Source organism: Oncorhynchus masou, chromosome 24, assembly GCF_036934945.1.
Source record: "Oncorhynchus masou masou isolate Uvic2021 chromosome 24, UVic_Omas_1.1, whole genome shotgun sequence".
Classification (NCBI taxonomy): domain Eukaryota; kingdom Metazoa; phylum Chordata; class Actinopteri; order Salmoniformes; family Salmonidae; genus Oncorhynchus; species Oncorhynchus masou.
In genome coordinates, this window is record NC_088235.1 from 70,603,919 (window position 1) to 70,748,097 (window position 144,179).

General features: G+C 44.3%; 1 protein-coding gene and 2 long non-coding RNA genes across 10 annotated transcripts; 1 reads left to right on the forward strand and 2 right to left on the reverse strand.

Moving 5' to 3' along the window:
• Positions 1–23,243: 23,243 nt before the first annotated feature.
• LOC135511688 (uncharacterized) lies at positions 23,244–26,493 on the reverse strand. Its single transcript, XR_010451297.1, has 3 exons — positions 26,379–26,493; positions 25,740–25,801; positions 23,244–25,617 (listed from the first exon to the last, which is right to left on the reverse strand). It is a non-coding gene; the product is annotated as an uncharacterized LOC135511688 (long non-coding RNA).
• A 3,533-nt stretch (positions 26,494–30,026) lies between these two features.
• On the forward strand, positions 30,027–88,668 carry LOC135512547 (dynamin-like 120 kDa protein, mitochondrial). Of its 8 annotated transcripts, none has more exons than XM_064934684.1 (30): positions 30,027–30,227; positions 30,959–31,286; positions 34,132–34,228; positions 34,741–34,857; positions 36,538–36,585; positions 38,689–38,777; positions 40,630–40,824; positions 44,042–44,095; positions 44,732–44,842; positions 45,019–45,105; positions 47,180–47,293; positions 47,777–47,857; positions 48,000–48,074; positions 48,156–48,227; positions 48,356–48,455; positions 48,645–48,775; positions 49,078–49,150; positions 49,335–49,407; positions 49,577–49,692; positions 56,834–56,898; positions 62,041–62,117; positions 62,953–63,118; positions 64,718–64,870; positions 65,058–65,166; positions 65,668–65,888; positions 66,343–66,459; positions 67,138–67,231; positions 68,960–69,070; positions 86,125–86,197; positions 86,839–88,668. In XM_064934684.1, exons 1-29 carry the CDS (start codon positions 30,199–30,201, stop codon positions 86,187–86,189), a joined length of 3,168 nt encoding a protein of 1,055 aa, XP_064790756.1. In that variant the 5' UTR covers positions 30,027–30,198; the 3' UTR covers positions 86,190–86,197; positions 86,839–88,668. The 8 variants fall into 8 exon arrangements, with proteins under 8 accessions (XP_064790756.1, XP_064790758.1, XP_064790757.1 ...); XM_064934686.1 differs by having other exon boundaries at positions 44,732–44,836; XM_064934685.1 differs by having other exon boundaries at positions 38,692–38,777.
• On the reverse strand, positions 70,368–72,665 carry LOC135511689 (uncharacterized). Its single transcript, XR_010451298.1, has 3 exons — positions 72,584–72,665; positions 72,339–72,399; positions 70,368–70,473 (listed from the first exon to the last, which is right to left on the reverse strand). It is a non-coding gene; the product is annotated as an uncharacterized LOC135511689 (long non-coding RNA).
• Positions 88,669–144,179: the final 55,511 nt, after the last annotated feature.

Sequence of the window (144,179 nt, forward strand, 5' to 3'; positions counted from 1 at the left end):
AGTTGTAGAAAAGGCCCACGGAGTTGGTGGAAGCACCTGGTTATCTTAAAGGATTATGTGGTCGAGTTTCCGACATCAAAGGGCAAGCCCACCAGAGCTCAAAGTGTTGATGGATCAACTATACGTTTCAGCCATCAACCATCCCCTCTGAGCCAAGGACCGGAAACTGCTTTGGAGCAGGAAAGTGGTCTACATGAAGAACCTATGGAGGAGGTAACTCCCACTGCACAGGTCGACCAGCTTCCAGAGGCAGGCTCCGCTCACCCCTTAACTAATGGGAAATCGTCGAAGCACTCTAGACGGAGTGGGAGTTCGACCAGTGGATACCCCTTTGGAAGTGGCCATGGCAGCCGCCATTCACTAGCCCTCAGCGATTCACAGACCGCTGTCCTACAAGAGAGGATGAAACTATTAGCTTTGGAAGAAATTGAGCGTCAGATTGAGGAGGAACGACAGGCTGATGAACGATGTCACCAATTGGATGTGCAGGCCCGTAGAGCTCTACAGGAAAGGGAATCCATTGCCAAGGACCTGGCACAGCAGCGACTGCACCGTCAAGCCAGAAGGGAATTGGAGGAGGCACGGATGGTCTCATCCTTCTTGGAGAGGAACGAACAGGGAGTTGACCTGACCACCCCTCCACATGGACCTGAACTGTTTGCTTTTCTTTCCCAATCTGCCCCTCTGGTACAGCATGGCACACAGTCCCCGGAGGCTCCGGGGTCAACAGCCAACACGGAGCACGGGAGACAGGCCGCTCCGCTAACGCCCTCTATGCCAGTGACACAAGTTAGCATTCCTCCATCTGGACAAAGCATCACTCCTTCACCTTTCCGCCAATTACCAACCAAGGCAAATCGTTCCTTTCGTCCAGGGCCAGGCCAGTCCTCAAACAACAGGTTGAAGGGTTCTCGCCCAATTCCGGCTGCCACAAATGGAGGGTCTGGGACAGTAGGGGACCGGCCCAATGAGGCCACAGTGGGCTCATCAGAAGTCCCGGGTTTATCCTTCACGCAACCAGAAGAGGGAGCCAACATTATGAAACTTCTAGTAGCCTCAGCCTATGGAATTCCCAGACCCAAACTGCCATACTTTGAAAACGGAAAGGAGAGTGAATTTGTCCTTTTGGAAATGGCATTGGAGAGCCTACTTGGTATTCACAGTCATCTTTCAGAACGCTACAAATACCAAGTACTAATGGATCATTTGCGGTTTCCCAGTGCATACAACTAGCCCAATCCTTTATGCACTCCGCAACACCATACACTGCAGCTCTCCAGGCCCTGAAGGCGAGATATGGTGAGCCACGTCAGCTAGTCCAGAATTAACTAAACAACATCCTGAACACGTCTCCAATTAAAATGAGACCATGCTGCCTTCCAAGAATTCTCCCTGGCTGTCCAATCCCTGACCTCGATGCTCCAATCCGTTGAAGGAGAAGACATGACCAATCCATCCGGCTGACCTAGTGGAACGATGGATCTGTTGGGAAACGGAGTTAACGGAGCTCTCTGATGTCCAAATGCCAAGATGTTATTATGTACCATCCTGTGCTGACCAACCGGGATCATGCCTGGAACTGCATGTGTTCTGTGACACTTCGGAGCGAGCGTATGGGGCGGTTTCCTATCTTAGAGTGGAGGATAAGGCAGGCCACACCCATGTCTCCTTTGTCATGGCCAGGTCCAGAGTCGCACCCAAGAAGCAGTTGTCAATGCCTAGGCTGGAACTCAGTGCTGCCCTTTCCGGAGCCCAGTTGGCCTCTACCTTGCGAGCCGAGCTCACCTTGTCAATCCAAAGGGTCATCTACTGGAGTGATACGACCACTGTATTGACCTGGCTCAAGTCGGAGTCCTGCAGGTATAAGGTGTTCGTCGGAACTCGCATTGCGGAAATCCAAGAGCTAACAGAAGTCCAGGACTGGAGGTATGTTGATAGCATAAACAATCCTGCTGATGACATTACTAGAGGTAAAACCCTTCAGGAACTGGATCAACCCCATCGCTGGAGCTTGGGATCACCATTCTTGTCCCAACCAGAGAACGAGTGGCCGACAGCCCCCAGGCGTACGGCCCCTCCGCAACCAACTGAAGCGCATGAGTTAAGGAAGTCCGCCCAATGCTACAGCATTTCTACGGAACCAACAACGGCTCTCCCTGACCTAACACAATCCCAAACACTGACGGATCTGATCACCGCCACAAACCAGACCTCAGATGGGGTGGCTTCTATACCCACCTCCCTCGCGGCAGAGATGCTACTCCTCCAGCAAGCACAAGCGGTTAGCTTCCCTGAGGAGTTAAAAGCTCTGAAAGCCGGTAGGGAAGTGGCTAAGGACAGCCGTCTTCTCTCTCTTGCCACAGAATATGATCCAATCCTTGGAGTGATCAGAGTCGGAGGGAGGCTGCGCCAAGTAGAGGTTTTGGACCCAGATGCTATCCACCCAATTATCCTTGACTCCAGACACCCTCTTTACCGGGCTCCTCATCAAAAGTTATGATGAGCGGCTTCTCCACCCAGGGCCAGAGAGGGTCTATGGGGAGATGAGGCAGAAGTACTGGATAATTGGAGGACGAGGAGCCATTCGTAAGCACCAATACGCCTGCATAGAATGTCAGAGATGGCGGGCCGGAGCTACGGTGCCCAAAATTGCAGATTTACCCCCTGCTCGCTTGCGCCTCCTTAAACCACTCTTCTGGTCAACAGGAGTAGATTGCTTTGGCCCCTTGATGATCAAGTTAGGTCATCATGTGGAAAAGCGCTGGGGCATTCTATTCAAGTGTTTGACAACCAGATGTGTCCACCTGGACCTACTGGAGAGTTTGGATACTGAAGCCTTTCTCATGGCCCTACGATGGTCTATCTCCCGACGGGGGAAACCCTACGAGATCCTGGCTGACAGAGGTACGAACTTCAAGGCAGGAGAAGCCAGGTTGGAGGAAGCCTTCCAAGCCAGCCTCCAGGATCAGCTGATGGACCAACAAATCTCATTCAAATTTAACCCTCCAGGCGCTCCTCATTTTGGAGGAACAGGTGAGCGAGAGATCAAATCTGTAAAGACGGCCTTACGAGTCGTACTAGGGGACCAAACTGTCACTGAAACTGTCTTGAGGACCGTCCTGATAGAGGTGGAAGGGATTCTGAATTCCAAACCTTTGGGATATCTCTCTGCAGACGTCGCTGACCCCGATCCGGTTACACCGAATATGCTCTTGATGGGACACCGAGATGCGTCACTTCCTCAAGCCATGTATACTGATACCAACCTCGTAGGCAGACGCCGGTGGCGACACAGCCAAATCTTAGCTGACCATTTTTGGGCCCGATTCATTCGGGATTACCTACCAAGTCTACAGCACAGAGGGGAATGGCGGAGAGAAATGGCCAGCCTGGAAACTGGCCAAGTAGTAATGATGGTGGACCCTCAGCTGCCTCGAGCCTCCTGGCCGGTGGACCGTATAACTAAGACCATGCCTGGGACCGATGGTTGTGTTAGATCAGTGGAGATCCAGGTGAAGAACCGGACATATATATCTGGCCAGTTGCCCGACTAATTCCTCTCCCTGAGATGACAGAGGACGGGGAGCAATGAGCCTTTTTTGAGGAGTGTGGAATTTAACAAATTTCCGGGGTGGCTGTAGAAAAGGCCCAAGGAGTTGGTGGAATAATCCTTTAATTCATTGCCATTTACTCAGCTGGGCCAGGGGCGCTTTAATTAGGTCAGGTGGAAATGTCCGACAGATCTCAACTCCATAAAAGGCGGAAATTGCCATCGCCTGATCTCGCTGCTTTCTCTTCCTTAACTCCATCTGATCCAGAGGTTCTGTGCGTCCATGAATCCACCACAGACTACTCAGTAAATATACCACTTTATGGTTAAAGGAATTCCTGCCTCAGTCTCATCCATTCCTGTCACCTGACACGTGACACGTGACCACCTGTTCACCTTCACTGTCAGTCATCCTACCTGTCCAGCTACCCACACAGATTCCACTAATCTTTCAACAGTTGTTGTTTTTTCATCCATCCCTGTACTGCTCGTGCTGGGAGCGAACCAGGGACCCACTGCATACGTCAACATTTTCTATGAGCTCATGTTATCTGTATGTCATAATAACTTGTTAGACTGTAGACCAGGTCTCAAGCATGGTTACTGATCTCGGAAGCATGGTTCGCCAAAGCACCTCTGCTATGAACTTAAAGTATATTTAACCCCCAAATGAATAAAAGAGAGTCTGACTGGGGGTCAACTAATGGCCTCACTTCCTGCTCCTGATTTTAGTATTCTGACCATTTATGGTTAGAGGAGAGTGGGGTATGTTTAGACATTATTTACATTTAGCATCACTCCTTCCAGGAAAATATAGTATTCTTTCTAATAAAGACACAGTGCATTCGGAAAGTATTCAGACCACTTGACTTGTTCCAAATTTTGTTACAGCCTTATTCTGAAATTGATCAAATGTATGTTATCCTCATCAATCTACACACAATACCCCATAATGACAACTGAAAACAGGTTTTGAATTTTTTTGCAAATGTATTGAAAATAATAAGCAGAAAATACATTAGCATTCAGACCCTTTGCTATGAGACTCAATTCAGCTCAGGTGCCTCCTGTTTCCATTGATCATCCTTGAGATGTTTCTATAACTTAATTGGAGTACACCTGTTTTAAATTCAATCGATTGGACATAATTTGGAAAGACGCACACACCTGTCCCACAGTTGTATATAAGTATATAAGGTCCCACAGTTGACAGTGCACATCAGAGCAAAAACCAAGCCATGAGGTCGATGGAATTGTCCGTAGCGCTCCAAAAGAGGATTGTGTCAAGGCACAGATCTGGGGAAGGGTAGCAAAAAATAAATAAAGAAGGGACTTGGTCAGGGAGGTGACCAAGAAACTGATGGTCACACTGACAGAGTTCCACTGTGGAGATGGGAGAACCTTACAGAAGGACAACCATCTCTGCAGCACTCCACCAATCAGGCCTTTATGGTACAGTAGCCAGATGGAAGCCACTCCTCAGTTAAAGGCACATGACAGCTCGCCTGGAGTTTGCCAAAAGGCACCTGAAGGACTCTCGGACGATGAGAAACAAGATTCTCTGGACTAATGAAACTAAGATTGAACTCTTTGGCTTGAATGCCAAGCATCACATCTAGAGAAACCTGGCACCATCCCTACAGTGATGCATGGTGGTGCAGCATCATGCTGTGGGGATGTTTTTCAGTGACAGGGAGACTAGTCAGGATCGAGGGAAAGATGAACAGAGCAAAGTACAGAGATTCTTCATGAAAACCTGCACGAGAGAGCTCAGGACCTGACTGGGGCGAAGGTTAACCTGCCAACAGGACAACAACCCCAAGCACACACAGCCAAGACAACACAGGAGTGCCTTTGGGACAAGTGTCAATGTCCTTGAGTGGCCCAGCCAGAGCCCGGATTTGAACCCGATCAAACATCTCTGGAGATACCTGAAAAAAGCTGAACAGCAACGCTCCCCATCCAGCCTGACAGAGCTTCAGAGGATCTGCAGAGACGAATGGGAGAAACACCCCAAATACAGGTGTGCCAAGGTTCTAGCGTCCTACTCAAGACTTAAGGCTGTAATCGCTGCCTAAGGTGCTTTAAAGTACTGAGTAAAGGGTCTGAATACTTATGTAAATGCGATATTTCAGCTTTTTAAAAATTTAAGATTGATACATTTGCTGAATTTCTAAACTTGTTTTTGCTTTGTCATTATGGTGTATTGTGTGTAGATAAAGGGACAAAAACAAGTATCAATTTTAGAATAAGGCTGTGATCAGAATTCATTTGCAGGGTAAATTAAGCTGCCAACAAGTTTCTGTACTGAATTAAATATTTAACACTTAGTTTAAAACCATGTCTCTATTTCCCAAACACAATATTAATAATTTGAACCACCTTTTAACACTGACACCACCAGCTGTAATTTGCACATTTTAAAAATCAGATTTAACATAGGCCAGGCACTGTTACCACATATCTCAGCTATAATGCCTTGCATTACACCTGGGAATAAATACTTGCTATTTGCTCAACTTATCCCATTGGCTGAGCTTACCCCAAACATGTTGACTATATTAGTCCACTCAGCTACAATGATTGACTTTCATGCTAGGTTTAGGACCTTATATAGAACAATCTTAATGATTTACTTTGGTTTAGATACAAGCATCACGAAACCTCTAACACAAATTCATTTGACTTGGTGTAAATCTTCTTTTTTTACTTAACTTGCTTACCACTTTCTGTGGTTTCTTCCTTCAGACATTAAAGGATAACCTCTACCTAAATATCTGGTCAAATTATTAATTTTGTGAATGGTTTTATAGAAACAAGGGTGGCTCAACTTAACCAAACTCTCCCCAATATAAATATATTGAGGAAATAAAAATATTCTCTCATCAGTTGTTTATAGGAAGTGAAAGAGTGTTAAAGATATGCTACAGTACATTGGTAACTAGTAAGTATTTTTAAACCTCCCACTTTGGACTGATGTGTCAATGTGTAGTTCATACTGTACATGCATAATCTGTGAGCAAAATTATTGTTTTACCTCAATTAGCCACAAAATCCCTAGTTTGAAAGTGACTTATGGAAGTTGTGCTGCGCCATTTTCCCAACATGTGAGCCAGCTCTAAGCAACTCGAGTTCCAGCCAATGAGATTCAACCCCTTGCCATTTGAGTGACAGGTAGCAAGAAACACATAGTGCAAACGTTTACACTTTTTCTCCTTCTTCGTACAACTTTAACTGAAGATACTATCTACATTAAACACTAGAGCTGAAAAACTGAGGCACAGCTACAAAAACTCAATGCTTCAATGTCTGAATGCGTTAAATTGACAACAGCAGTGCGTGTGTGAAAAAATAGAAATCACTGGGGAAGCCAAGCCAGGGAAAAGCCATATTACAACTGTTGTGATAAATGCGTTGTTAGCTCTATAATATCCTGTTACATCATGGTTGCAAGGCATGTGAACTATAGGCCAAAGGCAGAGACAAGACAGTGGCAGAATAAGTTAAACCACACCTGTTTTATCATAAAAGCGGGAAAAAAGCAAGTTAATGTTTACGAAATTTTCAGACTAAACTATTGATTTAGAAGTCTCAAAGAAACAGGCAATGCCTCCATTATTTCAGCACCATTTCAGCTTCATCAAATCAACTATGCTTAGTCTAATACAGTGTCAACTAAGAGGGACCAAAAACAATTTAGTCAAATCAAAGTAATCTAAAAATTATATTGCTGTCCATGGTTACAATTTGTGTGTATATGTGCGTGCGTTCGAGTAGGAAAAACATGTTGACTCACTATAACGTAGACGCTGGGAGTCGGGAAGCAAGTGGTGAGTTTAATAATAAACAAACCATGGAACAATACAAGACACAACATCATTACTGCCTGGGAAATAAACCAAAGTGAGTGCCAGATATAGGGTAGGTAATGAGTAAGGAAATGGAGTCCAGGTGTGCCTCATCATGAGGAACAGGTGAGCGTAATGATTGACGCCAAGTGCATGTAATGATGGTTGCCAGGACCTGTGGTTTAGTAAACCAGCGACAAGCAGGAGTAGACCTGAGATTCACCATATTTGTGGAGAAACGCCAATGCCATCCGCCTTTCTTTCATGTTGACAAAACGGTATTTGACTCTGTCATACAGTACATGCTTTTATTTTTTTGTTGTCCTAGGATACCTGGCTAAAATCCTTGCTCTCTAGCCTTACTTCCTTCCATGGGCAACGTTAGCTAGTTAATCTTCTACACCTAGCAACATATTGAACTTAAATCCTTTCAGTCCAGGGGCACAAAGTATGAATTTATGGTTGGATCAGAATTGCCGTCATAATCATTGGCCAGTACGGAAAACTAAGTAAAACCACAAGTCCAAATCACTATCTCCATCCATGGCTAATTTAGTAAAGGGACAAGTTTAGCTAGCTAGCTACCGGAGGGCAACCGGAGGGCTATTATTTTTTTAATTGTTTTTGGCTTCCCTTGCATTCAATGCTACAGGGGGCAACAATGTCATACTCTTTTTAACAAAAGAGCATCAGATAGATGGCCTACACACAGAGAGGCTCAGTTTTTCTTACTTGGATGCTTTCTCCAGTGAGATACATTTAGCCTCTTGTGAATTGAAGGAACATTGTGAAAACACAGAGAGATGAAAGATATAAAATCATTTTAGATGTTTTTTTGTTGGTACATTTGACAGGAAATAAAATGTATACACTCCTTTTATTTACAATAAACAAAATAATTTCTCAACATTAATGTACAAGCAAGTGACTTAAGCTTTTGTTTAACACAGCAACAAATCATTTTCAAAAAGCATGTGACAGAAAATGAATGATTTTCTCGGCATATAACAAAAAAAACAATAGATGTACATTTTCAAAAAGTGCTATAACATAGCATCCACTATGATCCTTATCAGCACCATAATCAAAAGGAACCCCATGTGAAATGCAAAGATTACATGATTATTTGGCATCAGCAGCGTTGCTTGCCTCAGTATAAAGGAGTGTAAGCCTAAGCATTTTAAAATGGTCCTGGGTCTGCAGGCCGACTGGCACCTTGTCACCTTGTGGCAGAACCTACGGCAGTGTCCCCTGCTGCAGACCCTCAGACAGACCCTCTGAGTCCTAGACTTGGCATTCCGGTACTGCTTGCCGTGCGGTAGTAGAGAGAAGTCTGACTGGGGTGGCTGGGGTTTTTGACTATTTTGAGGGCCTTCCTCTGACACCGCATGGTGTAGAGGTCCTGGATGGCAGGCAGCTTAGCCCCAGTGATGTCCTGGGCCGTAAGCACTACCCTTTGTAGTGCCTTGCGGTAAGACACCGAGCAATTGCCGTCCCAGGCAGTGATGCAACCAGGCAGGATGCTCTCGATGTTGCAGCTGTAGAACTTTTTGAGGATCTCTGGACCCATGCCAAATATTTTCAGTCTCCTAAAGGGGGAATAGGCTTTGACGTGCCCTCTTCACGACTGTCTTGGTGTGTTTGGACTAGAGGTCGACCAATTAATCGGAATGGCCGATTTAATTAGGGCTGATTTCAAGTTTTCATAACAATCGGAAATCGGTATTTTGCCCGTTTTTTATATATTTTTTAACACCTTTATTTAACTAGGCAAGTCAGTTAGGAACACATTCTTATTTTCAATGACAGCCTAGGAACAGTGGGTTAACTGCCTTGTTCAGGGGCAGAATGACAGATTTTTACCTTGTCAGCTCGGGGATTCAAGCTTGAAAACCTACGGTTAACTAGTCCAACGCTCTAACCACCTGCTTTCCATTGCACTCTACGAGGAGCCTGCCTGTTACGCGAATGCAGTAAGAAGCCAAGGTAAGTTGCTAGTTAGCATTAGACTAAAAAACAAATTAATCAATCAATCATAATCACTAGTTAACTACACAAGGTTGATGATATTACTAGTTTATCTAGCGTGTCCTGCGTTGCATATAATCGATGCGGTGCACATTCATGAAACAGAACTGTCATTGCTCCAACATGTACCTAACCATAAACATCAATTCCTTTCTTAAAATCAATACACAAGTATATATTTTTAAACCTGCATATTTCGTTAATATTGCCTGCTAACATGAATTTATTTTAACTAGGGAATTGTGTCACTTCTCTTGCAACAGAGTCAGGATATATGCAGCAGTTTGGTCCGCCTGGCTCGTTGAGAACTGTGTGAAGACTATTTCTTCCTAACAAAGACAGCCAACTTCGCCAAACAGAGTTTGATTTAACAAAAGCGCATTTGTGAAAAAAAGCACAATTGTTGCACGACTGTACCTAACCATAAACATCAATGCCTTTCTTAAAATCAATACACAGAAGATTATAGTTTTAAACCTGCATATTTAGCTAAAAGAAATCCAGGTTATCAATATTAACCAGGTGAAATTGTGTCACTACTCTTGCGTTCATTGCACGCAGTCAGGGTATATGCAACAGTTTGGGCCGCTTGGCTCGTTGCGAACTAATTTGCCAGAATGCTACGTAATTATGACATAACATTGAAGGTTGTGCAATGTAACAGGAATATTTAGACTTATGGATGCCACCCGTTAGATAAAATACGGAACTGTTCTGTATTTCACACAAAGAATAAACGTTTTTTTTCCCCGAGATGATAGGTCATTAATATGGTCGAATCCGGAAACTATGTTATAATTAAGTCTATGATTTGATAGAGCAGTCTGACTGAGAGGTGGTAGGCAGCAGCAGGCTCGTAAGCATTCATTCAAACAGCTCTTTCGTGCGTTTTGCCAGAAGCTCTTCGCAATGCTTCAAGCGTTGCGCTGTTTATGACTTCAAGCCTGTCAACTCCCGAGATTAGGCTGGTGTAACCGATGTGAAATGGATAGCTAGTTAGTGGGGTGCGCACTAATAGCATTTCAAACATCACTCGCTCTGAGACTTGGAGTAGTTGTTCCCCTTGCTCTGCATGGGTAACGCTGCTTCGAGGGTGGCTGTTGTCGATGTGTTCCTGGTTCGAGCGAGGAGAGGGACGCAAGCTATACTGTTACACTGGCAATACTAAAGTGCCTATAAGAACATCCAATAGTCAAAGGTATATGAAATACAAATGGTATAGAGAGAGATAGTCCTATAATAACTACAACCTAAAACTTATTACATGGGAATATTGAAGACTCATGTTAAAAGGAACCACCAGCTTTCATATGTTCTCATGTTCTGAGCAAGGAACTTAAGCGTTTGCTTTCTTACATGGCACATATTGCACTTTTACTTTCTTCTCCAACACTTTGTTTTTGCATTATTTAAACCAAATTGAACATGTTTCATTATTTATTGGAGGCTAAATTGATTTTATTGATATATTATATTAAGTTAAAACAAGTGTTCATTCAGTATTGTTGTAATTGTCATTATTACAAATACATGTTTTATTTTAAAATCAGCCGATTAATTGGTATCGGCTTTTTTTGGTCCTCCAATAATCGGCATCGGCATTGAAAAATCATAATCGGCCTACCTCTAGTTTGGACCATTCTAGTTTGTTGATGATGTGGACACCAAGGAAATTGAAGCTCTCAACCTGCTCCACTACAGCCCCGTCGATGAGAATGGGGGCGTGCTCGGTCCTCCTTTTCCTGTAGTCCACAATCATCTCCTTAGTCTTGCTTACGTTGAGGGATAGGTTGTTATTCTGGCACCACCCGGCCAGGTCTCTGACCTCCTCCCTATACTCTGTCTCATCATTGTCAGCAAACTTAATGATGATGCTGGAGTCGTCCCTGGCCATGCAGTCGTGGGTAGTGTGCTTCCCTTTGTAGCCTAATAGTTTGCTGCAGGCTCAGCCAGTTATTTGCAGTGATGCAGCTTGATCCGTATTTAGACCAGCCTGTGGGGCATCACTGCCTGCTCTCTGCCCCCTCCTCTCCATCCTCCTCTACGTCCTCCTCTGTCCGCTCAGTGACTGGGAGGAGGACAGACACAGTGTAGAGTTCAAACAGACCGGTCATAGCAATGTTAACGCAGTATCTTTGTTTACACACAACTGCCCACTCCTTATTCTGACAACAGAAAGCATCTACTAGTGAGGGGAGTCTACCTGGTACAGACTTACCAAGAAGTGGGTTCTGTTCAAAGGTGTTTCCCCTCATCATTCAGATCCTCTATAAAAACAGAGGAAAACACAGTGGAGGAGGGACACTATTTGAGATGGGAAACACATGTATTCACTGATAAATAATCAACATACCTATAGCAGGAACCTGTTCAATATGAGTCTCCAGAAAGGGCACTGTAAAAAGAAAAAGGTATTGAATGAGCAGAATGGACCAAAAAAATGACATGGAATAGACGTTGAATTGACGTCTGTGCCCAGGGGGACATCTATAGAAACACTTACAGGGATTTGTTCCATATTTTCCTCTCTATTCCGCTCTGAAACCAGAACAGAATAGGCAACACTGCAGTGAGGTTTGTACCTCATCAACAACAAAAATACAGATACCATGAGAATGACAGGTAAAAAGTGTCAATATTGTAAAGTATAAAGTTGCTTTGCTGTGTGTCATACCTGCTATACCACTCAAAGAAAAGGCAGCATGGAGAAGCAGGGAAATTGTCAACACACTGACTCAACTCCAGCCACTTTAATAATGGGAATTGATGGGAAATGATGTAAAATATATCACTAGCCATTTTAAACAATGCTACCTAATATAATGTTTACATACCCTACATTATTCATCTCATATGTATACGTATATACTGTACTCTATATCATCTACTGCATCTTTATGTAATACATGTATCACTAGCCACTTTAACTATGCCACTTTGTTTACATACTCATCTCATATGTATATACTGTACTCGATACCATCTACTGTATCTTGCCTATGCTGCTCTGTACCATCACTTATTCATATATCTTTATGTACATATTCTTTATCCCCTTACACTTGTGTATAAGACAGTAGTTTTGGAATTGTTAGTTAGATTACTTGTTGGTTATTACTGCATTGTCGGAACTAGAAGCACAAGCATTTCGCTACACTCGCATTAACATCTGCTAACCATGTGTATGTGACAAATAAAATTTGATTTGATGATGTACTTTTGAAAATGAGACGAATACGATGACAATATGTAACAATCGGAGGACATTTATGTTAAATATAAATAAATATAAATAAGAAAGAACTCAAAATAGCAACATCGGTGTAGGGGTGAGAAGAGGACTTGTGAAGCACAGGTAAGTTCTGCAGGTTCTGTTCAGCTGGAATAAGAGGTGCACTTTTGTACTGTTAACTCACATGGCCAGGAGGAAACAAATTGCAAAATACTTCCATTGATCATAAAGGTTTATTCTGTTTCCTTTTCATGGCTTGTTTTTATTTCTGCACCAAATATTAGGTTTATTAGTGTAATTGAAGATCGTAAAACGTAAGCCCTTGATTTGTTATTTCGGAGGTGACCTTGCTGTCTGCCAGATCGCAATAGAATGATCAAGACAAGCACTATCTTAAGGCAGATGACAGAATGCTGGTGACTGGGTTGGAATTCCTGACATCAACACCCACACATACACATCCATAAACTATACTGTACACCTGCACATGATTCTGTACATGGCGTAGCAAATCGAGACCATGTACAGATATAGGATCTTAATTGGATCACCCTGTTGCAGGAGAACTTTCCTGCAGTCCACCTTTTAAACTTGTAGTGTATGTGATGTTTAAAAGGCTTAACAAGTCTGCGATATCCACTTTGAAATGTCAGACTTAATTTTCAAAAGAGGTCCATTAATTATAATCCACATAGTAATTCACATTTCCATGAAACCGTTGTTGAAATACTATAAAATACTGATATTATGGGGAATTAAAATGAGAGATGGCTAATCTTGCCCTATTTTAAGATTTGGCACAAGCTGCATTTCGCAGAGTGAAGTGCAATGGGGGGGGGGGGGGGGCTTTTTTGCAGAGGCTACCGATTGTCTCATCAAAATCTTATAGGATCTTTCCGATGCACATCAAAGTGCTATCCACCTTCGGGTTTTGGGCAACTTTTCAGCGGGAGCTTGCCAATCGGCAACTAGCCCAAATGTTTTGGATGCAATCTTCAGCATAACCAACTGTAACCAACATACAACAAGAGGAGTTTCTTAGCCGTCAATGGATTCCAAAATAGCCTACAAAACAGAGAAATAGAAGGGATCGCCATAAAAGCACCATCCCAAAATGAGTTCAACTTTGTGAACAGAAAAGGCTTCCACTGATGTGTGATGCACAAAATACGCTACTGAATGTGGTGGCAAAGTGGTCGCGTGGAACGCACAACTCCTTCATTCTGCAGAACAGCAATGTTGGCCAAAAGGCCTAAAGAAGGGAACTGTTTCGGAGGTACACGCTCAGTGACCAGTTTATTAAGAACACCCAGCCAGTACCCCTTGCCTCCAGAACAACTTGAATTCTTTGTTGCATGGAAACATTGCTCAATTGGTGTTAAGGGACCTAACTTGTTCCAGGTAAACATTCCCCACACCATAACAAACACCCGCACCTGCCTGCACCGTTTACACCAGGCAGGACTGGGCCATGGATTCATGCCAAATCCAGACGAGGCGACGTTTTTCCACTCCTCAAATGTCCAGTGTTAGTGATTGTGTGCCCACTGGAGCGGCTTGTTCTATTTTTTAGCTCATAGGAGTGGAACCCGGTGTGGTCGTCTGCTGTAATAGCCCATCCGTGACAAGGACTGACAAGTTGTACGTTCCGAGATGCCGTTCTGCACTGTGTCGTTATTTGCCTGTTAGCTTGCACGATTCTTGCTATTCGCCTTTTACCTCCCACCAACTAGCTGCTTCGCCCACAGGACTGCCACTGATTGGATGTCATACCATTCTCTGTAAATCGTAGACACTGTCTTGAGTGAAAAGCCCCTGAAGCCGACTGTTTCTGGGATACTGGAACCGGCGCGCTTGGCACCGACCATCATACCACGCTCAAAGTCACGTAGGTCACTCGTTTTGCCCATTCTAATTTTCAGTGGAACAGTAACTGAATGCTTCGATGTCCCGTTAGCCTGCTTTATATAGCAAAGCCATGGCCACGTGACTCACTGTCTGTAGGAGTGAATGGGCGGTGTACCTAATAAACTGGTACATACGGAGTGTATTTGCCGTTGCTAAAGCAACTTGACCCTATTGGTCCTTTCCTTGTAGCCATGTTTTTGTTTTTACTGGTGACTGGTCAAACGACAACTGAGCAAAACAAATAAAACCTTTTTGGTTGTACTCAATCTCTGACACTAGCACCTCTATTTCAGTCTCAGAAAATGTTTCTCTTCTTTTTTTCGGTTGGGCCATTACAGGCTATTTCATGGTATGGCATTGTATATTCCCCACAGGCTTTAATGGGATTTATGACACATGATCAAACACATGCTGTGTTTAGATATTCATTCCAGTGATTAAAGTGGACATTTCACACACTTGTCGGAATCTTTGCCGGTGTTGCATCAATCTAGATGGAAGGTAGAAAGGAATTATATTGCCAATGTTTAGAAGCTTATTTGGGGTTCCTAATCTTCACCACCATTGTCATTATCAACATCAACAACACTGGGATCCATCCTCCTCACATTTCATGTTACCATTTATACCTCCCCCTCCCTCACACACTAACTTCTATCGATAACAACAAATAAACAGACAGATTACTGATTACCAGTATTGTTAGTGTGTGTGAGAGAGTTTGAGTTAATTGATTCTTGCTCACAGATACAAGACATGCAGAATTTACACCATTAAAAAAGTGATAAACACTCACTTAAAATACAAAATACATGGTATAATTAGAATACAGGACACTTAAAACATGACAGGACATTTTTTTTATGATGAAAACTGCAATGTTAAAATGGAATTGTTAAAAATGGAATTCTGGGAAAAACATATAAGAGCCATTGTTGTACATTCTGAAAGCCGTGGGTAATGGTGCTTCTCAGTCGGTTTGTACAGGCAGCTAAGTTTGTGTGTGTCTCTCAGGAGCCTGGTGGCACGGTTACCGCTTTTCGGGGGAGCTGGGGCCTCATTTAGAAACTGTGCGTACATACAAAATAGAGCCCAAAATGTACACGCGCCAGTTTTCATGCAAAAGGCATTTAAATTGTTTTAACCTGACATGAGAATGTGCTCACGCAACTCACCTAGTGGTTGAAATAATGTATTGCAAGCTGGCAAGTAAGTATTTTGTGCAAATGGGGGATATATTTTATTTCATAGCTATGACGCTACAAGCTTGGCACACCTGTATTTGGGGGAGTTTCTCCCATTCTTCTCTGCAGATCCTCTCAAGCTCTGTCAGGTTGGATGGGGAGAGTCGCTGCACAGCTATTTTCAGGTCTCTCCAGAGATGTTCGATCGGGTTCAAGTCTGGGCTACTCAAGGACATTCAGGGACTTGTCCTGAAGCCACTACTGTGTTGTCTTGGCTGTTTGCTTAAGGGTATTGTCCTGTTGGAAGGTGAACCTTCGCCCCAGTCTGAGGTCCTGAGCACTCTGGAGCAGCTTTTCATCAAGGATCTCTCTGTACTTTGCTTCGTTTCTCTTTCCCTCAATCCTGACTAGTCTCCCAGTCCCTGTCACTGAAAAACATCCCCACAGCATGATGCTGCCACCACCATGCTTCACCATAGGGATGGTGCCAGGTTGCCTCCAGGCGTTACTCCGGGCATTCAGGCCAACGAGTTCAATCTTGATTTCATCAGACCAAAGAAACTTGTTTCTCATGGTCCGAGAGTCCTTAAGGTGCCTTTTGGCAAACTCCAAGCGGGGTGTCTTGTGCCTTTGACTGAGGAATGGCTTCCGTCTGGCCACTCTAGCACAAAGGCCGGATTTGGTGGAGTGCTGCAGAGATGGTTGTCCTTCTGGAAGGTTCTCCCATCTCCACAGTGGAACTCTGGAGCTCTGTCAGAATGACCATTGGGTTCTTGGTCACCTCCCTGAGTAAGGCCCTTCTCCCCAATTGCTCAGTTTGACCGGGCAGCCATTTCTAGGAAGAGTCTTGGTGGTTCCAAACTTCTTCCATTTAAGAATGATGGAGGCCACTGTGTTCTTGGGGACCTTCAATGCTGCAAAAATGTTTTGGTACCCTTCCCCAGATCTGTGCCTCGACACTGCTATGGACAATGCTCTGACAAGCACGGTCAACTGTGGGACTTTATATAGGCAGGTGTGCGCCTTTCCAAATAATGTCGAATAATGTTGAATCAATTGAATTCACCACAGGTGGACCCACAGGTGGACTCAAACCAAGTTGTAGAAACATCTCAAGGATGATCAATGGAAACAGGATGCACCTGAGCTCAATTTCAAGTCTCATAGCAAAGGGAAAAGAAAAAAGAGGACCAAGGCACTCTATATATAATTCATTAAAATGCCTTTATTTGTATGGCATGTTCAAAGGAAACAAAGTTTTAAAAAACTCTGCTGCATGACCTTCGTAGGGAGTACAAAGAAATGATAATACAATGTCCTCTTTCAAACAGCTTTTTCCAATCAGCCCTGATTAGTAGAGGGAGTGGTTACAGAGTTCATTGTACAACACCTAGTAAGCAATACTATACACATTAAAAAGTTAAATGCTGTAGATATGTTATCAAAACATTCAACTCAAAGCTAGAAGCATCAAAAAGCCACCAAAAAACAGTTCTAACCTTAAACATGACTGGGCAAAGTGCCAAGAATAGGAGAGCCATCTATTCTACAGTACACGAGAACACAGCAAACATGGACCACAGTCTAAACATAGCTGAGGGCAATGGACCAAAATGTCCACTAGATGACAGCAAAGGGACCTTTCACAACCGTACAGAAAAGGTGAAAAATCCATGTCTTCATTTAAACCAGGGTACTCAGTGGCCTGTAGTTTGTAAATCCCAAAACTTTCCCTTTGGTTTAGATGTTTAAGACGGTCCCCTTTTTCTAATTGAGGCAGGAACCCATACCCATAGCTTGTAGGGAGGCAGGGTTGCCATGGTGTAAGGCAGGGGTGCACAATTTGAATTCAAAGAGGTCCAGTGACTAACATTCTCCCCCAAAAGTTCCAAACCGTTAAAATGTCTAACGTGCGCTATGATTTGGGGGGCATATGTAGTTCTTGTACATGTAGAGCTAATAAATAAAGTACAACATTTCAACAATATTTATTGCACATCTTCAATGCAGACACATTTAAACATGAGGTTAAATAAATATGCAGCCCAATCATAAATAAAAGTAGGCCAATCACAAATGTTCTCATTTCAAGCAAAACAAGACTGCATCTTCACAAAAAAAATAACAAAAAGTGCCTGTTTCTGAAAAAAGTGCTTTGATTTTTAAACAAATAAGGTTTAATATTTATCATTCCCACTCTCTCCCACTTCACTTCTCCATCCATCTCTCTTCTTTAGTGAGAGAAATGGGCTGTTGCTTGCCCTGCCAGTCATTTGAACCTTGGCTGGAATGGAGTCAGTGCCATTGTCATGCACATATGTGGGTGCTCATTGGTGAGACTAGAACGGTACTTATTGTTAATGATGTTCATAGTAGAGATGTGAGTCTTCTAACTGTATGTGGAGCCAAACATGCTACTTTGGTTAGACCAGGGAAAACAGTCTCAGACATTGCCTGCAGCCAGAAAGCGTCATGATCAGTTAGTTGAAAGTGCTCTCGCAGTGCAACATTTGCTTGCAGATCAACCTGTACCATCTGTAGGAGATCCAGCATGTGCCCACTTGAAGGTCTGTGTCACCTCCTTTGAAAATCATATGTGATGAGGAATGGATTCCCAATCAGAAGGAGCTGCAGTCCAAGGCTGAAGTTGTCCAAGCAATTTCTGAAGTTTCCAATCAGCTTGTCTCTGAAGTCAACAGGAGGAGAAACATCTCTCTCACCATGAACCTGTTCCTGCACTTTTGGGAAGTGTGCACAGTCTCCTTGAACACTTCCAGTTTCCTCTGGAAGGAGCAGACAGATGTCATCAAATCACAAACTGAATTGTTCTTGTCCTGTAGTTTCATGTTGAGCTCATTAAGGTGGGATGTAATGGCTACCAAAAAAGCAACAATCTCCATTTTGCTCTCGTCTTGTAAAAAAAAAGTGAAAACTGTGTTGCCTTCTGGCTCTTGAGCTGTACTAGGAAAGCTGTTATTTCCTTTTTATAATGGACCAAAAGCGTTCCAACACCCTGCCTTTACTGAGCCATCTTACGTTGTTGTACAGCGGTAGGTCATTTGCCTCAACTTCTTTCAGGAATTCTCTCAGCAGGCGATGTTGTTGAGATGAGGACACCCGGAGGAAGTTGATGTGTTTAATCATTGCATTCATCACTTCAGCATACTCTTCTGACAGATTGGCGCACAGGACAGACTGATGAATGATGCGGTGGTAAGCTGTGAGATCAGGGTTGTCCTCTTTCAGCCGTGCCACAGCCCCTCTTCCTCTGAGGTGATAGAGACCACTTGATTTAGATATCCCCCTCTTTCTCGGCATCTTCTCTATGGCCATGTATACAGTTGAAGTCGGAAGTTTACATACACCTTAGCCAAATACATTTAAACTCAGTTTTTCACAATTCCTGACATTTATTCCAAGTTTAAAATCCCTTGTTTTAGGTCAGTTAGGATCACCACTTTATTTTAAGAATTTGAAATGTCAGAAAAAAATAGTAGAATGATTTAGTTCAGCTTTTATTTATTTCATCACATTCCCAGTGGGTCAGACGTTTACATTCACTCAATTAGTATTTGGTAGCATTGCCTTTAAATTGTTTAACTTGGGTCAAACATTTCAGGTCGCCTTCCACAAGCTTCAATACGTTGGGTGAATTTTGGCCCATTCCTTCTGACAGAGCTGGTGTAACAGAGTCAGGTTTGCAGGCCTCCTTGCTCGCACACGCTTTTTCAGTTCTGCCCACAAATGTTTTATAGGATTGAGGTCAGGGCTTTGTGATGGCCACTCCAATACCTTGACTTTGTTGTCCTTAAGCCATTTTGCCACAACTTTGGAAGTATGCTTGGGGTCATTGTCCATTTGGAAGACCCACTTGCGACCAAGCTTTAACTTCCTGACTGATGTGTCCTCCTCCCAGAGCGCTAAGAACCTTGGCGTGATCCTGGACAACACCCTGTCGTTCTCAACCAACATCATGGCGGTGGCCCGTTCCTGTAGGTTCATGCTCTACAACATCCGCAGAGTACGACCCTGCCTCACACAGGAAGCGGCGCAGGTCCTAATCCAGGCACTTGTCATCTCCCGTCTGGATTACTGCAACTCGCTGTTGGCTGGGCTCCTGCCTGTGCCATTAAACCCCTACAACTCATCCAGAACGCCGCAGCCCGTCTGGTGTTCAACCTTCCCAAGTTCTCTCACGTCACCCCGCTCCTCCGCTCTCTCCACTGGCTTCCAGTTGAAGCTCGCATCCGCTCAAGACCATGGTGCTTGCCTACGGAGCTGTGAGGGGAACGGCACCGCAGTACCTCCAGGCCCTGATCAGGCCCTACACCCAAGCAAGGGCACTGCGTTCATCCACCTCTGGCCTGCTCGCCTCCCTACCACTGAGGAAGTACAGTTCCCGCTCAGCCCAGTCAAAACTGTTCGCTGCTCTGGCCCCCAATGGTGGAACAAACTCCCTCACGACGCCAGGACAGCGGAGTCAATCACCACCTTCCGGAGACACCTGAAACCCCACCTCTTCAAGGAATACCTAGGATAGGATAAGTAATCCTTCTCACCACCCCCCTTAATGATTTAGATGCACTATTGTAAAGTGGCTGTTCCACTGGATGTTAGAAGGTGAATTCACCAATTTGTAAGTCGCTCTGGATAAGAGCGTCTGCTAAATGACTTAAATGTAAATGTAAATGATGTCTTGAGATGTTGCTTCAATATATCCACATAATTGTCCTTTCTCATGAAGCCATCTATTTTGTGAAGTGTACCAGTCCCTCCTGCAAAGTACCCCCTCAACATGATGCTGCCACCCCATGCTTCAGTTGGGATGGTGTTCTTCGGCTTGCAAGTGCTCCCCTTTTTCCTCCGAAGACAACAGTGGTCATTATGGCCAAACAGTTATATTTTGTTTCATCAGACCAGAGGACAATTCTCCAAAAAGTACGATCTTTGTCCCCATGTACAGTTGCAAACTGTAGTCTGGCTTTTTTTAATGGTGGTTTTGGAGCAGTGGCTTCTTCCTTGCTGAGCAGCCTTTCAGATTATGTTGATATAGGACCTGTTTTACTGTGGATATAGATACTTCTTTGCCTGTTTCCTCCAGCATCTTCACAGGGTCCTTTGCTGTTCTTCTGGGATTGATTTGCACTTTTCGATTCAAAGTATGTTCATCTCTAGGAGACAGAACGCGTCTCTTTCCTGAGCGGTATGACAGCTGCATGGTCCCATGGTGTTTATACTTGCGTACTATTGTTTGTACAGATGAACGTGGTACCTTCAGGCATTTGGAAATTGCTCCCAAGGATGAACAAGACTTGTGGAGGTATACAATTTTTTTTCTGAGGTCTTGGCTGATTTCTTTTGATTTTCCCATGATGTCAAGCAGAGGCACTGAGTTTGAAGGTAGGCCTTGAAATACATCCACATCTCCAATTGACTCAAATTATGTCAATTAGCCTATCAGAAGCTTCTAAAGCCATGACATCATTTTCTGGAATTTTCCAAGCTGTTTAAAGGCACAGTTAACTTAGTGTATGTAAACTTCTGACCCACTGAAATTGTGATACAGTGAAATAATCTGTTGTAAACAATTGTTGGAAAAATGACTTGTGTCATGCACAAAGTAGATGTCCTAACAGACTTGCCAAAACTATAGTTTGTCAACAAATTTGTGGAGTGGTTGAAAAACGAGTTTCATTGAGCATTTGAATATGGAGCCATATTCATTTTTATTCTGAACAGAATGAGTATATGTTTTGTCTACTGTGAAGAAAATTCACTGTGGAACACAAACCTGAATGCATTCATTACCAGTGGCGACCCGTCATTCAGGGCAGGTGGGGCTCCCAACATTTTTAGAAAAGAAAATAATTTACATGCTAAAATCGCCATTGTTCAATACTAATTTCTATAAGCACCATTACAGTCATTTTTGAATTTCCCTGTGAAACCCTAAATACAGTAAAATCATATTTTTTAAAAATAATTTAGCAAATCATGTTGGCATTAACATTGTTTACCCAGAAGTAAAATGATAGAAAATTTGTAAATTCCCATTTACATGTGAATCTGTCCATGAGCTATTATGTTGGCAATAGAACAAGCTTTCAATTCATGCTCAACTGTGCCAGATTGCGATTTATAATGGACCGTTTTTGGATTGCGTAAACAACAACAGTAATTGTGTGATGGCGGGGATGCAGGGTTGTGTTCGAAACAAAACATCAAGCTTGCTTATTTGAGTCATAAAAGTGCATTGAAATGATTTAGGAACTGTGCACACTTTGGAGAGGTGTGTGGCTACTTAGAGACACCAGTTTGTCCTCTCACTCAAACCCTTGTCATTTGTCTTATGTTGCACCTACCCCTTCCTTTTCCAGAAATATTCTTATCAAGTTACTAAATGTTTTTCAGATTTCGTCATCAACAAATGCCGCGGAAAGTACAGTAAATGTAAAATGCATATACAATCAACAGTGTAATGTTTAGATTGTGTCCGGTGAACCGTTGTGACCACAATTTTGGTATGATAATTTTCCCATAATTACCAAATTGTTCCCACTCAATTGCTGCCTTCCTTAGGCATACGTTTCTCATATTTATTCTGTAGGAAACATTTCAATGTAGCCCTATCCATACAAGTCAATTCACACAAGTGTAAAGGGTTAATTAAACATTACATTTAAGTTCTGTAGAGTTTAAATATATTCCAACGGAGGACTCCTCCTTCAGACGAGTGGCGGACATGGTGGACGGTGGCTTCAGAGCCTCTCATTGTCCAATACATAACATCCTCAATCTAGTATTTATATACATACAGTACATTGCTCCCGCGCTGCCTCAGCCCAGATCGCACATAACCAGCAGAGGGAGCAAACACGCAGCCGCCAGCAGGAGAGGTTGTGAGACACGATCTCCACATGTTGGAGCCAGTGGCAAAACAAGAGTTTTATACATGGGGTGGCCAAGGCTACTTCAGGGGGCCCATAGACCATGACAGAAAATGTGTGTGTAACCCTAACCTGGCATCTTAGGAGCATGAATGAAACCTATGATTGCTGAATTAGAGGTAGAAGTAAGTGGCTGTTCCACTGGATGTCAGAAGGTGAATTCACCAATTTGTAAGTCGCACTGGATAAGAGCGTCTGCTAAATGACTTAAATGTAAATGTAAGTGATAATTCACTTAACCCAGAGTTCTTCAAAATGTGGCAGATACTGTAGTGTGGTCCAAAAGGGTTACTTCACTAGAATTCTTTAACATACTATGAATAGTCAGTGTCTCTACCTCGGAACTGCAGCTCAATGTCTTAGTCACATACGGGAGAGACTTGGGTCACTATTTTCATGAATATATCATCTGGGTTTATAAAATGTTGAACATCCAAAATATTTTCAGAAAAAAAGCTCAAGCACCAAAGAGAAGATAACATTTGTGTGTTACATAAATTGCATAGTTTATTTACAACAACAACAACTGCAATTTGACATACCTGGTATCAAGCAGAAATTGACTTAAAAATAATTTGGGAGCCCATCAATATTACATACTTACATATTTATGTTCATAAGATATATGTTAACTAATAGCTAAGAAAAGTTTTGGAATCGGCCTAATCAAGACCGAATAACATGTGACATGATACCCTTTGGATTTATGATTTTAGAATGTCAGTGTTCTAGCTAGTACACAGTGCAGGTTTTAATCATGACCAGAGGGACTGCCTAAGTGCCAAATTATCCTAGGTAGATTTAAAACAGCATAATTATACTGTTCTGGTGAGAACTGACTAAATGTTTCACAAACTCATCCATGTCGAGGGAGCGTGCCCTCCTCGACTCAACACTGAGAATTCCCGAGGTGACTTAACCTGTCATTGACCATTGTTGTCCTAAGGTGAGTTTTAATCCGTTTTAAAGCTGAGAAGCTTCTCTCGCAAGAAGCACTGCTGACTGATGTAACAACAGAAATCTTGCAATGTCGAAATAGCTCATGGAAGACCTCTTTATAAGGTTCTAGAAACACAACAAAGTCAAGGAGAGGAGACGGTCTGTCCCTTCCACTTTTCTCTCTTGTATCAAGAGGCCGCTTGGTTTGATGAACCTCATGTTTGAGGTCCTCTAAATCTGACTCAAAGGCAAACAGAGGCTCCTCATTCAAGAATGTTGTACTCTTTGGGTTGAGAGACTGGACCCCTTGCATTATCTCGCAATTCTGCTTTGAAAAACAATTCTGCAGCTCAGCTGTGAGACTGTCAAGCACCAGATAAAAGATAACTCTTTGGAAGCTCTCACCATCACTTTGGTCACTATTTTTTTGTCCTACAGTGCTCATCATCAATGAGTCGTGAAATTTTAAGCTTGTTTTAGGCTGTCTTTTACACAAAGTTTGTACACTTATTTTGCAGTGCTCTGCAACCTCTTTCCATAGTTCTCCAAAGTCACCCTCTGTAGTCCTGTAATGTGTCTGTACGGGCACCTACTAGATCCACAGCCCTTGCTAGGTCGAGAGCGCTTGATTGGAGCATGTCAGAAAGACATTTGGCATCACCAAGCACTTTATAAAAAAAGGTAACCAAAAGCTCTATGAAATGTCAATCTGAGAAAGAAGGCCCCTTGCCTCCACTAATCTATCACCAATATTTTCAAGTATGGTATCCTGTAGCACTCCCAGAACTGCTGGAAGCCTGTCCCTCAGATTACGGCATGTGATGTATCTGCATGCCCACCTTACATCCGTAAGTCCCTGTCGTTCCCTGGGCTGTTACTGTGGCTACGGCTCTTTTTGAACTGCAAGCCACTTGAGATGAACGTACGAGCCAGATATAAAACTTCTGCAGGAGAGCAAAAAAGTACACTGTCTCAGGCACTGATTTTACAGCATCGACAAGAACCAAAACATGTGCGTTACAGCGCACATACAATTTTGAATCCGGACACACCAGAATGCTTTCCGCTCATGACGGATGCACCGTTATAGCCTTGCCTAACAAGATTATTTCTGTAGTCCAGAACAATGTTTTTCAAGGCAATCAATTATAATTTTTGTGAGACCTGCTGCATCTAAGCTTTCAGCTGACAAAGTGTAAAACGCTTTCGTGGATGGCCCCATTGTAATAGTACCACACAACTAAAGACATTTGTTATTTTTTTTCTTTAAATCTCTGGTTTCATCTGTAATTACACTAAAAACTTTTTTCTTTTACACATCATATTATTTCACTTTGTACCATCTCAGCTTAAGCCCTCAAGAATTTTGTTCTGGATTTGGTGGCTCGTGTACTTAGCATTGCCACATGCATTCATCCCTTTCTCTATGAGAGGGTCATGCTTTGCGATTTCTTCTAAATGTAAAAAAAAAAAAAAAAAAAAAAACCCTGGTTGTGAGAGTCATCAGACTCTCGATGACCTCGCTGCGCTATATTTTGAGTGGCAGTTAATAGGAGCACATCTGCAGTTGTTTTAATGTAAGTAGAGTTCTCCTCCACTTACTTTTTCCGGTCCTCATTTATGACGTCTAACATTAATGAGTTGCTGTCAATAGCCCTTTTATGATGATTCCAAGCAATACACAGCATTGATATGATGCTCTGCCTTCGAATGGAGCTTAAACCCAGAATCTTCAAATAGCGCCTTTTTCCAGTTGCAATAACCCGACTGTGGTGTGAAGGCAGATTCAGGTCTATTGGGCAGAGAAAAATGCATACAGGCGAAACAATAAGTCGAATCTTGATTTACAGTATATTCAAGCCATGAATTGTCCTTATTCCAGGAGATGTTGAAAGCCCTTTTCCGAGAACCATGCTGAGTTCTGGGAAATGTTTACAAACACAGCTGGTACAGGACCGTCTTCTCTGGATCTTCAAAACGTCTGAAATACACGTTAAATGTTGTGTCATATCTCCACGGAAATGTATCATTAAGGCATCCACAAGGTTAGATACTAACAGCTGCTAACTAAAACGTGTAGTTTAAAGTATAGGCCTTGCCTACCATTGTGTCCTTTTGGAACAGAAGTCTGAGATCTCTCCCTTTCTTTTCATGTTTAATTGATCCTATACAAAAAAATAAGACATCTAAGCATCAAATTACCCACATTTTTGTCCAATCTCAATTACAAATCCCCATTATCATAGCTGTACCTTAAAATCAACTACCAGCCAACTGTAAGTTACTCGTTAGATCATGTCTAGCCCTACTCTGCAGTAAGGCACTTGGCTAGCTATACTTTCTTACACCTTCACAATAGCAAACAGGCTATCTGCAAATTGTGGTCATCTTTTGAGTAACGTTAACAGATTGATGATAATAACACATTGTTTGTTTTGAGTTCAAGTACGAAAATCTAACGGAGTTAGTGGATTTCAAATTGCTGAATGTTAACTTGCTGAATAATGACAGCTGTAGCCTAACGTTACTAGTTACCCAACATGAGCTAAACACTGCACTGTGTTTGCGTGTATTACTAGCACAGAAGAACATAAGGTTAGGCTAAATTGGGAACCGATCTCTCTTATCTGGTTAACTGTCTGTTAATGGAGCCAAATGTCTAACGTTAACTTACACAGCGAATCAACTTTCGTAAATGTTGTTCATGAAACCTAAACCCGTTGCTAAAACCTTAAAACTTACTTTAAATATGATGCTTTCGCCAATCGCGAAAAGAGCACGTGGAGCTGTGGAAATAATCTCTCTTCTTCTTCTGTGTGTCCTTCTTATTCTTCTGTATCTCGCAACCAACATTAACATTCTCTCTTCCTCGTCCTCGATTCAAAAAACTGCGCCGCCGAACATCAAAATAAATGCTTCTTTCAACAAGAGGTGAAGTGAGAGGTCAATCAGCATCAAACGGCCAGGGTTGTCCAATCAGATGTCAGGGATGCCACCCCGGACACCCATCTGGCTCCTTTATTTAATGGGAGAAGCATTAAATAATTTGAACAAATGTCAAATAAAATACAATTTTATTGGTCACACACATGGTTAGCAGATGTTATTGCGAGACTAGCGAAATGCTTGTGCTTCTAGTTCCGACAGTGCAGTAATATCAAACAAGTAGTCGAACAATTCCACAACAACTACCAAATACACACAAATCCAAGAAAGGATGTAATAAGAATATATACATAGAAATATATGGATGTGTTTGTTGTATTCGGCTCAGTTTATAGTATGCACCCCAAATGTCACCGTATTCCCTTTATACTGTATAATGCACTATTTTAAATGAGGAGAGAACCTCCAGAAACTGTTATTTTGTGTGACTGTGACTGTGACTGTGTGTGTGTGTGTGTGTGTGTGTGTGTGTGTGTGTGTGTGTGTGTGTGTGTGTGTGTGTGTGTGTGTCAGTGGCGGTTGGTGCTGTTTAAGAGGAGGATGATTTTTTTTCATGAGCATAGCCTTATTTCCATTACAGCATATTGGATGATCAGGGTTCGGAAGTAAAGGATTACAAAAAAACGGCAACAGTAATCTGTTACATTACCAGCAAAAAAAATATTGTAATCAGATTACAGATACTTTTGAAAAACTAGAAGATTACTTTGAGGATTACTTTGAATATCACTTCTCTGTTTTCTCAATGACATTCAAATCAGCATTGAAAAAAGGCGCAAATGTAAGTTTGTTCCACCTGAGCGAGTCTGACCACAAGTCAGAGACCACTATGATGACACACCAAATGTGTTTGATGGATCACGGGAAAAGAGCAGGAATAGGCTTTTGTAGGCTGCAGTCCAAGCTCTGTCTTCCAATGATGCGACTGCTGTTGGCATCCAAAGATTATCCAATTTGAAAAAACGCTTGAAGTTAAGGATGACAACAGTGTTGTCGTCTACGGCGATACAGATATCACTTATTATTGATATCTACATCGCGCATTGATGTGAATAACACCGCTGCTCTCTCATTTAGCTATTTGCGCCTTACCGATTGTGGTTGTTGTGGATGGCTGTTCACAAATATAAATGTGTACTTGAACCCAAAAATGGTTGAATTCAAGAAGTTTAAAATGCCTGTCAATCATTGTTTTTGAAACCAGTAGATAGCCAGTGGAAAATGCGCTCTTGCAACAGCTGCATAGTGTGGATCCCAGCCTATGGAATAAAAGTGGGGCTTTTATTGCGCAATCTAATTCATGCTGATATTTTTTTAAATCCATAGGCCTAATGGACACATGCTCAAACTCACACACTTTTGATAGACTTAAAGGGGCAATCCATAGTTACGACATCCATTTTTGGACTTATGAATTATATATAGTATATTAATGTAAAGATATCATTTAATCATATTATGTGTAGTCGAAAGCGATGGGTTTGAAGAAGCCTACATAACCAACCCATAAAGTAAAATTTAACATCCATATATGGCCAGCTATGTCCATTTTAACATTGATTTATCCTGCAATAGATGTTGTTCAATTGGTAACATAGATTTTTGTAATAGGATTACGTTACTGAGTTTGGATAATCCAAAAGTTATGTTACTGATTACAATTTTGGACAGGTAACTAGTAACTGTAATGGATTACATTTGGAAAGTAACCTACCCAACCCTGTGGATGACTGTCATTCATTTTCCATTCACCCAGTTCAATGTAACAGCGATTGGCTTAGGCTACTACATATTACTCAAATTTTCCCTACATCCATTATGATGTGAATGAAAGTTTACAATGTAAGTGCACACAGGTCGAGAGAAAAATTTGAGGTGACAGACAGTGACACATTCAATACTGCCTTGAACACTCCAGCCTGCATCTTGCTGATCTAGGGTGTAATCATGAGTCCAACAGCTGCAAACGAGAGTTTCTATTGGACAAATTCAGGTATGTTTATCCCTGTTTTGTTCCGCTTGCTTCCATTTAAGAAACGTTTTCCACACAATCGGCAGAATGAATATACCCCTGATCACACGTGAACACAGTTCACTTTCATAGCAGCCACATTGAATTCCTTCTCTCATCTATGCGCTCTCCTCCTCTCACCTTTTCCCTAAACTTGTGAACTTCAATGCACAACACATCAGCTGTATGTGACCAGGCGGAAAAAGCCAAACAATATCATAACCGCTACACACAGCCAACATCATTGTCACCATATTAGCTAAAGCAATGTCATAGTTAACATAGCTAATAGAACAAGTTAGTAAACTCGCTACAATCATGCAGTAACACTACAGTGTATAGTCAGTAAGCAGTTTAGCACTTACACCGGCGGTCCCAGTGGCAATAAATTAGTAAAACCAAAAGCTTACCTTGACTTGTAAGAGTTCCAGTGTTATGTTGGACAGTCATAGCTGTTATGGGTGTAAGATGGCACAGTGATGCCATCTGATGGTAAATGTTCATTACTGCAACTCTTCTGTTTTACCGGGGCGCTTGAGATACCCAGATGTGTTGTGATGTACTGAACAAGACTGGTTACTCGCATCAATGCCTCTCATTCAAACAATAGCCACCTAGCTAACATAGCGTCCCTCTATTTTGGCAGGGTGTTTGAGTAGGCTAAACTAGCTAGCTGCATTTGCTAGCTAAGTAAGTGAAACTGAAAAAAATTACAACCTCTCTCTCTAAGAAATTAATTTGTTCAAAACTGTTCAACTATTGTCTTTCTCTCTCTTTGAGTCAACTACTCACCCATTGTATGCCCTGCAGTGCTAGCTAGCTGTAGTTTATGCTTTCAGATTAGATTAATTCTCTGATCCTTTGATTGGGTGGACAACATGTCAGTTCAAGAGCTCTGATAGGTTGGAGGACGTCTTCCAGAAGTTGTCATAAGTATTGTGCAAGTCTATGGAAGGGGGTGAGAACCATGAGCGTCCTAGGTTTAGATTTGAAGTCAATGTACCCAGAGGAGGACAGAAGCTAGCAGTAAAAATTGGACATTGTAAAAATGGGAGGATTCAGAGAGCGAAGCAATGACCCATCATAATTGTACAACATTGAGGAGTCATGAAGTTGATATTGTGTATTATTAGACCATCCACACCCTAGAGTATGAGTAGTTCTGGATCCGTGCTACCTTTTCAGCAATTTTGGGAGGTCCACAGCTTCCATGGATGAACAATTAAGACACAATGGTGTTTTTAGTCAGATTACAGTGTGGAAATTCTTACTATAAAAGTTTGAAATAATAAGTTATCTAATTGATTTACATGTTGACAAATTAGAGAAAATGTTATATCATATGAGATGTGATTGAGTATGTACGACAGATACTGTATAGGAACCTAAACCACCATAGACTGTGTTTTGGCAGTGCTAATTTGGAGGTTGGACTCATTGCCAGGAGGTGGACCTGTCATTCCGATTTCTTGCCGTGTCCTTGTTAGCTAGCTAGCAATAACCAATGTGTACCATCTGGAAAGATGATTTAAATAGTGACTAAGCGCGACTTTATAATAAATTTGCACTCACCCCTTGTTGGTAACTTAATAGCAACAGCTAGCTATGTTACGAGTTGGAAGAGCAGTGGCCTGGTAAGTGGGGTAATACTGTTTCCAAAAGCTCAACCTTTAGCGCCAGCTGGCTAGTTTAGCTAGCTAGGCTATATCGAGCTAGTTAGCAATGCTGACCACAATACTATCTCGACAAGATAAACAATTATACATAGATAGACGTTTTCAAACAACAATAGTTGATGGCAGTGATGTACAACTTCTGATGAAATGACTGGCTAACTTTGCTAGATAACGTTAGTTGGCTAGAGCCGGTAGCGGCTGATTACGAAAAGGTTGTTATTCCTCTGTTGATGGTAAGAAAGCTGGTTAACTGGCAATTAGGTAGTTACGTTGTAAAACAAATGCCAATCCCTGACAAGCGGCCTGCTCGTAAATAGTTGTCCAACTAGCTAGCTAATGTTGGATGGGGTGTGTGCTGGCCATCTGCAAAACAAAAGCAAAGGCTGACATTCTGGTAGCCAGTTAACGTTAGCCATTTAACGCAGTCAACTAAATTAGCTTGCTAACATTACTGTAGTATTTTTAGGTAACTAACGTTACTGTAGTGTATTTAGCCAGGCAGGTGTTCAGCTAGCTTTCATTTTTTCCCGCTTTCTTTCAATCAACACTGTCATGCCATTGTTCATCATGTTGTAATGTACAGTTATAATTAGTCTTTCAACTAATCACACCAAAGTGATGTCTGCAGAAGGTAGTGTTGAATTTACTTGTGGGTCTTAATCACTGACTCGATTTCTCTGTCTTGTCAGCGTGGCCTGCAATAACCTGGCCTCCAAAAACATGGGGGTGAGGTTCAGGATGCCCTTGCAGAAGCTGCACCCGCTGTCCCGTGCCATCCACCACCGGTACAACGCCAGTGCCAACGCCCAGCGCCCCCCGCACTGTTCGGCAGCCCGCCACTTCACCTCCATGTCCCGGCTGCCCATGCGGCCTCCCAAGCCTTCCCCAGGCGGCCATGGCGGCTGGCGCTACCAGCAGCACCGCAGTTTCTGGATGCTGCGCCTAGCCTCTAGGCTGCTCAAGCTCCGGTACATCGTGCTGGGCTCGGCAGTGGGAGGCGGGTACACCGCCAAAAAGGTACCGCACATTTGAGGTGGAGGAGAGAGAGTTGAATGTTAAGGGAATGTATCCTAGACACATTTTCCATTGAAAGTGCTTTGTAGTCCAGGACTAGGCTTAATCTGCCTGGGTTTCTGTCCCATAATTTTGATAGAGAATCTGTTTAAAATCTAGATAGTGGTTGACACTCTGACACTAATTGGCTTTGCCTGCTTGGTAAGAGCTTTGAGAATAACAAACACATAGATATAGTGGTTTATTACCATTCACACTGGGCATAGGATCAAGTGATATTGAATTTGAATGCTGCTTTTGTAATCCTAATGTATGAGTCCACCTACTGTTCTTAACGTCCAGTGAAACCGAGGTTAATTGCTCTACAGTTGACTGCTGCTCTGCTAGGGTGTATGTTTATTCAGGTCACGTGACGAGCTAGGCTGCCAGCACAATGAGATGCCCTTACGAGCGTGTTATCTCAAACCCATTTCACTATATGCACCAGGTTAACACATGATTCTGTTGAAGTTTAGCTTGTGTAGGCTAGATGTCCAGACTCCCGTCACGCCTCTATGTTTAACCCAGACTCTTTCAAGACAGAAGAAAGGAAGGTACCTTTTAAAGACCTAAACCTTTCCTGTCACTTAGAATGTGAAATATGCCCTATTAAATACCATGGCATTGTTGAATACTCGTTTCTGATTGGCTTGAAGGGCATTCTAGAGCGTGCATTATTTAAGGGATAGTCTACGAATGCATAGAGCCCCAAGTTGATTAATAATCAACAGAGCTCAGAGTTGATTATTCCTTTTATACCATGGTTATAATTGAACACACTTGCTGCTAGAAATGTGTTAATGTGCTGGTAGAAATGTGTTCAACATCCAGTGAAAAAGCAGCTCAATCAGAACATGTAAGAAGGAACTATAGCTATTGAATTCTATTGTGCAGGTATGCCGTGCGTTATCGGGAAATAATGCACACTCAAGAATGCCCTTCAAGCCAAACAGAAATGAGTGTTCCATTGTATAATTCCCTATAATGCATGGTATAAGTCAATAGCTATGAAGTTCATTCTTACATGTTCTATGTTTGAGCTGCTTTTGAAAGCAAAAGCTGATTTTGAAAACATTATTGACATTGTTGAATTAGATTTTCATAATAGCAATATAGGACTAATGGTTTGGTTAAGCTAGCAAGTCTATTTGTTTGGTTACCAGGGCAACTACTGTAGCTACCTGGTAGAGGTGTGCTGATCTCATCGTAATCATATCGGTTTTATCACATTTGATACTTGTAATCGTATTTACTTGTGATCAGAGAACACGGAAGTACGCTTTAAATGCCTGTAAAAGATGAACAGTACAAAAAGTATGTATTAATGCACCATCATTCAGAGCACATCTCCGAGCACATCGTCGTGTTCCTTCACTCATTTGCACACATTGTTCAAAGTTAAATGACCCAGACGGATGAAAATGTACATGATTTTCATACTTAGTCCTATTCAATTATCAACAGAATTGGCTATTCACCTAATGCAATGCTAGCTGGCTACTACTGCCTGCATTTATCCCAGACACAGGTTTAGATGAAGGTAGTCTAATTCGTTTGGCCCATTTATTGTTTCACTTTCAAGAGGAGCAAATAACTTTTCCTTCTGACACTTATGCCACAACATTTGTCCAATCAAAACAAACTATATACATTTGTCATTTTATTTTCTAATGATCTGTCGCTCTGTAAACGTGCCCGGGCAAGAATAAATAATAATAGCAAGCAAGCATGGCTTGTATCTCGTCAGCAATTGAATAAAGTTGACAGAAAATAACTAGATTGAGCAACAGTGACTAGCTCCAGATTCTGATTCATACATGAAGGTGAGACTTGTGCCCTGGGGGAGGGGGCAGAGATTCCTGCCTGTCTGGGGGAAAAGAGAGCATCTTGTTCTAATCCAATCATTGCAGCAGGCTCAACAGATACCCTGCCCGTTTCTTTATAGAAAGAACTTGCCAATAGCACTTCATACTGTTTCAGTGAGAGAGAGATGGGTGCTGGCACCTGAAAATAACTTTATTTCAATCACGGATAATTACAAAAAGAAACTTGCTCATAATTGTATTCAGAAAATGATCCATTTGGTTTGTCCGAGTACTCTGCACAGCCCTACTATCTAGTAAACCTGCTGACTACTTCGGTGAATGTTGAACACGTTTCTTGGTGCAAATGTGTTGAATTTAGGGCTGGCTCAATTACTCTATAACCGTGTAACCGATAGTTATGGATGAAAATAAAATAACCTTTTAAGAATTATTACACACTTTTGGAACGAATAGATGCTTGAAGACGGGACGGCCGGGCATTCGTTCACTTGAGTCCATTTCTGCCGTAACATGAACTCTTAACAACGTGATAACTTCCTGCTTTGCTGGTATGCAGGAAACTTGCAATGTTCGCCAGTCCACCCATTATGCCACCATTGGCTTGAACGGGGTACGTCCATTCCATTCAATCTATTTCTATAGCTTCACATCCATAAACATTTTTTGCTGCTGTTCTAACAGTTAATACGGTGACCGTGGTCTTTTGGTTGGCCAGTTACCATCATCCACAATTCCATGACCGTCACAGCCGTAGTTAGATTATAGTCGTGGGATAATCAACTCGGAAAAGATCTCTGGAAAATAATGCCACTCCGTGGAAGTGCCACTCCGCTAGAACACATACCCCTTACTTATTGTCTCCGAACCCATCCCTTGAAATGTTGTTCTTGTTAATGCAGGTTTTTTGTTGTTGTCCCATTATCACATGTAGTATTGTATATTGACCATATGATTGAAATGCCACGTATGTTCTGTTTTTCCAGACCTATGAGGAGTGGAAGGATATGCTGCCCGATATGAGTGCATACAATTGGGTAATACCTGATTTTGTCTGGGAGCTGAGTGATCAAATTGACCTAGGTAGGTGTCCCCTGTATGCCACAAATTGCTTCGTTAGAAGTCTGTGAACTTGAAAGTGTTAAACACCTTGTCATGTTGTTTTTTTCCCCTATCAGTCAGTGCAGTGTGTGGTTGTTCAGATGTGAATTGTAAAACATTTTAATAAACATTCAGACTTTGCCATTGCTATTTTTCTCTTAAACTGGAATCCTTGTTGGTGAAACTGCCATGTCCGTTTTGCGATATTTCAACAACGGAGTTGCTGCAAACAACAAACACTGTTTTTTTCACTCCCTCTGACATCATTGCATGCGTGATAGAACAATTTTTCGATGTGCAACGCTCCCCAGCTCTGATTTGTAAACAAAACAATAACAATGGCCGTGGGCCAGACAGTAGCGCTGTTTCCCCTACTGCGGATTCCATCTTTAAGGCTGCTTATTTAGTTTGGTTCATTTAAGTCTGATGCAAGGAGCACAACATTTGTTCAAATGGTCAACTCCGCTAACCACATCTCACTTTTCTACACACAGATAAACTAACCAAAATTCTGCCTGAGTTAGAGGAGATTGCCAAGCTCCTACCCGAGTTACCTGACTTTGATAAGATAGGAGAGAACTTCACCTTCCTGAAGAGCATACTCTCCACCGGTGAGTACACAGTCTTGTCAGATAAAAAAATAAATAATAGATTGGCATTTTATGCTTCAATATGCCCATGTTGGACAAACCAGTTAATCAACTATTTTTGTATAGGATTTTATTTTATTTTATAGATCTTAGGTGAAGTGGCAGAAGTGCTAAACGTTTTGAGCTTTATGAATCCAGAATAGCTATAGCACCTGCCCCAGGTGGTAGAAAGTCACACTCTACGTCATTGGTTATCTGAATTTGAAGTGGGCTTCTTTTGTCAATCCTTGTCTAATCACACCTGCATTACCTACTTTCCAGCAATCAGTTGAATGTTTTATTTTCGCCAATTTACGGTGCCAGTTCCAGCCACTTTTCAATTTCCCGCCTCTTATCTGGGTTTTTGCATCATTGATGTCCTTGTGAAGTGTACCTATCACCACAATTGGTCTGCCTTGTGTTGAAATAGTGCCGCTCAATATGCTGCTTGCTGGAAGTCCAGGGGAAGTGAGGAGAGAGGACACACTCTAGGGTGTATTCACTAGGAAGCAAATTGGCTGAAATGGGGGGGGGGGACTTACCTGAATTTGTCCAATAAGAAACTATTGTCTTCGTTGCTAAATGTTTTCCCTTGCCGAACATTTTGCTACGACGTGCACTAATGAATACACCTCGAGCTATGGAGCAATTTCCACCCATCTCTACAATTGACATTTTTCAAAGCATACTATAATTATGTACTGACGGCAGCTGTTTTTATAAGCTAAGTCACAGATTTTGGAATTTTGAGTACCAGAATGGACAGGAACCTTCTTATGCTGGGCTAAAGCTCAGACATTTTGGTCAGGGAGTTGGTCATCCATGATTTTCCAGTGCTGTAGGAAGGATTCCATAAATGTTTCAAATGAACAGCCAACATTCCATTCAAACAATGCAGTTAATCCACAGCCAGACACTGGCTGAGATCAGTTGATGTTACTACTTAGACAAATTGTAAATGCAACGACGACTGCTATTGTTTTCCAAGAAAACAAAAATGGAGGCATTTATGGTCCGTTTACATATATTTTAGAAGCTATTTATACATAAAATTTGTATGAAACCCATATAGATTGCATTTATATGACAATATTTTAGGTAGACAATTGTATTACAACATTTCTGATATCACATGCCTTTTATTGTCCTGTAAAAAGAGGGATTTGGCCTCTACTGCCGTTCAGTCCAATTATTAGACTAGTTTGGATTTCTCCCTGACTAATATGGCTGCCATTTTCACCCCATTCTGGAACTTTGAGGGTTTATGACATTGCCCCTTGAGTAATTTAATAGGATCTCTATGGGCTAAGTATAATTTCCAAAGTAACTGGGTCTAATTTAGGTCAATATTAGTAATTTGACAATGTTACTATTGTATGCATGTGATGAGCATAAGTGAACAGTACCAATCCATTGATTTCACACAGTCAAATTAGGCCAATCGATTAGTTATCCTGTATAATGAGTAGTATCACAATTGCGTGCCCAAATTGCAAAAGTCGCCTCTGGACATGCAGGACGCAGCCACAACAACAAGCTCACAGGGCCTTGCCACATGTGTCCAGCAGTGACCCTGCTCTGACCCCTTTTTGCTTCAGTCTTTTGATTTTTTTGTTGTGTTCTTCCTCCCCCCCCCCCCCTCCCCCTCCGCATTCTTCACAGGTGTGAGTGTGGGTAGTGAAGGAGCTTCTGGTCTGCGTCTGTTGTTAGGTGTGTACACCCCACACTCAGCCCCTCCACTCTCTTCCCTGGCGCTGTTTGAATACCCAACGTTGGTGTGTGTGCAGCAGCACCCTTGCAGACGTGGTTAACAGGGGTTTGGAGCCAAAGACGATGTCGTGTTCCTGGATTGGCACCTCCTAACTCAACACGATTGGCTTTATTTATTTACCAACTGATTTATTTATCCAATAGCGCATCACAGTGGAAGTGTCATAATACCCTTAAAACCTAGCAGTTAAGCCATACATTTATCCCATTGGGGATTTTAAGACGTAAAATAAGCTCTGTGTTTCGTGTAGGTTTACCCTGGTGGTGTGTTTTGATAACCATGTACATCGCTCTCGGACAAGGTGACTTTTATCAATATATTCTGCTCTATTTATTCTCAGATTTGAAAATGCTATTTAAAACTTGCACAGAATTGTCAATTTAAAGAAATGTATCCAATTTATTCATTACTACGTTTAACTAACATTAGATAGTTAATCCAGAGATTCTTACCTTTGCTTCGATTCGACAGTCTCGTCCAAATCACGATGGTATTTGTAGTTCTTTATGATAGCCACGTTAGAAGCTAATAAGCATCTAATTTTCTTGCTAGAAAATACAAGTGAATATATTGATAAGTCACCCGTTCCTTGAGAGACTTACACGATTATCAAAATGTTACCCCAGGGTAAGCCTACACAAAACACAGCCATTATTTTAAGTGTTTCTAAAATCACCAATGGGGGGGGAATGAACGGTGGAAAAACAATTGGAACCTTTTCCCTGTTTGACTGCTAGGTTTTATGGGTATTATGACTCATTCTGTGGTACTCTATGCTGCTGTCTGAGACGCCAATGACAAATTATTAATGGAAGGATTTGTCTTTTGGGTGGCCGTAGTACCAGAGTGTGCTTTGATTGACACACAGGCTTTAATTGATGCAGAGGATTTAACCTTACGTCATATTGATATCAAAAGGGTGCAGAGAAGGACATTTTGTGTACTGTCCCATTGTGTAATTGAATTCCTCTAAAAACACAATTCCTCTGAAAACTGAATTGGACAAACTTGGAATGAATTGAATTGGATATGATAATGACGATCTTTATCCTTCTGGTCTACAGTGCTCTTAACAACAGATACAGTCTTTGTTTTGCATAGTCTCCTCTTCTCCCTTGTCATGCAGTTTAGTCTGACTGTGGCTTTTGTCTGTTCTGCTTGTGTGTTTCTGTATTTTGACTTTCAAGTTCCTCCTCTCTCTCTGGCTTCCCTGGGCTCTCCCCCCTCCTGTACTTACATTATGGGATCCCTTATCCTTGGCTGAGAGGGCTCTCCTTGTCTGCTGGTAGCTGATGCTTCTCAGATGTTTGGAAGAAGCACAGTGTCTTTAATGGATGCAAACACCTCGAACCACATCCCTCCCTCTTCTTTGACTTGCTAAAACAATGGATGTATTCCTTTCATGTCCCAAGTGGTTCCCTATGTAGTGCACTACTTTAGACATGGGCCCATGCGGCGCTTTTCAAAAGTAGGGCACTATATAAGGAATAGAGTTCCATTTGGGACGCAGTCCTGTACGGTATGTGCGACGCTTGTTATTGACAGGGCTTTCATTGGCTGGACGAGAGATTGTTGTTCCATGACACTCAAGGGCAGTTTTTCAGCGATAAGGCCCGTGGGTGTTTGGTTTATGGCCTACACACCACAACGAACGGCTGTTCTAAAGCACAACGCAACACGGAGTGCCTGGATACAGCCCTTAGCTGTGGTGTATTGGCAATATAGCACAAACACCTGAGGTTCCTTATTGCTATTATAAACTGGTTACCAAAGTAATTAGAGCAGGACAAATTACCACGGCTTTCAGCCAATCAGCCAATTCTATTGTGAGCAATATTTCCCAAACATTTGAGATTCTGTCACATGGGACCGGGTGCTTCTTCTGATCTAGGGCATAGATAAAGGCCTCTAATGTTGGGCATGCCAATACTTTTGACTCATTATTACTTATTGCTAATTAACTATTAAAGATAATGTATTATCATGTGTGGGTAACCTTATGTTTGTCAAGTGTTATAATTGACTGTTTTGTTGTCTCCTAGCAGAAGCCCCTGGGGACACTCCAGTGAAAGCAGCCACAGAGGCCCCGGTCACCGCCACACCGGAGGCCAGCGACAAACAGTTCAAGAAGGCAAGTATGCTCTGCACCGATTTGTAAGTCGCTCTGGATAAGAGCGTCTGCCAAATGACTTAAATGTAAATGTAAATGCACCGCCTTACTAGCTTACCCTCGCTCCCTGTGACATATAGCTGTGTCTCATTGTAGAAAGAAACTGCTGCTTGTTGAGTTTGCAGTTTGGGGCAATTCCATTTCAGCTCCAGGCAATTTGGGAAATGAAGTGAGATTCAGTTCTTGAGTTGAAAACTACTAGAGGTAAAGGGCAGTATTCAGGTTGTTAACTGAATTTCTGCTTATTTTTACTGGAATTGACCCCCATTCTGGCTGCCTGTTTATGGATAAGTGGTTTTTAATATTGTATGTTGTTGACCATTGAAAATAGCAGAGATTTGTACTCTGTAAAACTGAGGTTCGTATACCAGCTTTTATTTTGTCACATGTACAAAATTATATTTTTTCCTGCTAGGGAATGCAGGTATGATTTTTTTTTTGTGTTACCATTTGTGACATGGAGGTGATCATTAAGTCCTCAATCTTAGAGTAATTGCACCATGTCTAGAAAATCATATGGGCTATATGCACTCATGCTGATATTTGCCCTTGCTCCCCCCCTCCCCCTCATGCTCCTCCGTGTTGTTTTTCCAGAAGTCTCATGCTGCATTCAAGAGATGATACTATTTAGCTTCTGAACAGCACTTTTGTATCTCCCTCTGTTTCATTCCCGTTGTCTTCACATACTGCCCATTTTGTATTGTTCCTCTGCTCCCCAGGGGCTCTTCTGCTGTTGTCCTCAAGTTCAATGAAATAGTCCTGCTTTTAATGTTTGCACGCTGTTCAACCCTAGTGACTTTCATATGTTAAAAAGAGTGGCCTATTGTAGAACAATAGGCTTAATATTAGACAATCTATGGCATCCATATACCTCTACCCTGCTTTTAATCGAAAGCAGTGGTCCCAACATGATTAAAAAATATATCTATATACATTGTCATAGACCAACTTGGGGACCGTTGGGCTGGAGCTTACCTCATCTCCCACTAGCCTGCATCACGCTTTCTGCTCCATCCTTGACAGATCACTCATTGCTAGAAGTCCTGGTTAGCGGATTCACAGATTTCCTGCTTATTCCCTCCTGATTCCAGCAATATTCCAAATGGGATTTCTGGAAAACCTGAGAAATTTGCAACCCTATTCCCAGTGCAGCTTGCTTCTCTAATCATCGGTCTGATTTTAGCAGAGAATATCCTTTTCGATATTAGCCACACTTTAAATAGTTTACCCACTTTCAATTATGTATCCAGTACATCTACACATGGGCTTTTTTTCTTCAAGACCTCAATCCATAATTTCTTGAGTGTTCGTTTGTTATATCTACATTGCCTCGTCTAGCATAATCATTCTTTAAGTTGCAGGGTATCAGTTGTGTTTTGGTATGACTAAAAAAACCATAGTGATGGAAGACTGCTAAGAAACCATTACTCTACAGAATCCTTCCCTGTGTGCCACTGGCTGAGAGACACTGGTTGGGATATCAGTTGCTTCGTCCGCGTTCAGATATCAAGACTGGCAAGTCTGTTCTGGAGTCTCTTTGACAGAGAAAGACTGACTTTGTTGGGTACCGATGATGGTGGCAAGATCTAGGAGCTAGACGTCGATTCAGTTTACCCACAAGCTTTGACAGAATGGTGACCATTGATGATGATGGGCATAGGCTAGGCATAGATCGACATTGGGTTGTCTAGCCGTAGGTCAGCCCTGGCTCCAGCTTAGTTGGTTGGTCAGTGGGTTGCTGGACTGACGGGTACAGTAGGTTGTGTTGACGGCTGTGTTGCTCCTGCCTCTCTCTCACTGTGACGTCCCTCAGGGTCTGCTCGGCGAGCTCATTCTCATTCAACAGCAGATCCAGCAGGCCGAGGAGGAGGTCCGGCGGGCCGCCGCATCCAAAAACGCACGGCCAAGCCCAGATCCCGCCCCCAGCCCACCCCCACGCCTGATACCCGAGCCAATGCCAACCACCAACCCGAACCCCAGTCCCAGCCCCCCTCAGCAGAAACGCAAGGTGAAGGTCCTACCCCCCCCCCCCTCCCACCACCCAGCTCATCTGTAGAAGCCCCCTTCAGACCGTAAACAGTAGAACAGCCCACAAAACCACCCGCCCTCCTCAGGATGGACAAACCCCCTGCCGTTTAAATTCACACGAATGGAGATTTGCTGAGTAATTTAATATGGAATGCTGTTTATGAGATTGGTGGATGAAATTCCTATGGTCCTATACCGTTTGGATTTGCCTCATTTAGCAACCCTAGAGCTCCTTCCTAGCTCACTATCCTATGTGAAGTGGACAAGAAGGCACTGTGGTGCACTTTATTGTATCACTAGTCATTGTTGATTTAAACTGCAGTCTCTTTATAGCTTCGGCTATATGCTACAAGCAACGAATTGTACTGTGCATTGTTACTTTCTGATCGCTGATTACAATGCAATGATATTAGCAAATATTCAATTAACAGCATATTTTGTATCACTTTGCAAATTTCTGGTCAGCTTTGAATTCATTCTGGTCTAGCTGCTTTTGTCTTATTAAGTTAGTTTGCATATGCTATTTAGCCTATATACAGTTCCTTGTAAAAGTATTCACCCCCTTGGCGTTTTTGCTATTTTGTTTCATTACAACCTGTAATTTAAATGGATTTTTATTTGAATTTCATGTAATGGACATACACAAAATGGTCCAAATTGGTGAAGTGAATTGGAAAAAAATTACTTGTTTCCTAAAACAATAAATGTAAAACAGAAAAGTGGTGCGTGCAAATGTATTCACCCCCTTTGCTATGAAGCCCCTAAATCAGATCTGGTGCAACCAATTACCTTCAGAAGTCACATAATTAGTTAGATTGCACACAGGTGGACTTTATTTCAGTATCACATGATCTCAGTATAGATTTGCCTGTTCTGAAAGGCTCCAGAGTCTGCAACACCACTAAGCAAGTGGCACCATGAAGACCAAGGAGCACTCCAAACAGGTCAGTGACAAAGTTGTGGAGAAATACAGATCAGGGTTGGGTTATAAAAAATAAATATCAGAAATCTTGAACATCCCACGGAGCACCATTAAATCCATTATGAAAGAATATGGCACCGCAACAAACCTGCCAAGAGGGTGCCGCCCACCACAACTCACGGACCAGGCAAGGAGGGCATTAATCAGAGAGGCATCAAAGAGACCAAAGATAACCCTGAAAGACCTGCAAAGCTTCACAGCGGAGATTGGAGTATTTGTCCATAGGACCACTTTAAGCCCCTTCACAGAGCTGGAAGGAAGAGTGGCTAGAAAAAAGCCATTGCTAAAAGAAAACAATAAGCAAACACGTTTGGGATTCGCCAAAAGGCATGTGGGACACTCCCCAAACATATGGATGAAGGTACTTTGGTTAGATGAGACTAAAATGTAGCTTTTTGGCCATTAAAGAAAACGCTATGTCTGGTGCAAACCCAACACCTCTCATCACCCCGAGAATCCCATCCCCACAGTGAAGCGTCATGGACTGGGAAACTGGTCAGAATTGAAGGAATGATGGATGGTGCTAGATACAGGGAAATTCTTGTGGGAAACCTGTTTCAGTCTTCCAGAGATTTGAGACTGGGAAAGAGGGTCACCTTCCAGCAGGACAGTGACCCTAAGCATACTGCTAAAGGAACACTTGAGTGGTTTAAGGGGAAACATTTAAATGTCTTGGAATGGCCTAGTCAAAGCCCAGTCCTCAATCCAATTGAGAATCTATGGTATGGCTTAAAGATTCCTGTACACCAGCGGAACCCATCCAACTTGAAGGAGCTGGAGCAATTTTGCCTTGACGAATGGGCAAAGATCCCAGTGGCTAGATGTGCCAAGCTTATACAGACATACCCCAAGAGACTTGCAGCTGTAATTCCTGCAAAAGGTGGCTCTACGAAGTATTGACTTTGGGGGGTGAATACTTATGCACGCTCAAGTTTTCTGTTGTTTTTTTGTTGGTCCTATTTATTGTTTGTTTCAAAATTAAAAAAAATATTTTACATCTTCAAAGTGGTAGGCATTGTTGTGTAAATCAAAAGCTACAAACCTCCTAAAAATCGACTTTAATTCCAGGTTGTAAGGAAACAAAATAGGAAAAATGCCAGGGGGGTGAATACTTTCACCAGGCTGCATTGCAGTAGCACACATCTCGCTTTATTCAACCTACCCAAACATACTACCCCGTCATCCCCCGCAAACTTCCCATTAGTGTGAGCAGACATTGGAAAACATCATCCATCCACATGGTGTCCCTCAGGGCAGTGTGCTGTGACCGCTATGTTGTGCCACTGGTGGGATGGCATGTCTGATGCCTGGAAATCTCAATCACCTGTCACCAGTTCAGTACCGCAGTAACATAGCCTAGGCTCCCTATCTCATGCGAGTCGCTGGACTACGGCCAACGGTCCTCCCGTAACACTTCACTAACGTACGGACAACCTACACTGCATGGAGTGGAGGGACACCCCGCTGCATGGTGTGCTGTGCACTTCTGGAATTATCCTAAATGTCAGTTATACAGTGAAATCTAGCTAATTGGGTATAGGCCTATATCAGGATGTAGGAATCAGTACTAGATCTTTCTTCTTAGTCCACTAATCAGATTAACTGCTATAGCCTATTATCACGAAATTGCAATTTGCACGTAGTTAGCACAATCACCTTTACTATAGCCCCTTTGTGTGTGTGTGTGTTTAATCTGTTGTCCCTTCTTGCTGTCCCAATCCATCCGCTCACTGGTGCTCTGTCTCCTTCTGTCTTTGCTTTGTGATCTCCACCTCTCAAAAATGAATTGCAGGTGTAGAACTCTTTAATCTGGGGAGGGGCTGCTGAAATCATGAAAAATCATGTTTGATCATGCTGTAATAATCTTGATAATCATCTCTTGATTGATGATTGGTATAATTCAGATGTCTTTTCCAGGGCCTGATTTTACTTGTGCCTGTTTTTTTTTTTTTGCACTATGATTTACTGTATTTCATGTTAAGACCAAACAACAAATGACTTCAACCTGGACTGGAATCAGTTTTCCCCCCTTTTTATTTCTATTAACTTGGCTTTCCTCCGCTGCGGTGCCCACTGATCTGTGTAATGTAATGTGCACGTTAGCTGTCTGCGATGATGCTAGTGGTCTCAGTGGGTTTGGAGTGGCTCACAGTGGGTGATAGGTTAAATGTCCCAGACATGTGAGAGGGTTAATGTACTTGCTCTCTGTCTCCAGTCTTCAGACAAGGAGAAGGTGGACCAGCTTCAAGAGGAACTGCTCCGAACTCAGGTACAGCCCAATATGGTCCGTATCCTTCGTTGTTTTAACAGACCCCAAGTTTTTATACCACATAATAAAAATCTGGGTTTACTGGTTGCAAAATAGCTGGGAAGAGATTTCCGATGTAACGATTCCATGGCACATTGTGTGTGTGAACTGATACACAAAACAACGCTTGATTCAACACTTCAAGTTTTTCAGTTTAAATTATTATCTGAATTTCTTGCCACCAACAGAATGTTATATACACCCACTAGACAGTTTATTAGGTACACCAACCCGTTCACGAAAATGGAGTCACGTGGCTGGCGAAACAAAGCAGGCAGACAGGCATCAACGCATTTAGTTACCGTTCAATGTATTGTAAGAATGGGCGAAACGAGTGACCTAAACGACTTTGAGCGTCGGCGCCAGGCACACTGGATCCAGTATCAAATGGATGGGCCAATAAAATAAATACATCCGGTTTACTTTGGTACATGGACTGAATGGTCCAGATCTTTCCTTTAATAGACTCCACTTGTAAGGTACCACATTGACCTTGTAAAGTCAGGTTTAGAAAAATCCAGTTTACTTTGACAAATGGACTGAGTGAAAGCGAGGATTTGTTGTTAAAGCTTGAACTTCTTTCTCTCTTGCACGTAGATGAAGTACCAGCGCATGCTGGAGAGACTGGAGAAGGAGAACAAGGACCTGAGGAAAGTGGTGCTGCAGAAAGACGAGAAGGGTATCCACCAGAGGAAGATCAAGGTGTGTGTGAGTCACGCACACCACACACATACTTACAATGTCATGCACATACACACACCAGTGTTCTGCATGGTAGTACAAGTTAATCAATGAGTTTGTTTCAAAACACTGTCTCCTGAAGAAATAGACTCAATCTCCCATCAGGCATTACCCTAAAGTATTTTTCTGTGTTCCTTCTACAGAAGTCTCTGATTGACATGTACTCTGAGGTCCTGGACATCCTCTCAGACTTTGACTCCAACTACAACACCCAGGATCACCTACCCAGGGTAAAGATAAACCAAGGGGTCATGGCTGTCTGGAAATGCAATCAAATTAAGGAGACATTATTTTTTTATGTTCATGTTTCTTTAGTAGATCCCATAAATATTGGGGCCATACTTGGCAACAGAAGTAACCATTTTAAATTGAAATAGTTTCCTTCGGCTCAAAATGTGTATTAGCCAATTAAATTAAATTGATTTATGACAGAACGCTAAATTGGAGCTGGTCCCATTAGATAAGATGGCACACATTATCCCTATGCTAACCTCACCAGGTGGCTGTGATTATATCCTGGAACAAATTATTCATCTGCCAATCAAAGATCTTAGACTTTTATAACCACCAACTAATGGAATTTCTTAACATGGGTCAACCCTGACCACTAGAAGGATATTTTAAAACTACTAATTCAAGGTTTACTTTTGTTCCTTTGGTCTGTAAATAAATGGTGTCCATATTTCATTTGAATTTTATTAGGACTCCCGTTAGCAGAACTAAAAAGACAGAACGAAAAAGACATTACAATTTATATTAAGACATCACAAACGAGAGGTCGACCGATTTTAATCGGCATAGCCGATTACATTGCATTCCACGAGGAAACTGCGTGGCTGGCTGACCACCTGTTACGCAAGTGCAGCAAGGAGCCAAGATCAGTTGCTAGCTAACATTAAACTTATCTTATAAAAAAACAATCAATCTAAACATAATCGCTAGTTAACTACACATGGTTGATGATATTACTAGTTTAACTAGCTTGTCCTGCGTTGCAAGTAATCAATGCGGTGCCTGTCAATTTATCATTGAATCACAGCCTTCTTCGCCAAACGGGTGATGATTTAACAAGCGCATTCGCGAAAGAAGCACTGTCGTTGCACGACTGTACCTAACAATAAACATCAATGCCTTTCTTAAAATCAATACACAAGTATATATTTTTTTAAACATGCATATTTAGTTAAAATAAATTCATGTTAGCGGGCAATATTAACTAGGGAAATTGTCACTTCTCTGGCATTCTGTGCAAGCAGAGTCAGGGTAAATGCAGCATTTTGGGCCGCCTGGCTCGTTGCGAACTGTGTGAAGACCATTTCTTCCTAACAAAGACCGTAAATAATTTGCCAGAATTTCACATAATTATGACATAACATTGAAGGTTGTGCAATGTAACAGCAATATTTAGACTTATGGATGCCACCCGTTCGATAAAACACGAAACAGTTCTGTATTTCACTGAAAGAATAAACTTTTTGTTTTCGAAATGATAGTTTCCGGATTTGGCCATATTAATTACCTAAGGCTCTTATTTCTGTGTATTTATTATAATTACATCTATGATCTGATAGAGCAGTCTGACTGAGCGGTGGTAGGCAACAGCAGGCTCGTAATGCTTGAAGCACAGTGCTGTTTATGACTTCAAGCCTATCAACTCCTGAGATTAGGCTGGCAATACTGTAGTGCCTATTAGAACATCCAATAGTCAAAAGGTATATAAAATACAAATGGTATCGAGAGAAATAGTCCAAAAATAACTACAACCTAAAACTTCTTACCTGGGAATATTGAAGACGTATGTTAAAAGGAACCACCAGCTTTCATATGTTCTCATATGATGCAAAAATGTATCATACACAGATGACTTCTGTATTTTGAAAGTATTTGATATCTTGAATTTGCCTGTCTGGTTTGGTGGTTGTGTTTTGTTGCTACGATACACCAATTGGTTTGAGGAATACTCTAGTTTCTTGAAGAATATATAACTTGTTCCAGAACAATACCACTGCCACGTGGTTAGCATAGGGCTAACGTGAGCCATTTGAGCTGGGACCAGCTACAATTTAGCGTTCAGTCATGTGCAAGTAAATCAACGATTTTAATTGGCTGATACGCATTTTGAAAAGGAGAAACTGTTTAAATTGAAATGGTTGCTTATGTTCGCAAGTATGGCCCCGTCCTTTCCTCTTGTAAAGGCGTTGTTATGAAATGCTACGCCTCTACTGTCTGTCACACCCATTTCATCCAACCCTCCGCCTCCCCGCTATCTTCCTCCTTCCCTCCCTCCACTCTGCTATACTCTAGGTGGTGGTGGTGGGAGACCAGAGTGCAGGGAAGACCAGTGTGTTGGAGATGATCGCCCAGGCTAGGATCTTCCCCCGGGGCTCTGGAGAAATGATGACCCGCTCTCCTGTCAAGGTAGAAGAACTCATTTACCAGACTGCCTTAACCCCCTCAACATCCCTAACTTCCAGCGCTGTAGCTACAAAGATATCAAAGATGTATAAGATCCAACGCTTACTTGGTGTTTGTTATTTTATCTGGGATTTGGTACATCCATTTTGTAATTGATGTATAGCTGTAGATTTTTGGAGAATATAACTTAAGTGGCGGAGTGACTGCTTTGTTGTTTTTTTAAATCCCAGATTGCCCCTTTTTAAGGAAACCTGTCCAAACCTTACCTACTGCTGTGGCAAAGCTTTGATGGATATCTTCTTAGGCTCTGTAGGTCTACACGGTTCCATATGGGAGGTTCTAGTCCTCATTTTGATTAGTTGAATGAGGCCTGTGTGGTCTGGATGGATGGGCGGCATTACCAGACTACTGTTGTGGTTTTGGCCTGGGGACTTTGAAAGTGGTCAATTACATTTTGCCGCCTGCTGTTCTTTCCCCTTCCACTAGGTGACGCTAAGCGAGGGTCCGCACCACGTAGCCATGTTCAAGGACAGCAGCCGAGAGTTCGACCTGGGCAAAGAGGAGGACGTAAGTTTTATACAGCATACATATGTGCGGGAGGGGTGACTGGACTGTAAACAAATGGGGAAATCTGCCTCTTTCAATCTTAATTCATTCACTTGTTTTCTTGTTTATTCACTCATTAATTTATTAATTATTGTCCCTGAAGCTAGCTGCCCTGAGACATGAGATCGAGCTGAGGATGAGGAAGAGTGTCAAGGAGGGACAGACAGTCAGCCCTGAGGTGAGGACAGAACCTCTATAGCTTTCAGCTTAAAGAATGTGTACTTCAGTTTGTGCCTAAATGTTTGTTTCCATATGGCAGACAATCTCTCTGAGTGTCAAAGGACCAGGCATCCAGAGGATGGTACTAGTGGACTTACCAGGAGTCATCAGTGTGAGTGTACACACACACAGCTACACACGCGCAGAAGCACATACAGAAACACACTTGCCCACACGCTTGTGTACATTAACAGTGACCATACAGTGTTAGGTGCAGTGATGCTATGTAACTCCTCTCAGACTGTGACAGCGGGCATGGCAGCCGACACCAAGGAGACCATATTCAGCATCAGCAAGAACTACATGCAGAACCCCAACGCCATCATCCTCTGCATCCAGGGTGAGTCAACGCTGGAGTCCCCCCTTTTTCACAGATCATCCTTGAGCTCCTTTTCTTCCTCCCCTCTGCTTCGGTCTCATCTCTCCTCTCTGCTGCCGCCTCCTCCACTCCTCTCCTCTCTGCTGCCTCCCCTATTCCTTTACCTCTCCTGCTCTTCCCGAACCCTCCATCTCTCTTTCTCGTCCTCAGATGGGTCAGTGGATGCGGAGCGCAGCATCGTCACAGACCTGGTCAGTCAAATGGACCCGCAGGGGAAGAGGACCATATTTGTCCTGACCAAAGTAGACCTGGCAGAGAAGAACCTGGCCAGCCCTAACCGGGTGAGATTCGCAAACACACACACGTTCAAAATGTTTGTTTTGAAACTTTTTTGTAACGTGAAGCAGAAAGGAGTTGGACAAGTCTAGGTAGTCCTGAAACAGAGCATGGACAAAATGCATTTGTCAAGTTCAAATGTTCTGAAAACATTTATAATCCTCTTTAGCCAAAAAGGGGTGCCCTTTCATTAGTTTTAAAAGCTGGATGGTACACTCAAACAGTCAAGAGGTACAGACTGGATGAAACCCAGTGACACTTGATTGCATTCTCCCTCGTCTTGTATTTGATGTATTTCTCTCTACAGATTCAACAGATTGTTGAAGGAAAACTGTTCCCTATGAAAGCCTTGGGCTATTTTGCTGTGGTAACGGGAAAAGGTAAATTGTATTACAATTAGGGTAGCAAAATTCCAGTAACATGCCACCAGGATTTTAGGGAATTTGGGGAAAGTTACCGGAATTTTGCCACCCTCATTACAGAAATGTACATTAGTTGAATCTGGCCTGAGTTAGTCAGGTCTTTAATCACTGACATGTGCATCTGTTGTCCCTTCTTCCCAAGGCAGTGCCGGTGAAAGCATCGACTCCATCAAAGACTATGAAGAGGACTTCTTCCAGAACTCTAGACTTCTTAGGTGGGTGTCCTGACTCCCTATTATTGCACATTCGGTTTAGAAAATGAATTGCCGGTAAATTCATTAATTTGGTGAACGGCCATGGTTTTCAATGAGAATTTATTTAATTTTTTACATTCTGCTGAAATTGAACATGTTATCCTGACCTGTGTCCCTCTCTCCTTCAAAGAGATGGTATGCTGAAAGCCCACCAGGTGACCACTAAGAACCTCAGTCTGGCCGTGTCCGACTGCTTCTGGAAGATGGTCAGGGAGTCAGTGGAGCAGCAGGCCGACGCCTTCAAAGGTAACCAGACGGGTTAGGATCCCAAACGACACCTCTATTAGGTTGGACACACAACATTTTTAACAATGACATTTTTTTTCTGATAGAAACCAGTTCACTCCATCTGCCGTGGAGCCCAGTTTCATAGTATGACCATATTTCCCAGCTGCTTGCCGTCGTTTTGAAGTAATCACGACAAAACAGGCCTTATTTTAGGGCATTTTTCACCCTGCCAGCTCCTATTAGTTGTATTGAGCACCGTGGCACCAACTCACCTTCCCGAACGTTCGATTCCCAGCTTATTGTTCTATGTCACAATGCCTGCTTCGCTATGGTTGGCAATGAGACTTGCTCACGTTGTTGGTAATTCAAATGTAAACCACAACAAAAATACTCATGGAACTCTGAGGTCGTCCTGTTGTTCCCTATAGGGGAAATATAGGCATGTCTGTCTATATCGCCAAATATCTCGCAATGTGTTTATTTAGATCTTTTTCAAGTCGGATGCCATTTTAATCATGAGAATCTCCTCTTTCTAATTATGTACATCTGGGCTGTGAGCTCGGTTGTCATGAAATTCTAGCCCCAAAATACTTTTTGCCCTTGCGTTGCTGAGCTCCCCTCATTGGCATGCCTCTCCATAGGAAAACAATCTATTTCACCAAATATCTCACAATGTGTATATTTAGATTTATTTTCAAGTCAGGCACCATTTTAATCATGAGAATCTCCTCTTTGTAATTATGTAGGTCTGGGCAGTGAGCTCGGTTGACATCGATCACTAGACCAGAAATAGTCTGAAGTTGTAATTTTTCCCGTACTTTCCCGTACTTTCTCATTATGCAGACAAGCACAGTTGACACCATCAAGGAGCGGATGTTCACTTTCTACACAAGTATTTTTTTCCCCCAGTTTCGTCCGACGAACAGATTGCAATGGTAAAATAAATAAGGATACATTTTTTGTGCCATTTTGTCGAGATTGAATTCTAAGCATCACTCCAGTCAAAACAGGCTCTGCGAACGTTCTATTCCATTCATTTGCTATGGGCTCTCGCTAGTGTTCCAGCTTAGCCAACGTTCTTTTGACGTTTTTCAGCCTTGGGGAAATGTTGACTCGTTCTATTGTCCAGCCTGCGTCTATATGAGGCGCCAAAGGCTTCAATGGCCTCCTTATTTTCCTTCCTGATAGGCCATCTAGGCATGTTCCTCCTAGCCGGCATGTGTCACTCTCATTCCACGGAGGGCCAAATGTCTGCGGGTTTTCAATCCTCCCTTGTACTTGATTTATTGAATTAAGGCCAGGCAGGCACCACATCCTAATAGGGTATTTTTATTCCTCCCTTAATCATATCACAGTCAGCTTTTACCAGTTGAATGTACACAGAAATATAATACTTTTTTGTAATACAATTTTTTTGAAATATTTTATTGGCATATGCAAATGAGAACTTCTCATGATGTATTTGCATATTGTGCAAATCCATTTTTCCGAACACTGTAAGAAGTCAGCCTAATTTTTTCAGGATTTTTCTTTTTAGGACACTCTAGGACTAGGCTTGTCCAAAGCAGGTTGTGGATAAATGTTTTTTTTAATCGATCTGTAAAATACTAAATATGTAAAATGCTTTTTTGGTGCATTTTCCCAAAGAACCGTATCTAGATTAGATTAGATTTTAGTTAAAAATAAATACTTATTTTCCACCATAACTTGCAAATAAATTCGATAAAAATACTACAATGTGATTTTCTGGATTTTTTTCTCTCATTTTGTCTTTCATAGTTGAAGTGTACCTATGATGAAAATTACAGGCCTCTCTCATCTTTTTAAGTGGAAGAACTTGCACAATTGGTGGCTGACTAAATACTTTTTTTTGCCCCACTGTAGCTGTAACTTTAGCTAATTTGTATTCATTATTACAGGAAAATAAACTCACAACAAGATCATTAATTACAAGTTAAACGGTAATCTTGTTTATCATGATTTGTGAATGACTACCTCCTCTCTGTACCCCACATATACAATTATCTGTAAGGTCCCTCAGTTGAGCAGTGAATTTCAAACACCGATTCAACCACAAAGACCAGTGAGTTTAGCCTATGCCTCGCAAATAAGGGCACCTATTGGTAGATGGGGTAAAAAATAAACAGAAGTGAATATCCCTTTGAGCATGGTGAAGTTTTTAATTACACTTTGGATGGTGTATTAATACACCCAGTCACTACAAAGATACAGGCATCCTTCTTGACTCAGTTGCCAGAGAGGAAGGAAACCACTCAGGGATTTCACCATGAGGACAATGGTGACTTTAAAACAGTTTGAGTTTAATGGCTGTGATAGGACAAAACTTAGGATGGATAAAGAACATTATAGTTACTCCACAATACTAACAATTACAGAGTACAGAATACAAAAATATTCTAAAACATGCATCCTGTTTGCAATAAAACACTAAAGAAAAGCTGCAAAGAAATTAACTGTACTGAATACAATGTTTGTGGCAAATCCATCACATCACTGAGTATCACTCTCCATATTTTCAACCATGGTGGTGGCTGCATCATGTTATGGGTATGGACTAGGGAGTTTTTTTTAGGGTAAAAAGAAACAGAATAGAGCTAAGCACAGGCAAAATCCTAGAGCAAAACCTGGTATTCAACAGACACTGGGAGACATTCACCTATCAGCAGGACAATAACCTAAAACACAAGGCTAATTATACACTGGAGTTGTCTTACCAAGACAACATTGAATGTTCCTGAGTGGCCTAGTTACAATTTTGACTACAATCAGCTTGAAAATCTATGGCAAGATTTGAAAATGGATTTCTAGCAATGATCAACAACTAACTTGACAGAGCTTAACATTTTTTTTTTAAGAATAATGTGCAAAATTATACGATCCAGGTGTGCAAACCTCTTAGACTTACTCAAAGACTCACACCTGTAATTGCAGCCAAAGTGATTCTAACGTGTATTGACTCAGGGGTGTGAATACTTATGTAAATTACATATTTCTGTATTTCATATTCAATACATTTTTAAAATGTGTATATTGGTGAGGGGGAAAACATATATTGAATCAATTTTGAGTTCAGGCTGTAAAACAACAACGATGTGGATTAAGTTACGCGGTATGAATACTTTCCGAAGGCACTATTCAATTATTTCATCCAAACTGCTTTGTGCAAGAAAGTCCCGCCTCACCCATCTACTCATCGTCCAAAGTGGTTCAAATGTATTAATGTTGATGACGGTAGTAATGATAATTGAAATAAAATATACATTTTCATGATTTTTTTTTATAAACATTTTGTTTCACTTTTTGAAAATACTAATATTAATGGACCAAAATACAAAAATCTCAAAATTGACAGGTAGATGCAAAACTATACTTTCAGCCTGTGGTGCCTGGACCTTTAAGTCACTTATTAGTTAGGAACTCCCCTCAGCTGGTTGTGTAGGTCTTAATTGGACAAGCACTCTGCCATCCATGGAATGAGTTTGACACTCCTGTTCTCGTCTCTTACAGCCATGGCTGACCACCACCACCCACCTTTTGTTAGTGAGCGATGCACACTTTTCCTCTCTACTTGCTCCCCCCCTCCTGCTCTCGAATACCCTGCCACACTTCTCCCCTCGACCGGCACTGCTTCCCAGCCGCAATTATCCCAGACAGCCGGTGGTCCTCACTAACAGTAGCAGCAGGGACTAGATTTATTGCCCTCTGGCTGTGGTGTGGCTCTCCTTCCCATTGTGTGGCGTATTGATCTGCTGCACGTCAAAAACCATCCTCACAGGCCCAGTGTCTGGCGCCACTCTGGCCCAATAACCCACCCACGGGCAATTAGCGACATCTTCATTGTGTAGGGAGAGGAGAGGGACAATGGGGAGTGTGTATGTTGGGGAGTGTGTGTGTGTATGTTGGGGAGTGTGTGTGTGTATGTTGGGGAGTGTGTGTGTGTATGTTGGGGAGTGTGTGTGTGTGTATGTTGGGGAGTGTGTGTGTGTGTATGTCGGGGAGTGTGTGTGTGTGTATGTCGGGGAGTGTGTGTGTGTGTGTATGTCGGGGAGTGTGTGTGTGTGTGTATGTCGGGGAGTGTGTGTGTGTGTGTATGTCGGGGAGTGTGTGTGTGTGTATGTCGGGGAGTGTGTGTGTGTGTATGTCGGGGAGTGTGTGTGTGTGTATGTCGGGGAGTGTGTGTGTGTGTGTCGGGGAGTGTGTGTGTGTTGGGGAGTGTGTGTGTGTTGGGGAGTGTGTGTGTGTATGTTAGGGAGTGTGTGTATGTTAGGGAGTGTGTGTGTGTGTCGGGGAGTGTGTGTGTGTGTGTCGGGGAGTGTGTGTGTGTGTCAGGGTTTCTGTTCAAAATATTTGGCTCCGGACAACGTGACCGGGAAGATTTTAATTTACCGGACATGTAATAATTTACCGGACGTCCATATGCTTACTGAAGGTATGCACACTGAAGGTATACTGAACAAAAAATGTAAAGTGTTTTTCCCATTTTTCATTGGCTGAAATAAAAGATCCCAGAAATTGTCCATATGCAAAAAAAAAGCTTATTTTTCTAAAATACACAAATTTGCACAAATTTGCTTACATTCCTGTTTGTGAGCATTTCTCCTTTGCCAAGATAATCCATCCACCTGACAGGTGTGGCATATCAAGGATCTGATTATCATGTTCATTACATAGGTGCACCTTGCGCTGGTGGTAATAAAAGGCCTCTTTAAAATGCTCAGTTTTGTCACACAACACAATGCCACAGATGTCTCAAATGTTGAGGGAGCGTGCAATTGACATGCTGACTGCAGGAGTTGTCCACCAGATCTGTTGCCAGAGAATTGAATGTTTGTTTTTCTACAATATACCGCCTCCAATGTCGTTTTAGAGAATTTGTCAGTATGTCTAACCATCCTTATAACTACAGACCACGTGTAACTACGTCTGCCCAGGACCTCCACATCTGGCTTCTTCACCTGTGGGATCGTTTGAGGTGGTGCTGAAGCTTATTTCTGTCTGGAATAAAGCCCTTTTTTGGGGGGGAGAAAAACTCATTCTGATTGGCCGGGCCTGGCACCACTCGGTGGGCCGGGCTCCACCCATGGTTGCGCCCTTGCCCAGTCATGTGATATCCATAGGTTAGGGGCTAATTAATTCATTTAAATTGACTTCCTTTATATGAACTCTAACTCAGTAAAATATTTGAAATCGTCTCATGTTGTTTTATTATTTTGTTCAGTATAAATACGGAGCACACAATTTAAAATTGTATTCAGCACAAATATCTAAACAGAATGAAACAAAACACTTTTTGCATATTTAAAGAACTGGTTTAGATTAATAAATATGCCTACAATAATAATTATATGCAATAATAATCATGATAAAACAAATGTTTATTAATAAATGTAAGTTCCAAAATTGCATCCTAACTGAATAGCACACAGTAGCCTGCATCTAACTTTTGTTATACTGCTATTAAAAATACCATATTCGCAGTCAACGGTAGCCTAGGCCAAACTTCTGGTTTTCTGTTGTACCTGATAATTAATTACACCCACCTGGTGCCCCAGATCTAAATCCATCCTTTGATTAAGGGGATATTTGTCCTCTGTCCTTTTGTCTTCTGTAGCTCAGTTGGTAGAGAATGGCGCTTGCAACACCAGGATAGTGGATTGAATTCCTGGGACCAACCATATGTAAAACAAAATGTGTGCACATTTGACTGTAAGTCGCTTTGGATAAAAGCATCCGCTATATGCATGGTGTTGGGCTGCCCCATTTAGTCAACTGGTTGATTGTTTGGTCCATAGGCTGTCGGTCAAGATTTTTTGTTGTTGTCAAGCAGTGGCAAATACATTGTAAAAAAAAATGATGGCACATGAGACACCCGTTTGATTCACGCCTGTGTGAGTGGACTAATCCATTGCGGAGGCCACGGGTATGGCTCACCAGTTGTACATTTAATTACCATTTCTAACCTACAATGTTTGTTTGGTTCCGGTAATTTATTTAGTGCGTTCAACTTATTATTACAGTCTTACCGTTGTCATTTTTCGGAGTGGTTGCGTGCGGAGCGCTACACCGTTTTGGTGTCTTTAATTCCTTTTACGAGTTGGCAAGTTTATTCATTGTTTAAGGTTTGGAGTGCTCCTGCCAATCTGGAGTAAAGACACACACCTGATTACACACAGAAGTAGGCCCAGGCTACCTGGCCTGCACGAAAATGTAGGCTTATACATGTGCCCATTCGGGGATTTGATACCGTTTCTGATGGTCTTAACTCACCATCACTCTATAGCTTCTCAAAGAAATGTTTTCTTCGCCTCAAACACCAAGTTAACAATCTTCCCAGCTCTCTCCCTTTCGATAACCACTCAGCATGAAAGGGGTATAAAATGTCATGCTTTGATCCGGTGGAAACATAAGATGATCTACCTGATTTACGTCTTATCCCTTGACTCAGGGCCCAGAATATTTTCAACAATGTTGCAAGTTGGCTAGCACTAGCTTAGGCCTGACCAAGTTAATAGTTGATACAATGTTTCAAGTAACTTGCAGAAGGGTCATACATGGCCTACGTGATTTATAGGTTGTGTGTATCAGGATGTTTTTTACCTGCGGGCTGCAATGTTTTTATTGGTTGGCTTTATGTTTGCTCTTTTTACGTATTTGCAATGGCAATAGAAGTTACTTTTTAGATTATATAATTTTGTTCTAAATTAAATTCAACTGTTCCACCAAAGTGTGCATATGAAAATCAGCACGCAGATCAGTAGAAATGGTACGATAGCTTGGCACTTCAAATGGAAAAGGTTGTCGACCGCCGGTGTTGTCTTACTGGTAACTTCAGGAGCATAACAGTAGAATCTGTGAAGGCCAGCAGCAGCGGGAGCAGGGTCGGAATATATATATATCTTTTTTTATATAATTATATTGCTCTCTGACTCCCTCTAGTAATTTGTCTGTCTTTGTTTTTGATCGCAGTGCTTAAAGCATCAGAGAAGCTTAGTAGCCTACGTGTAGTTGATTTACCTCAAATATTTCGACCAATCGAGTCGAACAAGATTTGTTTTTAGTCGGGAATAGCCCTAGCATATATTATTGGTCGAGTTAGCCTGTACTATGACAAAGAACTGTCTGTCCTCTCGTCCATCAGCGTCCCGCTTCAACCTGGAGACAGAGTGGAAGAACAACTACCCCCGTCTGCGAGAGCTGGACAGGGTAAGGACCATCGATTTTATATATATATATATATATATATATATATATATTATATATTATATATTATATATATATAAATAATCTAAAAAATGGAATTATATATACAGTGCCTTGTGAAAGTATTCGGCCCCCTTGAACTTTGCGAACTTTTGCCACATTTCAGGCTTCAAACATAAAGATATAAAACTGTATTTTTTTGTGAAGAATCAACAAGTGGGACACAATCATGAAGTGGAACGACATTTATTGGATATTTCAAACTTTTTTAACAAATCAAAAACTGAAAAATTGGGCGTGCAAAATTATTCAGCCACTTTACTTTCAGTGCAGCAAACTCTCTCCAGAAGTTCAGTGAGGATCTCTGAATGATCCAATGTTGACCTAAATGACTAATGATGATAAATACAATCCACCTGTGTGTAATCAAGTCTTTGTATAAATGCACCTGCACTGTGATAGTCTCAGAGGTCCGTTAAAAGCGCAGAGAGCGTCATGAAGAACAAGGAACACACCAGGCAGGTCCGAGATACTGTTGTGAAGAAGTTTAAAGCTGGATTTGGATACAAAAAGATTTCCCAAGCTTTAAACATCCCAAGGAGCACTGTGCAAGCGATTAATATTGAAATGGAAGGAGTATCAGACCACTGCAAATCTACCAAGACCTGGCCGTCCCTCTAAACTTTCAGCTCATACAAGGAGAAGACTGATCAGAGATGCAGCCAAGAGGCCCATGATCACTCTGGATGATGGGAGACTCTGGGAGACTCTGTCCATAGGACAACAATCAGTCGTATATTGCACAAATCTGGCCTTTATGGAAGAGTGGCAAGAAGAAAGCCATTTCTTAAAGATATCCATAAAAAGTGTTGTTTAAAGTTTGCCACAAGCCACCTGGGAGACACACCAAACATGTGGATGAAGGTGCTCTGGTTAGATGAAACCAAAATTGAACTTTTTGGCAACAATGCAAAACGTTATGTTTGGCGTAAAAGCAACACAGCTCATCACCCTGAACACACCATACCCACTGTCAAACATGGTGGTGGCAGCATCATGGTTTGGGCCTGCTTTTCTTCAGCAGGGACAGGGAAGATGGTTAAATTGATGGGAAGATGGATGGAGCCAAATACAGGACCATTCTGGAAGAATACCTGATGGAGTCTGCAAAACACCTGAGACTGGGACGGAGATTTGTCTTCCAACAAGACAATGATCCAAAACATAAAGCAAAATCTACAATGGAATGGTTCAAAAATAAACATATCCAGGTGTTAGAATGGCCAAGTCAAAGTCCAGACCTGAATCCAATCGAGAATCTGTGGAAAGAACTGAAAACTGCTGTTCACAAATGCTCTCCATCCAACCTTACTGAGCTCGAGCTGTTTTGCAAGGAGGAATGGGAAAAAATGTCAGTCTCTCGATGTGCAAAACTGATAGAGACATACCCCAAGCGACTTACAGCTGTAATCGCAGCAAAAGGTGGCGCTACTAAGTATTAACTTAAGGGGGCTGAATAATTTTGCACGCCCAATTTTTCAGTTTTTGATTTGTTAAAAAAGTTTGAAATATCCAATAAATGTCGTTCCACTTCATGATTGTGTCCCACTTGTTGATTCTTCACAAAGAAATACAGTTTTATATCTTTATGTTTGAAGCCTGAAATGTGGCAAAAGGTCGCAAAGTTCAAGGGGGCCGAATACTTTGTCAAGGCACTGTATATATCCACACACACATTCAGAAAGTATTCAGACCCCCTGACTTTTGGTACGTTACAGCCTTATTCTAAAATTGATTCAATTGGTGAGGGAAAAATACAATCTACACACAGTACCTCAAAATGACAAAGCAAAAACAGGTTTCTAGAATTTTTTTCAAATGTATTTAAGAATACAAAACTGAAATATCACATTTATATAAGTATTCAGGCCCTTTACTCAGTACTTTGTTGAAACGCCTTCGGCAGCCATTACAGCCTCGAGTCTTCTTGGGTGTGACGCTACAAGTTTGGCACAACTGTATTTGGGGAGGTTCTCCCATTCTCTGCATATCTTCGGGTTCAAGTCCCGGCACTGGTTGGCTGGGTCACTCAAAGACATTCAGAGACTTGCCCCGAAGCCACTCCTGCGTTGTCTTGGGTGTGTGCTTAGGGTTGTTGTCCTGTTGGAAGGTGAAACTTCAACCTAGTCTGAGGTCCTGAGTGCTCTGAATAAGGTTTTCATCAAGGATCTCTCTGTACTATGCTTTGTTCATCTTTCCCTCGATCCTGACTAGTCTCCCAGTCCCTGCCACTGAAAACATCACCACAGTGTGATGCTGCCACCACCACCATGCTTCAACGTAAGGGTAGTGCAAGGTTTCCTCTAGACGTGACGCTTGGTATTCAGGCCAAAGAGTTCAATCTTGGTTTCATCAGACCTGGTCTGATGTTTCTCGTCTTTTGGTGCCTTTTGGCATACTCCAAGTGGGCTGTCATGGAAGCTATTCCTCATTAAAAGGCACGTCTAGCCACTCTACCATAAAGGCCTGACTGATGGAGTGCTGCCGAGATGGTTGTCCTTCTGGAAGGTTCTCCCATCTCCACAGATGAACATTGGAGCTCTTTCCGAGTGACCATTTGGTTCTTGGTCACCTCCCTGACCAAGGCCCTTCTTCCACGATTGCTCAGTTTGGCCAGCTCTAGGAAGAGTCTTGGTGGTTCCAAACTTCTTCCATTTAAGAATAGCGGAGGACACTGTGTTCTTGGACTTTCAATGCTGCAGACATTTTTTGGTACCCTTCCACAGATCTGTGCCTAGTCACAATCCTGTCTCGGAGCTCTATGGACAATTCCTTCAACCTCATTGCATCTCCTGTATACCAACCTTACCTTGTCACACCACAACTGATTGGCTCAAATGCATTCATTTGTGGAATTTCTTTCCTTAACTTTTGACAAGGCACCTCAGCCACACTCAAGGTACTAAACGACATCATAACCGCCATCGATAAAAGACAGTACTGTGCAGCCGTCTTCATCGACCTTGCCAAGGCTTTCGACTCTGTCAATCACCATATTCTTATCGGCAGACTCAGTAGCCTCGGTTTTTCGGATGACTGCCTTGCCTGGTTCACCAATTACTTTGCAGACAGAGTTCAGTGTGTCAAATCGGAGGGCATGCTGTCCGGTCCTCTGGCAGTCTCTATGGGGGTGCCACAGGGTTCAATTCTCGGGCCGACTCTTTTCTCTGTATATATCAATGATGTTGCTCTTGCTGCGGGCGATTCCCTGATCCACCTCTACGCAGACGACACCATTCTATATACTTTCGGCCCATCATCGGACACTGTGCTATCTAACCTCCAAACGAGCTTCAATGCCATACAAAACTCCTTCCGTGGCCTCCAACTGCTCTTAAACGCTAGTAAAACCAACTGCATGCTTTTAAACCTATCACTGCCTGCACCCGCTTGCCCGACTAGCATCACCACACTGGATGGTTCCGACCTTGAATATGTGGACACCTATAAGTACCTAGGTGTCTGGCTAGACTGCAAACTCTCCTTCCAGACCCATATCAAACATCTCCAATCGAAAATCAAATCAAGAGTCAGCTTTCTATTCCGTAACAAAGCCTCCTTCACTCACGCTGCCAAGCTTACCCTAGTAAAACTGACTATCCTACCGATCCTCGACTTCGGCGATGTCATCTACAAAATTGCTTCCAACACTCTTCTCAGCAAACTGGATGCAGTTTATCACAGTGCCATCCGTTTTGTCACTAAAGCACCTTATACTACCCACCACTGCGACTTGTATGCTCTAGTCGGCTGGCCCTCGCTACATATTCGTCGCAAGACCCAATGGCTCCAGGTCGTCTACAAGGCCATGCTAGGTAAAGCTCCGCCTTATCTCAGTTCACTGGTCACGATGGCAACACCCATCCGTAGCACGCGCTCCAGCAGGTGTATCTCACTGATCATCCCTAAAGCCAACACCTCATTCGGCCGCCTTTCGTTCCAGTACTCTGCTGCCTGTGACTGGAACGAATTGCAAAAATCGCTGAAGTTGGAGACCTTTATCTCCCTCACCAACTTCAAACATCAGCTATCTGAGCAGCTAACCGATCGCTGCAGCTGTACATAATCAATTGGTAAATAGCCCACCCATTTTCACCTACCTCATCCCCACAGTTTTTATTTATTTACTTTTCTGCTCTTTTGCACACCAATATCTCTACCTGTACATGATCATTTATCAATCCAGTGTTAATCTGCAATATTGTAATTATTCGCCTACCTCCTCTTGCCTTTTGCACACATTGTATATAGACTCCCCTTTTTTTTCTACTGTGTTATTGACTTGTTAATTGTTTACTCCATGTGTAACTCTGTTGTCTGTTCACACTGCTATGCTTTATCTTGGCCAGGTCGCAGTTGTAAATGAGAACTTGTTCTCAACTAACCTACCTGGTGAAATAAAAATAAAAAAATAAAAAATTGAAATACATTCCAGGTGACTACCTCATTAAGCTGGTTGAGAGAATGCCAAGAGTGGGCGACGCTGTCAAGGCAGTGTGTGGCTACTTTGAAGACCCTCAAATATGAAATATATTTAGGTTTACTACATGATTCCATATGTGTTATTTCATAGTTTTGATGTCTTCACTATTATTCTACAATGTAGAAAATAGTAAACATTTTAAAGTCCCTTGAATGAGTAGATTTAAAAATATATATATTTTTTATAATTTTCTTTAAAAAAAGAACATGTTTATGCTTTGTTATTATGGGGTATTGTGTATAGATTGAGACATTTGTTTAATCTAGTCAATTTTAGAATTAGGCTGTAACGTAACAAAAAGTCAAGGGGTCTCAATACTTTCCGAATACACTGTACAAATATATGTGTGTGTATATATATATGTCTGTGTATATGTGTGTATATGTGTGTGTGTGTGTATATGTGTGTGTGTGTGTATATATATATATATATATTTTTTTTTTACTTAATTATAGGTAGGACTCTGTCTGCTTCTGTCCACAATAATGTCCTTTACCAGTCCAGTTTTCATGTCTAGGTTTTTCCTGGCATTTTGAGAGAATGGTCAACCGTGCCAGATTCCACCAGCTAATCATGAGTTTTCTGTTCATCTTATCCTCCAGAATGAACTCTTCGAAAAAGCCAAGAACGAAATCTTGGATGAAGTTATTAGCTTGAGTCAAGTCACACCGAAACACTGGTGAGTGTTTGCCGTGGTGAACATGTAGCCCTTCAAATGATGTTTTATTACCTACAGCTTTATGCACATTATTATTTTGTTTTTTAAGTTATTAAAATAATTTGGCCAACAACTTAGTGTTCTATGCTTCATAAAAAGGGCCTTTAAATGAATTCAGGAATTCTGCGGCCCTTAGACGACTTTGTCTGTAGAAGCTCTGCATGGTGCAGGTGGCGAGTGTGTGTGCGCCTGTTTGTGTATATGTGTGTTGGTCCCCCCCCCCCCCACCCAGAGGTTAGCAGTAGGCTAAATGAGATGGATGTCCAGTGGTTGGTGAGAGGCTAAGAGCCCCTCCGAGCCCCATCTGTAGCACTGGATCAATGGCCTGATGAATGGGCTACGGTGCGACTGGGGTTGGTGGGGGAGTCAAGATGGCCCTGTTAGCCAGCAATGCAATCGAAGCGTCTGAGAAGTGTGTTGTATTGATACGAGTGGAGCTGGGGGCAAAAACAAAGGGTTGTGTATGAAATATGAGTGTGTGTGTGTGTTTTGTGATAAATGAGTCTTCACCAGCAGCCCAGGGGGATTGAGTAGGGGTTTGTCCCATTGTCATACAGCCCTGGTCCGATAAAGAGCCAAGCTTTAGTTAACAAGCTGCTGGGCTTTCATGGGGATTTGTCTCAAAGGGCATTCTGTTCCCTATCTAGTACACTACTTTTGACCAAAAGTAGAGCATTGTATAAGAAATAGGGTGTCATTTTGGGATGCATCTGCATAGTGTTGTCTCCAAAGCGGTGTCCAACCACAAAGCGCTCACTAGGTTGTATTTCGCCCCATCTGCCCTTTGCCCCTGCAGGGAGGCCATCCTACAGAAGAAGCTGTGGGAACGCGTGTCCACACACGTCATCGAGAACATCTACCTGCCGGCAGCCCAGACCATGAACTCTGGCACCTTCAACACCACCGTGGACATCAAGCTCAAACAGTGGACGGACAAGCAGCTGCCTCACAAGGCATTAGAGGTAGAGTTTGTCTGCTGCTCCCTCCATCTCTTTAAATCTCTTCATGGCTGTGGAGCTATAGTGCATTTGGAAAGTATTCAGACCTCTTCCCTTTTTCCACATTTTGTTACGTTACAGCATTATTCTAAAATGGATTAAATAAACATATTCCCTCATCAATCTACGCACAATACCCCATAATGACAAAGCAAAACTGTTTTTTAGAATGTTTTGCAAATGTATTAAAAATAAGAAACAACTTATTTACATAAGTATTCAGAATTTTTGCTATGAGACACGAAGTTGAGCTCAGGTGCATTCTGTTTCCATTGGTCATCCTTGAGATGTTTCGACAACTTGATTGGAGTCCACCTGTGGTAAATTCAATTGATTGGACATGATTTGGAAAGGCCCACACCTGTCTATATAAGGTCCTGCAGTTGACAGTGCTTGTCAGAGCAAAACCAAGCCATGAGGTCAAAGGAATTGTCTGTAGAGCTCTGAGACAGGATTGTGTTGAGACAGATCTGGGGAAGGGTAGCAAAGCATTTCTGCAGCACTGAATATCCCCAAGAACACAGTGGCCTCCACCATTCTCAAATGGAAGAAGTTTGGAACCACTCTTCCTAGAGCTGGCCGCCCGGCCAACTGAGCAATCGGGGAGAAGGGCCTTGGTCAGAGAGGTGACCACGGACCTGATGGTCACTCTGACAGAGCTCCTGAGTTCCTCTGTGGAGATGAGAGAACCTTTCAGAAGGACAATCATCTCTGCGGCACTCCACCTTTCAGCCCTTTATGGTAGAGTGGCCAGATGGAATCCACTCCTCAGTGAAATGCACATGACAGCCCGCTTGGAGTAAGCCAAAAGTCACCTAAAGGACTCTCGGGCCATGAGAAACAAGATTCTCTGGTCTAATAAAACTCTTTGGCTTGATTGCTAAGCATCACGTCTGGAGGAAACCTGGCACCATCCCTACTGTGAAACGTGGTGGTGGTGGCAGCATCATGGTGTGGGGATGTTTTTCAGCCTCCTAGAACAGGGAGACTAGTCAGGATCGTGGGAAAGATGAACGAAGCAAAGTACAGAGGTCTTGTACAGTTATACCCAAGAAAACTCTAGGTCTGTCATCACTGCCAAAGGTGCTTCAACAAAGTACTGAGTAAAAAAAAAATATATATATTTTTTTTATACGGTCATTTTTTTAAACCTGTTTTTGCTTAGTCATTATGGGGTATTGTGTGTAGATTGATGGGGGTGGGACTTGTAATCCATTTTGGAACAAGGCTGTAACAAAATGTGGATAAAGTCAAGGGGTCAAAATACTTTTCAAATGCACTGTAAATGTCATAAGGAATTGTGTCTTGTCAGGACTCTCTGTTGTGAATATTTCAGATGATGGAAACAAATGTATTATTATTATTGGCGATGGATGGTTTTACTGTGGTCGTCAATGTCCTTTTTGTTCCAAATTTGCGTTTTCCTCACAATCACTATGTCTGTGACCGTTCTGATTGGTATGACAGTAATGGTATGCAAATACTGTGGCATTGTCTCTGTAGCCGGCCATGGTGCTGTGTTGATACAAGGCCTGATCCTCTCCTCTGCCCCCCCCCCCCCAGGTCGCCTGGGAGACACTGCAGGAGGAGTTCGCCCGCTTTATGGCCGAGTATAAAGGGAAGGACCAGGACGACATCTTTGACAAGCTCAAGGAGGCGGTGAAGGACGAGAGCATCAAGAGGCACAAGTGGAACGAGAGGGCCATGGACAGCCTGGTACTTAAACATGGACACACACACACACACACACACACACACACACACAGTAAAAAGACTGACATCGCAATAGTCTTTACTCTTTCTCATATTCAACCACATACAGCAGGCAAACATTATTATACGCCCAGGTTTCCTGTCTCCCCTTGTGCGTAATGTCCTTTCTCCTGTTTGTCTGGGTTGTCAGAGGGTGATCCAGCACAATGCTCTGGAGGACCGCTCCATCACAGACAAGCCCCAGTGGGACGCGGCCATCCAGTTCATGGAGGAGACCCTGCAGGCACGCCTCAAAGACAGTAGGTCACACACCCACCTTCACCGTGGCTTACTACCTTTACAATCAACCTATTCCTTGATCGTTCCCTGCCTGTGTTGCTGCTGTGTGTATGTCTCCCTCTCTCTGCACCTGTCTCTCTCTGTTAGGGTTGTCACGATACCAGAATCGTTGTACTACGTTACCAGATTTTCCGTGGCGAAAAAAGGAAACAGGATTTAGACTAAACTCTTATGGTCCTATTAAAAAGCTACTTCATGTAAAATTGTGAGTGCTATAGCTCGCCAATTTTAAACAAATGTGACTCTAGGTGACAACATAATGCTGTTTGTTTCTAACACCGGGACTGTTTTCCTCAAGATATGAAATCCGCTTCGTGTTTTGTTTTCTTACCACGATACCTCCGAGGGTTGCGCTACTGGTATCGTGACAACCCTAATCTCCCTCCCTCCCTCTTTGCACCTGTCTGCTACTACACTACCTCTAATACTACGATCTCACAACTTCTGTGTGTCTCTCCTAGCGGACTCTGTGATAAATGACATGGTGGGTCCTGACTGGAAGCAGCGCTGGATGAGCTGGAAGAACCGCTCGCCCGAGCAGCACACCCGCAATGAGACTCGAAACGAGCTGGAGCGCCTGCTGAAGCTCCACGAGGACCACACGGCCTACCTGGCCAACGACGAGGTCACCACCGTCCGCAAGAACCTGGAGGGCCGAGGGGTGGAGGTGGACCCTGCCCTGGTGAGGGAGACCAACTCTGGTCACATTTTCTGGTCACAAGTCTTAAACTCCAGTGGAGTAATGTATGTAATAACTTTGCAATAAGTACGTATGCATTTATTGAGGAACTGGGCAGGTGGAAGTTGTATTGTGTTTTCAGATCACTGCTGATAGAGGAGATGAGTACTCAAAGACACAAGTATATCAATTCCCAATCTGTCCTTCATACCATCATGGCCACCTAATCATCCCCGTTTACAATTGGCTCATTCGTCCTCCCCTGTAACTATTCCCCAGGTCGTTGCTGTAAATGAGAATGTGTTCTGAGTCAACTTACCTGGTAAAATAAGGGTTCATTTTAAAATCAAATAGAATTTAGATGCGCGCACACACAACCTATCCCACATCCCAAGACACCATGAAGCAGAGCCTGTCCCTCTCGCATTCTGGCCCTCTACCACCTCCTGTGTTCCAGATCAAGGACACGTGGCACCAACTGTACAGGCGTCACTTCCTGCAGAAGGCCCTGCAGCACTGTAACCTGTGTAGACGAGGCTTCTACTACTACCAGAGACACTTTGTCGACTCGGAGGTAAGTGACCTCGGCTCCAAGGCAAGCTGCCCGAGGTAGCTGTTCTCAACTAAGATTTCAGAGACTTATTGAGGTGAATTCAACAAGGCTTCCATTTCGGCAAACATGTTACCATAGTAACAATTTCAGTTGAAGGATTTGATTTGAATGAACGCTCCATAATGTTACGGTGAAGGCACAAATAGCTCATTTTTGTAAGGATTGTTCATTCTTACTCGATTAAAATAGCCTAAATCAGAAGGTTGTTCATTTCCAATGGAATCTGCTGCTTGCCTTGCAGCGTTGCAGAGGCTGTTATGTGTGGTGCATATGTTGAATATATCCAACGTATGCATCAAATTGTATGCGTAGACTTGACAGAAGTGGAAGCAAAAGGTGAATGTTGAACTGTTGTTGCACATGTATTCAGTAAAAAATTGCATTACATAATGAGAACAGTTTGACTGCAGAATTTATTACGCAGCATTGATGCATTGACGCTGCAGTTAGCACAAAATAAACGGAACGTGTCATTGTATGTTAGAAAAAGTTTGAACTATTTCCCTTGTTGAACGCACCTTTTGGACTGTAGTACATTGTCCATCGATCGACACTACCCTTTCCCCTGCCTGCAGTAAAAACCATGCGTGTCACTTCTACCCTATCTCATTTTCACAGTCTCTTTCTCTTCTTCCATAGCTGGAGTGCAATGACGTAGTGCTGTTTTGGAGGATCCAGAGGATGCTGCTTATCACAGCCAACACGCTCAGACAGCAGCTAACCAACACAGAGGGTAGGGCTGGGACCGGGGCGTAGGGCTGGGACCGGGGCGTAGGGCTGGGACCGGGGCGTAGGGCCGGAAATTGGGATTTCAGCCGGAAATTGGGATTTCAGCCGTTACAAAATGTGGAAATCAAACTGGAAACCAGTGGAACAGACTTCCTGTGTTCGTCGTTGCAGAGATTGCCATGCCAGCATAGGCTTCATGGCGAGCTTGATTATCATGAGTTAGCTAACGTTGGGCTAGGCAGACCTGGGTGGGGTCATCCAAGACTGAGCTACAATGAACTGGGGCTTAGCAGGGCAGAACCAACCGCCCATGGTCAATATTATTGTCATGTACCAACACACAAGCCCTCACTAGAGCATACAGGCAGGCAGCTGCATACCGGCCCCACCGGCCTGAAACTGAAGGCTTTATAACTCTGAACTGGTTCAAATGAGAGGGACGGTGAACAGTCTGAGTCATAGAGTTTGAACGGAGCATGTCTGCCCTCAGTCTGACCCTGTCTGAGTGAGCTACGGTGTACTGGGGAGCTAGGTAGCAGACACAGAAGAATTATAGCCCATGTCCCAATTAGCACCCTATTCCCTACATAGTGCCCTACTTTTGACCTAGTGCACAGTTGTTTTTTTTACCAGTGCCCATAGTGAATACGGTGCCATTTGGGATGCAGCTACTGCCATTAGCTGAGCTATATGGTGGAACCAGATGTGCTGTAAGCTAGGGCTGGGCGATATGGCCTAAAAGTCATGTCTAAAACTTTTATGGACTTCACAGTATATCACATTTAAAAAATAAATAAAAAATTCTCGAAATAAGTTGATTGTACAATTACAGGTTTCACTCTGTCCAAAATAACCCCAGGGTGTTTGTGTGGACTTATTCTGGACCTCAGCTTGTCGCTTGCCTTCCCGCCGTTGGAACAACGACTCCCATTGTTACGGCGGAGACATGAGAATCTCGTCATCACATAGATATCTGGTGTAAATGGGAAGGTGCACCCAGCGCAGACGGGAACGAAGGAGACGAGACCAAAAAGACAACATTAGAACAAGTGGACATCAATGCTCATAAAAACAATATATAGATTTGAATTAATCAAAATATTTTGATATATCACCCAGCCTTATTGTAAGCTCAACTGTCTTGTCCAAAGAGCACTTGCTCCATATTTTTAGGCATATATATATCTATCTATCTATCGAACAGCCAAGTCGTCTGGCATGGACTCCACAAGGTGTCAAGCGTTCCACAGGGATGCTGGCTCATGTTGACTCCAAAGCTTCCCACAGTGGTCAAGTTGGTTGGATGTCCTTTGGGTGGTGGATGATTCTTGATACACACGGGCAACTATGTGAAAAACCCAGGAGCGTTGCCGTTCTTAACGCAAACCGGTGCTCCTGGCACCTACTACCATACCCCGTTCAAAGGCACTTAAGTCTTTATTTTGTCTTGCCCATTCACCCTCTGAATGGCACACACACACACAATCCTTCTCAATTGTATCAAGGCTTAAAATCCTTATTTTAACCTGTCTCCTCCCCTTCATCTACACTGATTGAAGTGGATATAACAAGTGACATCAATAAGGGATCATAGCTTTCACCTTGATTCACCTGGTCAGTCTGTGTCATGGAGAGAGCAGGTGTTCTTAATGTTTTGTAGACTCTGTGTAGGTCTATGTTTGCTGTGTCTTTGATGTCTGACATTTTGTGGTGTGTGTGTTCACATATTCAGTGCGGCGCCTGGAGAAGAACGTGAAAGAGGTGCTGGAGGACTTTGGTGAGGACAACGAGAGGAAGGTTCACCTCATCACCGGACGCAGAGTACAGCTGGCAGAGGACCTGAGTGAGTCGCCTCACACACACACACACACACCAGCTACATACACACACTTCGGTTTAACCAGAATGGTACAGTCACACTTGTGGTCCCTCGTGTTTATGCCTTACTAACGAATAGATCACTTATATTATGGTACCTAGTGGAAGAACAAATATCATTTTGAATATGATGGATTTGGCTGTGCGTTTCTCTTTCCCCGATTTGACGGCCGTGTGGGTTTGCAACGTACCAGACGCCACTAGATGGCAGTGGTGGTAAAGGAAAGGTGAAGTCTTCTCATTCACCATATGTCAGTGCATTGGAAGAGCTTGACCATCCCCTGTATGTTACTGCTACGGATTTACCGCTAACAGTGGGATGTCTGCTTCATGGCACTGACGTCTTAGACAACGCTCTGACCACTGCGTAGCTTAATTTACTGTATACCCCCCTGCCACACGCATGTGCATTCTGGACACACACATTTTTACATGACCTTACACTTTAGGAACTTAGCAGACACACACACTCTCTATTTCAAGATACGTGAATGCGCGTATGGACACACACTCACACACACACATGCTCTCTCTTTCATCTCTCCTTGGGACTTGAGACTTTAATTGCTGCTCTCGGGAGAGGAGGTGGTAAGCAAAAGAGCGGGAAAGAGAGTGTCTGGCAGCAGCATTTAGGTAACAGTGTGCTGCCCGCCGCCTGTCATGTCGACTAGCCCAGCCCTGCTCTCTGGTAAGAAGCTCTGCTGATTAAACACAGCAATATGTGGAGCGGCCGAGTGGAGTGTCGACAAGCCCAGACTTGCTCTCACACACACACACACACACACACACACACACACACACACACACACACACACACACACTGATAACAGAGGAAGCAAAGTGACAGCGCCTGCTACTAAGTGCGTGTGCTTCTGTAACTTTCAACATGGTCATAGTATCAGTTTTCTATGGTAGTGCACTATATGACCCATCTGAATATGCAGTACCAGTCAAAAGTTTGGACACGCCTACTCATTCAAGGGTTTTTCTTTATTTTCTACATTGTAGAATATCTTTATTTTTTATACATACATACATACATACATACATACATACATGCATGCATGCATACATACATACATACATATTTGAGGTTCTTCAAAGTAGCCACCGTTTGCCTCGATGACGGCTTTGCACACTCTGGCGCTCTCTCAACCAGCTTCAAGAATGCTTTTCCAACAGTCTTGTAGGAGTTCCCACGGATGCTGAGCACTCCTTCACTCTGCAGTCCAACTCATCCCAAACCATCTCAATTGGGTTGAGGTCGGGGGATTGTGGAGGCCAGGTCATCTGATACAGCAATCCATCACTCTCCTCCTTGGGCAAATAGCCTTTACACAGCCTGGAGGTGTGTTTTGGGTCATTGTCCTGTTGAAAAACAAATGATAGTCCCACTAAGCGCAAACCAGATGGATGGTGTATCGCTGCAGATTCTGGTTAAGTGTGCCTTGAATTCCACAAATTAACTTTTAACAAGGCACACCTGTTAATTGAAATGCATTCCAGGTGACTATCTCTTGAAGCTGGTTGAGACCATGCCAAGAATGTGCAACGCTATCAAGGCAAAGGGGGGCTACTTTGTAAAATCTCAAATATAAAATATATTTTGATTTGTTTAACTCTTTTATTTGGTTACTACATGATTCCATATGTTTCATAGTTTTGATGTCTACACTTATTTTACAATGTAGTAAAGAAATTCAGAAAATCCCTTGAATGAGTCGGGTGTCCACATTTTTGACTAATACTGTGTACATACAGTGCCTTTGGAAAGTATTCAGACCCCTAGACTTTTTCACATTTTGTTACGTTATACAGCTTTATTCTAAAATTGATTAAAAAAATATATATATATCTCACCAATCTACACGCAATACCCCATAATGACAAAGCAAAAACAAGTTTTTAGAAATTTTAGATCATTACTAAAAAAAATGAAATCACATTTACATAACTATTCAGACCCTTTACTCAGAACTTTGTTGAAGCACCTTTGGAAGCGATTACAGCCTCGAGTCTTCTTGGGTATGATGCTACAAGCTTGGAACACCTGTATTTGGGGAGTTTCTCCCATTGTTCTCTGCAGATCCTCTCAAGCTCTGTCAGGTTGGATGGGGAGCATTGCTGCACAGCAATTTTCAGGTCTCCAGAGATGTTCGATCGGTTTCAAGTCCGGGCTCTGGTTGAGCAACTCAAGGACATTGAGGCTTGTCCGGAAGCCACTCCTGCGTTGTCTTGGCTGTGTGCTTAGGGTCGTTGTCCTGTTGGAAGGTGAACCTTCGCTCCAGTCTGAGGTCCTGAGCACTCTGGAGCAGCTTTTCATCAACGATTCTCTGTACTTTGCTTCGTTCCTCTTTCCCTCGATCCTGACTTGTCTCCCAGTCCCTGCCACTGAAAAACATCACCACAGTGTGATGCTGCCACCACCATGCTTCACCGTAGGGATGGTGCCAGGTTTCCTACGGATGTGTCACTTAGCATTCAGGCTAAAGAGTTCAATCTTGGTTTCATCAGACCAGAGAATCTGTGTTCTAGAAGTCCTTCTGTGCCTTTTGGCAAACTCCAAGCAGCCTGTCATGTGTATTTTATCGAGGAGTGGCTTCCGTCTGGCCACTCTACCGTAAAGGCCTGATTTGGTGGAGTGCTGCAGAGATTGTTGTCATTCTGGAAGGTTCTCCCATCTCCACAGAGGAACTCTGGAGCTCTCTAAGAGTGACCATCGAGTTCTTGGTCACCTCCCAGACCAAGGGCCTTCTCTCCCGATTGCTTAGTTTTGCCGGGCGGCCATCTCTGGGAAGAGTCTTGGTGGTTCCAAACTTCTTCCATTTAAGAATGATGGAGGCCACTGTGTTTTTGGGGACCTTCAATGCTGCGGACATTTTTTGGTGCCCTTCCCCAGTTCAGTGCCTTAACACTGTTTCGAAGCTCTACGGACAATTCCTCCGGCCTCGTGGCTTGGTTTTTGCCCTGACATGTACTTTCAACTGTGGGACCTTATATAGACAGGTGTGTGCCTTTCCAAATTATATCCAATCAATTTAATTTACTACAGGTGGACTCCAAGTTGTAGAAACATCTCAAGGATGCTCAACGGAAACAAAAGGCACCTGAGCTCAATTTTGAGTCTCATATCAAAGGGTCTGAATACTTATGTAAATAAGGTATTTCTGTTTTTTATTACTTAATTGTTTGTAACCTGAACATTTTACTTCATTTCATGAGTTAAGTCTTACCTTGTTTCAAAGTAGCCTAGGCAACCCTGATTGGCAATATGGTGCCATTTGGGATGCAGACCTAGGAGTGAAAGGGAAAAGATAAAAGGTTGTTGTGTGTGACTTAAAAAACACCACCTTGGGTGGGTGTGTGCGCATTGGTGTGTGATATAGCTTAACTCTCCATTTTGTATCTGTTTATGATTTCATACATATTCAGAGGTGTGTGTGTGTGTGTGTGTGTGTTTCGTGGTCAACACAATTACCTGTCTGTTAGCACCGTATGTGTTTTCTGTGCGTATTCACATGTACTTCTGTCTCGACTCGTGGTCAATACGATACCTACCCTTGAGGAGCAGGCATAGTCACAGTCGTGTGTCTCTTTCCGGTATGCCAGTGGGGCTGCAATGAGTCACTAGGCCTTGTTCCTGTCTGTTTGTGCCTGCTACCGTGGTAACGGGAGACCCTGGGAGAGAATTCATATGCTGTTGGCTGTGACACACACACACACACACACACACGCGCTCTGACCCCCCCCCCCCCCCCCCAGGAACTGACCGTTAGTCATACAGAGGACTACACCAATAAAGACAAGTCCAGGCCTGTTGACAGTGTGTGTTGGGGTTGTTGCTAACTTGTATTAAAGTGTGTGGGTGTTTACAGTAGCCTATATATGTGTGTGTGTGTGTGTGTGTGTGTGTGTGTGTGTGTTTGGATCGTTGCTAACTGGCTCCGTGTTGGTAATTCTTTGTTGGTAGGCAGAGAGAGCAGCCCATAATAACAGGCTATTGTGCAGTGACAGACTGAGGCGTCCACACTACAGTAGCCTGCTTATTTAGTGAAGCCCTGCTAAGTGCATTAGTGGAGCAGCATGAGAGAGGCGTGCTGCCAGCCTGCCAATGCCTTGTCCTCTCTGTTTCCAACACACACGTGTGATCACACATACACACACCATTTACCATGACACACACAGTTGAAAAAATGAGGGCACACACACAAACACTCGCTAGCCTATTGTTAGTTCTTCCTCAGTTTAGTTTGTTAAAGGTGTGTGCATTTGATGGCGCTTTCCACTTGCAGCTATGATATGGTTGTTGCTGTGTCTGGCTCCTATCTGTGTTTGCCGGCTAGACTGGCATTCAGGTGTTGCCTTGAACACTCATACACGCCTCTCTTTCGACTGTTTGACCCTTCTTCAACACACACACAACACACTCTCTCAAACACACCGTGTTTCACCTATAGCCCTGTGACTGTTAAATCGTTGTCGCCACTACAAAATGTTTTTAATTTTATTTTTTATAAATACTTCTGCTTTTTCAAGGGATATCTAGCTGCAAACTATCATTAACACAATAACTGGAAGTCTATGTGAACAACTAGAACGCTAGCTGTTTCCATAGAGTTCCTTTCCTTGTCCATAGCTAGCAATAGCTCATGAAACTGCCTTCAACTCCCTTCAAACTGCATAAAAAGACATTCAAATGGTATCTGGTAATTCATTTGACTGTTAAAAAATAAATAATGAATCCCGCACTATCACTTTAAGATAAGTGACAAGTTAAACAAAGTATAAGTCAGCAGAAGTGACCACAACCCCCCACCCACCCACTACTTTTGCCAATGCTGCTGAAATCAATCTTTCTGGAAGCACTGACACATGTACACTCTCTCTCTGACACCCTCACTCACAAACACACGGACGCACGTACGCGCACACACACTCACACACACACATCAGTTGTTAGGTTGAGTTTAAAAGGGGCTGCCTTCACTTCCTCCTATGGGGGTCATGTTCTCTCACCAAACCACCAGAAGGGAAACGGAGAGGAATAGAATAAACGAGAAGATGCTCCTCTCTTCGTCCTCTGCTTCTCTCACAGAGGAGTTCCTAGACCTACGTAGGGAATAGGCTGCCATTTGGGATGCAGACGTCCGACTCCTTCCCAGAGTGTTTGAGGAGGGAGGGTGGTGGGGCTGGGAACACAATGGTCACACACCATTTTGGCAGAGACGGACGGGAGGTTACCTGCAAGCCAGACAACCCGCAGAGAGTATCCCTGCCTGGGCTTGTCCTCCTCCTCCGACGTCCTCTTGTCACTCGGAGGAACCGAGGAGGAGTGACGCTTCAGAAGTTGAGGCTGATTTTCAGAGTACTTTCACTTTATCACAAGCTGTGCAGGAGGAGGATAGGGGTTCTGAAGGGATGTAAGATACATTATCAAGCGGGTATCGACCACACTACCTTGTGTAACAAGGCGTTGAGCCATGGTGCTCCTGAACTCCAAAACGTTCATTGGAACTTTCCCGACACTTCTGCGCTCCAACCTTACGGTTTGCGGAGCACTATTTTGTTTTTGAAGACCCGAGCTATGTTAGGTCAAATGGGTTCAATCCATTCATGTAAGATTGTCAGTCTAGATGTAGTACGAGTTGGTTAGCCATCTGACAGTGCAGAGTTGGTTGTCTGTAATGTAGACCTAGATGTGTGCTAGAGGGGGCTGTGTCCCAACTGGCATTCTATTTCCTGTGGGCCCTGGTCGAAAGTAGTGAACTATATAGGGAGTCGGGTGCCGTTTGGGACGTTGCCCTGGAGGTCTCCGAAGGGCAGTGGAGCCCATCACTCTAAATGACCAGATAGACTCTACTGGGCTCTGAGATGGGGCTCAGCGCACAAGACTAAGTGTCGAAGTCCAACTTGGAAGTTTGGAGTTCTCTATAAAGTTAGGCTATTTTCTTTGCCATTTCTCCCCTCAATTAGGCTTGGGCGTTATACTGTGTCTACTGGGGTATTTTTAATTATCGACGGTATGATTTTTCCATACCTTTTTAAAAACGTATATATTTTGAGGCACCCTAAAGCATCTTTTTTATTTAACCTTTTATTTAACTAGGCAAGTCAGTTAAGAACAAATACTTATTTACAATGATGGCCAAACCCGGACGACACTGCGCAGCCCATTGGGAATCCCATGCAATGCAGCCTGGATTCGAACCTGGGTGTCTGTAGTGACGCCTCTAGCACTGAGATGCAGTGCCTTAATAAATGCCACTCGGGAGCCCTATCTGAGATGTGCCAAATAAATGATCACCAGCTCGGGGCTCCAGCTATTCAGTTGGCTCGCTAACTTGCTAGCTTAGTGGCTAGATTGCAAGATCAAGTTTCTTGGTTACAGCTTCTTAAATATGTGTATTATGATTTATTTATTTTTACATTTGGAAAGAAATGATGCCGCTTGTGTGCACTGCCGGTAATACCGTGTACCGCGGTATGGTACAGGAACGGTATGAAGGTGTGAACATCTAGTTCCAAACTACAGGCCCGCGAAGCCAAATAAATGCAGGCCCCGGGCGAAATGAATTTGAGGTTCTCGATCATCCAACAGTCCCCTGAGGGTCATCTTTAACCACGTATGATATAATGAGATCCAATGCATTTTTCCTGGTAAATAGAAAATATCAAGCTAATGTATTTAATGGTGATATTAGACACGATACAAGTGGCAGTCTTGTGATGTTTGGCTGAACTCCGACGTGGGCCTCTCATCTCGCACACCTGTGTGCTGTCTGGCCCCTCCCCCTGCAAGACTCGACAGGAGGAGATCCCACCAGTTTAGCTGTGTGTGTGTGTGTGTGTGTGTGTGTGTGTGTGTGTGTGTGTGTGTGTGTGTGTGAGTGAGTGAATGAGAGAAACTGAACATGGTGTTGTTACACACTCGTCATCTGGAGGCTGGAGAAGATGTCCCCTCATAAAGATATTAGGCCTGGCCAGGGGTTATCTAATGGAGGGCAGGGAAACTTTATTTCTCGCTCAAAGCGACCTGAGCCTCACCTGGCAGCATGCTTTGAGGGGGAGTGGGGGGGGGGGGCACACTTCTCATAACAAAGGCAGAAATGTGCTCCCTGGGGCAGTCTGGTGTTAAGAGCGATTTGCCCCTACTCGCAGCAGACAGGTAGAGCCCAGTGCCACTCAGGTTTCACACGGGGGAGGTGTGTGTGTAGGAGGCGGATCGTAGGAGTACTGACAGTGGTGCAGGGTGTGTGGAGGTGAAGCGACGTGTGTGTGTGTGTGTATATATGTACGGGGGGGGCGGCGTGTGTTTGTGTGGGTGAGGGGGAGAGAAGAGGAGCGCACCACAGGCCAGAGCAGCTGCATGGCAGGATGCCTCCTCTTCTTCTCTCTCCCTGGAAAGGAGCCCAGTGCTAATATGGAACTGCAGGCCCGTCAGGAGACGACTGACTGGATGTGGGCTGCTGCCTTAATTCCAGTAATACACAACTCAATTACAACAACCCAAGAATACACTCTCTCCCTCTGTCTACGTGCCTCTCTTTAACCCTTGCTCTGTTTTCCATCTCTCTTTTTTTTCTTCTCCTTCTCGCTATCTCTTTCCCTCTTCCCCATCTCTCTCTCTCTCGCCTTTATCGTTTTTGCCTTGTGACAGACTGACACCCCTTTGACTCCTCATGATGGGAGAACATGTGCTGTGTGAACGCCGCCCGCTATGGTCTCCCTCCTCTCTGAAAGCATAAGCCTTTGCTTTTCAGATGCCATGAAGTTGTGGCCCTGAAAGGGAAGTTGCGGGTGTTTATGCAGCTTGTCACATTGATGGAGAGCGCGTGTCTCACAGCACACAGGCAGGCGGAGTGCTCCTGTACACAGACACATGCCAGCGTGCGTGCACACACACACAACCCACACACCCACACACACACCATACGCACTTCCCTTCACCTTCATCCCTTGGTCTTTTCTAGCTCTCCCTGCGAGCTTAGTACTGGTAGTGTGTGTGTGTGTGTGTGTGTGTATATAATAGCACTCTAGGTTGTCTGGACCTGCTCTGTGGAATGCCCTCACACACTCCTCCATCTCACATCTTCTCCCTCTATCCCTTTTATCTCGCCCCCTCCCTTCCCTCCTCTCCTTTGAGCTGCTCTTCCTCTGTAGTGATTAGCGAGGCTCAGTGAGAAGTGCTCCTCTGTTTCCTCCTGCGGTAGTGGAAGACCTATAGGAGTATTAGAGGTGTGTGTGTGTGTGTGCGCGCGCGCAAGGTTTTACTGTGTTTGCTCTTGGCGGCAGGTCACAGCAGAAATGCCCCGCCCCTGCCCCCCGCACACACACACACACACACACTCTATCTGTTTGCTCTCTCCTCTTAGAGGAAGCATAAGCATCTGCCGTAGGACAAGATGGCACTTGTCTGTTGCGTGTGTATGGAGCGACGTAGCATGTCCATGAGTTTTATGTACTGTTGCCTGTACTGAGGTTCTGGATTCCTGAGGAGCAACATTTCACCACACTGTTGCGTTTTACATGGGAGGATGCTTGGGGCTATATGTTTGATTTTGAGCTCTTTTTGCCAATCCTCAGTCCCTCAGCCGTTTTACCAGAACAAGTGGCGGGATGACCACTGTCTTATTTTTCGGATCTCGAATTGTCCCTTTAATCACTTAGGGGCCATTTGATGCTGCTCTTGCTCTCTCAAGGGCCCCGTTGCATTTGAATGCGTTGGCAAATGAATTGGCTGCCCCTTTAGGTTAAGCTTTTACTCTCCTCTAGATCTGTACATCAATTTGGTGGTTTAAAAAAAGCATTTTGTCGGCTTTCCCCTCATGTCTTCACATAGACAAATAGATGGTGAAAGAAGTGCTTTTATCATAAATGGACGTTAGAGGCTGTATTTTCAAAGCTGAGTATTTTATTATTTTTTTCCTGAGTGTATATCCTCTGACTGTGCCCCAAATGGGAAGACCTATGGGCCCTGGTCGAAGGTAGTGCACTACATAGGGAATAGGGTGCTGTCTGGGATTCAGACTCTGGCATTAATTGTAGTGCTAGTTTAGAAGTTTTCTCGTAAAGAGGAAACATCAAAGATTGACTCTGGGCCAACTTGTCCATTTTCTCCGGGGCTGGGAGTAGACAAACACTACATTTAGAGTTGTCATAACGCCGCTTTAAAACATACTGCTCTGTCTTTCCTTTCATCTGCAGCCAGCTCTCTTCCTGTCTTAGCTCTCTCACACACACCAAACTCCCGACCATGGATGGGCTCTTGCACGCACACGGCACGCACATGCTCACACGCATGTATACACATATTTGTGTTGTGTGTTTTTTTTGTTTTTTTTTACATAGAAGGAACAGGGAGCATGTCTGATGTTAAAAGCACATGTGGGTCTGACCCCATCCCCTCCTCTCTGACAGAGGACTGTTTATACCCCTCCCTGACAGCCAGTGGAGGAAACAACTTCCGTCTTCCCAACAGCTGGATCAGAGGCCCTCCCTACACCCGGCCAGCCAGCCGCTCCCAGTCTCAATCACGACCTCCTAACCTCCTCCCTCATCCCTCTCTCCTTTTCCTCCCCCTGTCCCCTCCTTCCTCGCTGAGGCTGGGAGCCAGGGCGGGCTGTCCACGCTCCCTCCAACACGTCCCTGGTGTTTTGGTGACCCCCGCGCCCTTACCCCATCCCCCTATTCCCCTGCATCTGTTTCACAGGCCCCGCAGCAGCAGTCCCCGGATGGTTGTAAATCTCTCCTTGCTCTGCTTGAGTGTGGAGGATAAAGGGGCAGGGGACATTTTTGGAGACTGTCCACACTGTCTGAGACTCAGCCAGAAAGAGACTGGGTTGGCTGTTGGACCTGCCTTTCCCAGGCCTTGTCTCAATACTCATCTACCCTCCTCTCCTTGCCTCCTCCAAGACCACTAAAAGCAACAAATGAAAGCACTAATGTGTGTGAAAGAAGTACAAGGCAATGGAAGCTGTTTCAGGCCATTGGGGGACATGTTTACGCAACCTGTCACCTATCAGTGATCATCAAGAAAAGGTTACAAGGAATGGAAGCCTCTGAGGAATGTAGAGACACGTCCCTGGTGCTCCTGACAGAGTGATCGGTGGGAAAAGAGGAAGTGGAGGAAGTCGTGATGTGGGACAGATGAGCGCCCAGTGAGGATTCCGACCGTCTCTTTCCCTCCCAGCAGGGCCCCAAGGGCCCCATTCCTGCAGATCCTCCTGTCACTCAAGACACAGTCTGTCTCCCAAATTTCCTATGTAGTGCACCACTTTTGACCATGGCCCCATAGAGCTCCGGTCAAAAGTTGTGCTCTATATGGAGAATTAGAATGCCATTTGGGACGCGTTGTCTGACAGCACCGTTACTGTTCACACACTTAGGCCCCTGTTAGCTGTCCACGGCTCAAATAAGAGGATGCGGTAATAGGAAAACCACACACTTCCTCCCTCGCATGGTAAAAATAGAGCAGTCTGTTTTAAGTCTTTTCTTTTAGTTTTAGTTTTTTAGTCTTTTTGAACAGATGAAATGGGGGGTTTTCTCAATGTCTTCCCTGCACATGGGCTACCAGGGGTTAGATTTGGATTAAGTTTACTGCTGAATGCTTTAAGTTGCCCGGTCTTCTCGTTTTTGTGTATTAGATATTTTATCAGACTTCTTCCCGTCGCCCACTGACAATAGCTAGATTTCCATCCTATTGGTAACAGATTTTCAATACGAATTCTAAAATCTGCATCAAAACAATATGCCCGTTTTCCCACCAGGGATGATCCCATCAAACGGGCTTTTTGCACATCAAAGGCTTTGCGTGACATAATGCACATTTAATTTTAATTTTACCTTAAGTCAGTTAAGAACAAATTCTTATTTTCAATGACAGCCTAGGAACAGTGGGTTAACTGCCTATTCAAGGGCAGAACGACAGATTTGTACCTTGTCAGCTCGGGGATTCGAACTTGCAACCTTTCGGTTACTAGTCCAACGCTCTAACCACCAGGCTACCCTGCCGCCCCCACATAAAAACCACTTTTGCCATTTTAAATGTACCACATAAAAAATACAGGTGACATTTCCAGACGTATTTTCAACTCACACAAACTGTTGTGTTATATGGACAATGTGCCCATTTTGGTCTTGGTACATGTGCTTTAGCCAACAGCTCGCAGATACGGTGCAGTTAGGCTAGCCAACATGATGAGATTAATATGGGTTGGAGTGAGTTTTTTTTTTTTTTTTTTTTTGTCAAATGGCAGCCAAGCATTGCACATCATGTCACCAGAATAAGACCCTCAATGTTTATTGGAAAGGAGCTTCAAGCTTGTCACCATGTCTTCTGTAGCCTAATAAATTGCAAGCTTTCCCAAGTCGTAGTGGGAGTTCCAAGTTTACTTCGAATTTATGGTTTCCTCCGCCATTTCTTGTTTAATTCATTTTACAAACAAAAAGATCCCACCATGCCCGAAGGAACAAACTGTCTGTCGACTTTTATGAATACTTCCTGTTTCTATCAGGCCGGTTCTGACCCCCCCCCCACGCGTCAGGTAATTCCTCTGCGTGAAATGGTTGGATGAAATCCTGGTTATAGATAAAAGAAACTTGATGTACGTTTTCAGAGATGGTGTTTTGATTGTGCTTGCAATGACACATTTCACTCTTGCGGTGGCGTTAAGGAATTCAATGTTTGTTTGCAGTATTTGCTGTACTACGTGTCACTGGGACAGGTGTGTGCTCTCAGGACCAGCTGGTAAGCCGCATTTAGCGGAGGGAGTTGGAGTGGTGTGTGTGTGTTCTGATGGGTGTCGTCGGCCGTCTCTGTGGTTCGTTTGGGATCAGCGCTGTTCCTTCATGGTACTTACCTTCGCGGGACTGACTGACATGGAGGGGGGGGGGCTCTTTCCAAGGTGTCGACCCTGATTATGGATGTGCTGTGTGCCACAGTCAGACTATGCCTTGGTATTGAACACATTACAGTTGATTCTGTTCAATGTGTCTGTCTGCCTGCTTATGTGCGCGTTCACACACGCCCGGGCGCTCGGCGGCGGGCAGTCCACACCTGTGGCTCTGAGGGATTATGGCAGTGATTTAACATAAACACTCTGTCACCCCGAGATTATCAGGCCGACATTACCCAGTAAGATTGATTGTCCAGGCTACTTAGCTGCAGTACAGACCATCTGAGTGCAAAAGGTTGGCTTTAGAAGCCTGGGAACTCTGGCTCTCTGTGATTTTACCATGATTTACAACCCACCCCCCCACCCCCCCCCACCCCCAAAAAAAAACAACTCACAAATTACGTAGATATTTTCTGAATTTCCAGCTTGAGTGTCTTGCTCAGTTTTTACAGTATAAAAGACCTGTCATTACTCTGCGCTGGTATGTGAAATACAGTCTCAATCGTGTCCAGGTAAAGTAAGATCAGTGATGTTATGATTTTGTTGGAAGAATTAAGAAATATGGGATGTGTATGGATTCCTTTTTCTCAAAAACCCTCTCAAATTCATTGTCCTCTGTGTTTGATCACACTGCTGTTTTCCAACATTAAACCTGTTGGATCCAGTAGTGTGCCGCGACCTAAGATAAATCCACTTAGGAAATGAAATCTCCAGATTTTGCTCGTTAACCAATTTTACAATCCCCTGCATGCACAAAGTTGTTGACATCTTGCCCTTTTATAAAAGTTGTGTCAATGTCTGTCAATAAAACTGTACTAGAAACTACACAGCACGTCTTCACCTGCCGTTTGTTTTCCCCGCTCTGCTACTTTGTTTAGTCTGGCCTCTCTGGTGACCCCAGGTTGAACCTGTTCAGGCTCCGGGCTCGACTCCTTGGTTCTGCTCTCCTCAAGCATCTGGTTCCCAGATGAGCCCTCCAGAGCCAGCCCTGATTCATGGCTTTGCCACTGACGGGGCGCGTTTTGCCGACGACATTCCGCTTTCTGCGTCCGCCTCCTGCAGCCCTTACGTTTTTATAGCGTGTTACAATACAGATTTAGAGACGAGTCAAGTGACATGGCGACGGCCCACTCTTCTGCTTGTTGCATTAAAAGATCGGCTTTCAGTCAAGACAGGATCGCGCATGCAGACGTTCAAAGAGTCGGATCACCCCCCCCCCCCGACTAACCTTGCTTGTGACAAGAGAAGTTAACTCATTTCATTTTTTTGAATGATGACAGTTTGGGATGGGAGCCTCCTGACCAGGCAGTGAACTCGGTCCTGTCTTGAGTTGGCTGACGATGGACTGGAGCACCATGCAAAAACAACAGGGGCTGGTCTTGGCACCGAACGTTACCCACAGAAAGCCTTGCGTTGACACTTTCTCTAATACAGTCTCCCTTCTCTAACGTTTGCCTTTCTCCTTTCACGTCAAACTCTAGAGAGGGGCATCCCCCATATTAAAGAGATTACGGTCTCTCTTCTCTCCATCTGTATGGAGCAGTTGTTCAGCCCGGACCACACTGTTTCACAGTCTAATTACAGGTCAATTAAAGGATTTTCCCTCAGTCCCTTCTCCCGCTCCGGCCACCGAAGGCTTACAGCCTTTACAGCTCAGCAGAGTGGGAGTGAAAGGGAGATAATTTCATGTGGAGATCAGCCGAGAGAGGGACCTGAAAGAGGGGATTGGGAAAGGCCTCTAGTCCCCCCCCTCAGCCAGCCACCTGAAAAGGGGCCTCTGGGATAGAGGCCAAAGGATTATTGGAATATTCATGACGAGATAAAGGGGAGGGCGGCTGAATAGCAGTGTCTCAGGGCTCATCTCTTAGGTAAACATGCGCCTATATAGATGTTTTTTTTTTTTTTTTATATTCCTCTGAGGCAACAGGCAAGGAACGGCGACTCTGTCCACTTTGTGTGTTTCATTTCCGTACGCCTCAAAAGGAAAGCTGCCTTGTTGTGGCCTTTTTCTTTCCCTTGCCGTCTTGTCGGACAAACAGATGGGGAAGAAATAAATATCTGTTTCTCACTGTTGCTGCCCGAAATATTGGCTTTTTCTGAAAGCTGCCATTTAGAGCCGTGCGTGCCCTCGCTCTTCTCCCGCATAATGGCAGGGCCTTCATTATAACACCATTATAAATGAAAGTGAATTGCGGACCGTTTTACCTATCGAATTCTGGTAAGAAAATATATATATTGAGACCTCCTACAGCTATAAGGTAAGAGAACTGCTATAACACTGTAAAATGGACTTCAGGTAAGGTTTTACCCCCTGTGGTTGACCTGTTGCAGTAAGTGGTCCACATCGAGCAATTAACTCGACACAATAGCTCCCGTGTCACCATCACATCTAGACTCCGCTCAGCAGTGACGCTCTGAAGGTGAGCCAGGGGTTTGTTTTGATGTGACAGAGATGTACCCTCTCCTCCTCCTTTTTTCCCCCCCTCTTCTCCCGCGGGTCTGGGTCAGACAGATGTTGCTAGTACTCCTCATCCGATTGAAATTATGTTTTGCGGCCGGATCCTGGCCCACACTCCTCCTCCCGGTATGTGTGCTCCATAACTTTCTTTTTAGCGGTATGGTTCGAGAGTGGGGCTCCAGCCGGGTAAGGTTTCAGCCTCGCCACACCTGCCGTGGTAGTGGAGCCGTGTCAGCGTGCCCTCTCTCCCAGCCCTAATGCCTCCATTAGGTGTTGTAATCTTCCCTTACCGCCTCCCTATTGTGCCCTGATGTGTTTACTGAGTATCAAAGGCTGGGGAATTTCTTTTTGACACCTGCCAGGAGTGTGTGTGTGTGGGGTGGGGGGGTAGGTGCTTTTCTGACACTGCTTGTGCTGTTTTTCCACTGTGTTTGTGTGAGGTCAGTGTTTTCTCAGCACTTTTAGTGTTATATTTCAGGGCTCCGAGGTGTGTGCGCGAGCGTGTCCTCAAAGGCTGCCGTGTGCCTTTCATCCGTCAGAAAGGGATACCTCTGCACCCGTTCCCCTTCAAAGGGTCTCGCACGAGCCCCTCGCTCTAGGATGAGGTTACCCTCTAAAGCACGCATGCAGCTCCCACCTTTTGTGTTGACCTGAAATGGACACTTAAGACATCGTTGTTCCCATGTCTAAACCACTATGATTTATTGTCCCCGTGGAAATCAAGGCGACTTATGGTTTTGAAACTTTCCGACCTTTTTGAGTCAAAAGTATTTGAAGATACTCTTCTGATTTGCATCTCGTGAGGCTGATTGGAAGTAGCTGAGTTGCAGTTTGTGCCTCTGCGTTTTGTTTGAGTTTGTGCTTGGGGCAGCTCCAGTCGGATTAGTCTACTGGAATAGAGCGCGAAGGAGAGACGGGCCAAGGATGGGTGCAGCTGGCACTGCTACTCCCCTATAGGCCTCTTTTTCTCTCTCTCTGGCCCATAGACTACTCTTGCCATTGTTAAATCAGTGATTTAAAGAGTCTCTGTTACTGCAGTCCCTCGTGTGACAGTACATGTTGTCATATGGACGGATTTCTCCTCGAAACGACCCCAACGGCAGGAGGTGGTGACTCAACGTTTCTCCAGTATATTTTCCCTTTCATGTGTTATGTTGTCATGGTATCTCCCGTCCATTAGCTAGACGTGTGCCTGGGGGGGACATAACATGTCATCGGTTCGGGGGGGGGGGGTCTTTGATGTGGTGGCAGTGAGCTTACTTGAAATGGCTCACAACTCTCCTCTTCATCAGAATATTTCACTGAAGTGGTCAGTTTTCTTTTTAGGTTTGAGGGCTGTCAGTGGGGAACCATCTGCTGTTGGGCTGAAATAAGAGGTGACAGTGGAGGCACAATGGCCTGTGACAAGTCTGTTATTCTGCAACATTTCAGGGCGTTGGTTTCACAATTCACACACTGTGAAGGTATACCATGGGCTATTATGAACACTGAACAAAAATATAAACACAACATGTAAGGTGTTGGTCCCATGTTTCATGAGCCAAATAAAAGAAATCGGATAAATATTTCGAATGCATAAAAAGCTTATTTCTCTCCAATTTTGTGCACAAATTTGTTTACATTCCTGTTGGTGAGCTTTTCTCCTTTGCAAAGATAATCCATCCACCTGACAGGTGTGGCATACCAAGAAGCTGATCAAACCGTATGATCATTACACAGGTGCACCTTGTGCTGGGAACAATAGAAGGCCTCACTAAAATGTGCAGTTTTGTGGACTCATCTTCCATGGCCACAGTCACACTGGAGAAGTGTGTTCTTCACGGATGAATCCCGGTTTCAACCGTACCGGGCAGATGGAGTGTATGGCGTCGTGTGGGCGTGCAGTTTGCTGATGTCAGCGCTGTGAACAGAGTGCCCCGTGGTGAGGTTAATGTATGGGCAGGCATAAGCTACGGGCAATGAACACAATTGCATTTTAACAATGGCAATTTGAATGCACAGAGATATCGTTACGAGATCCTGAGGCCCATTGTCATGCTGTTCATCTACCGCCCTCACCTCATGTTTCAGCATGATAATGCATGGCCCAATGTGGCAAGGATCTGTGACCAACAGATTCATACCTGTATTCCCAGTTGTAAAATCCAGAGATTAGGGCCAAATGAATGGATTTCAATTGACTGGTTTCCTTATGCGAACTGTAACTCAGTAAAATTTGAAATGGTTGCATGTTGCGTTTTTATATTTGAGCTGTAGTCACTGGTAGTTGGACGCCACGGTTCTGAGAAACATCTCAAACTCCTTGGGTCGTCTCGCAAATACTAACACAATAGAATAGAATAGGCCTCTTTTAGCAGAATCAACCACTCACAAGTGGTTTTCTGTGACATACTGTATGAACTGAGGCATCTTGGATGCTCCATATCAGGGTTGGGGTCACTTCGAAGTCCATCAATTCAGGAAGTTATTTAAATTGAAAAATTCAAAAATGTTAACTTTTTAAACATAGGTTCTCCTTGTCAAAAAAAAATCCACAAAGTCCGAATTTTTCATTTACTTCTTGAATTGACTGTCGTCAATTTGGAATTGACCCAACCCTGCTCCATATCCTCTGTTTGTTTTAAATTCTCAACTAACCCACTCCCTTTGGTCTTTCCTCCTCTGCAGAGAAAGTCCGTGAGATTCAGGAGAAACTTGAAGCCTTCATAGAAGCTCTTCACAAGGAGAAGTAGAGCATCAGGTATCTGACTCTGTGATCTCATTGTAGATATCTCACATGTGCTATAGTACATTGACTATTAGTGGCCAGCATTGTACAGAAATGTCTCTAACATACCTCAAATCATGTGAATACATACAGTACCAGTCCAAAGTTTGGACACACCTACTCATTCCAGAGTTTTGCCAGCGGTTAGGAGTGTTGGGCCATTGACTGACAAGTTAATCAGTGGGTAATGAAAGTTTTTATTAAATAAAAAGTGGGGGGGACAAAAACAAAATGCCCCCCCCCCTCCCTAATCTTATAGTGGTAAATGCTCAGTCTGCCCTATGGCTCATCTCAAACACTACATCATTCACGCACCTCTCTTTCTGACCCCCTGATCTCCAGCACTATCAGATATATATTTAAAATAGAAAACAATTGTTACTGTATTGAATTGAAATGAATCGAACCGCACCGATTCGTTCCACTAATCAAATTGCACCAAATGGTTTCCAGTTAAAAGTATATTTCCTGAACCGGAGCCCATGTATCGAGATGCACATCCCTTAGCTTCTATTCAAATGATGCAGCTCATTGCTGGTTGATAGTGTCACTGTCCCTCCAGTAACGAGTGTTCTGTGGAATAATTTTAACTATCTCACCCTTTGTCTTTGCAGAAACCATTGGAAGCAAACCTGCGGATCCCAGAAGCAATGCACTGATCAAAGAAAACAACCCCCCCCCCCCCCCCCCCCTGTAAATGACTACTCCCCCACCCCCAAATCTGATTTTAATGTCTATGGCTTAGCTTACCGCTCCCCTTTACACACCTCACCGACAAGAAAGGAGGGGAATGAAAGGAAAGAAGGAGCCGCAGCACAGGGAAGAGAAGTGGAGTGTGTCGGACAGAGCCCTTTTAAACTGAGCTGGGTCCGTTTACCAGCGTGGCAGAGCGTCGAGCACTTTCTCAGATCTGGGTGGCCTCCCTATCACAGCCTCATGCCTTCTCCACAGGGCTTTAAAGGCCCTGGATGTGTTCACCAGACGTGTCCTCTTCACACAGCAATCCAACAACTGCTCGTCTTTTCAGTCTTTCGACACGGAAGACTAAGAGACGGGGAGGAGAAAGACGAGCTCGAAGTTACACACCACCTGACTGACCGAGCAACATCTCTCTCTCTCTCTCTCTCTCTTGCTCTCAACGATGTTGTACAGGTTTTCTCTCTCTTCACACTTCCTTTCCTTTGGTTGGGAATGTGTTTAATTGGCTTCAGCACCGGTCAGAGGGTTGCTTCCAAAATAGCACCCTTTTCCCTATGTAGTACATGATTTTTGAGGACTTCTTATTGCACTTTAGTTAGCCCAGTGGCTAGCTCAAGTCCAACTCTTACAACTTATCGACGTCACTGAACCCCATAGTTCACACTGGTACAACAGTCAACCTCCATCCTCCCAAAACTCACATATATTAACAGTGGTTCATCTATTCCACACAATATAATGTAGATTTTTATTTCGTCGAAGCAGACCTGATTTGAGAGTTGTGCCTGCTATTTGATAGGAAGTGTGCACGAGCCCACTAAGTACCTCTCTCTGTGACCTTCTGTGTGTGTGTGCACCTCATCATCACAAGTTTATGTGATAGCAGTTCATTTCACTACGGAACTAAGCAACCTCTGTACCATGTTCGTTCTGGAAAAGATCCAGCTTTGGTTTCTATTGGACTAGAATCCAGTTCAATCTGCAGTGGATGGAACCACATTGGTGGGGGAAGGACGCTAGTGACCTCGCTCGATTCAAATGTGGTAATAAAGCACGGATTGGGTTCCTGGTACTGGACTCAACCACACACTATCCTCCCCTCCTTTGACTCGTACTTTCACTGTTTTTGCCTCTGCTTCTCCATGATCTTCTGCCTCTTTATTCTCGCTCTTCCCTCTTCCTCTCCTGTTGAGCCCTCTCGTCTCCTCTGTTCACCTCATCCTCATCTCTATACCTCTATTTTCTCTCTCTCATTCTCTTTTCTCTCTCTCGCTCTCTCTTTCTCTTTTCTCTCTCGCTCTCTCTATTCTCCTTTTCTCTCTCTTTCTCTCTCTCTCTCTTTCTCTCTTTTCTCTCTCCCCTTCACTCTTTCCCCTCTCCCCTTCACTCTTTGCTCCCGGCTCTAAAGCCTATCTCATGATAAGATGCACTAAAGGAGTTAGTCGCATTCTTAACCCAGCTCATTCATATGTGTATGTGGGTATGTATACCGTACATTGTGTACATGTACATTTAATACCAATCATGCATCTGTTATTGCTTATGGGAGGAATATCAGAGTTCAATGTGCTTGTAACAGTATATCCATCGGTCGGTTCAACACGTACAGTTCTCTTTTATGTTGTAGAATGAGGTGTTTGCATGGTATAGCCCTTCAGATGTGCTTTATTTATTACAGATTTGATTGTGTTTAAGAAAATAAGTGAAAATCAAATTGACGTTAATAAAAAAAAAGTAGCATTTTCCATGAAGTCATGTCCATGTTCTGTTGACTACATCTGACGACATCTGCCGCAGAGTGTTGAGGACAAGACGAGCTAACACAAACCTCGGCCGAGCGCTGCGGGGTGGCCGTCTGATCGCCTCTGACCCCAGAACATCGGCCGTCGTTTTTTTTTCTTCGTTTTTCGTTCCCCAGCGATTCTTCATGTTGAACTGTTCACATCCAGCAGGCGATCTTCTGCCACAAGGACGACGGTCTTGTTGGTCTGACCTTTGACTGAAGACTTTTTCCCTCGCAGACATAGTATGCATCCTCCTGAGCTGCGGAAATCCCCCGTGCGCCCTCCTTCAGGTCTGTATCTCATTTGTCCGACATTGAGTAATGTAGAACTTGAATGGTAAAGGAAAACAAAAAGTTGGCTTTGTGCTTGTTGGGAGAGTATATGAAATCATGTAAATGTCCACCCCATTTGTATACAGCACGCTTCTTTAGTCAGAAGTTTACATACACCTCAGCCAAATACATTCCAACTCAGTTTTTCCACAATTCCTGACATTCAATCCTAGTAAAGAAAAATCCCTGTCTTAGGTCAGGATCACCACTTTATTTTAAGAATGTGAAATGTCAGAATAATAGTAGAGTGCTTTGTTTCAGCTTTTATTTCTTTCATCACATTCCCAGTGGGTCAGAAGTTTACATACACTCAATTAGTATTTGGTAGCATTGCCTTTAAATTGTTTAACTTGGGTCAAACGTTTCGGGTAGCATTCCACAAGCTTCACACAATAAGTTGGGTGAATTTTGGCCCATTCCTCCTGACAGAGCTGGTGTAACTGAGTCAGGTTTGTAGGCCTCCTTGCTCGCACACGCTTTTTCAGTTTTGCCCACAAATTTCCTATAGGATTGAGGTCAGGGCTTTGTGATGGCCACTCCAATACCTTGACTTTGTTGTCCTTAAGCCATTTTGCAACAACTTTGGAAGTATGCTTGGGGTCATTGTCAATTTGGAAGACCCATTTGCGACCAAGCTCTAACTTCCTGACTGATGTCTTGAGATGCTGCTTCAATATATCCATATAATTTTCCTTTCTCTTGATGCTGTCTAATTTGTGAAGTGCACCAGTCCCTCCTGCAGCAAAGCATCCCCACAACATGATGCTGCCACCGCCGTGCTTCATGGTTGGGATGTTCTTCGGTTTGCAAGCCTCCCCCTTTTTCCTCCAAACGTAACAATGGTCATTATGGGCAAACGGTTCAACTTGTGTTTCATCAGACCAGAGGACATTTCTCCAAAAAGTACGATCTTTGTCCCCATGTACAGTTGAAAACCGTAGTCAGGCTTTTTTATGACGGTTTTGGAGCAGTGGCTTTTTCCTTGCTGAGAAGCCTTTCAGCTTATTTCTATATACTACACTGCTCAAAAAATAACACAATGTAACTCTAAGTCAATCACACTTCTGTGAAATTGAACTGTCCACTTAGGAAGCAACACTGATTGACAATAAATTTCACATGCTGTTGTGCAAATGGAATAGACAACAGGTGGAAATTATAGGCAATTAGCAAGACACCCCCAATAAAGGAGTGGTTCTGCAGGTGGGGACCACTTCTCAGTTCCTATGCTTCCTGGCTGATGTTTTGGTCACTTTTGAATGCTGACGGTGCTTTCACTCTAGTGGCACCATGAGACTGAGTCTACAACCCACACAAGTGGCTCAGGTAGTGCAGCTCATCCAGGATGACACATCAATGCGAGCTGTGGCAAGAAGGTTTGCTGTGTCTGTCAGCGTAGTGTCCAGAGCATGGAGGCACTACCAAGAGACAGGCCAGTACATCAGGAGACGTGGAGGAGGCCGTAGGAGTGCAACAACCCAGCAGCAGGACCGCTACCTGCACCTTTGTGCAAGGAGGAGCAGGAGGAGCACTGCCAGAGCCCTGCAAAATGACCTCCAGCAGGCCACAAATGTGCATGTGTCTGCTCAAACGTTCAGAAACAGACTGTATGAGGGCCCGACGTCCACAGGTGGGGGTTGTGCTTACAGCCCAACACCGTGCAGGACGTTTGGCATTTGCCAGAGAACACCAAGATTGGCAAATTCGCCACTGGCGCCCTGTGCTCTTCACAGATGAAAGCAGGTTCACACTGAGCACATGTGACAGATGCGACAGAGTCTGGAGACGCCGTGGACAACGTTCTGCTGTCCCCAAAATCCTCCAGCGTGACCGGTTTGGCAGTGGGTCAGTCATGGTGTGGGGTGTCAGCAGTTCCTGCAAGAGGAAGGCATTGATGCTATCTATGGACTGGCCGGCCCGTTCCCCAGACCTGAATACAATTGAGCACATCCGGGACATCATGTCTCGCTCCATCTACCAACGCCACATTGCACCACACTGTCCAGGAGTTGGAGGATGCTTTAGTCCAGGTCTGAGAGGAGATCCCTCAGGAGACCATCCGCCACCTCATCAGGAGCATGCCCAGGCGTTGTAGGGAGGTCATACAGGCATGTGGAGGCCACACACACTACTGAGCCTAATTTTGGCTTGTTTTAAGGACGTTACATCAAAGTTGGATCATAATTTTGAGTGTCACTCCAAATCCAGACCACCATGGGTTGATGAATTTGATTTCCATTCATAATTTTTGTGTGATTTTGTTGTCAGCACATTCAACTATATAAAGAAAAAGTATTTAATAAGAATATTTCATTAATTTCAGATCTAGGATGTGTTATTTTAGTGTTCCCTTTATTTTTTTGAGCAGTGTAGATACTTTTGTACCTGTTTCCTCCAGCATCTTCAAGGTCCTTTGCTGCTGTTCTGGGATTGATTTTCACTTCTCGCAACAAAGTACATTCATCTCTAGGAGACCATCGTGAGCGGTATGATGGCTGCGTGGTCCCATGGTGTTTATACTTGCACACTATTGTTTGTACAGATGAACGTGGTACCTTCAGGTGTTTGGAATTTGCTCCCAACGCTACCATTTTTTTTCTGAAGGTCTTGGCTGATTTCTTTTGATTTTCCCATGAGGTCAAGCAAAGAAGCACTGAGTTTGAAGGTAGACCTTGAAATACATCCACAGGTACACCTCCAATTGATTCAAATGATGTCAACTAGCCTATCAGAAGAATGGGGGAAAAGTCAACCTCCAGACGAAAATGTCTTTGTGCTATCAGATAAAGTCATGACCTAATTTTCTGGATTTTTCCAAGCTTTTTAATGGCACAGTCAACTTAGTGTATGTAACCTTCTGACCCACTGGAATTATGATGCGTTGAATTATAAGTGAAATAATCTGTCTGTAAACAATTGTTGGGAAAAATGACTTGTGTCATTCACAAGTAGATGTCCTAACCGACTTGCCAAAACAATAGTTTGTTAACCAGATATTTGTGGGAGTGAATGAAAAACGAGTTTTAATGACTCCAACTTAAGTGCATGTAATCTTCTGACTTCAACTGTATCTTGTCTTGAAGCTACAGTACTGTATTTCAGTGCTGGTGACCTGTGTAATCAAGCACTCGCTGCTCCCGGTCGGGCCCAACAGCCTGCGTGTCGAGGTCTCTCTCGACTCTTGGATGCGGCCCGCCCTGAGGTAGTATGGGGGAGGGAGCTGAGGTGTAAGGCCTGGCTGACTGATTAATCTCAAAAGGGCTCGAGGTCCTCCACTCCGCTCCTCTTTCACAAGGACCTGGTTGTTACTGCATTTCCATGTCGCCAGGGGGCAAAGGGGGGCGGTGGTAGTTGGGACGTTAGGGGTCTGCTCACTGCTACCACCTGAGGGGGGCGTACACACATCCGCATTAACTGGCTTTATTTTTGCATTCGTGGGTGGCTACATACCCTTTTTTGTAAAGAAGAAGAAGAAAACCTAACCTAATGACTCTGTACAGAGTCTCAGAAGAATGGGGGAAAAAGTCAACCTCCAGACGAAAATGCCTTTGTGCTATCAGATAACCATGTTCAGAGGAGGAAGGACGCACTATACAACTATTAGCATCTCCAAAGGCTGTCACGTTGACTAATAGTCGGCCACACAACGGCACAGTGGCTGAGTTTGTTTCCCCCCCACCATTATGCGCCTGACACAAAGGGGATGGAAGACTGGTAAAGACCTGTCAAATGTGCCACTGCAGCAGACGCTTACAAAGCTTCATTTCTCCTCTTCTCAAAAGAGTAGTCTTGTTCTTTTTTTTCTTTTCTTTTTTTTAATCCTCCCCTCACTCGCACCCCCTCCCTCCCCTGCATTTTGGCGGGATAGGGAGGTCAGGGTGAGGGGTGGGTGTGGACCGCACTACTGTGAATGAGTCTTGGGGAGAAAGAGAAATTCAGAGGTTGTGGTTCCTGGCAGTTTGGGTCATGTTAGCATTTGTTTGCCGGCTTGTTGGAGAGTATTGCTTTGTTCCTCCTCTCTCTGTGTCCTAGGCTAGAGAGCGAAGGATGGAGAGGCTGAGGGACAGGTTGGGAGAGAGCTTGTACTGAGAACCCCAGAACCCCACTCGCAGTGGGCCACCAATGGAAGGGAGATCAGGGAAGAGGTGTTGAGAGATCTGCCATCTGCTTTTAAGGGGTCCATTCAAGACTTCAAATCCCCAAAACTATGTTTGAAAAGTCTGTGTTTGACCTCATACTAATTTTTCAATTCTATTTGCTATTAGAGTTTTTTTAAATGTATTATTATTTACTTATTAATTGAAATAAAACACTTCAGCATGTGTATGTGTCACTTTCAATTGGACAGTAAGCATTTAATTTATTTGCACCCTTGCAGGCAAACTGACAGTCTGTATCTTATCAGACAGAGGGCTGAAGAGAAGCAACAGGCCCTATTCTCCATTTTCAGCAACAAACACTTTACTGTCCCCAGGGCCCAGTGCTTTCTGTGCAGGGGAGAAAAGATGTCACAATTGGCTATTGTGCTCATTATGTCCCAGGCATCTTCCCATTGCGCTGTGGGGTCTACTCCAACGCTGAATTTGGCCCATGGGGATTTCGGCCAAGTCACCGAGGTCAGCGACCCTCCACACACACACACAAACACACACACACACACACAGTATCCTATCACCACTGTCGTCATATTCTGGGTCAGCTATAAACTACTCTAAATGCCTAGACTTTATTTTTGACCATCTGATGGGTGCATTGTAAAAACAGTGAACCCGTGTGTATCCTGTGTATGTGTGCCTGACACTGATAGCACAAGGGTGGCAGTGTATAACGCAGGGTGTGTCTCTGCCACATTTCTTCTCACCATTCATTCCTATGAGCCGGATGAAAAGGGGGGTGAAAAAATCCATAAAATGACCTCACCGTCTCGCGGCAGGGAAAGCCATAAATGAATTAGTGCTTTGTGAGGGAAATGGGTCCATTTAATGGATTCCCAATGGCTGATCTATATTTCTGCCTTAATCTCTCCCCAGACCGCTGTTGTCCACTCTCACGCACAGGGTCGCCCCAAACGCACAAACACCGGGCTTGTTCACCCTTTTCAATAGCCACGCTAACACACTTAGAATTCAATTAACAAGACACCCGCCGTCTACCAGGACAGAGGGTAAACAGTAATATCGAAACGAACCCAATGAAACACATTGAAACAGCAGGGATCGAGAGGGAGGAAGGGAGAAAAATGGCTCATGACAGGGACCAGGGACTTTCATGTGTTGATAAGGAGTTGCCATGGAAAAACACATCGCCACACAAAGTGTTTCTTAAAGCGAGAGGAGAAAGCGAGGGCTGGACTGAGCTTTTTAGTTCACGGGGTAACGGGTTTGCATGGACTTAGAGGGATTACGACCAGCATTCATGGAAATCCGGGGGCCAGCAGGTGAGGTCTAGGCTCAGCTAGCTCATCCTTTAGGTAAACTGCTCTGGTGGGGCTGGCGTTGCCAGGTTTGGAGGATGGGGTGGGTTGCCATGTCCAGGCTGTGTTGCCAGGATGAATGTGTATCTGTGTCCACAGTGGCGGGAGGGAGGCAGTAGGCTGATCCCTCCTGGTAGAGTTCCTCTAACGGGGCCAACACTTGTCCCAGGATGTGGACACTGAGGACCCACTTTCACTGTCTAAGTGGCATAGTGTGGCCACAGCAAAAAGGGTCTGGCGACATTACTTGACTGGCCAGAATGGTATCTTAGCAGGCTCTAAAACCTTATGCAAACAGGGGGACTCGGAGTGAATACACAGGCTCAATGCTAGGGTTCTCTGACCGGCGTCTATAGCATGGCAGCTTTGACATTGGGTGAAGGCGAGTAGAGATGACAGCTCGGCTGGTAAAGTGAACAATGCCAAACAGTCTTTTTGTGTCCTCTTAGGAAATGCTGAGCTGATTTAGATGGAACTGATACTCTTAATTGGCTTTGCCTTTCTAAATGGACTGGTGTGTGTTATCTGTTTTTGCCAGGAACTGTCAAGCATAAAAAAGACAACCTTTCATTGAGAGAATGGGAAGCTTTTTTCCCTGAGACTAGGATAAATCAGAGCCATGTGGCCGTGGCCGTGGCCGAAATCTGGCTTGCCTACTACTTACTTAAGCTGCATACTGTGTACTAATCGTACTCCGTACTATTTAGAGCACACTGTTTTTAGTAAAAAGGTGCAGTGCCCATCAAATGTCAGCACACGAGGCTCATCCTGCTGAGAATGCTTCATGAAATGCGTTGATTCCCGCCATTCATTAATTTTCGTACAGCGCGTTGTCAGCTGTTGTCAGACGCACGTGGGTCTCGAAAGACTATTCTCTTTTCAATAGTGTGCAGCGAATTCTACTAGATGAAAAGACGAAATGAGTATGACATCCTGGCCTTGAAAGCATTCTAAATGTTTCAAATTTCACATACTATAAACTACTATTTAGAACGCAAGTACGGGTATTCTGATATGGCCTCTTGAAAATGGTGTTTCCCCGACTTCTGTTGCTGTGAATTTGTGACTATGGCTATTGTACATTTACAGTTTCTTTCCCTTGGTTACATTGAATTTGTGATTTACTTTTGTGCATTTTTCTCATTTAAGAATCTGTTTTTATACATTTGTACATTACTGTTGTCTGTTATTTCAGGCCTTGAGTATTGAATCAGAGTACTTGGTTGAGTAAACAGCAACAGCAAGAAATAACATAAACCACACACACACAGGCATCTCTGACTGACGCTTCACTGTAAAGTCCATGGAGAATAAGAGCACCTCCTCCCAGCTGCCCACTGCTCTGAGGCTAGGAAACACTGTTACCACCTACCACTATAATTGAGAATTTCAATAAGCATTTCTCTACGGCTGGCCATGTTTTCCACCTGGCTACCCCTACCCCGGTCACCTGCCCGGCACCCTCCACAGCAACCCGCCAGAGCCCCCACCATTTCTCCTTCACACAAATCCAGTCAGCTGATGGTCTGATAGAGCTGCGTAATCTGGACCCCTACAAATCAGCCGGGCTAGACAATCTGGACCCTCGCTTTCTAAAATTATCTGCCGAATTTTTGCCACCCCTATCACTAGCCTATTCAACCTCTCTTTCGTATCGTCTGAGATTCCCAAAGATTGGAAAGCTGCCGCGGTCACCCCCCTCTCCAAAGGGGGTGACACTCTAGACCCAAACTGCTACAGACCTATATCTATCCTACCCTGTCTAATGTCTTCAAAAGCCAAGTTAACAGATTACCGACCATTTCGAATCCCACCGTACCTTCTCTGCTATGCAATCTGGTTTCAGAGCTGGTCATGGGTGCACCTCAGCCACGCTCAAGGTCCGAAACGACATCAAAACCGCCATCGCACCTGCTCTCCCGTCCAGCATCACTACTCTGGACGGCTCGGACTTAGAATACGTGGACAACTACAAATACCTGGGTGTCTGGTTAGACTGTAAACTCTCTCCTCCAGACTCACATTAAGCATCTTCAATCCAAAATTAAATCTAGAATCACAACAAAGCATCCTTCACTCATGCCGCCAAACACCCTCGTAAAACTGCCCATCCTACTGATCCTCGACTTCGGTGATGTCATCTATAAAATAACCTCCAACACTCTACTCAACAAACTGGATGCAGTCTATCACAGTGCCATCCGTTTTGTCACCATAGCCCCATACACTACCCACCACTGCGACCTGTATGCTCTCTTTGGTTGGCCCTCGCTTCGTACTCGTCGCCAAACCCACTGGCTACAGGTTATCTACGCGTCTCTGCTAGCTAAAGCCCTGCCTTATCTCAGCTCACTGGTCACCATAGCAGCACCCATTCGTAGCACGTGCTCTAGCATGTATATCTCACTGGTCACCCCCAAAGCCAATTCCTCCTTTGGTCGTCTTTCCTTCCAGTTCTCTGCTGCTCATGACTGGAACGAACTGCAAAAATCTCTGAAGCTGGAGACTCACATCTCCCTTACTAGCTTTAAGCACCAGCTGTCAGAGCAGCCCACATATGACTGCACCTGTACATAGCCCATCTGTAAACAGTCCATCTATCTACCTACCTCATCCCCACACGGTATTTTTTATTTATCTTGCTCCTTTGCACCCCAGTATCTCTACTTACACATTCATCTTCTGCCGATCTACCATTCCAGTGTTTAATTGCTATATTGTAATTACTTCGCCACCATGGCCTATTTATTTCCTTAACGTACCTCATTTGCACTCACTGTATATAGACTTTTTGTTTTCTTTCGTTCTACTGTATTATTGACTGTATGTTTTGTTTATTCCATGTGTGTTGTTGTATGTGTCGAATTGCTATGCGTTATCTTGGCCAGGTCGCAGTTGCAAATGAGAACTTGTTCTCAACTAGCTTACCTGGTTAAATAAAGGTGAAATAAATAAAAATGGGTCATATACAATGAGTATACAAAACATTAGGAACACCTGCTCTTTCCATGATATTGATTGACCAGGTGAAAACTATGATCATTTTTACATTTTACATTTCAGAAGACGCTCTTATTCAGAATGACTTACAGTAGGGAGTGCATACATTGTTTTTGGTACATTTTCCTATACTGTTCCCCTGTGGGAATCGAACCCACAACCCAGATGTTGCAAGTGCCATGCGCTACCAACTGATCCACACGTTCGTATCAAGAATGGTTCACCACCCAGGCCTGCCGAGTCACGCAGCAATGCATCGCAGTGCTGAGGCGCCACAACAGCCTCTGTTTGATCCCAGGCTGTGTCACAGCCGGGAGCCCCGTAGAGTGGTGCACAATTGGCCCAGTGCCATCCGGGTTTGGCCGGGGAGATTCGGGGTTTAAGTGCTGTAGTAGAGCGGCTTGGCGGATCATGTTTCGGAGGACGCATGACTCGACCTTCTCCCGAGCTTGTTGGGGAGTTGCAAGCAATGAGAAAAGATTGTAACTACCAGTTGGGTAGAAAAAGGGGGATAAATTCATGCACACAAAAAAATAATGGTCCACTTGATGTCAAAGGACATCGAGCCAACTTGACATATCTGGTAAGAATTTGGGTCAACATCCCGGTGGAACGCTTTCGACACCTTGTGGAGTCCATGCCCCATCGAATTTAGGCTGTTCTGAGGGCAAAAGTGCGAGCAACTCAATTGCTAGATGGTTTGGGCACACAAGCTGGTACTTTTTCCACAGAAATCACGGTTGGAAGATTCCTGGAATCAGGAGTAAATACTCAAGAAATCTGAAATCCTCCAACCAAGATTTCCTGATGACCTGGGGATTTTTTTTGAAAGTTACTGGAATTCTGCAATACTCCATACAAATAAAAGTCTGATCCGATCCAATGTAGGATTCAGACAGTCTTCACGAGACAATAGGGCATCATCTTCCCTGCCCCCTCTCCGGCCTCCACACGCCCCTTCTTCAACCAGGGCGTCCCTTAACTTCCTCAAATATTGAGTCAGTGTCTTGGGGTATGCAGTTACACTGCCTGTTGTGGTCGACAGTTGCTGGCGAATGGCTTTGTCCCTATTGTCCAGGACGGGTGCATGGCCCCTTGGCCTCTCCAAGCCAGGACCTGCCCTCCGAAACCAGGGGAGAGGGTGTGTGTGTGTGTGTGTGTGTTTGTACTGCATACACCACGTGTGCCCGAGCATCCATCTGGGTGTGTGTTGTCACCATGTCTCTCTTTCCCCTATCACTGTGGTCCTGTGCTCAGGAATGTTTGCTCTAACACTACGGATCAACTGTAGTCCCGTCTCCCTGCATCTCGCCTCTCCAGCCTCAAGTCAAACAGACACTGCCTTGGCGAGAGCCGAGCGGAGGCCCCTTTATCTCCCAGACGTGGCTCTTCCTTTTAAGAAGAGGAAGGTAAATAATGACAGGGATTTAATAGGTGGATAATGTGGTCTCCGGGTGCAGGGGCTTGACAGGGACTGTGCAAACAGGCCCATCCTCTGACCAGGGGGATACAGCACGTTCCCTCTACAGTGACCAAAGAGATCTGACTGCGGGGAGATTTTAAAGATCTGAAACGCACACATTCTGGGCTTTCATCTGAAACATACACACACAGAGAATAAAAGATGAGGAGTTTGGTCTTTTGTATTGGTTTTGTTGGTTGAGGCGAGACTGTGTGGCTGGCACAGTGGGATTCTATTGCTCATAGAGGGCTTGCGACGAGGAATTCATACTCCAATAAAGGCCCCCAAACAAATTGCAGTTCAGTTTATTCATTCAAACTTTTTATACATTTTGTGCATTGTTCTGTAGTAACCTGTTTGGGCCAGTTGACACCGATTTAAGCCTAGTCCTGGACTAAACTGAATGTTCAAAGGAGATTCTCCATTGAAAGTGCTTCCTAGTCCAAGACTAGTCTTTAATCTGAGTCAAGGAAACTGGCCCTAAAAGTTTTACTGTGTCCCATGCTAGCAGATAGGACGGGGCCCCATAATAGACCTGCAGCATTTTGTAACCTGGTGACTCCTCACATGCTGAACACTGGGCTTGAAGGCCCAGTGACGGTTGGTTAACTGCTTGAAGGCCCAACCTGGTTGGTTAACTGCCCATAGACACGGGGTAAAGGCATTGTCTTTTTTTTCTCTCTCTCCCCAATTTCGTGGTATCCAATTGTTGTACTATCTTGTCTCATCGCTACAACTCCCGTAAGGGCTCGGGAGAGACTAAGGGTGAAAGTCATGCGTCCTCCGATACACAACCCAACCTAGCCGCACTGCTTCTTAGCGCGCATCCAACCCGGAAGCCAGCCGCACCAATGTGTCGGAGGAAACACCGTGCACCTGGCAACCTTGGTTAGCGCGCACTATGTCTGGCCCGCCACAGGAGTCGCTGGTGTGCGATGAGACAAGGACATCCCTCCCTTACCTGGACGACGCTAGGCCAATTGTGCGTTGCCCCATGGACTTCCCGGTCGCGGCCGGTTACGACAGAGCCTGGGCACGAACCCAGAGTCTCTGATGGCACAGCTGGCGCTGCAGTACAGCGCCCTTAACCACTGCGCCACCAGGGTGAACTGTTGCCTTGTCTTAGTCCTGAACATACACTCGGACAATCTTATGTTGATGCTGGGGAAGAACTTGTCACCATTGTAAATAAGAATTTGTTCTTAACTGGCTTTACGTAGTTAAATAAAAATGCATACTGCAAAAAACGCATACTGCAAAAAAAATGCAAAATGCAAAAAACGACTCATGAAGTAAAATAAACTGATCCGTCAGTCACTCAGTCGATTGGCACCTTGGAGTTAAATATCTTTCTTGCTCTCGTGCATTCTGTCACGTATACACACACCTCTAGGCTGAACACATTCATCATGGCTTGACTGTCTCCAGATAAGCGGTCTTCTTTTTGAGGACGTTTCCACTAGTTCCACCTCGACACACCCTGACCTCCAGGGTAATATTGAGTTTCCCTGCAGGCCTCTCTTCCCCTGTTAAATGTTGACCTCTTGACAATCCTTCTCCACTCACCCCCTGGCCCTTTCCCAACACACACACACACACACACACACATGTGGGCACACACCTTTTACTCACTCTAGTCTGCTCCACGCCCGTCAAGATGAGCCCCACCCCACCCCCCTCCTCATAAACTCACACACACACCCCCGACAGACACAAAATTCTTCTGAGGTCTCCAGGGACCAATTAAGGAAGTCTACCTGCCTGAGTCATTCTACCCCTCCCCCTCCACCTAACACACACCAGCCACCCAGACAGCGAGAGGTGAGGGGTTAGTGAGGGCCATAGGTCAATACAGTCTAAATTGGGCGGTCAGGACTCGGGACAGCTGCAGACTGGGGGAGACAGGCTCAGGAACTTACTGCAGGCCATGAGGTTTGGGGACAAATTTATAGGAGCTCTTAGAGACGACATTATTACAGGGCGCGTGCACTTAGTTACTAGTGAAAGTCTCCCCCCCACCTTGCACAGTCGTCACAAAAATCTAATTGAATACGTTTTTAGATTACATTTTAAGGCAGCATCATGTGAAAACTGTGCAAGGAGTGTGACCGCTTTAAATAGGCACTGTATGCAGACACGCACATACAAAGCAAGGTAAATGGCATTTTACCAATACTCAGTCAACACACGTCGTCATCCCAGCCAGGAACGGCCACGGTTTCCGTAATGTATTTTTTATTATACAGGTAGGCCCGCATCAGATATAGGCATTGCCCACAAATTAACTTTTAGCAAGGCACACCTGTTAATTGAAATGCATTCCAGGTGACTACCTCATGAAGCTGGTTGAGAGAATGCCAAGAGTGTGCAAAGCTGTCATCAAGGCAAAGGGTGGCTACTTTGAAGAATCTCAAATATAAAATCTATTTGGATTTGTTTAACAACGTTTTTTTTTCTGTGACTATGATTCCAGGTGTTATTTCATAGTTTTGATGTCTTCACTATTATTCTATAATGTAGAAAATTGTTTTAAAAAAAATAAAGAAAAACCCTTGAATGAGTAGGTGTCCAAACTTTTGACTGGTACTGTATACCAGTTACCAATGTAATTTGATCAACTTTGTTATTTTCCAAGGACTAACTGAAGGAAATCTGCCTGAAACAATGGCTCTGGTTATTCTCCACTGCTGGCCTGCTCTCCAAGCATGAGCCTGAAGCCACAGACTGGCCAAACGCATGTTTCTAAAAATGGATTCAAAGGCACTAATAAGTAATTTTTTGTTTAATTGAATTATAAGTCACAGCCTATATGCGCAATTTAAACACTATAAGGAATGAATGCAACGAAATGTTGTTTAAGTGCTGTGCTCTTTATGTCCCTACCAGCCCATGTGTCACACAATATATTTCTTTGTTGGCTATAGCCTTGAAATAATTGAAATAATAAAGCCTAAATAATTCATTTTCGAGTGTCACAAAAATAGATGGGTGTTGGTTAAATTGTGATTTTAATGAATGGAGCTCATTTTCTTCCTGTGAGCTTGGAGTGGTTTTTAGCACTCATGAGCAGGATTTCCAACCGCTCAACTCTGCTCACATGCTCTGCTGGATATCAATTCCATCACTGGTAAATTCCATCACTGGTAAATGTGTATTGTAGCTGTCTGTTCAATCCCACCCCGTTGGTCAGTGTATCAGGACATCAAAGCTCCCAGCTCAGTGGTGAAGACATAGGAAGGAGGATAAGACTACTGAGGCTAGACAACAAAACTAAGCCCAACCTGAAAGACCAGTGAAAGACCGAGAGGGCCCAGTAATATGGGATCATCCCTGCTGTAACACCACCCCACCGCCCCCACAAAGAAAGCCAGTCAGGCCGGTGGTGGTGGTCATTCTCTGACCACGTATCCATGCCAACCCTGCTCTAACCCTTTCCCTCCTCCCCACATCGCCACCGAGGGTCCGGAGCCCTCTGCCCTCTTTTATTCCCCACATATTATAATCTGCTGGATTAGAGCCAGCGCTGCTTTGTCTACGGACGTGTCCAAACATGGCAGGAGGTCAGAGGTCGCTTTGGCCGCTGGCCTTGGCCCTTGGTGGCCCCCGGGTGAGAGGGTGTCCCGGGAGCATCAGGGCGTAGTAGGGATCCAGCGAGGGCAGGGGGGGCCTCATAGCTGGCTTCTCCCTCCGTGGCAGGTCCAGTCTGTAATGTGCTCAGAGGTTGGTCTAGGCCCGGCTGGCTTTGTCCAGCTGCCCTCTCAAAGGCCTGGCGCTGAATGGGAGGGCAGGAAAAGGTCAGACTGGCCGCAGCGCTCCACTGCCTTTGAAATGCCATAGATACACCCCCCCCCCCTCCTCGGCCCTCACGCTCCTCGCCCTGCCTTGCTCCAGGCCACTCTGCAACGACAGTATCCATGGACACTAGTTGTTACAAACACTACAGACAATAGTTACTTCATGTATTGGTGTGTATCATTCATCAAAATGGGTTTATATTGGATTCGGAGTCTGTACGGGACATAAAGATACCCCCAGTATCCTTACACAGGTTTTTTTAGAGGTGTTCTAATTGAGTGCCGCCCCGAGCTATGTAAGGAGTCCCCAATCCCTCCACACTCCAGACATGTGCTCCGTCTGTTGACACAGAACTCAATTAGGGCTGATAAACGCACAGGGCCAAGTCGGTTGAACACAGCCGCTAATGTCTTTAGCCTCCCCTCTGAGAGCTAGCCTGGAAACGCTAATTCTATTACAGTTGTCTGCTCCACAGCGCCTGGTAATTCCATCAAGTGTCCCGTGTTAACTTACACATACTAATCACATTTCAGTACAACTAATAGTAATCAATGGAGAGAGATAAAGTGCCCAGAGGTAAAGTAGTCAGGGAGAAGTCAGACAGCGGGCAGGCAGCTAAAGGGACTGACTGTTTTTACACACATTCCACGGGGAGAGGGAACATTAGGTTTGATTTGTGGCAGATATTTGTGCAGCACAGTTTGGGGGATGAGGTATTTCGATCTGAAGGTGAATTAGTGTAGTGCAACAGTGTTGCTTCCGTCCCTCCCCTTGCCCCAATCTGGGCTCGAACCAGGGACCCCCTGAACACATCAGCAACAGTCACCCTTGACGAATTGTTAGCTATCGCTCCACAGCAATCGCGGTCCTTGCAGATCAAGGTCTTTAAAGCAAGCGTCATCAGCAATTCAAATGCCACTAGCGCGCACCGCTAACTAGCTAGCCATTTCACGCCGGTTATACGCACCCCCCTTTGGCCTCCTCCTTCTCCCGCAGCAACCAGTCATCCGGGTCAACAGCATCAATTTAACAGTGTTGCTTCCTTCCGTCCCTCCAACCTGGGCTTGAACCAGGGAACCTCTGAACACATCAACAACTGCCTCCCACAAAGCATCATTACCTATTGCTCCACAAAAGCCGGGGCCCTTGCAGAGGAAGGGGAGAGTGATGTAGGAGAGCGGAAAGTGATGCACCACTAACTCGTTGGCCATTTCACACCGGTTCCAGTAGCTTATTGTCTGTCAGGAGTCCTTACAACAGAGGATTGCAATTTGTGTGGCTCTGTCATTTGAACTGATGATGGTTGATTGACCGTAGGCTGCAAGTTAAAATTATATTTTCTAATGATCTGATTGATGTCTCCGTCAATCAACAACTTCTCCCCTAAATACAATACATCTGATGCTTTCCTGGAATATTCACACAAACGTAGGTTCCCAGTAACACACTTCATTACTCAAATGAGATGGCATCTCCCTGCTCTCTAAACACCACCAGAAACTCGTCCCCAGTTAGACACAAAATGGCTGACGTTGCAGCCAGACCTAGGAGGAAGAGCTACTGTACCTTAGTGTGTCTCCTCTAATGAAGCGCACAATGACGGGACTCTTGGCTCTACAGAGGACGTGCGAGAGCCTGGACGCCTGTTCCCTGGCGCCTTACAGGCTAATAGGCTCGGCCAATGGAAGGCTTTTCTCTCCTTTTCTTTCCTCTCACACAACCAAGAGAAGCAATTAAATCCAATTGGAGCCTATTGCTTGGGACTGGGGGCCCCTGGAGGCCTCGGGCCGGACGTTTAATCATGAGGTGACCTAGTTGCCTGATAAATGGGCCTGGGGAGGGAAACTGTTCGCCGGTCATTAATCTACAGTCAGATCAGAACAACAGCACACGGCCATCTTGGCGTTAATTGGCAACTTTTGGAGGGAAAGGCTAGATGGAGATGGATGTTGCTCGAATGATCCATAATTCAGCCCACTAAGGTTCTGATGAAGGAAGAGAGGGCGCCTCTCCAGGAATCCGAGGGTTTCCGCACCTCATGGTTGTGAAAACATGTTCCAAGGCAGCATGTAAGGAACAGACACCAGGTTACCACGGATTGTTATTCATCACATGCTTCTTAAACGACAGGTCTAGACTAACAGTGAAATGCTTACAACAAAGCAGAGGGAGAGAAAATGGAAAAATAATAGAAAAGCAATAACACACAATAATAAATACACAATAAGATACTTGGCTATATGCACGGGGTACCAGTACCGAGTCGATGTGCAGGGGTACAAGGTAATGGAGGTAGATACAGCAAGCACTAAAAGTATTGGGAGAGTGATATGTTTTTAATTGGGTCGTCTCTGATTATGATTGTCATGGGTCTTGGGTAGGTGTAAATTTAACAGACCCGTTTCAGAAACCGAACTCGACAGCTGCATTTGAAACGGAGAAATGTTATTTACGATGCTGCTCTTGCCTTTCATGACAGTGGAGCCTCGAGGGTGTAGCTCGTTGGCTAACCATAAGTCATCAGCGCGGCAATAGGCTACAGTCATAGAGCCTCGTGTGGAGCAAAAGTTAGGAGATATCTAATCAATGGAAGATGGAATTATACTGAACAAAAATATTAACGCAACATGCAACGATTTCTATGATTTTGCTGAGTTACATTTCGTATTAGGAAATCAGTCAATTGAAAATAATTTATTAGGCCACAATCTATTTATTTCATGATTGGGCAGGGGTGCAGCCATGGGTGGGCCTTGGAGGGCCCAACCACTTGTCAGCCAGGCCCACCCACTGGGGAGCCAGACCCAGCCAATCAGAATAAGTTATAGACTCAAATACTCCTCAGCACCCCCTCCACCTCCCTTCAGACAATCCCGCAGGTGAAGAAGCCCGGATGTGGATATCAAGGGCTGGTGCGATTAAGGTACACGTGGTCTGCGGTTGTGAGGCCGGTTTTACGTTCTGCCAAACTTCTCTAAAACGATGTTGGAGGCAGGTTATGGTAGAGAAATTAACATAAAAATATCTGGCAACAGCTCTGAAGGACATCCCTGCAGTCAGCATGCCAATTGCACGCTCCCTCAAAACTTGAGACATCTGTGACATTGTGTGACAACACTGCACATTTTAAAGTGGCATTTTATTGTCCCCAGCACAAGGTGCACCTGTGTAATGATCATGCCGTTTCAGCAGCTTCTTGATATGCCACACCTGTCAGGTGGATGGACTATCTTACTATCTTGGCAAAGGAGAAATGCTCACTGACAGTAATGTGTACAAAATTGGAGAGAAATAAGCTTTTTGTTTGTATTGAACATTTCAGGGATTTTTTATTTCAGCTCATGGAACATGGGAACAGCACTTTACATGTTGCATTTTATATTTTTGTTCAGTATATTTATATTCTGACATTGCTCGTTCTAATATTTCTATATTTCTTAATTCCTTTCTTTTAGTTTTTTGGAATAGCATGAATTGTAATGTATTGTTCAAAATTACTGCACTGTTGGAGGTAAGAACATATGCACTATGCTACACGCACAATAACATCTGCTAAATATGTTTACACAACCAATACAATTAGATTTTACTTGAAAATATCTGTGAAGATACTTGCCAGCTGGTCAGCGCATGCTCTGAATGCGCGTCCTGGTAACCCGTCTGGCCATTTGAATATTAACCTGTTTAAAGCTTTGACTCACATCAGCTACTTTTATTTTACCTTTATTTAACTAGGCAAGTCAGTTAAGAACACATTCTTATTTTCAATGACAGCCTAGGAACAGTGGGTTAACTGCCTTGTTCAGGGGCAGAACGACAGATTTTTACCTTGTCAGCTCGGGGATTTGTTCTTGCAACCTTTCGGTTACAAGTCCAACGCTCTAACCACTAGGCTACCTGTCGTTCTGCCCCCTGTGACCGCACACTTGTCCTGAACAGCTGGTGCACTCATGCATGGTTCAGTGTAGCTTGTCCCGAAGCAAACAGGGAAAGCTTTTAGCTCGTCTGGGATTGTTCAATGTTTAGCTTGCAGACAAGAATTAGGAGGATAGAGTTATAGTCAGATTTGCCAAATGGAGAGAGAGGGAGAGCTTTGTATGCGTTTCTGTATGTGGAGTAAAGGTGATCTAGAGTTGTCTTTTCTACTTGACATGCTGGTAGAAATTATGTTTTAAAAAAATTATGTAAGATTACAGTTTCCCTGCATTAAAACTATCGGCAACTTGGAGCTCTGCATCTGGATGAGCATTTTATTGTTTGTTTATGCCTTATACTGCTTGTTGAGTGTTGTCTTAGTGCCAGCATTGGTCTGTCGTGGTAAATAGACAGCTCTGAAAAATATAGATGAAAACTCTCTGTAAATAGTATGGTCTACAGCTTATCATGAGGTATTCTAACTCAGGCGAGCAGAACCTCGATACTTCATTAATATCAGAGCTTGCACACCAGCTGTTGTTAACAAAGAAGCACACCCCTCCCACTAATCTTAGTCAATGCTGCAGTACGGTACTGACGAGCTAAAGGTACAGTTGAAGTTGGAAGTTTACATATACCTTAGCCAAATACATTTAACTCAGTTTTTCACCATTCCTGACATTTAATCTAGTAAAAATTCCCTGTTTTAGGTCAGTTAGGATCATCACTTTATTTTAAGAATGTGAAATGTCAGAATAATAGTAGAGATGGATATATTTCAGCTTTTATTTATTTCATTACATTCCCAGTGGGTCAGAAGTTTACATACACTCAATTGGTATTTGCTAACATTGCCTTTAAATTGTTGAACTTCGGTCAAATGTTTCAGGTAAGCCTTCCACAAGCTTCCCACAGTAAGTTGGATGAATTTTGGCCCATTCCTCCGAACAGAGCTGGTGTAACTGAGTCAGGTTTGTAGGCCTCCTTGCTCGTACACGTTTTTTCAGTTCTGCCCACACATTTTCTATAGGATTGAGGTCAGGGCTTTGTGATGGCCACTCCAATACCTTGACTTTGTTGTCCTTAAGCCATTTTGCCACAACTTTGGAAGTATGCTTGGGGTCAATGTCCATTTGATATATATATTCAATATATCTACATAATTTTCCTACCTCATGATGCCATCTATTTTGTGAAGTGCACCAGTCCCTAATGCAGCAAAGCACCCCCACAACATGATGCTGCAACCCCCGTGCTTCAAGTGTGGGATAGGGTTCTTCGGCTTGCAAGCCTCCCCCATTTTCCTCCAAACATAACGATGGTCATTATGGCCAAACAGTTCTATTTTTGTTTCATCAGACCAGAGGACGTTTTCTCCAAAAAGTACGACCTTTGTCCCCATGTGCAATTGCAAACCATAGTCTGGCTTTTTTTATGGCGGTTTTGGAACAGTGGCTTCTTCCTTGCTGAGTGGCCTTTCAGGTTATGTCGATATAGGTCTCGTTTTACTGTGGATAAAGATACCTGTTTCCTCCAGCATCTTCACAAGGTCCTTTGCTGTTCTGGGATTGATTTGCACTTTTTGCACCAAAGTACGTTCATCTCTAGGAGACAGAACACGTATCCATCCTGAGTGGTATGACGGCTGTGTGGTCCCATGGTGTTCATACTTGCATACTATTGTTTGTAAAGATGAATGTGGTAACTTTAGGCGTTTAGAATTTGCTCCCAATGATGAACCAGACCTGTGGAGGTCTACCATTTTTTTTGGCTGATTTCTTTTGATTTTTCCCATGATGTCAAGCAAATAGGCACTGAGTTTGAAGGTAGGCCTTGAAATACATCCACAGGTACACCTCCAATTGGCTCAAATGATGTCAATTAGGCTATCAGAAGCTTCTAAATCCATGACATAATTTTCTGGAATTTTCCAATGGCACAGTCAACTTAGTGTATGTAAACTACTGACCCGCTGGAATTGTGTAACAGTGAATTATACGTGAAATAATCTCTCTGTAAACAATTGTTGGAAAATTGACTTGTGTCATGCACAAGATGTACTAACCGACTCGCCAAAACTATAGTTTGTGAACAATATATTTGTGGAGTGGTTGAAAATGTGTTTTAATGACTGCAACTTAAGTGTATGTAAACCTCCGACTTCAACTGTATATTATCCTTATCCCTATTCAGCCATGACTCTGACAAACATAGGATATTACCGTTCTTCAGGTCCCATTGATAGGATAGTCTTGAACGGAGCTCGTCCTGTTTATTCTCCAGGGATTGTACGTTTCAAATCAAATGTATTGGTCACACACATATTTAGCAGATGTTATTCCGGGTGTAGCAAAATGCTTATGTTCCTAGCTACAACAGTGCAGTAATATCTAACAATTCACAATACACACAAATATACAAATCAAATAATGGAATTAAGAAAGAAAAATTTGACTAAAATACAGTAGAATAGAATACAGTATATACATATGAAATTAGTAAATAAGTATGTAAACATCATTAAAGTGACTAGTGTTCCATTTATTAAAGTGAACAGTGATTCTATGCATATAGGGCAGCAGCCTCTAAGGTGCAGGGTTGAGTAACCGGGTGGTTGCCTTGAGATAGATGCTTTTTTTTTCAATCACTTGGTCCCAGCATTGATGCACCTGTACTGACCTCGCCTTCTGGATGATAGCGGGATGAACAGGCCGTGGTTCGGGTGGCTGATGTCCTTGATGATCTTTTTGGCCTTCCTGTGACATAGGGTGCTGCAGGTGTCCTGGAGGGCAGGCAGTGTGTCCCCGGTAATCTTGAAGTAAGTGGGGACATCAGACTGGGATTGGGAGAGATTGAATATGTCTGTAAACACTCCAGCTAGCTGGTCTGCGCCTTCCTTGAGGACGTGCCCCGGGTTGTCATCTGGGCCGGCAGCCTTGCGAGGGTTAACACGCTTAAATGTTTTACTCATGTTGGCCACGGAGAAGGAGAGCCCACAGTCCTTGGGAGTGGGCCGTGTCGATGGCACTGTGTTATCCTCAAAGCGGGCGAAGAAGGTTTTTTGCTTGTCTGGGAGCAAAACGTCGGTGTCCGTGGCACGGTTGGTTTTCATTTTGTAATCCTTGATTGTCTGTAGACCCTGCCACGTACGTCTCTTGTCTGAGCCGTTGAATTGCGACTCCACTTCGTCTCTGTACAAACGTTTTGGCTGTTTAATTGCCTTACGGAGGGAATAACTACACTGTTTGTATTTGACCATATTCCAAGTCACCTTGCCATGGTTTGCACTTTCAGTTTATCGTGAATGATGCCATCTATCCATGGGTGCTGGTTTGGGTAGGTTTTAATAGTCACAGTGGGAACAACATCCCCTATACACTTCCAGATGAACTCAGTCACCGTGTCCGTGTATACATCAATGTTATTACCAGAGTCTATCCGGGACATATCCCAGTCCGCGTGATCATAACACTCTTGAGGCATGGATTCCGATTGGTCAGACTAGCATTGAATAGACCTGCTAATAGAACAGAGAGTAGAGCGGATTATTTATTTGCCGACGCGGTTTCGTCAGGGTGCCCGCACGTTGGCGGCCTCTATTACACCCTCTTCTTCTTTTCTGAGTCTCTGGGACTTGGGCCTATCGGGGTGAGCAGTATGTCCTGCGCCACCGACTCGTTGAAGTAGAAATCTTCTTCCAAATCTAGGTTAGTGATAGATGTTCTGTCCAGAAGCTCTTTTTGGTCATAGGAAACAATTTCAGAAACATTGTGAACAAAAGAAAGTTCAGGTCAGTGCAATAAAACACAGAAAATAGCAGAATAGGTCAGGAGTCCATGAAACGGCAGCTATCCATTGCAGAGGCCTAGACTGTACACATTTAAACTCTTCCATTTTTTTTGTTTTTCCTCATAGCCTATTGTCCCCATTCTCAACTGGCGGCCTATACTCTACAAATGAATTACTTAAAAATCATACAATGTGATTTTCTGGATTTTTTTTCCGATTCCGTCTCTCACAGTTGAAGTGTAGCTATGATATAAATCACAGACCTCTACATGCTTTGTAAGTAGGGAAACCTGCAAAATCGGCAGTTTATCAAATACTTGTTCTTCCCACTGTATTTGTATTGAAGTTTTAGTATTTGGTCCGATATTCCTAGCACGCCATGATTACACCAAGCTCAGGACTCTACAAACGTGTTAGATGCATTTGCTGTTTATTTTGTGCCCAATAGAAATGAATGGTAAATAATGCATTGTGTCACATCTACATTCAATGTGGATGCTCCCGTGATTACGGATAGTCCTGAATGAATTGTGAATAGTGATGAGTGAGAAAGTTACAGGTGCACAAATGTCCTACCTCTAACACATGCTAACCTCTCATTACAATAACAGAGGTTGGAATTTGTTTGGGTGGGATGATGATATTTGTGTGTAACTTTCTCACTACTAGAGTCACAAGCTTGATGTAATCATTGCGTGCTAGGAATATGGGACCAAATACTATACTGTTGACTACTTAAATACACAAATAAGTGAATTTGTCCCAATTCTTTTGGTCCCCTAAAATGTCCAAAAAGTGCTATAATTTCTAAACGGTTCACCCAATATGGATGAAAATACCCCCACATTTAAGCTCATATCCTGCACTTCAAAAAGGTGTAGACCTTACTGTGAAAAGTATACAATACAATAACAATAATGAGGCTATATACAGGGGACACCGGTACTGAACCAATGTGCGGGGGTTTCAGGTGAGTTTAACCTCATCGCCATTGTATCATTTTCAAATCCAAAGTGCTGGAGTACAGAGCCGGAACATCGAACATTCTGTCACTGTCCCAATACTTTCTGAGCTCACGGTTATGTGTTTATGTACACGTATAATGCCTACAAGACTTACACTTCTCTCTTTTTTTTGTTGTTGCCATGTCTCTCTGTGATATCGGCAGTCCAATCAAGGTTTCGCCTTTCTAAGGTGAGGTGAGATGTACTCAGTCTTCCAGTCGGCTTTCTGGCTGATGGATGGAGGCAGGTAGATAGGTAGGCACTGAGGCGCCCCGTACTGATAACAGCCATAATTCAACAGCGGCTTCCTCCCAATGTTTGTGCCCAGTCAAACACTGTCTGTCGGCAGGGATAGATGGATGTATAGGAGGGGGGTTAAAAAAGGGGGCTGATGGGTCCGAGGGGGTAAGGCAAAATCCGTCCTAGTCATACTCTTATCAGGCAGGCCTCTTTCATCCTCTCCCTCTCTACCCCCTCTCTACCCCCTCTCTATTCTCTTCCAGGGTCATCCTCAGCCAGCAGTGCATGACCATAGCCCATACCGCCGCCTCATAACTAATCCAAGGTTTGCATTGGGATTTTCTGTTCACTATGACAATTTTCTAATGAACATATTCTACAATCACTATGAACTTCCCTTCTATTTACACCAACATCCCAGTTCATAGCCCCATTAGGGCAACCTACCCAGCCCGCCCTTCACACAACTTCATTCCGAACAGCTCCACACACAGCACTACACATAACCTCACACACAACCATGTGCGGACTTGAAATGCAATACCATCTAATTGGAACTTTTATATGGATCATTATGACAAATCTAATGAACAGAATGAAGATGTGGCCATATTGGGACCACTGAGGCCATATTCTCACTTGACACATAATTCCACCTAATTGGGACTTTTCACACATATTTCCAGTCTGGACAAGGCTACAAATGAGTGTGATTCCTTTCACATCCAGAGCTCTGGACAGCAGCTGGAGAATTGCCCTGTTGGGTCCCTCCCGGTTGGGCACTGATCCGTCCAGGCTCTAGTTAGCCTGTGTTGAATACGACCTGATCCTTCTGCTCTCCACAGGAGAGAACGGCCTGGAGCACCAGGCCTGACCCGCACACAGAGGGGGAAGGGGGAGGGGGGGCAGGGTCAGGCCCCAGTGTCAACAACCCAGGAAAGGGCTCCACACCAGCCCAAGCCCCCCTGTCCCTCTCCCAGCCCTCTGCATGCCTGGCTGGCACCCTGCTGTGAGGGGGGCCACCAGGGTTCCTGGAGGATCATTGTAGCTGGTTAGCTGCCGCTGACCACTGACAAAAGGCCCTCGGGGGCCAATGGTCAAGACGAGGGGGCCAAATGGGCCGAAGTGAGTGAAAGCGAGGGGATTGGGGCACCCCTGTGGCTTGGGCCTAATTTGGCAGGATGCCGGCCTGGTGTGGCGGCCACAGAGGCAGAGCCCAACAATGGCCGGGCACATAGGCACACAATAATGTTTGTGCAGGGGCCTTTCTGGGGTCCAACCCAGCACTCTGAGGGCCCATCTGGACTGAATGAGCTGTCCTGCGATGCTATTGAGAACATCAGTCTTCATTTCATGCGTCTTTTGATACAAGGCCCTCTGTGTGTTCGTACATTCCTTACAGATGGCTGTCAAGAGTCTACGTGAGTGACAGACGCTTCAGATTGGAGATGGTCGGAACGTGATGATGCATCTCTGTGGCACGTTTTGGCCATGGTTGTTTCACTGAGTCTCTCAGTCTTGAGGAGTGCGGTAACTGTCATCTATGGAAGTAGCACCTACTTTATAAAGCACATACTGTACATCCCGTATAACGGTAACAGACTAATGAATCCATCGTCAGTATGACATGAACTAGACTCTTTGGAACATACATACGTCTTTTTGCATAATACTGCAAAAGACTTTGTTCGGGCTTTAAGGAATATTTTCAGCACTGCACTCATAAGCATTTATTAGAGCAATTACCCACAAGCCATAGGTTGCATTTTTGCAACTCATAATGAACCACGCTTTTGACGGATCCAGGAAACCCAAGGAATTCTAGTCTAGTGACGTTTCGATTGTATACGCACTGACCGCAAGTTATTCTGGGTAGGAGAGCATCTACTAAAATCATTTATTGTCCGTTCATAAAGGAACCACAGTCCCCTGTATAAGACCTCTCATAGTGGCTGGAGAAGCGTGACTCACATCCCTGGTGGTGGGTGTCCCAAATATGACCCTATTCTGTATGTAGTGCACTACTTTTGACCATGGCCCATAGGTAGTAGTGCACTATACACTGTAGATAATAGGGTGCTATTTGCGACAGGCCCTCAGTCTGTTACCAGTGCCAGACTGGACTGGACTAGGGTGAATGAATGGGCGCTTAATGAATGAAAGAGGGTGAGAGGGGGAGCGTGTGAGAGCAGGGGAAGTGAGCACAGCAAGCTGCGGTAGAGAAGGCCCTCAGCAGGCCCCTAGCCCCAGCAGCAGCCCAGGGACAGGATGTGGGATTGTTCTGTGACAGGGGCCCGCGCGTGTTCCATGGCCCAGCATGCCGTGCTGCATGCGGGACGTCAGGCAGGAAGCGGCCAGGCGTGGGCTGTGACCCCTGGGTAATGAGTACCAGCCTCGGGGGGATTCCTGGCCTACTGGCCGGCACGCTCCCAGCACGCAGCCTTCCCCGACCGCCCCTTCGATCGCTACGCATAGCGTCCACGTTTCAACCTCCTTCTCGCTGATTACCCCAACGGTCCCCTGCTGATTTTTTTTTTTTGGGGGGGGGGGGGGTTACGTCCTCCCAGTCCAACCACCATGCCCAGGTATGTTAACCTGTGGGGAACCTTGGAACCTGAGGGCAGTGACACAGAGAAACCAAGCCTCATTGTGTTGTCCACATTCCAGCTGGATATATCAGGGCCTTAGCTATGACCCCTGGAGAATGACCCTGGGGTTATCTATACAAACACTAAAAAACTTTATGAAAGACTATATATAACATGAGTAGGCATCATAGAGGTGGATAGTATATATAGTTTGTTTTAATGTCTATTATAACGTCTGTCTAGTCCAAACAGTTTGAGCTTCAAACTATTTGGACCCCATTATTGAAAGATGAGAATCTGCAGATGTTGGCTGTTTTGCTCTTTGACCTCCACAAGTCTGAAGGTAACCTGGTACTGGGTGGTAAAAATGAACAAAAATAAATGGTGTGTAGAATGTGCCATAAACAAAGGGGTTAATAATAAAAATAAATACATTTTGAGCTTTCTTATATCTTTCAGATATAGTACAGACACTTCAAAACATACTCCCATTTCTGTTTTGCGATGTATGAGTGTATTATTCAAAGACCAAGTCGCTTTGGACAAAAGCGTCTGCTAAATGGGATATATTTATTTATTTTTATTTATATTTCATCAAATACTTTTTATTTAAAAAAAATTTTTTTATACCTACTTGGGTCCTAAAATTCAAAATCAAATGGCTAAATATATGTTATCTATAAAAACAAATGATCGACAGATGTGAGATAAAAGGTGCTTGTGCATTGATAACCACGTTTAGCCCGCTGAATTTGCGAGATAATTTTTCTTTCATGTTGATTTCTGAAAATGTGGCACTGACTCGCCCGTGGATTGATATTTACGCGTTGTCTCGATGAACAGTCCGGCATTCGACTAGCCACGTTCGACATTTACGAGCAGTTACAATCTGCTAGATTTAGCGGCCAGGCGGACAAGCGGTAATCATTGTCATAATATGGATGTAGCCTGAGCTGGAATGTGAAACTAACTGAAGGTGGCTAGCTTTTAGAAAACCTTGAGAAGATCTAGCTAGAGTCATAGTATACCACCGGAGGCACTCAGGCTTGAGTGTGTGTGTGTGTGGAACTGTGTGTGTGTGTGTCTTTCTGTCTGTGGGGAGGAAGCTCAGTCTCTTGGCAAATTTCGCTCTTCCCATGCCTCCTGCTCTCACTGGCGCTCTGCTTGTTAAGGGCTGCCATTGTCAACTGTGTGTGAGTGTGTGGTGTATGTGTGTGCTTCCTTGACAGGCTCTCGGCGAGTCGGGGTGTCAGACAGCAGACTAATAAGGGCTAATTCATGAGGCTGGTCTTTAAAGGGTCCCCGGTCATACAGCGCCATGGGCCAAGGCTGTACCAGTCAGGTTCCCAGGACACATCCATTCAACCCAGCCCCAGCCCCCAGCCCCAGCCCCAGCCAACTCACTCCAGGCACAACACAACAGACAGGGGGGAAAGGGAAGGAAGAGACTGTGCCCAAACAGCCCAAAGACAACACAAAACCAAGGAGGCACCAAAGTAAACCGTGGACACATTCAGATCCCACGCAGGTAGCCTCGGCTAAAAGGGCCCCAAATTTGTTCTTAGTGACACAAGGGCCATTAAGCCGGGGGGGGGGGGGGGCAGACGTGTCTGCCTGGGTGTTGACACGGGTAAGATTGAAGAGGCGCTGGTTTTGCTGTCTCGAACGCAGCTCTCTGCTTGTCAGATGAATGCACATTCAGAGACAAACTTAATTAGCAGGCGTCAAGACTTGAAGGGGGTGTCAAAGGCAACAAAAGACGTTTCTTTTGATGTATGACTCTACACTAAACGTATCCCAGCTATCTCTAGCAGCTGATTTGCGTGTGCTCTACATATTAGAGACGGAGACCGAGACAGTGGGAGACTGAGACAGTAGGAGGACGGAGACAGACGATCACAGGCACTTGTCACCAGCTGGTTTGGTTTTGCATTTCCTATTTTCAATAAGACAGATCATGTTCAACATAAGCCTCAATGTTGTGTTCCCCTTCCAGCTCTGGAGAGATCATTCAAAAACCCTCTGTGTACTTTCACTTCACTCCCCAAAAAATTAAGGGTTCAACCACGTGTCTGAGATCCTAAAGGTTCCTTGAAGAACCTTAGGGTTCTTGGCACTGAAAAGTGCTCCCAAAGTGTTATTCCAAGAACCCCCATAGGAGGTGGGGTTCATCGCAGACCTTCCTCCATTGGTGGGGGTTCTTGCAGGAACCTAACTGCCCAACTGAAACATTAAGGATTTGAATTTGAGATGACAGTAGGTGCAGGCACATAACTGAAAAATGTAAAGAGCTCCTCAATGTAAGTGAAGGTTTCTCCCTTTGTATGATCTAAATTCATATTGAAATTGACACTTACTCCCTTTTAAAAGTAAATAAATTATAAAACAGAAAATGGACACAATTCAATGGATATCAATCAACAAAGTGGTGAGAATATGGTAAAGGTTATACCTGCATTGGGTGCAGATGACTGAACTGCTCCCTTTTGTGTGTGTCTGAGTCTGCAGGTATACTGACCAGGCACACAAAGGTATGTATACTTGGTATGTTGTGCAGATCACATGCATCATCTACAGTTCATTTAGGTTCCTCTAAAAACCTTACAGGACTCCGTCTCAGCAGCCATCTTCCTCCTCCCTTACCTCTTCAATGGAAATCCCAGAGGCCTCTACATTGTGGAAATGTATTTGTGTATATATATATTTAAAAAAAAACATTATCAAAAGTGTTTTTCATTCACATTTACCACAAAAACCATGGTATGAATACTGCCATGTGCACGTTTCTTTTAAAATTCATCTGCATAATAATCTTTTTATTTTTTGGTATTCACACACCACCCTCCCCACACCTCTGATGAATATAACAGGAAACCTGTTCAATCACCATGCACTGCAAAATCATTCTGGCTATGGATACGGAGAACATCAACACATTCACATCAACATGCCAGAGGATATATCCATTGGACTTGGGGTTCGGCTGAAAGTTTACCTCATCTTTGGATTTTTTAATACTGTTTTGCCACTAAAATCATACTAAACACTGACAACTAAAATATTGTGCTGTTGTTATTGTTATGCATATCATTATTAAGAATAGGAGAGGGGGGAGTTAAAAAATGGACACAAAAAGGTTCTTCAAGTAGGTTCTTCAAAAAGGTTCTTCGAGGATCCATTACAAGGGATCATTTGAAGAACCATTTGAAAGGGTTCTCCGAATAACTTATAAAGGTTCCCGCACAGTTTAAATTTGAAGAACCCCTAAAGAATACTCCAGGAACATTTTATTTTCTAGGCTGTAGGATGCCTTTACCCTATAAGATTTACAGAAAAGTGCGTGCTCACATGCACGTGAATGAGCAAGTTCGTGCGTATGTGCATTAAAAAAAAAATGTTTTTCTGAGGTTTGGGCCTGAGCCGTTGGGTGGCACTCTCCTCCATTACCCATCTGTGCCCTGTGACTGCTGAAGGGGCCTGATGAACAGTGCTTCTGGTTTACGGTGGCATCGTTAAATTATGCTGTAGACCTTCCTCTCCCCAGGCAATAGAACATGAAGCATATTTCACCTTCTCTCGCTCCCCTATTAAAGAAACGTGGTGCTCTCTTTAACCAGTTCATATTTCAAAGTACTGATGGTGAAAGAAGTGGCTTGGTGGGAGATAGCGGATAGCCAGCCATGTCACACACAAACAATTAATTTATGTCACCCAGATCTGTACAAGGGAAGGGTGATGCGGGGGAGAGGAGGGGGGGGGGGGGTCAAAACATCTCCATGACAACAAGATTGAAAACATTAAACTTTCTTGGGTAGAAACCCTATATAGGGGGGTGGGGGAGGTGTATTTTGGGATGAGGGCTTGTTAACAATACCTTTAATGTCATAACCCAGTGCACTCTCTTTGGGGCTTGGGCGGCACACTGCGACCAACACAAAAACTCAAAGGCAGAATGGATTAGAATATGAGTGAAAAGATGTCTGAATCAAACCTAGTGGATTGGGGAGATTAGAGGGAGAGAAAGGGCTCACATGAGCAATGACACAGTAATTACTATCTATTGCTTTGGGAGTGGAGTTACATTTATAAGTTACTTTTTCAAGGGTTTTCGCGACCTCTGTGTTTTCAACAACATCGCTACGTATTTTAGAGAAATTCATTTTTTGGGGGTCAAATAGTAAAGGCTTTTATTCACACACACAGCTGAAATAAAGAAATGTAACTTTCTTTCCTATTTTCCAATTAATATGGGATGAATGATTGAATTACTACCACAGATTATACAAGACACTGAACTTGTACACGATCCTCTTCTGTTCGAGTCCAGTGCCGTAGTCAATCTAGTTTGTAGATCAGGACATTTAGGAACGAACACTTTAGGAAACAACATCAACAAAACATCCAGTCTTTACCTTTTTTTAACGAACCAAAATGGATTTAACCTTTAATCAATACCAAGACAAACACTTTGAAGGTTGTTGCTTTTGATACTAATTCCTGATCAGTATCTGTTTGGCCACTCGGTCTCTGTTGTATCACTGAGTCAAAACTCAGGACAAACTTTGACACAACACCTGTCCACTCCACAGAGGAGCCTTCTGGTCCTTCCTGTTGACCAAATGATTTCCCCCTCTCCTAATTATTTGTCCAAACTCTTGTTGAGAAGCATGGACCAGCACTTCTCCTGGGTTTGCACTGCTCTCCACATCTTTTAATTAGTCTAAAAGGGCAAGAGGAAGAAGAGAGGAGAGACAAAGGAGAAGAGTCCCAAAGGCAAACAAAACAACAAACAAAACCTCTGCGTCATTGTTATGGAGGAACCCCCCCCCCCCCATCCTCTCGTCCTTCCCTCCTCCTCCTCCCCTCCTGTCTTCAGAAACGCTGTGTTGTTGTTTTTTTGCTAGGCTATGTCCGTCTCTGTGGAGACCTGGGAGCCCTTATTTCCCCCTTTTCCGCTCTTCCCCCTCTTTCTCATCACTCGGCTCCCGGTTGACGCCCGTTCCCGCCCTCCATTCACGCCGTCCCTTCTACCCTGTGTAAAACAAAGCGGGACGCTGAAAGGGCTCTGAGGTAGGTAAATGTATTCAGTGACACTGGCCGGATGATTCTATTCTGTGCCAGCCCTGTAACATTTGTTTCCAGGCTTGTCTGAGGGCCGGGACAGCGTGTTGGGACCATTGTCCCACGTGCTCTCCACACAGCCCCGCAGTTAATGGTGCCCTTGTCCAGGGCCGCTGGAGCAGAAACGCTCACCCGGGCAGGCCCGAGCCACCGGGAGGTGGGGGGAGGAAGGGGGGGAGGGGGGGGGGGGGTGGCGGTGCAGTCGGGCCCACCTTCGAGGTTGCTATGGGAAGTTGCCCGCTCTCGGAAAAACACTCTCAATGAAAGCTAAAGCTAGCTAGTGAGAGAGAGAATGCTGGAGAATGACAACAACGGAGAGCCCACTGACTGAAGGGGTTAGCGGAACCGATACTAAACCCCCTTCCCTCCCTCCACCCTAATAGCTTCGTCCCTCCATCCCTCCACTCGTCCCACATCTGGCCTATCTATCGGCTTCTCTTTCACTAGAGGCCCCTGGAAGTTGTCTTCCTCCCTCATTCTTTACTTGTCAATGTCTGGGGGTAATTCACCCTACCTTTTCCCTGCCCCCTTCTCCTCTCTTCTCCTCTCCTCTCCTGTGTGATAGAGCAGTGAGAAGGAGGCCTCAGGGAGCACAATATCTCGTCTCCCTTTCTTCAGAGTGTGAGAAGCGGCCTGTATATAAGCGGCTGAGGGGGCCAGGTGCGGCTGGAGAGGGCGAACGTGAGCGCTGGGGAGTGCGAGGGGCCATAAGGGACAACGGTGGACCCCTCCACTGCCACTGTCTGGCGAGGGCCCCTGGGCTCTGAGATGGAGACTGGAGAGGCCATCTTCACTGAGAGGCTGGCTTTTTGTCTGGTGCTCTCACGGTCCAGGGTGGCTTGGCCTCTTGCTCTCGTCTCTTCTGTTAGAGGGAGCGGAGTCAGTCTGGAGCTCCTAGCAGCTACACTTGACTCCCTGGGATAATCTTCTGGGTACAGACTTGAGGGGTTCTGGAAAGGTTCTTTAAGGGTTCTTTTGGGCTTCTTTTTGGGTTATTTAACACCACAGCAGTGGCTCAGTGGAGCAGTGGAGAAAAATCCACATCTAAGATCCAATATATTGTGTCAAATGTAGTGTGTGGTTATTGGTAACGGGGTCGGTGTCAATTCGAAGTCAGTCAATTCAGGAAGTAAACTGATTTAATTTAAAAAAGGGCTTCTACTTCCAATGACTTCTCAATAAACTGAAAAGCAGAAGATATTTATTTCAAAAGTTGTCCATTTTGCTATTTTGAATTCAAATCCCTTCCTGAATAATTGACTGCCTTCAATTCGAATTGACCCAAACCCTGATTGGTAAACATTGTTTTTGAATACATCACAACCACTCCCAATATATGCCATGGCTTGGGACTGTAAACTGGATCATGCAGATATCCAAAGCAAATGAAAAATAATTTGCAACTGCAAAGCCCATTAAAATAGTTTGTGCACTTATGAGGAGCTGACTTTGTCTTACATGTATAGACCTTTTATATGTGAGTCCAATATGATTCTTCTATGGATGTTATCTACAGTACAAATGGATATTATTGAGTGTTTGTACACACAAGTGGCATTGAAACAAGTTCAAATGCATTGTATGGGTTTCATTAACTATCTTCGGCCATACATTTATAATGAAACGACCTCCTCTGCTACAATGGAGCCTGGCCGGCCATTGAACTAAGCCGACGTGAAAGCGACCACTTGTTTGAAAACGGTACCCCGTCTGTCTGATGGGATTTCTCATACATTAATTCACTCATGAAATCCCTGTATAGAAATGTCCCCTGGCTATTATGCTGCCAGTCTCGGGGAGCTGATTCTCACCAGACTCAACTAAACAGGAGTTAAGTCCGTAGTTTACCACTGCAGATGTGTGTGTGTGTGTGTGTGTGTGTGTGTGTGTGTGTGTGTGTGTGTGTGTGTGTGTGTGTGCGCGTCCTTGCGTGTGTGTGTGTGTGTGTGTGTGTGTGTGTGTGTGTGCGTGCGCGCGCGTGTGTGCGCGTCCTTGCGTGTGTGTGTGTGTGTGTGTGTGCGCGCGTCCTTGCGTGTGTGTGTGTGTGTGTGTGCACGTCCTTGCGTGTGTGTGTGTGTGCGTGTGCGCGTCCTTGCGTGTGTGTGTGTGTGTGCTTGCTTTTATGCACATGTGAGCGGGGTTTCAAACACTTTCAGAGGCTCACAAGCCGCACTCACCATCAAAACCAATGCTGGGTACGGGACACCTTACCGAAATGTGTAGGATTACGGGCTCCTTGGCTGATTCTTCAAACGCACTCCTCTCAGCATGACCAAGTTGATTATGACGCTTAGATATTCCCTAAATGAGGAGGAGATGAAAGGAAGAATAAGGAGGAAGGGGAGGAAGGTTCTCAAAGAGGAATCGGCCACGTCTCGCAAAAATGAATCTATAATCTGTAATCCTACAAAGGAAGTGGAAGCCATCAGGGTGTCGGGCTGGTTTGCTGACTGTGGCTTTATGTCTCTGTTGCTCCAATTCAGACTGTGAGGTTGAGAGGCACACTGGGCTTTTATGGATCACGTCTCTATATTGCATTACTTCAAATGGATATTACATGTGAGCACGCGCCTGCACGCACACACGCGCACACACCATCCGTCAGTCAAGTGCCATCGCAGCTCCACAAGTGACTGCACATGCACACACTGTTATGGGGTTAATGCGTTGCAAGATGTAAACGGGTGAATATTATTACAGCTTATTTTTCAAGCGCATTACTTTCAGAATCGGAACTCTGCCGGCGCATTCTATTAAAAGAAAAGCTTTCTCTGTCAAATTCATTCTGGAACTCGTTTCCTGTTGTCTGACGAATGGATTGCTCAAAAAAAAAAAGTAGCCTCACTGAAGAGATGGGCCTTATGTTCGGGAAACACTGTTTTCACAGCAAGTAAAATCGCAGTTGTTATGGCCTTCTCGTGTTGTTATTTATTTTGATGGGTTATTTGACTTCGAGGCGAACCCTGTACAGAAATGTTAGTTCAGGCCATTTTGGAAAAGTTCGAAAACATTTCGTCACTGCTTTGAAGAACTGAAAATGTCTCACGGGTTGGTGTTTTATTAGGCTACAAGCTGTTGTCACATTGAGGCCTGGTCACACCTTATTACCAAATGAAGAAACCTGTGCTCAGGTAGACGTAAATCCGGGACACTCCAACTAGTATAATATGTTACGTTTGGTATGGTATGTATTCATTTGTGGATACCATAAGAGAACACTTAAGAGAACATGTGGTTTGTATGTTATGTCTTAGGGATCTTTAGTGCGTTACCTTTTTACCGTAGAATTATTGGGCAGTCATGTAAACAATGTCAAGATGTTAAAGTGAAGCTAGAGCTCATTGTGATGTGCTGATTAACTATATCTGAAGTTGACATACTGTGTGCCGAAATGTTTGGAATTGAAAAGGCTGAATTAAGGCGTGGCCTTATCACATTATTATTGTAACATGTCGTGCTAATTGGAGTGCTCCAGATTTACATTTACTTTGTTACATCTACCCCTGAGTACAGGTTGTGCTAATATGTGGGTGTCCATCATCCATTGTGTATGATATGTTCCGAATTACAATTGGTAAGATATGTTACGAATTGCAGTTCGTGCAATAAGTTACAAATTCCAATTTGGGCTAAAGGGTTAAGGCTACGGTTAAGGTTAAGGTTAGCGTTAGGAGTAAGGTTAAAGGGTTAGTGGAAAGGTTAGCTCATTTGCTAAGCATTTGCAAAGTAGCTAAAAGGTAGTAAGTAGTTGCAAAGCAGCTAATTAGCTAAAATGCTGAAGTTGTCCGTGATTAGTTTCGAACATGCAACCTTTGGGTTGCCAGAAGTCTTTGTTATACGCCCACCTATCTATCCACCCTGAACAACCACCCAACTTTCATTTTTGCCTTAACCCTTGTGTGCTATGTAACCATACCAAACGCAACATGACATAATCATTTGAGTATCTTGGAATTACGTTTACAATGTTACGTCTAGTCTATGAGACCAGGCTGAATTAAGGCATGGTCTTTTCATATATTATTGTCAAATTGTGAATAAAAAGAGTCTGATGATTAATAGCAGGTGGAATTGACACAGACACAGAGAAAAGAGCACATGCCTTTTTTCTTATTTTAAACATTTAGATTTCTATGTATATTCTGATATTTTCAAAACACCTACTCTTGCTAAACAACTACATAATGAGCCACTGTGCTCTATTTCGAAATAGCACTTTTTTGGAAAATAACTAGGAATCCATGTTCCTCAAGTGAGCACTGGTGAGACAAAAGTTTGTGTGGATTAAATATATTCTCTTTGATGTTATTCTGTTCAATTCCATTCTTAACCATACATTGAGTGTACAAACAATTAGAGACACCTTCCTAATATTGAGTTGCACCCCCTTTTGCCCTAAGAACAGTCTCAATTCGTCAGAACATGGACTCTACAAGGTGTCCACAGGGATGCTGGCCCATGTCTATTTTGTCTCAAAGATTGAAAATCCTTCTTTAACCTGTCTCCTCCCCTTCATCTACACTGATTGTGTAGATCACAGTTTATGGGATCATAGATTTCACCTGGATTCACCTGGTCATTCTATGTCATGGCCTGTCATAGCAGACATTGTGGGGTGGTGAGTAGGAATGCCTCCAGATCGGCCCCTGGGAGCCTTGGGATTTTATGTCTGTCATGTCATTAGAAGTGTATCCTCTTCTGCATTATTACATTGATGGATGACCAACATGCTTCGTTGGCAAGCTTAATTCGTTTGTGAAAGTAATGCAAAAGTAATGAAACTAGCAAAATAGCGCATTACTCTGCACAGAAAGTAATATTGTAACTTAACATGTTACTTTTGATTGAAAGTAACGCGTTATACGCAATGCATACCTTTTTCAGGTAATGAATCCCAAGACTGCACACACATATGAAAAACTTTAAGAGAAAGATTTGCAGGGGTGGAACTATAATAGACCGCCAGGGTGAGTGTTTCCTGTAGGAATGGTTTATGGCCAGGAAAGAAGGAGACAGCTCATAAATCAGGGTGGTGGTCCTAGCATGCAGTCAGCAGACTGCTACTGGATCAGAAGGCAAACTGTGTAAAGGAAGTGACATCATTCAGTATTAGACAGGTGCGAGGCTCAGGCAGTTGAGGTAGCAAAGAAGTGTTCTGTCCCAAGTGGCGCCCTGTCCCTATGCAGCGCACTACTTTTGACCAAGGCCCATAGAGATGAAGAGGATTAAGTCGGTAAGGGATTGTTGACGAGTGTAATGATGATGATACTGCCTTAAAAAAAAAACATACCAGAAAGCTGCATCACATCGTACACACACACTGTCTCTCTCTCTCTCTCTCTCTGTCTCTGTCTCTGTCTCTGTCTCTGTGTGTGTGTGAGAAGCCCATCTTTTGGCTGTGTCTCTGGGCTGCAGGCTGAGTAAGAGAATCCTGTATTGTCCTGCATGGCTTGGCAGGTAAAAGTGCTCTGGGGCAGTAGGGCAGGCTGCAGTGGAGCAACTCTCTATTCACTACCTAAGAAGGTATAGTGTACTCCTGGGAGCAGTGAGAGGCTCCAGCCTCGTCTCAGGTGGCCAGAGTTAGTGCACTCAGACCAGGGTGTGTCACCAGTCGCCACTGAAGAGCTGATCCGATAACGGCAGGCACAGGAGTGACATCACTTGAGACCTAGCCATAACAGTAGCTCAGAGCTGCTGGTGATACAGCTGTCATAGGAGTGAACGGACTGGCCTGTGTTGTGAGATGAATAACGTGTTATTAATAGCTTCTCCTATGGATAACAAGAGAAGATTGATGGCATCATTTAGAGGGCTAGACATGTTCTTGCACATATAAACATGATATTCTTCAAATGTCTCATTGTACACATTTAGAATCTACTATTTTCTTTCCACCCCCCCCCCAGCCCCCCCCTCAAGAGATCCTGATGTATCCCCCTACCAGATCCCACTCCCCCCTGGTGTCCCTGACGGAATTCCGGGGGCGTTCTGTCATAGCGGACATTGTGTGGTGGTGAATGGGAATGCCTGCAGATCGGCCCCTGGGGGCCTCGGGATCAGCTGTGGCTCAGTTTGCCACGGGCCCGTAACTGAACCTTGGAGATGGAGAGGGAATACTCCAAAGGGAAAGCCTGGGATCCAGTCATGAGAATGTGAGCTACGTTATCGGGTGTCTCTGCAGCCCCAGGAGGACTCTGGAGATACATGAGGCGTGTTCGTTGCAGTGGTGAACTCAAAGCAGGCTTTTCTCTGCTCTCAACACAGCATAGGGGTGTTGTTGGAAGTCCACGGGACATGACAGAAGTGCAACAGGAACTAAATCCAATGGATTGAGACACCCGAAAACTAAAACAAACAGAGACTAAACATTTATTGAATAAAGAGTCCCAACACAATTTGAAATATGTGTGTGTAACGGTATACAATACAATACCTGTCTTATTCTTATCCCTTCCCAATGTTTATTTCACTTGTATAATTTCTCATAAACAGAGTCAGCTGCTTGAACAAATGCAAATATGCTCGTAAAACGGTCATGATAATAATGCACTATGTAAAATCCCCAAACAGTCTCTTAACTTTTGAATGATTCGGCAGGGCCAGATTAAGGCCCCCTGTATACCGTGACCACTAGAGGGAACTGTTGGTTCTTAATGGCCACTGATATAATGCTCACTGTCGAGGAGATTCACCACAGGAGAAATTATCCTTTATCCATGAATGACATTATGCCAAGTAATCCCCACACAAGATTGAGTTTAACTGAGGTGTGAAGTTATGTTTGATTATAGTTCCTTCTATGTACACAGTAACAGTCAAAAGTTTGGACACATCATTCAAAGGTTTTTCTTTATTTTTACTATTTTCTACATTGTAGAATAGTAGTGAAGACATCAAAACTATGAAATATCACATATGGAATCATGTAGTAACCAAACAAGTGTTAAACAAATCAAAATATATGTTATATATGAGGTTCTTCAAAGTAGCCACCCTTTACCTTGATGACAGCTTTGCACACTCTTGGCATTCTCGCAACCAGCTTGTGTTGTGACAAGGTAGGGGTGTTATACAGAAGATACAGAATCCCTATTTGGTACAAGACCAAGTCCATATTATGGCAAGAACAGCTCAAATTAGCAAAGAGAAATCACAGCCCATCATTAGTTTAAGACATTAAGGTCAGTCAATATGGAAAATTTCAAGAAAGGTTCTTCAAGTGCAGTCAAAAAGAAAAATCAAACGATATGATGAAACTGGCTCTCATGAGGACCGCCACAGGAAAGGAAGACCCAAAGTTACCTCTGCTGCAGAGGATAAGTTCATTAGAGTTAAACTGCACCTCAGATTGCAGCACAAATAAATGTTCAAGTGCAATCACATCTCAACATCTTATGTTCTGAGACTGCATGAATCAGGCCTTCATGGTCAAATTGCTGCAATGAAACCACTACTAAAGAACATCAATAATAAGAAGAGACTTGCTTGGGCCAAGAAACACGAGCAATAGATATTAGACCGGTGGAAATCTGACCTTTGGTCTGATGAATCCAAATTTGAGATTTTTGGTTCCAACCGCCGTGTCTTTGTGAGAGTAAGTGAACAGATGATCTCCGCATATGTAGTTCCCACCGTGAAGCATGGAGGAGGTGTGATGTGTGGGGTACTTTGCTGGTGACACTGTCAGGGATTTATTTAGAATTCAAGGCACACTTAACCAGCATGGCTACCACAGTATTCCGCAGCGATACGCCATCCCATCTGGTTTGCGCTTAGTGTGACTATAATTTGTTTTTCAACAGGACAATGGCCCAAAACACACCTCCAGTCTGTGTAAGGGCTATTTGACCAAGGAGAGTGATATTAGACATGTGCTGCATCAGATGACCTGGCCTCCACAATCACCCGACCTCAACACAATTGCTTTGGATGAGTTGGACCGCAGAGTGAAGGAAAAGCAGCCAACAAGTGCTCAGTATATGTGGGAACTCTTTCCAGACTGTTGGAAAAGCATTCCTCATGAAGCTGGTTGAGAGGATGCCAAGAGTGTGCAAAGCTGTCATCAAGGCAAAGGGTGGCTACTTTGAAGAATCTAAAATCTAAAACACATTTTGATTTGTTTAACTCTTTCTGGTGACTACATGATTCCATATGTGTAATTTCATAGTTTTGATATCTACATTCTGCTTCTTCTTCTTCGATGAGGTTTAACAGTGGTTGTCATCCAATAAATGTGACATTACCACCACCTACTAGACTGGAGTATAAGTCCCTTACACTTTGCAACCAAGGAAATAAATCAACAAATACCCAACCACCTTAAAAACCTACCACCCTACTCCACTATTTAAATCTATCTAGTCCTAACAGAACTCCACCCCTCAACACACCCTGTAACTCTCCTGACGTCAAGTCTCGCATACCCAAAAACTTCTCTGCAGCTGCCACCACCACAACCTCAATTTTTCTGTGACTTACTATCCAATCCCTGCTGTACAGTTGATAACCATTCATATAAACACACACACAAAATAATCTTCCTGAAGCATATATCATTTGTTGGCCCCTCCCTCTGTACTGGTACAGATCTACTAGTCACACCCCTCCTCTCAGGATCCATCCACCTTGACCCATCTTCCTCTACTTCCTTCACTGTCTCAGCATACGACGACTTCTGCACTACTCTGACCCCGGAAACCTCAACCTGCCCCTCTCCCACCGGATATCCCCAGCCCCATGACAATTGACACACACCGCTACTTTTCCCCAATGCTTCACATTCCTTTTTCCTTATGACCTTCTGCAAACTTCTCACACCTAGGAACCTCCCTGCTACACACTGCTGCCACATGCACATAAGCTTGACACCTGTAACAATGTAAAGCTCGTATGGGATAACTCTAAATAAATAAATATATCCTAACACAGGGGTGCAACTTTGGTTTTAGAAGTGGGGGGGGGCATTATTATTATTATTATAATAATTTTTTAATTATCCAGTCGGATTAACACTCCAAGCAGCCAACCCGACCGTATGGAGGCTGCTGCATGGTCGTAAAGCACACAGTTGCCTTGTTTTGTATCACTTTACAATGATTTAAAAGAAAAAGAAAAATCTGAATGTGGGGGGGGGGGGGGCATTGAAAGTTGAAAGTTGTGCCCCTGTCCTAACGTCATTTTGTTTGTAAAAGACTCCACATCAACTCTGCACTTCGCCCTTTGTTTGGAAGCCATCTCATATGCTGCTGTGCGTGCAGAGGCAAAGTAGGCGTATCACTTTGCCAAGAAGCAGACTATCACTACTAAAGATGTAGGCAGCTTAGGTAAAATACAAGTTTGCCCATGGTGGAATGTGAGTACCCCCAACTATGTGGTTTAGTTCCTATTGGGATGGGATAAAATAATATATTTGAATGTATATATAGACTACTGGACGACGGAATTTCCACAGGCAGAAATTCAGCCCATGTGCACGAGCAGACAACCAAGCATAAAACTTTGCCTCAAGCCACAGGTACAAGTAGCCTAGGCTTAATTGCGGCCAGCTGCATCACTATTGAAGCTAGTTAAGGAGGGAAATGATGCCTTTGCAGCCTGAATGGAGGACACTTTATGTACGAGCCACAATCCACAGGGGACACGAGTGTATTACCAGGAATGCACATCGATCCTAAGCAGATCTAAAGGCCGCTATTGGCTGCCTAGTCAAACATGCGCGGCAAACAACCGTACAAGTAAATTGTGTATAACGTGAGCTCTGACGTCGGTGAGTGCATCTCTTACTCATCATCCATTAAAAATTGTAATAATGCTCAATGTAGTTTTGTCATATCTATGATAAACTGGATGTATCATTTTCAAACACCCTACTCTAGACGATATCAACAGAAGAGCCTTCCTACCATCTCCAAATAGGGAACCGTTTTCAGGATTGAAAATATCTTTCATGGTTCTTCAACACTCAGAGATATTAGTCCTCTGCGGTTGACTATGGTCTGCGAGTCATAGGCTATGCGTGCCTGCTGAATATGCAGGTGGCTTAGGTGATCAGACCTCAGGTGTTTCCACTGTCTACCTTCATCTTACAGGGGGGGGGGGTCTCCCTTCCAAGTTTCATCCACCATTGAAGGCATCGACAGTAGGCTACTGTCCTCTGAAGTCAGAAGGTACAGAAGGACCATGTTTGCTCCCGGGATTATTACATTACCATACCAGAGGCTATACGGACTGCGACAGACAGTCAGTCAGACAGTCGGCCAAACAGCCAGAGGTGAGTGCCGCCCAAGGTAAACCCACAGTTGCTAATGAGATGAGCAGAGAGTGGCGGTGGGGAGCAGGGTTGGGGGTACTCGGTGTGTCTCTTGTCTGTCATGGTTTCCCTTCCGGGCCGGCTGTTGACTCAGATGGGTTGAGTAAACAAGGCCGTGGTGAGGCCCCCTGTGGGGTGTGGGCCCTTCATTCTCATAGAGCCTGCCTGCCTGCACAGTACACCCAGTGGATTAGGCTAATGCTGGCCCATGAGGGGGCTTGGGCCTCTGATCTACCCTGACAGGAGGTGATGGATTAGGGCATTGTGATGGCAGACGTCAACCCAAGGGCCGAGCGGGACCGAGGAGGGACAGGGCCAGTGGGGCCACCCAATCCCTGGGCTCAGCGACGTGTCGACAAGGGATTATCCCGTTTGTCATGTCATGTGAATGGGTCTAGTGTAGGGCTCTCAGTAGGTAGGGCTGTAATGTAGGGCCTTAGGTAGGGCTGGGGTCTAGGCCCCTAGGTAGGGCTGTAGTATAGGGTCCTCCTAGGTAGGGTGAGAACTGAGCTCCCTGTGGTTAGAGGAATCAAGCTGAGGCAGGTTGACTAGATGGCATTGGGGATTCTGGGTGTTGGTCAGAATGGACTAAAACGTATGAGCTAGGCATTACTCAATGCAAGTGAAAATCATCAATCATCAATGGGCGTTGACATCCATTCAGGCAAATCTAACGCTAGGATTTTGGCCCTAGCAGTAAGCAAGAGGTTTAGTTTCACATTAGAGACACCTCTCTTGGAAACCGCAGTGGCACATTTTAGCACATTTGCCTGAATCCTGCTCGGAGAAATGTGAAAACCAGATTGCCCAGTGTGTATTTTATGGGTTTCTTGACCCTCCCTCCTCAACGTTTTTACTACATGCTCTGTCTTAGTTCTGGAAACCTCCTACACTCCAAGAGTGCGTTCCAAATGGCACCCTGTTCTCTATGTCGTGTGCTACTTTTCACCAGGGTCCGTAGGGCTCTGGTTTAAAGTCGTCCACTATATAGGTAACAGGGTGCCATTTGGTACGTAGATCTACTCTTGGTTCAGTCGCCTGACTTTAACAGTTTTTGTATTTATTTGGTCATTTCAGGGTAAATATTAAAATGGGTGATCTTCACACGTAAGTATTTGTACGTGGCCACTCATTCATTAAAGCAACCGCAAGGCAAATTTGGAGCCTGCCTTGTCCACCGTGTCCAGTGTGAGAAAGAAGAATGTGTTTCTGGAATAGTGCATTGCCAGTGAGGACGATGTTAGCCACACGCTTGGCACGCTGTCTGCGTCTGGCCCTGTCTAAATGCAACGACTATGTGAAAAGGTTAGCGCTTCTCAGTGATGGTATTTGAAGTCGTATACTGAACAACACACTCTGCCATCCACACACTCTCGGCTGCTTCCCAAATGAGACCCTATTCCCTATAGAGTGCACTACTTTTGTTTTGACCCAGTCCTATACGGTAGTGCACTAAACAGGGTGCCAATTAGGATGCATTTATAGGGTGCTATTTAGGATGCATTTATAGGATGCCATTTAGGACGCATTCATAGGGTGCCATTTAGGATGTATTTATAGGGTGCTATTTAGGACGCATTCATAGGGTGCCATTTAGGATGTATTTATAGGGTGCTATTTAGGACGCATTCATAGGGTGCCATTTAGGACGCATTTATAGGGTGCCATTTAGGATGCATTTATAGGGTGCCATTTAGTTCTGAAAGAAGGAACATACAATTGTTGTTTTAGGAGGTGCCTTATTTTACTACTGAGATAAAAAAGGGAAAATATACAGTGATGATAGCTCTTGACTGGAGGATAGGGTGAGAATTTACCGTTTAGCTTAGCGTATTTACATCAACGTACAGGTTTCAAGACACAGATGTGCATTGAGGACGCATTTAATTGCCAGCTTGAACTCATAGGAATCACTCTGTCCACATCACAAAAGAGAACCTCAGAAAGAGAAGAAGTGCGCCAGAGAGAGAAAGAGAAGACACGATCAATCGTGTGTGTGTGTGTATGTGTGTGTGTGTGTCTGCGTGTGTGTCTGTACATACGTATCTTTGTGTGTATGTGTGTGTCTCTAGTTGTGTTCTGCTGTGACATGTGGCATGGAGGCTGCCGAGCGTCATCAACTCACCACGCTCCGTGTGTCACGGCCTGCCGCTTACGTGTGTCATGCGTGGGCGTCTCCTGACACGTGTGTGTGCGTGTGTGTTGTTGTTGGTGTGTGTGTGTGTGCGTGCGTGCGTGCGCGCGTGTGTGTGTGCACGCGTGCGTGCGTGTGTGTTTGTGCGTGTGTGTGTGTGTCTGTGTGTCTTGTCCGTCTGGGCTGACGCCGTTACTGAAACACACCCACATAATGACACTGTCTGCCGTGCCATCAGGCCCTCCACTGTGCCCAGACTGGGCCCCTGGCACCCCACCTTTCTCGTTCTCTCTCTCATTCTCTCTTTCTGTTTCTCTCTCTTTCTAACTCATTCTCTCTCTCTGTTTCTCTTTCTCTCTCAATCTCTCTCTCTTTCTAACTCATTCTCTCTCTAACTCATTCTCTCTCTAACTCATTCTCTCTCTCTAACTCATTCTCTCTCTCTAACTCATTCTCTCTCTCTCTAACTCATTCTCTCTCTAACTCATTCTCTCTCTCTAACTCATTCTCTCTCTAACTCATTCGCTCTCTCTAACTCATTCTCTATAACTCATTCTCTCTCTAACTCATTCTCTCTAACTCATTCTCTCTCTCTCTAACTCATTCTCTCTCTAACTCATTCTCTCTCTCTAACTCATTCTCTCTCTAACTCATTTGCTCTCTCTAACTCATTCTCTATAACTCATTCTCTCTCTAACTCATTCTCTCTAACTCATTCTCTCTCTCTCTAACTCATTCTCTCTAACTCATTCTCTCTCTCTAACTCATTCTCTCTCTAACTCATTTGCTCTCTCTAACTCATTCTCTCTAACTCATTCTCTCTCTCTCTAACTCATTCTCTCTAACTCATTCTCTCTCTCTAACTCATTCTCTCTCTAAGTCATTCTCATTTCAATTCAATTCAATTTGTTAACTCATTCTCCCTGTCTCTAACTCATTCTCTCTTTCATCATCTATCTCATTATTTATCTAATTCTCTATTTCATTCTCTAACTCAATGTCTCCTTCCTCTGTTCTCTCTTTCTTTTTTTCTTTCTTTCTTTCTTTCTTTCTTTCTTTCTTTCTTTCTTTCTTTCTTTCTTTCTTTCTTTCTTTCTCTATCTCTATCTCTCTCTCTCCTTCAGCACACAACCATTAACCGGCAATTTTGGCCTCCTTGCTCTGAATCATTATGTTTAATGTAATTACGCCATGCATAGAGAGGGCGAGAGCTTTGGGTTCCAGAACCATCTCTTGGAGGGTGTTCCTCTGCAAATAAAGCCTGTGGCGCTGTAAATCGTCAAAGTGCCTCTCTGAGCGGGCCAGCCAGAGGAGAGAGTGCCAGTCCTCCACAGACCAGGCGTCGCTCCGACCCCACTCGCACCATCCGTAATTGCCTGCTTGCCGGGGCCTGCTGCTGTGTAATTTGGACGTGGCGGTGCAGTGGCTGGATGGTGCTGACAGGATAAAGGGGCCTGAGATTTAAAGCTCAACTTTCTCTCTTTCTCCCGGACCAACTTTTTCGTTCTTTCTCTCTCGCTCTCTCTTGGTTCTTCTAATTCCGTGTATCTTCCAAGTGAGATTTCAGCCAAATTCCTCTAATCTTACTCGATAACTTTTCTGTGGTCCACGGGTATAGATTAACTGCCATTCTCCTCAATCATGACAAAAGCAATGCTTTTCAATTCCAACTTTCACATAGGATTTGTGTTATGTTGCCTGTAATGTTTAAATGATTTGTGTTGGCATTCACCTTTTATTTGGGCCATTGCTTAGCTGGCAAGGAGCAAGAGACATTCTACTTTGACCGTGTTGTTGTCATAGTTGTCACGGTAACCCGATCTGACAGAAGCAAGTTCAACATTTCTCCAACAGAATACACAGCTTTTGTTTTCTTCACGTTCACAACAGTAGGTTAGTAGCTTGCCATACTTGTAAATCATTTGCAAAAAAAAAACGAGCTCCTGACGTGTTCATTTCCCTGTGATGTTGTCATAAAAAGTCGCCTACAGATAAACTCAAAACGTTATCAGATGTGTTCTGATGATTACTGAACATGAGCTGGCGAGACTGATGGGTTATTTGGTGAGAAAAGTAGAGCCGGTAACGTTGCTATTTGGACCAGGCTGCAGCAGACAGCCGATTATGTGTTTACACTTTTTCATAATGACAAGTTTGATGTTGGACAACAACCATAGAATGTTCATGATTCTCCTGCGTGGTACTTTTAAACATATTACCGCATTCATGGCCACCTCGGTTGGCGGAAATTAATGTACAGGCTTTGTTACCGGCGATACCTTTCAGATATAAAGAAAAGGTTTGAAAAATGGGTGGCATGGTAAAGTTAGTGGCTTTTCCTCTGGGCTTGAAAGGGTTTCAAGACTATATAAGGCAATAAATAATGTGCTTACTATGGTTATTAAAATTCTTTGGCAAAGACAATAAGTACAAGCATCCTGACAGATGCAGGGCTTGTCCCGCTGCACTCATGCAGGTGTGTGTGTGTAGGCAGTGTGTGTGTGTGGGTTTCCTTCGATGCGTCCCACTCTGCATAAAGAGGGGGAGGAGGAGGGGAGGTTGGGTCTTTAGTGACAATAACCCCCCTCTTGACCCTCTCCGTTGGTGTGGGCGTGGGACAGTTAGGCGTCCATTCAACACCCTTTCAGACCCCCCCCAAGCCGCCCCTGCCGCATCCCACATTCTGGGGATGACTACCTGCCCAGGAGCCCTCCTTGGCCCTCCTCGGCCCATCTGTCTGCTCCGGGGCCTGGGTGGAGGGGGCTGACACTAACCGCTAACCACCACACCCTGAGTGCTGCTGAATGCTGACTCAGCCCTATATCTCTCTCTGTCTGTTAGACTGGCAGCTGGAGGAAGAGGGGAGGTAGTGGAAGGGACAGAGTCATGCTGGGTTTGGGTCGGGTGCGTGGGTGGGTGGATGGGAGGGTCTTTACGGCAGGAGGAGTAGTTAGTTGTGTATGTGAGTGTGTGTATGGCAGGAGGGGTTGTGTGTGTGTGTGTTTGGGTCTGTGGTAGAGAACGTCCCGTTATATGTTCACTGAAATATGACCACACTCACATACTTTAAGCGTGTCAGTGGAAACAAGCACAGTGTAAGATCCCATGCATGTCAAGACTCCTCGGACCAGTGTATTCAGCTGCCCGGAAATATGCACTCTCCCTCACCCACAGTGAACATGGAGCATTGACTTACACGTCCTCTCAACAGAGGGAGACGGCTGGATGTTTAAGATGTTTAAACACAAACGCGCTGGATAAACGTTGCTCTCTCGAACCGGTGAGAGACCACACTTCATCTATCCCCTCAGTGGGTGGACGCCGTTGGATGAGTTAGCTAAACAGACCCAGGCGCTGCAGGCGTGGGAAAGGCCCGGCTCTGATAATAAGCAGTCCTCCTCTTCCTTACCTCTGCAGGCTTTGGCCCAGACCCTCCACCACCCCTCCTTCCCTTTCTACCCCCCCCCCCTGGAGGTGGGTGGGAGTGGGGCCGAGGTCAGTCAGTAAGAGGCCCACAGCTGGCCGGGGCTGGCTGTTTATTTGGGCAGGCCCAACCAAAATAAGCCTCGGCAGGCCTCGCTCCCGGGGAACCTCGGCGCGGCCCTTTTCATGTTAACAACGGGAAATGGCCCCGGCAGAGGATGGAGCGCCGCTTGCAGTACAACAGCTGCTCTATCTGAGAGAGAGACATGGGATAGATGGTCTGTGTTCCCACACCCTCACTTCCTTCCTGCACTGCGTGATGTCATTTCAATCCCTCATCATCATGTTCAGCGGGACTGCCCGTTTAATGTGTCCTTAACTGACTACCAATGATGCTGATCTCTGTTAAGAACAGGTGTAATGAAACCTGCTCTTCTTGGTGTGTCCTGTATAGTAGTGGCGTGAGGCACATCAATAGCCACGGGTCATTGACCACCTACTGGGCACAGACATCATTTCAATGTTGAGTTTGATTTACATTTTGTTTGAGTTGTCAACTAACGTGAATTCAAAGTGACATCAACAAAAAAAATGCCACCGCGTCATTGGATTTCAGTAAAAAAAAAAAAAAAAAAAAAAAAAAAAGACTGTTAACGTTGACGGCTTTTCGCATATCTAAATCAGTTTCCCACGTTGATTAAACGTCATCACGTTACATTTTGTTGTTGTTTGAAGTAACGTTGAAACATCTTTGATTCAACCAGTTTTTTTGCCGAGTGAGCAGTAGTTCTAATCCATCTGCTTGTCTTTATTGGCTGGGAAGGGCCTTTTGATGGATAGGATAACGGGCAGTTGAAAGCGTCCCCATCCTGCCTTTCTCATCACATCGCCCTGTGCTGACCCCCTGGGTCATTGGGCTTCATGCATACGTGGACAGGTGAGCCCCAGGCCTGATAGGCCCCGGTGAGTGACAGGTGACCGCCCACTGGCCCCCTCCAGCTGTCAATCACTCCGCCCATCCTGGCCTACTCCTCCCCCTGCAGCTCTGCTCATCTGCTGCAGGCTGTAAAGCAGACAGGTGATCCTCTTCCCGCCCCCATGCCTGCCTATTACCCTCCTTATCTAAACCTACCTCACCCCTTCTACATCAGCCAGGGACCCAGCCTACCATGTCCAAGCACAAAGTCCAACGTTTTTCCCTCAACCCAGCCTTGGTACAACCTTAGTCACCTATGCCCTGCTATGCCCCAGGACATCTTCTTCAAACTCAGACCTTCCTATTCTCCTATCCCCTCAAACCAAACATCTCCCATACTCCATCAACCGCCACTCAGCTCCCATGTGCTGCTTGTCTGTCAGACAGCTGTGTAGGTGAGGGCCTAGAGAGTGTGTTCCTGCCTGGTTGGGCACTCTGGCCCTTGACTGGCCTTTGACAGTGGGGCCCAGTGTGGAGGCACAACGAGGGACACGTGTCATTAGGGCGAACAGATAAAGCGGGTGCTGTGGCCAGGGCTCTGGGAGGGGCAGCTGTCCATCAATCAGGCAGGCAGGGTTTCAGGAGCCAGATACAGCCACATATGGCTGTTAGATCAGAGTAGTAAAACCGTGCTGAGTTGGAAAGAGCTGCTGAGGACATGGGGTCAAACCAGTGTGTCTCAACAACACTGATGTCATCGTATTAAGTCCAGGCACAACACCCTACTATGATTTTTGTTTCTCTTATTAATCATATCACAATCAACATTTACCAGTTGGAAACAAATATAAGATGTTTTTGAATGAAAATGTTCTGAAATGTTGCCTGTACCACAATGCATTTTTTATGAACACTGGATGAAGTCCAAATATTTTGGTAAAGATTTGATAACACTCCAGGACCGGACTTGCTTGGACCGGAATATGGATAAATCATTTTTTCAAATACTCAAGACATGTACAGTTGAAGCCGGAAGTTTACATACACTTGTGTTGGAGTCATTAAAACTCGTTTTTCAACCACTCCACAAATTTCTTGTTAACAAACTATAGTTTTGGCAAGTCGGTTAGGACATCTACTTTCTGAATGACACAAGTCATTTTTCCAACAATTGTTTACAGACAGATTATTTCACTTATATTTCAATGTATCACAATTCCAGTGGGTCAGAAGGTTACATACACTAAGTTGACTGTGCCTTTAAACAGCTTGGAAAATTCAGGAAAATGATGTCATGGCTTTAGAAGCTTCTGATAGGCTAATTGACATCATTTTAGTCAATTGGAGGTGTACCTGTGGATGTATTTCAAGGCCAACCTTCAAACTCAGTGCCTCTTTGCTTGACATCATGGGAAAATCAAAAGAAATCAGCAGAGACCTCAGAAAAAAATAAATACATTGCAGACCTCCACAAGTCTGGCTCATCCTGGGGAGCAATTTCCAAACGCCTCAAGGTACCACGTTCAACTATACAAACAATAGTACGCAAGTATATACACCATGGGATCACGCAGCCATCTTACCGCTCAGGAAGGAGACGCCTTCTGTCTCCTAGAGATGAACGTACTTTGGTGCGAAAAGTGCAAATCAATCCCAGAACAACAGCAAAGGACCTTGTGAAGATGCTGAAGGAAACAGGTACAAAAGTATCTATATCCACAGTAAAATGAGTCCTATATCAACATAACCTGAAAGGCCGCTCAGCAAGGAAGAAGCCACTACTCCAAAACCATCATAAAAAAATCCAGAATACAGTTTGCAACTGCACATGGGGACAAAGATCGTACTTTTTGGAGAAATGTCCTCTGGTCTGATGAAACAAAAATAGAACTGTTTGCCCATAATGACCATCGTTATGTTTGGAGGAAAAGGGGGGAGGCTTGCAAGCCGAAGAACACCATCCCAACTGTGAAGCACGGGGGTGGCAGCATCATGTTGTGGGTGTGCTTTGCTGCAGGAGGGACTGGTGCACTTCACAAAATAGATGGTATCATGAGGGAGGAAAATTCTGTGGATATATTGAAGCAACATCTCAAGACATCAGTCAGGAAGTTAAAGCTTGGTTGCAAATGGGTCTTCCAAATGGACAATGACCCCAAGCATAATTCCAAAGTTGTGGCAAAATGGCTTAAGGACAACAAAGTCAAGGTATTGGAGTGACCATCACAAAGCTCTGACCTCAATCCTATAAAACATTTGTGGGCAGAACTGAAAAGGCATGTGCGAGCAAGGAGGCCTACAAACCTGACTCAGTTACACCAGCTCTGTTAGGAGGAATGGGCCAAAATTCATCCAACTTACTGTGGGAAGTTTGTGGAAGGCTACCCAAAACGTTTGACCCAAGTTAAACAATTTCAAGGCAATGCTACCAAATACTAATTGAGTGTATGTACACTTCTGACCCACTGGGAATGTGATGAAAAAAATGAAAGCTGAAATAAATCATTCTCTCTACTATTATTCTGACATTTCACATTCTTAAAATAAAGTGGTGATCCTAACTGACCTAAGAGGGAATTTCTACTATGATTAAATGTCAGGAATTGTGAAAAACTAAGTTTAAATGTATTTGGCTAAGGTGTATGTAAACTTACGACTTCAACTGTACATAAAATGCATTTCTGGCAAATTTTTCCAGGAAGATGTTATCTAGAATTAAAATCTGACAACACATAAAAATTCCCTCTGGAGAATATATCTAAGGATAACCACACAAACTTTAGAGAATGTAGATACTGCTGAAGCTGCGAAATAGGTGTTGTTGTGTGGAGAGAGTCAGACTTTCTTGAAATGGCAGTTAAAGACAAGTACACTGAATTTTGGACATTTTTACGCAGTAAAAGACGAAAAATACCCCCAAAATCTCAAACTGTTTGCGAAGATGCAAAAATGTCATTTTAGCCTGTGGTGCCTGGCCTTTTGTATACACTGTATATACTGAGTATCCATGACATAGACTGACCAGGTGAATCCAGGTGAAAGCTATAATCCCTTATTGATGCCACCTGTTAAATCCACTTCAATCAGTGTAGGTGAAGGGGAGGAGACATTTACATTACATTTACATTTAAGTCATTTAGCAGACGCTCTTATCCAGAGCGACTTACAAATTGGTGAATTCACCTTCTGACATCCAGTGGAACAGCCACTTTACAATAGTGCATCTAAATCATTAAGGGGGGGTGGTGAGAAGGATTACTTATCCTATCCTAGGTATTCCTTGAAGAGGTGGGGTTTCAGGTGTCTCCGGAAGGTGGTGATTGACTCCGCTGTCCTGGCGTCGTGAGGGAGTTTGTTCCACCATTGGGGGCCAGAGCAGCGAACAGTTTTGACTGGGCTGAGCGGGAACTGTACTTCCTCAATGGTAGGGAGGCGAGCAGGCCAGAGGTGGATGAACGCAGTGCCCTTGCTTGGGTGTAGGGCCTGATCAGAGCCTGGAGGTACTGCGGTGCCGTTCCCCTCACAGCTCCGTAGGCAAGCACCATGGTCTTGTAGCGGATGCGAGCTTCAACTGGAAGCCAGTGGAGAGAGCGGAGGAGCGGGGTGACGTGAGAGAACTTGGGAAGGTTGAACACCAGACGGGCTGCGGCGTTCTGGATGAGTTGTAGGGGTTTAATGGCACAGGCAGGGAGCCCAGCCAACAGCGAGTTGCAGTAATCCAGACGGGAGATGACAAGTGCCTGGATTAGGACCTGCGCCGCTTCCTGTGTGAGGCAGGGTCGTACTCTGCGGATGTTGTAGAGCATGAACCTACAGGAACGGGCCACCGCCATGATGTTGGTTGAGAACGACAGGGTGTTGTCCAGGATCACGCCAAGGTTCTTAGCGCTCTGGGAGGAGGACACAATGGAGTTGTCAACCGTGATGGCGAGATCATGGAACGGGCAGTCCTTCCCCGGGAGGAAGAGCAGCTCCGTCTTGCCGAGGTTCAGCTTGAGGTGGTGATCCGTCATCCACACTGATATGTCTGCCAGACATGCAGAGATGCGATTCGCCACCTGGTCATCAGAAGGGGGAAAGGAGAAGATTAATTGTGTGTCGTCTGCATAGCAATGATAGGAGAGACCATGTGAGGTTATGACAGAGCCAAGTGACTTGGTGTATAGCGAGAATAGGAGAGGGCCTAGAACAGAGCCCTGGGGGACACCAGTGGTGAGAGCGCGTGGCGAGGAGACAGATTCTCGCCACGCCACCTGGTAGGAGCGACCTGTCAGGTAGGACGCAATCCAAGCGTGGGCCGCGCCGGAGATGCCCAACTCGGAGAGGGTGGAGAGGAGGATCTGATGGTTCACAGTATCGAAGGCAGCCGATAGGTCTAGAAGGATGAGAGCAGAGGAGAGAGAGTTAGCTTTAGCAGTGCGGAGCGCCTCCGTGATGCAGAGAAGAGCAGTCTCAGTTGAATGACTAGTCTTGAAACCTGACTGATTTGGATCAAGAAGGTCATTCTGAGAGAGATAGCGGGAGAGCTGGCCAAGGACGGCACGTTCAAGAGTTTTGGAGAGAAAAGAAAGAAGGGATACTGGTCTGTAGTTGTTGACATCGGAGGGATCGAGTGTAGGTTTCTTCAGAAGGGGTGCAACTCTCGCTCTCTTGAAGACGGAAGGGACGTAGCCAGCGACGGGTTAAAGAAGGATTTTTAAGCCTTAAGACATGGATTGTGTACGTGTGTCATTCAGAGGGTGAATGGACAAGACAGAATATTTAAGTGCCTTTGAAAGGGGTACGGTAGTAGGTGCCTGGCGCACCGGTTTTGAGTGTGTCAAGAACTGCAGCACTGCTGGGTTTTTCATGCTCAACAGTTTCCTGTGCGTATCAGGAATGGTCCCCCACACAAAGGACATCGAGCCAACTTGACACAACTGTGGAATGCTATCGACATCTTGTAAAGTCCATGCCCAGACGAATTGAGGCTGTCTGAGGGGAAAAGGGGGTGCAACTCAACATTAGGAAGGCATTCCTAAGGTTTTATACACTCACATGTTGTTACGTTGCAGCCTTATTCTAAAATTGATTAAATAAAACAATTTCCTCGTCAATTTACACACAATACCCCATAATGACAAAGTAAAAACTGTTGGTTTTTTTGCAAACATATTAAAAATAAAAACCAGAAATACCTTATTTACATAAGTATTCAGACCCTTTGCTATGAGACTCGAAATTGAGCTCAGGTGCATCCTGTTTCCATTGATCAACCTTGAGATGTTTCTACAACTTGATTGGAGTCCACCTGTTGTAAATTCAATTGATTGGACATGATTTGGAAAGGCACAGACATGTCTATATAAGATCCCACAGTTGACATTGCATGTCAGAGCATAAACCAATCCACAAGGCCATAGGAATTGTCCGTAGAGCTCTAAGACAGGATTGTGTTGAGGTATAGATCTGGGGAAGGGTGCAACATTTTTTTGCAACATTGAAGGTCCCCAAGAAAACTGTGGCCTCCATCATTTTTAAATAGCAGAAGTTTGGAAGACTCTTCCTAAAGCTGGCCGCCGGCCAAACTGAGCAATCGGGGGGGACAATACTGACTTTATTGTCCCCATCGGGGAGATTTTGTTGCTGTGCCATGTACACACTTAAGGTGGTGTTTAAATACAAAACAAATTGACAATACAACTTTCATAACAGTTACATACCAATAAAAAGAGACTGGCCTGCTGGCCTTACTGGGTGGATAGGAACATTAACCTGCTGGCCTTACTGGGTGGATAGGGACATGAGCCTGCTGGCCTTACTGGGTGGATAGGGACATGAGCCTGCTGGCCTTACTGGGTGGATAGGGACATGAGCCTGCTGGCCTTACTGGGTGGATAGGAACATGAGCCTGCTGGCCTTACTGGGTCGATAGGAACATGAGCCTGCTGGCCTTACTGGGTGGATAGGGACATGAGCCTGCTGGCCTTACTGGGTGGATAGGGACATGAGCCTGCTGGCCTTACTGGGTGGATAGGGACATGAGCCTGCTGGCCTTACTGGGTGGATAGGAACATGAGCCTGCTGGCCTTACTGGGTGGATAGGAACATGAGCCTGCTGGCCTTACTGGGTTGATAGGAACATGAGCCTGCTGGCCTTACTGGGTCGATAGGAACATGAGCCTGCTGGCCTTACTGGGTGGATAGGAACATGAGCCTGCTGGCCTTACTGGGTCGATAGGAACATGAGCCTGCTGGCCTTACTGGTTCGATAGGAACATGAGCCTGCTGGCCTTACTGGGTCGATAGGGACATGAGCCTGCTGGCCTTACTGGGTGGATAGGGACATGAGCCTGCTGGCCTTACTGGGTCGATAGGAACATTAACCTGCTGGCCTTACTGGGTGGATAGGAACATGAGCCTGCTGGCCTTACTGGGTGGATAGGAACATGAGCCTGCTGGCCTTACTGGGTCGATAGGAACATGAGCCTGCTGGCCTTACTGGGTGGATAGGAACATGAGCTTGCTGGCCTTACTGGGTCGATAGGAACATGAGCCTGCTGGCCTTACTGGGTCGATAGGAACATGAGCCCGAGCTATTCTGGAGGGATATCACACCTGGCACAAATGATTGTCTAGTGCTGTTTTTCCTGCTGAGGGGTGCCCTATGCCTGCACCGAGATGGGAGAAGTTCAAAGTCCGGGTACAGGGGGTTGCTTGGTCTAAAATTATTTTGTGAGCCTTGCCGAGGTCCCTGACCTTAAAGATCTCATCCAGGCCTGTCTGTTTGACTCCTTGCTTGCTGTGCTGATAATCCTTCTCAGCATATTTCTATGGCTGACAGTGGCATTGCCAAAGCAACAAACAATACAAAAAGTTAAAATACTCTCAATGAAAGATTTGTAAAACAGAGTCAGTATAGTGCAGTCAACATGAACTGACTTGCCTAGTTAAAAAATAAAATGTTCTCACCTCTGATAGATGTTGCAGAGGTAGGTGTTGTACGTTTCCTGAAGTCTATGCGCATCTCTTTGGTATTGAGGACGGTAATACCACTCTACAAAGTAATTTAGGACCGGGCCATGGTGTTCCTCGTCAACAGGCTGATCAAGGCAGTGTCATCAGCGAACTTAACGAGGTGTCTGTCAGGACGGTACAACTATTAGTGAACAAGATGTACACAAGTCGGGACAAAAAACATCTATGAGGAGAGCCTGTGTCGGTGGTGCGTATGTCCGACACGTGGGGACCTACTTGGTCAGGGAGGTGACAAGGTACTCGATGGTCACTCTGACCGAGCTCCAGAGTTCCTCTGTGGAGATGGGAGAAGGTCAACCATATCTGCAGCACTCCACCAATCAGGCTTTTATGGTAGAGTGGCCAGACGGAAGCCACTCCTCAGTGAAAGGCACATGTTAGCCTGCTTGGAGTTTGCCAAAAGGCACCTAAAGACTCTCAGACCATGAGAAACAAGATTATCTGGTCTGATGAACCCAAGATGGAACTCTTTGGCCTGAATGCCAAGTGTCACATCTGGAGGAAACATGGCACCATCCCTACGGTGAAGCATGGTGGTGGCAGCATCATGCTGTGGGGATGTTTTAGCGGCAGGGACTAGGAGACAAGTCAGGATTGAGGGTACAGAGAGATCCTTCATGAAAACCTGCTCCAGAGCGCTCAGGACCTCAGACTGGGGCAACGGTTCACCTTCTAACAGGACAAAGACCCTAAGCACACAGCCAAGACAACACGGGGGCAGCTTCAGGACAAGTATCCAAATGTTCTTGAGTGGCCCAGGCAGAGCTCGGACTTGAACCTGATCGAACATCTCTAGAGAGACCTGAAAATCGCTGTACATTGACGCTCCCCATCCACCCTGACAGAGCTTGAGAGGATCTGCAGAAAAGAATGGGAGAATATCCCCAAATACAGGTGTGCCAAGCTTGTAGAGTCATATCCAAGAAGACTAGAGGCTGTAATCACTGCTTACGG

Excerpts from the sequence above, each read along its gene's own strand:
- LOC135512547 (XM_064934684.1), top strand. The coding sequence starts at position 30,199 with ATGTTACGAGTTGGAAGAGCAGTGGCCTG. Across the intron at positions 44,096-44,731 it reads AGGAACTGCTCCGAACTCAG|ATGAAGTACCAGCGCATGCT; the intron begins GTACAGCCCAAT and ends TCTTGCACGTAG. Across the intron at positions 48,075-48,155 it reads GACAGACAGTCAGCCCTGAG|ACAATCTCTCTGAGTGTCAA; the intron begins GTGAGGACAGAA and ends TCCATATGGCAG.